The 143,262-nt window shown below is 45.6% G+C and overlaps 1 protein-coding gene across 2 annotated transcripts; it reads left to right on the forward strand.

The window, feature by feature from the left end:
* The first annotated feature begins 2,191 nt into the window (after positions 1-2,191).
* Positions 2,192-90,938, forward strand: LARP4B (La ribonucleoprotein 4B). Of its 2 annotated transcripts, XM_045812965.2 has the most exons (18): positions 2,192-2,465; positions 26,857-26,991; positions 27,592-27,651; positions 43,426-43,576; positions 43,964-44,104; positions 56,705-56,783; positions 58,256-58,392; positions 64,281-64,384; positions 68,887-68,997; positions 70,428-70,481; positions 70,566-70,775; positions 73,202-73,308; positions 73,821-74,072; positions 75,343-75,388; positions 83,325-83,489; positions 85,811-85,935; positions 86,030-86,138; positions 87,293-90,938. In XM_045812965.2, exons 2-18 carry the CDS (start codon positions 26,911-26,913, stop codon positions 87,563-87,565), a joined length of 2,205 nt encoding a protein of 734 aa, XP_045668921.1. In that variant the 5' UTR covers positions 2,192-2,465; positions 26,857-26,910; the 3' UTR covers positions 87,566-90,938. The 2 variants fall into 2 exon arrangements, with proteins under 2 accessions (XP_045668921.1, XP_045668920.2); XM_045812964.2 differs by lacking the exons at positions 2,192-2,465; positions 26,857-26,991; positions 27,592-27,651 and adding an exon at positions 32,457-38,333.
* The last annotated feature ends 52,324 nt before the right edge of the window (positions 90,939-143,262 follow it).

Here is a 143,262-nt window from a genome sequence, read left to right on the forward strand (position 1 = left end):
ATAACCTCACATTCCAAGGTGAAAATGGATATTTCTTTTGAAACACAGGTTAAAAAATGCACACACACACACACAAAAGGGAACAAAAAAACCAGTTTTTCTTTTATTTTGTAAATTTTATTTGTATTTTAATCTCAGGTTAACATACAGTGTAATATTAGCATCAGGTGTACAATATAGTGATTGAACGCTTCCATTCATCAGCCGGCGCTCATCGCCGCAAGAGCGCTCCTTCATCCCTATTACCCATTTCCCCCACCCCCCACCCACCTCCTGGCCGGTGACCAGCAGTGTGTTCTCTAGAGTGAAGAGTCTGTTTCTTGGTTTGTCTTTTTCTCTTTGTTTTGTTTCTTAAATTCCACATATAAGTGAAATCACATGGTATTTGTCTTTCTCTGATTTATTTCACTTAGCATAGTACTCTTTAACTCCATCCATGTTGTTGCAAATGGCAGGATTTCAATCTTTTTGATGGCTGAATAATATTCCATTATCTATATACCACATCTTCTTTATCCATTCATCTGTCAATGAACATTTGGGCTCTTTCCATAGTTTGGCTATTGTGGACATTGCTGTTAAAAACATTGGGGTGCGGGTGCCCCTTCAGATCACTATGTTTGTAGCCTTTGGGATAAATACCTAGTAGTGCAATGGCTGGATCATAGGGTAGTTCTGTTTTTAACTTTTTGAGGAAGCTCCATACTGTCTTCTAGAGTGGCTGCACCAGTTTGCATTCCCACCAACAGTGCACGAGGTTCCCCTTTCCCCACATTCTCACCAACACCTGTTGTTTCTTGTGTTGCTGATTTTGGCCACTCTGACAGGTGTGAGTGATACTGAGGAAAGATCACACAATGTGAGTACAGGAGATGTCATTACAGTATAAAGACGTCATTTCATTACAAAGTATTCCCATATCATTTGGGCTACTGCCCTTTCCTGTAACTTAAGAACTTATCTGTGTATCAAAATGTCTGCCTGAATGTAGACGTAGGCAAAAATGATGAAAGTCTAACCACCAACTTTGGAGAATTCCTCATCTTTGCAAGGTGGTCCACATCACTGGGCTAGGGGTGATTTCAGGAGTGGAGAGGAGGGGCCTGGGTCCAGAAGATTACAAGTAAGTGCAGGGAAGCATAGGGGGTGCACCAGACAAGGGGTCCCCATATGTCCCACCAGTCCTCTCCAGAAGTGTGCTTTTAATGCTAGATGTCCGTGCTTTCCATACTACAGGAAATTTAACTCTTATGTGCCTATTATTTTTAAAGTCATTGCTATGAATATTATTTAACCTGTAAGCTTCTTAGAGCTAGGACGTGACAACTTATCACAAAGCAAGAGACACCCAACACTGACGGCTATCAATACACGGAAGTGGAAAACGCAGACTTGCCAGCATTTGAACCCAGTCAGTAGGACCCACAAGAGGCACAGGTGCAGGGATGGGTCTGGGCACAATGACCCAGAAACGGGTGTTAACGCCTGCCACTGGGACCAATTCAAATATATGTCTGTATAATCAATACTCAGTAGGAGCAGACATACAGGAAACCAGGCAGCAAGCTTCAAGGAGGTGGACAGATCTTCAGCGTCCCCTGCGACCACGGCGGCCACCGCCAAGGGCGCTGACCCCAAAGCCGCCTGCCCTGGGCGCGCCCGGGGGCGGGGGTTCTCCCGGACCCAACCTCTGCCGTGGCCCAGGACTGCTCAGGGCTAGGAGCGTCTCTGCCCTGGTGGAAGGGGTCCCGAGGATGGAGGGCAGGGGTCTGGAGTGTGTGTGTCGCTGTCCCGGGGTGAAGGAGGCAGAGGGTAGGGTCCCTGGGGCCGGGGGAGGGGGCGGCAGCGGCTGGCACACCGCTATCTGGGAGCCGGGAGGGTGTCGCCCTACGCCGCGGCGGCGCTGCCCGCTCAAGTCGCAGCGGGGGCGGTGGGGACGGCGGGGCGGGGCCGGGAAGCGTGCGAGGGACGGGGCGGGGTTGCGTGCGCGCCCGCGCCAATCACAAGTGCCGCCGGGAGGGGCGCGCGCACGGAAAGGCCGGGAAGCAGAGGGGCGGGCCGGGTGCCGCGCGCAGCCAATTGGGACGCCACGCCGCCATGACGTGAGGCTCTCCGGGGCGCAGAGCGCCAGTCGGCAGGCCGGGCCGGTGAGTACGCGAGCGCGCGGGTGCGCGGGCGCGCCAGGCGGGACTTCCGCCGAGCCCCGGAAGCGGGAGCTGTGTGTTCTCATCCGAACGGGAAGGAGCGTTGGGGCGCCGGAGTCGCGAGGTTGAGACATTTTCGGGCCCGAAACGGGAAGGAGCCGCCGCCGCCCGCCGCCAGCCCGCGCCGCGCCGCCCCCGCCGCTCGTCCGGGCCGGCCGCGCCCTCCCCGCCCCTCCCTCTCGGCCCGTCCGCGTGTGGCGCGGTCGCCGGGCACCGGGGCTGCGGCGGTCGGCGGCCGGGCGGCGGCGGCGCTGCTGACAGGTGAGCGCGGCGGGCGGCGGGCGGGCCCCTCGGTCCCTTCCGCTCCTCTCTCCGTGCCGGGCCGCCGCCTCGGACCCGCGTCGCGCCCGCCTGTCACGGGCCGCCATCTTCCCGGAGGACGCGGCGGGCGGAGTGCGGGCCGGACGGGGCCGGGCGACGGGCAGGGCCGCGGTGGCGAGGGCCGCGCCGGCGAGGGCCGCGCCGGGTGGAGGGCGGCCGGCGGTGCAGGGCCCGAGTGCGGGGCGGGCCGGGGCGCCGGGGGGCCGGGCGGTGTCGGGGGGTATGGGCGGGGGCAGGGCCGGGGTCTCGGGCCGGGCCGCGCCGCCGTCCGGCCCGCACTGCGGAGGCCTCGCCCTGCCCTCCGCCCTGGGACCGGGCCCGCCGGCCGGCGGAGCGGGGAGGGACGGGGTCACTGGGACCAGGAAGTGGGGATCTTGTTGCTCCGGGTGTGTCTGGGGAGCTCCCGTTCTCCTCTCGGTAGGCTGGAGCAGAGGCGGGTTGTAAGGAATTAGAAAAAAAAATGTAAGGATGCCTTGTGTTCGAAGTAGGACCAGGATCCACGGTGGTGAAAAGGACAGGTCAGCAGTCTCCTACCACCTGCGTCTCAGTCATGTCCAATCAGAACGTAAACTTAGATTTCAGCGCAGTTTTGTACTGCATCTTGATTTCTCCTTATTTTTATGTGAGATGGCCTTTAATTTTGGATGAGATGTAATGAGAAGATGACCTGTACGGTAGTTCTTAAGCGTTCGAGACCGTCTCCTGGCTGCAGTGTAATTTGTCCTAATCTTAAGTGGAAGTTTGAAGTTTTGGATGATTGAGGGAACAGAAGGATTTTCCTGCAGGGAAGTTAGTTGGTAAGTGTGAGGGTTTTAAAAAAAGTTAATGTCAGCTTGAGGACGAATATTGTAAGTATACAAGTTATTTTTCCTTTTGAAAGTTTTTTTTCCTTTTGTAATATTTAGCTGGTCTCTTGAGTTGTGTTAAGAATTTAAAATTCACTTGAAATAGGTGCTAAGTTGTCGTTTGCAAAAGGGGGGAGGGGAAGAGGGATGTTCCCTTCTCTGGTGCGCTGCCTGTGCAATGTGCAATTTCCATACTTCCCCACCTGCCTGGCTCCCTCTAATTTACAGTCGGGGTAATTTACAGAAGTTGAAATGGTTGCGGCTTTTCAACTTTCCTCTGTATTTAGTATACGGAGAGGCAGTTTTATAAATCAAGCTGTGAGTGATCTCTTGACTCAAGTTTGCTTGGGTTGCTAAATGCATCAAGTTTATTATTCAACCATAAAGTTGATTTGTGTACTTCCCTTTGAAACTTGCCTTTGGTTAGAAATAAATTTCATTCTGTATTTTGAAACATTAATGTGAGTTGACTTATTTACCTGAAAGAATGGTGTGGCTTCTTATTGATTAGAAGTGACTTATTCTCTTGGTGCTTCACTTTCTTCGTCTCTAAAAGGGGTTAGTAATGTCAGCCTCACAGGGCTATCATAACCAAGTTGATGTTGGCTGTTTTTACTGTTTATTTTTATTGCTGAATTTCTTATTAAGACTTGAAAACCTCCTTACTTATACCTCATTCCTGTTTTCGGTATTCTTTCTGTGATTGTCAGTTTTAATTTGCTAGACAGTTTTTGTTTTGGGGGTTTTGTTTTTGCTTGATCACATGTATTTGGGCAGAGAAAGCAGGTTGTGAGGATAAAATGTGTATTTTGAGAAAGGAATTACACTATGTTTGAGTGGGAGCCAGAGAGAAAACGGATGATAATGTGAGTGTTAGCATTCATTTAATGGGTTTTGTAGAACAGTAGCTGAAATTAAATGGCAGCAAATTGAGAGAGGTATTTGATTTTATTTAGGGTTCTTAGGGATTGTGCTTTAAAAAAAGTTGGAAGTTGGAGAATTTATTGAACTTAATATGATTTCCACAAATAAGCACAAATTTTGACAAATACATATTTAAACACTCTAGTCACTTGTATTTGTGAAACAGCCTTCACATATCATAAAACATACTCTAAAATGCGAAGTGCAAGTTGGGAGCACCAACTCGTTAACAGTCATACGATAAGCAGTGCCTTCAAGGAGCCCCAGGACTGTAAGTGGGTTTGCAACAGTATTTACAGATTTTTGTAGTGGGAGACTTGAGGTCCATGTTACTAAGTGGGAAGTGGCTGACAGACTCCTTCCACTGTTATTTCAGTGTCATGCTGGAGTTCATACTTTCCATACTGATAAGTAGGATTATTATTTAGGTCTTCTAATTTTAGTAACATGTGCTATCTTTATGATGGTCCCTGGAGATTGTTAAAAGCTGTATAGATATATGTTACTTTAAATTCCATTTGTTAGTGTCCTTATGTTAAAGGCACAAGTTTTAGATATGTTTTCATAACCCATGGTTGTACTCTTACAGAGTTCTCGTACATAAGGATTTTTTCAGATAGGTAAAGGCAAGAAAATCTCCGTATATTCTTGTAATTTCTCCTGTAATGCCATTGACTCAACCTTTTTCTAATGGACAGAAGAAAACAAACACTGAAGTTGTTTTTATGGAAAATACATTGTTAAAAACAGACACTGTTGCTGGGCATTGTTGCTTATGCTGTTTTGTAAAACTTTATTCCTGTAAAGAGTTCTCTTTTCTGTAAGAGCTAATTTTAGAGTCCGCAGTAAATGAGGCACTGCCTTCTGAGAGCACGCAACTCACCAGATCTGATTTTAGTTCAGTTCAGTCTGTTTGCTGCTAATTGTTGCACTTGTTGATATCCCTGGAGCGACTACTTCTGGAGTTCTCCGGATTAGAAAATGAATTTCTTTATAGGAATATGGAATTGTAAAGTGGAAAGCCCTTGGGTTCTCTTATTAGAAGGGTGGTAACTTAAATGTGGAATTTTTTTTTTTTTTTTACTAATACTTCAACACTTTATTTTCCCTGCGTGTTAATGTCTTTAACCTCAGGAACAGGGAAGACAAGTATTAAGTCGGCTCATGTTTCCTTCCCTTTTTATCTTCCCCCACCCTAAAGCCCCTTTTGTCCCTTTAATACTTTCGTAAACTGTCTTTTCACCATTTTTCTGGTGAAGCTCTCATGGCTTAGTTAGTAAGGGCTGCATGTGAGTGATGCCACCACTTTCGGGTCTTCTGTCACGGTTCGGTTTTTTTCTTCAGTGTTCTCCCTACTTCCAGAGTCCTAGGTCATGGAGTGCATTGTATGACACTAAGGACATGTCATATTTAACTCAAATTTGAAAGCATGCTACTTAATTTTTAGAGTTTAATAATCATTGAGATGAGACTTAGTCTTCACTGAAAATGTTCTTTATGAAAGCTGATATGCAAACATATGGGCTTGAAAACTTACAAATTAGAATAGTATTTATTTGTGTGATAAAAATAAAGTGTCTCTTTTATTTACAACACACCATTTTAGTCACACTAGGCCAGAGGTTGCTTTGCAGGCATATCCTGATTGTTAGGTCCTTTTAAAAAAAAACCCTCAGTGACTGTCCCCTGTCTAAATGAGAAGCGCCCTGGGGCCTTGGCAATTCTGCCTCCTCCTTCCTGGCTGGGCCACCTTCCTTTGACCTAAACTGACCACTGCCTCTGCCTCAGAACTGTGGAGTTGCAGGTGGTGTTGCCTTTGCTCCCCATAGTTCTTTGCCTGAAATTGAATGTCTTTTTTTTTTTTTAAACTTCGCTCTTTAATCCGTCTTTATAAAGGTATTTGCAGAGACCTTCAGGAATCCTTGGCTTGATTTCTAAGGTTGTACTTAGTGCTTCTCTGTTTCCATAACACCTCAGGCACAGCACCTAATGAACGAACGTGAGCTCCTTGTGGGTGAGATCCTTTTTTGTTTGTAAGGCCTTTGCCCAGCTTAGGTCCGGGTACCCTAGACAGATCTTCCTCGAGTTGTGATGGGGTTACGTCCCGGTACACCTTCTGTAGGTTGAAAATATTGTTGAGTTGAAAGTGGGTTATATACACCTAACTTTGAATATCATAGCTTAGCCTTGTTACTGTAAACATGCTCAGAACACTTGCATTAGCCTGCAGTTAGGGCAAAGTCATCTAACACAAAGCCTATTTGTTTATGAAGTGTTGAGTAACTCATGTCATTCATTGAATACTGTACTGAAAGTGACAGAATGGCCAAATGGGTGTAGGGCGGTTGTCAGTTTACCGGTTGTTACCTCTGTGATCGTGGGGCTGACTGGGAGGGAGCTTGCTAGCTGGGGCAAGATTGAAATTCAAAATTTGAGGTACGGTTTCCACTGAATGTGTATCGCTTTTGCACCATTGTGAAGTTGAAAAATTGTAAGTCAAACCATCGTAAGTTGGGGACCATCTGTAGATGTTTAGTAAACTTTGTTCAACTAGATGGAAAAAGGCATGTCTAAAGACACCTCTCATTTTGGTTGTAGGGAAATCATTTGCAGATTGTACAGTTGCATGCCTTCGTAAACATAAAAATCTTCACTTGAAATGAGTGCAATAGAAAGCGCACCGTTATACAAAATATACAAAATGTTAGTGATTTGATAGCGATACCTAGTGTGTGCCGCGTTTTGGATGGAGTCATTTATCATTTAATCATGTGACCTAGATTGTACTCTTTCTCAGTCTTTCAAAACTTGCCCGCTTTTAATAACATGTTTCTTTGGCTTTAAAATTAAAGCAGATTATATTAACCTAAAACAAATCAATTACAGTAGTGAAAATGGATTTTTAAATCTCAGTGGATTTTTCCATTTTTCATTCCCCGTGGAGAGTCCTTGCTACAGGGTCTGGTAGAGATGAAAGCCATTGAGAGGAAAGACAAGGGTTCATGCCTTCCTTGAGCAGGTGTTTTTGATCAGTAAGCTACTAGCTAGCAGTACAAAGACAAATGATGCCAGAACTTTTCTCTAAGGCTTGTGGTCTAGAAAGGCTTAGGAAAGTGCATTGTTTTGTTTAAAGTAAAGCAGACAGGCATTTGGATTCTTGAAGCTTCAATCCACAGAACTTGTTGATGGCTCTCAGCACCACACACCCTCGAGTGGGAGTTGTATTATATTGTAGTTGTATTACTGTAGCACGTCCTGCGGCAGGCCCTCTCATCTCCCTTCCCTGCCTTATTTTTCTTTGCAGCTCTTATTACATTATAACATACCATGTAATTTCCAGACTTTATGTACGGTCTGCCTTCTGGGGCTCGAATTAACTCTGTGAGGTTGAGGGTTTCTATTTTGTTCATTGACAGGAACCCAGACCTTTCAGTGGTAGAGTATTCACTAAATAATTCATGAATAAATCCTAGGGTTTTAATGGTGAGCAGAAGGGATGGATTGCCCTCCTTTTTGGAGCTCACGGTCTACGGAGGCAGGTAGATGACCACGTAACCACATATGAGAGCCGTACATTGTGCTGGCCTTGTAGGCCTTAAGAGGTCAGAAGGCTCCCTAAGGAAGAGTGTGGTGGGGCAGAGTCAGCCTGCTAGGCAAACAGGGTGAGTGTCAGCGATTCTGAGCACAGGGATTTGGAGGAGTAATCTGAACACGGCTCAGTAAAGAAGAGCCAGTCAAGGTAACAGCGGGATCATACAGGATGTAAAATGTCTCAGTATAGGTGAGAATTTTGCTCTGTATCTTCAGAACAGTGGAAAGCACTTGGAGGGTTTTCAGCAGGAGAATTACATGACCAGAATGGCCTTTTTAAGTGATTATTCTGCTTTATGGAGAGTGGCATGGAGAGGAAGGAAGGGGTACACACTGACGGGTGATAACTCACTTGACCCCGAGGTGGAGGGTCCTGGTGTTTAACGCTTGTGGTCATCCCAGGGAAAGAGGCCAAGTCCTGGCCTAAATGAAGAATAGCTTGCTTAGAAACTCTTTTACTTGTATTATACAGAATGTTTAAAACAGTAGAAAAATAGCTCTTAAATTTGCTAGTATTTATCAGTTGTAAAGTGTATTTGTTATTTCAGCTTTTATTAAGGTGGACTAATTGACAGATTCCTTTTTTAGAAACGTTGCTGAAAAATGAGAACATTCTGTTTTCAGATTTCAGAAAGCTTTGTTTTATTGTCAAAGCTCAAAATATAAAAATAAAAACATAGTGACCAATTTGATAGATTTACAAGTTGCCTTAATTTACAAGTTGATTATAGCTCTCTGGACTTGTTAAACACCCCCTTTCAAATATTTTTTTTCCCTGAAAATGTCGTGTCCTTTAAAACCTGTCCTTAGACTACTTTCTGAACATCTCTCTTTGTTGATTGCATTATCTCTATTTCATTCTTTAATCTTACTGTCTGTGTAATGTCTGCTTTACCATATGTATGTATATATTTCTACAGAGTGTGCAGTACGTAATCCATTGTCTGGCTTTTCCCAGCTCTGCAGAGTCATAGAAGAGCAGGAACCTTGGAAAGTAGACTTGAAGCCCCTGTGGAAAGTTACCTTTTAAAATTGAGGCATTTAGAATGCAAAACCATTTTCTCTTTACTTGTGTTTTTAGGAGGTAAACACATTCAAATAATTGATAGTATGCTGGTTGTCGTTTAGCGCTGAAGTTTAGTGTGGAAACCTTTTTGGATGAAACTTTCCTTGGGATTATTGGAAGTTCCATGTTCCTTTTTGACTAATATCCATATCTCCAGTGATTCTTGTTCTCAGACTCTAATGCTGTTTCCCGTTTCCCTTCAACAGGTCACTTGAGTACAGACCGTTGTACAAATGAGTAACTGATGAATCAGCAATATTTTCTTTTTCACACCTTAAGTAGGGGGTGGGGACCATCAGTGAAGACCAAAGGTCAAAATGGCTATAGTAGTTCACAGTAGTAGTTGTTGTGCTCACAGCTCTTCACACTTCTTTGTATATGTTGATGTGTTTCCATTTCTTCTGCTGAAATCATTACCTTTCAGGCCTCTGTGCAGGAGAGTTAACCCTAGGGGTGAATGGACTAGGGGGAAGAAAATATATTTGTGAGCCCTTGGGTGGCTCAGTCAGTGAAGGGTCTGCCTCCGGCTCAGGTCATGATCCCAGGGTCCTGGGATCGAGCCCCTGCATCAGGTCCCTGCTCAGGGGGGAGCCTGCTTCTCCCTCTGCCTGCTGCTCTGCCTAGTGCTCTCTCACGTAAATGAATAAAATCTTAAAAAAAAAGAAAAGAAAAGAAAATACATTCGCCACACAAAACCCCAGAAGCAGCCAGGTGTGCAGAATTTGAGTCTTTGTGACCTGGTGAAACTCCACTTCAGAGTGAAGTATCTTCCTGCACAAGAGTGCCTTGAGGTCCTAAATGACCGTAAGTTTTAGTCATTTCAGACCCGGGGACATTCTTGGCACTTTTCCTTTGGAGTTCAGAATATTGAGAGTGTGCTTGTCACTGTGGAGATTTTGGATCTGTTAACTCACTACAAGTTTTTCATGAAAATGCAAGATTACAGCTCAAGGTAAAAAGTCATAGGTCAGATGTTTTCCGGGGGTCATTATATGGCCGCAAATTGCATTACTAGGTGATTTTATGAGCAGAGCAAATAAAAGCTGGATCATTAACTTCCAATTTACATTTTGGTGTGTTGGTGTGGTTAGGTAAGTTTATCGAAAACTTGTAAACAATGTACTTACCAAGTGTTTAATAATAATTATAGTACATTTAATCAGCCTTAATCCAGTTGCACGGAGAATTTTGTTTTCATCAGCACCATTGTTCACTGTGAATTTACAAGACTGAGAGGGAAAGCTTTCGTTCTTTACACTATTCATACAATGTTCTGTGTGAGTGTAGTAACACTTTGGAATAGGACAGTCATTAAAACCGAGTTTTGGTCTACTTTATTTTATTAACTGAGATCTGAAGATAACTGTCAGAAAAAGTGTAACTGCAGTTGTAGTCCTAGGATTTTGGAGCTCTAACGCCTCAGAAACTGAAGCCCACAGAAGTATAAAGTGAGTGCAGACTGGCGGCTGGTTAGCAGGTGAAGGAGGGCTGTGCCTTTGGTGTCCTCTCGAAGTCCTGCATCGCGCTGTGATTACAGAGCTCAGTAAGATGCTTCTTAACAGTGGGATTTCAAAAGAAAAACTGAAATTGATAAAAGCGTTAATTTTATGTATGCTACAGAATTTCAGGTTGGTGTTTTATGTTTTTGTTTCTTTTTTAAAGATTTTGTTTATTCATCCGACAGAGATAGAGACAGCCAGCGAGAGAAGGAACACAAGCAGGGGGAGTGGGAGAGGAAGAAGCAGGATCCCAGCGGAGGAGCCTGATGTGGGGCTCGATCCCAGAACGCCGGGATCACGCCCTGAGCCGAAGGCAGACACTTAACCGCTGTGCCACCCAGGCGCCCCTACTTTTTTTTTTTTTTTAAAGCAGAATCTTAAAGCTGCTATTAAATAGTATCTTTAAAAACGTGGAAGTAAAATTTATTTTAAGAAAAGTGAGGATATCGTTTCCCATTTTATTTAATTTAACTGGCTTTAATCAACTTTGGAAGGCACTAATAGGTCTTCCAATTTGTATCATATATTAAAACGGCAGTTTACGTATTGTCTTACATATTGTTTGAGAAATTCCTATAAATTCGTGGTTTCCTTCTGAAACCACACAGACCGTTTTAGACCTTGGCATCTATGCTGCTGGGGCAGGGCTCCATGTTCAGGCTTTGGAAGCACACCTGTGTTCATACTCCTCGCCTTTTCGTAAAGAGGAGCTCAGACCTGAGAGAGGGCAACTTGGGTGAGCACTGTACTGCCTTTCCTGGCCTTCAGTTTTACCATCCTCAATAACTATTTTTGCTTGCTTCCTGCTGTGTGCAGTGACTTCAGATTCTCACAGCCTGTAGCTTGCCTACAAAATGTGAGAAGTGAATGCAGATTGCCACAGTTCTCACCCTCAGCAATATATTTGGCTTGGAATTCAGAGGACCCAAAATCCTTGCTTGTTTTTGTTTTTCAGAACACCTGTTTTGCTGTTTGGAAAACTGAGGCCTGGAGACAGTTTGCTTTACAGCACATGATGAAGAGCAGAAGATGGGGTCCATCTAGTTTCTTTCTTCTAAGTCCATTGCAAACAGGACCCAGCTCTTGGAAAGTTTAGGTGTTCTATGTATGCGTTAGGTCCAAGTAACCTGATGTATCTGTGGCCTATGCCACACAGCCCAGCTAAGCTTCAGAAATGCTGATTTTAACCTGAAAGTTTTAATAGTACTTTTTATAGTGCGTGTCATTGGGGTCGGGTACCCCACACCCCAAGACTAAGAAAAGTTCATTTACCTCTTTGAACGATCATTCAGAATTACTGGAGCCGATGCTGACTTTGTTTGCTTGAAACTTTTATGGTGTTATTAGGTTCATCTGTTGAACTATAATCTTAACTGACTGAGGAGTCGTGATCCAGTTATTTCTAAAATGGAGATGGTATTATGCCTAGGATACATGTCATTTGGTATATCAGACTGAAATATTATCTCAAGTAGTATATATTTTTGAACTTGTAACTATGGAACTTAAATTCTTTTTTAAGAGTAGTGTCACTTTTATAAGGAACACTTCATGTTAGGTGGTATTCATTGCATTTCAGTATTATCTGTTTGCACAGTCATGTTGGGAAATGTGAAAGCATGTTTGGTTGTCATACCTGGCATTTGAGCCCTGGTCTTCGGCTCTGGCTGCTACTTTGTGAGTCAGTGTGGTGCTTCCTGGCTGCCCAGGTCTGGCCCCTGGCTGCCTAGTAATTAGTAACATCTGCATTGGTTTAATCGTGCTCTGTGCTGTACCTGCCCTGAACACGCTCACAGCAGGTAAGATGGGAGTGCCCAGCATCACTACTTGGTTAGTGGGGAGTCAGGGTGTTTGGTGCGCCTCGAGCCCCTGCTCTTGACCTCCTCCTCAGATGCCCAGCTTGTTGTTCTAAAGGTGGACTGGGGGGGGGGGGAAATCCTTGAACTTCTTCTTCCTCTTCTTTTTTTTTTTTTTTTAAAGATTTTATTTATTTGACAGAGAGACAGCCAGTGAGAGAGGGAACACAAGCAGGGGAAGTGGGAGAGGAAGAAGCAGGCTTCCAGCGGAGGAGCCCGATGTGGGGCTCGATCCCAGGGACCTGGGATCATGCCCTGAGCCGAAGGCAGACACTTAACGACTGAGCCACCCAGGAGCCCCGGATCCTTGAACTTCTGAGTCTGCGTTTAGCATTTCTGGAATATGTCTGTTTTTCCAGGGGAAGGACTCAGCTCTCAGCAGATTTTCAGAAAGATCTTTGACTTTTACCTTCAATACAAGTAATAGTTTTAGTGGTTTGCCATGTAGGAACTTCACGGATTTATTGTTATTTTGATAATTAAATGTAATTTTTTGTTGTCAATATCACTTTGTATTTAACTCTTCTTTTTTTTTTTTCTTAAGATTTTATTTATTTATTCGACAGAGATAGAGACAGCCAGCGAGAGAGGGAACACAAGCAGGGGGAGTGGGAGAGGAAGAAGCAGGCTCATAGCGGAGGAGCCTGATGTGGGGCTTGATCCCATAACGCCGGGATCACGCCCCGAGCCGAAGGCAGACGCCCAACAGCTGCGCCACCCAGGCGCCCCAATGTATTTAACTCTTCTATATGCTTAGATTCCAAATACACACATATGCACACATACATACGTAATCTAGAGAGTATCTGAAATGAAATGAAATGAAAATGAACCCACAGTAATTTTGCCCCAACCTAAAAATACTGCCTTTTCCCACGTTAACACATTATTTGCAGTATGCAGCAACAGAGGCTTTTACTTGGAATCATCATTTTAAATACCAAGAATTTCCTCCCACGTGTTTATTGCATGAAAGACAGTGACTAAACAAACACTGGTTTGCTGAGATTTTACTCTGTTAGGTACTATGTCAGGAACACAGTGGCTGAGAAGGTTGACTTTCTTGGCCTCCCACCATTGGAGAGACAGTGTGCTTTTGACATGCTCTGTCACTGGGTATGAAGGGTTTGCAACCCAGCAGTGGGGAAGATGGGGAGTCCCAAGTGCAGGCCTTCGGGGATGTAAACCACAGGGTGGGAGACAGTCTCCTGTTTCAGAAAGGTCATCGGCGAAGAACTTAAGAAGTTGGGGTAGTAATTTGGTTGAAAGATGATGGTTATCTGAGCAGTTTATCAGTAATAGAGATCAGGAGATAGATGTAGGCTTGTTTGAGAGGAAGAGGTTAAAAATGTATTTGTAGGTTTCTGGTTTGGGCAGCTGGGTAGATGATACTCTCTCTTGAGATGGAGGAATTGTCAGTTTTTGTCTGTCTTAAATGAGAAGGGTGGTGGGAATGGATTTTTTTAAACAATTGATTTTGAGGAGTCTATAGGTCCAAAAATGTTCAGCAGATATTTGCTTAGTTACACTGATGCTCAGCCTGTGGTGTTCACTGAAGCCATGAACACGGAGTGCAGGGGAGCACAGCTCAGGCCCAGTGAGGTGGGAGCCCTGCCTGGTGGGATTCTAGTGGCCTGTGGGCCTGCGCCCTGCTGCTGCTGACTGCTCCCTGCTGCCCTCTTTCCCTACCTGCCAGTTAAGTTGTTGGCTTACAAAAGCCAGTTCAGTGCGTTCCCAAACTCGTTCAGGGCAGTTGTACTCCTTACTGCAATTATACGATTTAACTAATACAAACTGATAAAAATAGTGCAAAGACATTTATAGGAAAACTAATTTGAAAACTTTGGAGCGTCTCAGTAAAAACCAGTCACTAAGGAAACTATTAACTTAGGTCTGTGGATAAGACAATTATAAAAAATTGGAGGTTAATTGTTCTAGAAGGACTGTACCATTCACATTTTTAAAGTAAGTTGTACTTTAAAGAGACAAAGTGAAAGTCTTAGGTGATGCGTTATGGTTTTTGTGGAGAAGAAAAGAAGGCTTTGATAGACTGGCTCAGTCTAAGAAAAAAACCCAAGTGAAGGAGCATATACAAGTTAAAGTGGTTAAGGATTCATGTATGGGTTTTTGGAATTATCTACTTTAATTCACAGTTACTTCCAATCACATAGGGCAAGAGAGCTTTTACTGCACTTAGTCTGGAGGAAGAGCATCCATGGCAGATGAGAAGGGGGAGGAAAGCAGGGAAGTGTGAGTTAAGTGTTGCCCAAAGCTGAGGAAGAGAGTGTGCGGAGGCCATGGGGTACTTCTTACTAGCAAGCAGGCAGTTGGCCATCCTGGCAGAACTGTGTCCTTGGAGAGGCTACATCCTGCCTAGGAGGCCTCTAGCCCCTCACTTTTGTCCTTCCCTGTCCCTCCTTCTCTGACCTTTCCACTCATCTCCCTTTTGTTTTCTGTCTTTGGAGACAGACTAGGTGAGACATGTTCGAACAGTGATGGGAGGAAGACGTGAAGAGACAGGAAGAGAGGAGGAAATGGGATCCAGACCACAGATAGTGTTAATATGCTGTTTTTTTTTTCTCCAAACCTTTTTGTTTTAAAGACTGATTTATTTGAGAGAGATCAAGAGTGTGAGAGCGTGAATGGTAGAGAGAGCATGAGCTGGGGGAGGGACGGAGGGAGAGGGAGAAGCAGACTCCCCATGGATATGGTACTCCATTGCAGGACCCTGAGATGATGACCTGAGCCAAAAGCAGATGCTTAACCAACTGAGCCACCCAGGCGTCCCACTCCAAACCTTCTTTGATGTAGAAACTACTGAGAAAAACTTGGTCATTTTCATGAAGTTTTTTCAAGTTGTCTTATGTTCAGGCCGTATTTGGGTCCCTAGCCTTGACTTACGAGGTCTGACTTTCAAGAGCTATGTAGGATTATAATTGTTAGAGTGTTTCCTTCTCTTTAACCAAAGTGCTAAGAAATACATATTAGGAATACTAAATTCAAGAAAGGAGGGATGCACATTAATGTAGGTCTTTGAAATAAGGCGTATTTTATCACCACTTAGAAAGCTGTTAAATATCTTTTTTTTTTTAAGATTTTATTTATTTATTCGACAGAGATAGAGACAGCCAGCGAGAAAGGGAACACAAGCGGGGGGGGGGGGAGTGGGAGAGGAAGAAGCAGGCTCATAGCGGAAGAGCCTGATGTGGGGCTCGATCCCAGATCGCTGGGATCACGCCCTGAGCCGAAGGCAGATGCTCAACCGCTCTGCCACCCAGGCGCCCCAGAAAGCTGTTAAATATCTTTTAACTTTTTTTTAAAGACTTGTTTATTTGAGAGAGAGAGAGAGAGAGAGACAGCAAGACAGCATGAGCAGGGGAGGGGCAGAGGGGAGAGGGAGAGAGAATCCTCAGACAGACTCCCTGCTGAGCGCAGAGTCTGATGTGGGGCTCCGTCCCAGGACCCTGAGATCATGATCCTGAGCTGAAATCCAGAGTCAGACACTTAACCAACTGAGCCACCCAGGCACCCCATGGTTTTTAGTTCTTAAGGAAGACGATTTGCCTGTTCACATAACAGGATTTTAGGCAATGTTTGTAGGTCTGTAGTGAAGATTTGGGGAATGTAAGTTGTCATTTTTTTTTAAAGATTTTATTTATTTGACAGAGAGAGCATGGCAGGGGGAGCAGCAGAGGGAGAGGGAGAAGCTCAGCAGGGAGACCGATGTGGGACTTGATCCCAGAACACTTGGATCATGACTGGAGCTGAAGGCAGACGCTTGACCAACTGAGCCACCCAGGCACCCCAGTTGTCATCTTTATCACTACTGACTTTATCAGCTCCTGACTTAGAGCCCTGCACACCCTTGGGAATGTTTTCATGACTTGCTGAATTTCATTGCCCTTCATTTGGAGAAATGTTACGTATTCAGGATATTCTTGCTTTGTTTTGATTAATTGGCTATTGATTAACATAGATCAGAAGTACCTTTTCCCAAAGTAAAGCTTTTTAAAAAATTTAACATCTTGAAAACCACATGTCTGTTACAGGGTGAAGAAGTGAAAGTAGTCTGTCCGTGTTAGGTTTACAGATTTTTGTTTGTTGTGTTGGTTTTTCTTAAATTTAACTTTTTTTTAAGTGAACCACTTTATATATAGTTCCGGACTTCAGACAATTTTATCACCTCTTCATTTTGTTTCATTTGTTTCAAATAATATTTTATCGAGACTTCCTTATAACCAAATATTGGACTGGTTGTTTGGAGTTTGTCAAAAATGCTTGTAAGCAGAGGGTTATAATGAGATGACCTAAACTCTCTCTTCGTTTTGTATTGTATTTTAATAAGAATTCCAGCTAAAACGATCTTTTCAAATAATTGACCTCTTTAGCGTGAGATAACATGTCATGAACCTTTTTTTTTTTTTTTTTGAGGTAGTCGGGGGAGAGGCAGAGGGAGAGGGAGAGAAAGAAAATCTTAAGCAGACTTCATGCCCAGCGGGGAGCCCAATGTAGGGCTCCATCTCACAACCCCGAGATCATGATCTGAGCTGAAATCAAGTGTCGACGCTTTGCTGACTGACCCAGCCAGGCGTCCTGCCATGAACCAGTTTATGCATAAAGCTGGAATGGACCTTTCTCATTGTGTGTGTGGAATTTCTAAATAAATCTCTAAAAAGTAATTAGTGGGAAAATTTTTAAATGTAACTTTTGGGGTTTACTTCTCATGTAGGTACGTTTCCAATCGTATTTGAGAAATAAGTGTCTGTGTCTGATTTTATGCCCTCTCTAGGAGCAGAATCAGAGTGAACTGTAAAAAATAAGTTACCTTTTCCCACTGCCGTCTCTTTCAGTAGAAGCCCAGGTGTACATGTGGAAAAGGAAATTTAAAAAATTAATCTGGAAGCTTATTGGCAGCGTCTGTTTAGGACTGTTTCCCTACTGGGTGCCAGTTTAAATGTGTAGTTGAACAACCACTCTATACGGGTTGGATTCCTTTCTTTTGTTGGTCTTTGTCTTTGAGTGCCACAGTGATTGGGAGAATGCTCTGTGGAAAAAATGAGCTATCATGGAGATACCGAGTCTGAGAAAACCGGGTAACTGCTCTCCTGGAAACAGCTGTCTGTTGCTCTGTAAATGTTCCCACTCTTCAAGCCTACAGATTCAGTTGAATATATGATCTTTGAAAGGTGCTGGGGAAGGTACATTGACTAATCTGCCCTAAGACAGGAATATGCATTTTAAATATCATCGAGTGATGCAGACAGCCGTGCAACCTGCAGCATAAGGCTAGTGAATGAGGAACTGTAATTCCTGTTATGGTATTTTATTTTTTTATACCTCCATTTACAGGTGTGCATATTGAGTTCCTAAAAGAAAATTAGTGTTATTAACAAATGCCCTTCCAAATCCCAAATGCTATGGTTGTGCTTTAATGATTTGGTTTAGCTTCTTTGCCCATTTCTGGTTTTTTGGTGAGTTTTAGTTTCAGAGGTCTGGTAGGTAAACTGTCTTTCTACATAGTATGTTTAGACATTGCAAGTAACAGATTTTGGCTTTTCTAATTGATTCTCAAAGGGAATCATATAGTACTTAATTAGGGCAGTCTCAAAAGTTCTCAACTGCCTGTTTTCTATAATTGGATAAAACTATGTTTACTTCTCTAGTTGAATATTCATTTACTGTTTTTTGTAAAACAGTCCTAGCAGTAATGTGGGAGTTCTTAGAAGGCATGTCTGTATGGTAGCATCTTGTACTGTCCAGTTCCTTTGCTTAGGCTCTGTCCCTGAACTCCTTGCTCCCAACTGCAGACTAGTGGAGTTAGAAGATACCTCAGCAAACTTGACTTCTCTCTCATTTTGTGGATGCAAATACAGAAGCAGAGTGTTTAGACAACACTGCAGCTAAACCACCGGTTTATGAGTGCTACTGACAAAAGGACTCTCTTGGAGGTAAATTGTAACATACCATTGGTGGGATACATATTTTGGCTGTATCCTATAAGTAAGGAGATGAAGCACATGGATTCCTTAAAGAGACTCAGGATAGTAGGGGAGAAGCACAGATGTGGTCAATACCTTGAAGAGTAGAGAAAGCTGTGAATACATGGAGGAGGAGAGAGAGAGGAATGGGAAGGAAGCTTTCAAAGAGGGAGGAATGTTCCAGGCAAGGAGAATAGAATGTGCTATGAAAGACAGGGAAGTATTGAATGGCTGGGTGAATATAGAGAGTGGAGGGTGGTCTGTAGAAGTGGAGACTTCCTGACTTCAGAAGAATGTTTGTTTAGGCTGAGAAAAGAGGTCTTATATTTGGCCCCCATATAGTAGAATCTCATCTCATATGAAATGTTTACATTTCAGGGTCAACTGATAAAGCAAAAAAATGATCTGTACACTTAACAGTTCCCCAGTAAGGTACAACAAATCATCTCTCAACACAGCAGGTTTTTCTTTTGGCATTGAATCAGGTCACTGTTGTTGTGTAAAAAGATGAAGTATTTGGCTTATATTTAGGTACCCTGTTGGTTTTTTAAAAAGTGCTTATTTTAAATGCTGAAATCATAATCTCTGCACTGGTGCAATATGAATTATCCCCATAGAGGGGAAGAAGGAATGAAGACCAGCTGAGGAAACTGCAAGTGCTTTGAGGTCCTGTCACAGTGGACGTGCCCATTGGCGTGGATTGACAGGGTGAGCTGCCTGCACTGCTGAATTCCTCTGTGGGCAGAGAGAGCCGAAGAGCAGAAATTATATGTGTGCATATCGATCGGCTCACTGGACTTCACTAGCTCTCTGAACTCATTTTCCCAGTCTGCTAAGTGGGCAGGAGACCTCAGTAAGAATTGAAATGGATTCAGTGACCTGTAAAGCACTTAGAGTAATCATTGCATAACAGAGATCCAAATGCTAATTCTTTCCCTTTTTGGATTTCTGATACGCAGACAAATCATGTATGTTCACACACCACCCTTTTGTAAGCAGGAAAAAAATATTCATGTTTAGGAGAATGATGTCTTTATTTTGATTGTTTTAGAAATGATCAGATTCTCAAATTATGATTCTGTCGTTATTCACAGATCGACTGAAAGTATGCCAAGCACATGTATGAAAAGAAGGATCTTAATCTCTGATAGTTTACTATTTGAGTTATTTCCACTTTTTTGGCTATTATGTTGCTATGAATACTCATGTACAAGTTTTGGTGATGATATATGCTTTCTGCCCTCTTGCGTGTGTACCTAGGTGTGGGATTGCTGGGTCATGTAACTTTGTGTTCAACATCAGCAGCTGTTTACCGAAGTGGCTGTGCCATTTTACATTCCCACCAGCAATGTAAGATTCCAGTTCTTTACATCCTTGCCAACACTTGTTTGTCTTTTTGATTATATCCATTCCAGTGAGTTTGAAGTGGTATTTTGTGTTTTGATTTGCATTTCCCTAATGACTAATGATGATGAGCTTCTTTTCATGTGCTTATTGGCCATTTGTATGTCTTCTTTGGGAAAATGTCAATTCAGACTCTGCCTGTTTTTTACTTGTCTCTTACAATTGAGTTTTAGGAACACACACACACACACACTCTCTCTCTCTCTCTCTCTCTCTCTATATATATATACACACACACACACATTTCCCTTATGAGGTATGTAATTTTCCAATATTTTCTTCTATTCTCTGGGTTATCTTTTCACTTTGTTGGTGGTGTGCTTTGAAGCCTGAAAGTTTTTAATTTTGATGAAAACGAATTTATTTTTTCTTCTGTTGCTTGTGCTTTCGGTGTCCTGTCTAAGAAAACATTGCCTGATCCAGGCTCACGAAGATTTACTTCTATGTTTTCTTCTGAATTTTGTGGTTCTAGCTTTTATATTTAGGTGTTTTTTGGGGGGGGGGCTTTATTTTACTTTTTAGTAATCTCTGTACCCAACGCGGGGCTCGAACTCAAAACCCTGCGATCAGGAGGTACCGCTCCACCCACTGAGCCAGCCAGGTGCCCGATACTTAGGTGTTTGATCCATTTTGAATTAATTTTTATATATAGAGTGATACAGAGGTCCGCCTTCATTCTTTTGCATGTATATATTCAGTTGTTCCGGCACCATTTGTTGAAAAGAGTTTTCTCTCTCCATTGAATGGTCTTGGCACCCATTTGAAAATTAACTGACCATAAATGTGAGGGTTTATTTCTGGACTCTCAATTCTGTCTGTTGATCTGTATGTCTCTCCTATGCCAGTACCACACTGTCTTTAATTGCTGTAGTTTCGTAGTAAGTTTTGAAATAAGGAAGTGTTAGTCTTCCAACTTTTCCTTTGCAAGATTATTTGGCTCTTCTGGGTCCCTTGCATTTCCATAGGAATTTTAGGATCAGATCATCAATTTCTGCAGAAAAGGCAGGTGGGATTTTGATAGGGATTGCATCGACTCTGTAGATGTGGGGAGTGTTGCCATCAGAATAGCATGTCTTCCAGTCTGTGAACATAGGGTGTCTCCTCTCCATGAACACCGGACATCTGTACATCAGGACCAGTTTTGTCTTCTCTTGGTGATTCTCAAACACTGTGGTCTTGGGACCTCTTTGCACTTTGAAACATTATCGAAGATCTTTAAGAACTTTAGTTTATAGGGCTTATCTGTGTATTTGTATTAAAAATTAAGACTCACATTTAAAAAGATATTTTTCTTTGACAATAATAAAGCCATTACATGTACTATAAATAACATTGGTTATGAAAAGGTAACAATCTTTTCCAAACCAAGAGATAATTTAATGAGTAGAATAGCATTGTTTTGTATTTTTATCAGTGTCTAGTAGACTTCTCAGGTGGGTTCTTCTCTGTTTCTGCATTTGATCTGTTACTGATATGTTATTTTGGTTTAAGGATAAGAAGGAAATCTGACCTTACACAAATACATAGTTTGAAAAGCGAGGAGTGTTTAAATAGTCTTTTCATAGAACCTTGGCCATTCTTCTTTGTAACTGCACCAGAACTCCACAGCAGTTTACGAGGCGAGAATGAGTGGCAAAGGGAAACAGCATCTGAGCATTGTCGTGATAATTGGTGTGACCTTTGGGCCCTGGGAAGGTCTTTGGGACCCCTGACAGGCCCAGGCCACCCTTTGAGACCCTCTGTCTTAGAGAACATGACTGAGTTATGCATTTTCACAAGAAAATGCTGTGACAGCCAATTGGCAGTTTTATTAATCTGTATTGATAACCCATTGGGAAGGGACCTGGATGCTTTGCCTGCTGGATCAGTGCCTAATGCTTTCTGTAGGAAAGGTGTGGTGGGACTCTGAAGGATTGGGTACTTGCTTGGTAAACATGGATCCAGCAAGCCAGATGAGTTTTATTAAGTACATGTGATTATAAAACAGTTAAGGTATTCAAAAAATTGAGACTACAGAAATGAAACAAAATAAAACATTATCCTGGTGTTTTTTAAAAACACATAGTTTATATATATATTTTTTGCATTTTTTAAAGATTTTATTTATGAGAGAGATTGAGAGAATGACTGGGGGGAGTGGCAGAGGGAGAAGCAGACTCCTCGCTGAGCAGGGAGCCCTATGTGGGGCTCAATCCCAGGACCCTGGGATCATGACTGAGCCGAAGGCAGACGCTTCGCCGACTGAACCACCCAGGCGCCCCTGTCCTGGTGTTTTAACCCTAAGTCACACATGTTAATTTGTCTGGTGTATTTACTTGTAAATATTCATGGTTAGTTATGTGAATTTTTGGAACATAGCTATAATTATCTTGTCCACAGTCTTATATCCTGCTTTTTTAATGTAAAGTAATCTCTGAATATTTTAAATAGTTTCTACTTTTCTGTAATTAAATATTTTTATTTTTTGTTAAAGCTGCCGTGAACACGGTTTGTGAAATAGTTTACATATTTTTGTATCATTTCATTACCAAGCACAGATTTTAAATAACAATAAGTGTGTGAAGTTTTAGATGGGTGTTTGTACTGTGTCCTAGTCAGATTTTTCTTTTTACTTTTTATTGTGGGAATTTTTAACCACAGAAGTAGAGAGGGTGGGTATTGGAGCAGCCGTCTGTGTGCCCTGCCTGTCATCTGGCTTCAACTGCCAGCCACTTGCTGCACTCTTGTATTTTTGTTTCTTCTCTTAAATTTACCAAAAAAATTGTTAGTATATTTTAAAGCAAATTCCGGGTATACAATGTCATCTATAGTCTTTTAGTTTACATGTCTCCCAGATAAGACCTTTAAACAGACACAGCACCTAGATTGCACCCAATGGAATTAATAATCATTCTATAATATCCTTTATCACCTAGGCAACAGTCAATTTTTCCTGTCAAAAATGTCATTCTAAAGTTAATTTATTTCAATCCAGATAGAGTTCTCACATTACATAAGGTTATTTGGTTAAAGCTTTTGTATTTTGTAGCAATAAAAATCTCTCCCATTTTTCCATGTCTAGAGTTTGCTGCAGAAATGAGGTCATCTGTCTTCTAGAATGCCCCACATTTTGGATTTAGCTAATGGCTTTGTGTTGGTGTGATTTAACATGTATTGCCCCAGAATTTCCTTTTAATTGGGGTCTGATCTAGAGGTTTGATTAACTACAGGTTCTTTTTTTGATAAATGGTAGGTTCCATGTTTACCAAGCAAGCACCCAATTCTTCAGAGTCCCACTGTGCCTTTCCTACGGAAAGCATTCACATGAAGAAGAGTGCAACACCTAGTTCTTCCACTTTTTTGATGGGATTGAAAAGTCGCTTTAGTGTCCATCTGATCCAACCATTACGATGTTCTCCGTCAGCTCTCCACCAGGCTTTAACAGACATCAGTGGTTATTGCTTTGTTATTTCATTGGATGTTGCACATAGTTTGATTTTCTAATTTGGTCTTTCACTGTTTATTAATTGTGGCTCCTGTATAGAGAGCAGCTCGCCCTGACCAGTTACTTGGTTATGCTGCAGTGGTTTTCCAGGAAAGACAGGCTAGTCTAGACGCCTTTAGAAATCTTCAGAAAAGTGAGTTGGTATCCTGAGAACCTCCAGAGGTGACCAGTGAGGTGTGTGGGTTCTAATGTGTTTGTTACTGGTTCATTTTTTTATGTTCTGCATGTTGTCCATCTGTAGCCACGGGAGCCCTTCCTTTTCTTTCCTGTTGCTTCTGAACTGCGACCGCAGGCATGCTCACTGGCTTCCTTGCTTTCATAGCGAGGTGGCCCAGGTTTGTGTGACAGAAGCAGTAACCAGCACTCTTGGAAAGTGCAGAGAAAAGATGAGGAAAGACTGAGGAGTTGTCACAACTTGGAGGGGACTAAGGAGAAGTGACGGCTGAATGCCAGGGGAGGTCCTAAATGGGAACCCCCCCCACCTTAGTGAATGTTTATTTATGAAACAGACATTTCTGGTATGTGGGAAAAGGAACCATACTCTCTCAAGTGTTTAATAAGATTGATTAAACTTTTAGGTGTAGCTTTGGCAGGTGAAATTGAAAATGTTCTTCTAGCATAGAGACCACAGGACAGGAGGGAGGGCCCTTTGATTTCATCTCTTTGCCTTTTCACATCCAGAGATGAAATCAAACCAGGGAAATAAGTCCTTTTGTTGAGCTCAGGAAGGCTTTGTGAAGGCTGCCTCTGAACACTATCAGGTTTTCAAACTCCTAGGTCTTATGCTGGCAAATGCTTTGTTTTAGTGGTGAATTCCCCACCCACCCCCCCCCCCCTTTCATATTTCTCTTTAAAACCTAGAGACCTGCTCTTTGGCCATTCCTGGAAGCAGTAGTTTAAATGGTTTAAGTCTTAGGGTGGTTTTGGTCTCTTGAATGAGTAATGAAAAGGTAGTTTTGTTATTTATTGAACTATTGTCAGTGTTGCATCATTGTACTCTGCCCTTATTTTAGATTCAGACGTTTGATAAAGTCTGATTTTGATGCTTTGTACCTTTTGTGCTGCTTAAACAAGGTGGAGATCAGTAAGCCCTCTTTCCAGGTGTAGGACTTTTGAAAAACAGTGCATGTTAGGTCAGTAATTAAGAGATCGTGTGGCATGACGTCAAGATTACTTGTTTGTGGGACTTGTTTGTAGGCCTGGGGCAGACCAGGCTTTTGTACTAGGACACTGCCATGCTACCTTTTTAACCTTTCGTCATAGAACATTTCAGGCATGCATAAGTAGACTGGATTAAGTCATGAATTCGCATACCCCTCTTCCAAGGGGAACAAATATGAACTCCCATGTCTCTGCCCCACATATTATTTTGAGGAAAATTCCAGACATCGTGTTATTGTCCCTGTAAATATTTCAATATGCAACTCTATAAAGCCTCTTTTTTTTTTTAATTAAAGATAACCACAGCGTCGTTCTCACATCTTAGAAAACGCAGTCCTTCTTTGACACCATCAAGTATCCGTTGGTACTGCTTCCCTGTTTGTCATTTGTTTCGATCGAATAAAGCCGACAAACCAAGTAAAGCCGTGATTGGGCCAGTATGAGCGTCATGGGTCCTTTCATGGTGAGGAAGCCATGCTGCTTGTCCAAATATTCCACACCCCCGCGATCCGCAGCACTCCTGTTTGCTGTAAGTTTGTAATAAGACCACATCCTGGGTGTGTGAATATTGTTTGTGTGTTTGTTTGTTTTGCAAGACCACTTCCTGGCCTTGCTGCTAGTTCTATCAGGAGGCACAGAATCTCTGACTGAAAAAATATAGGTAGTAGTTGTAATAAAGGATTCTTACAGTTGAATTTTTCCCCGTTTGGCTGTCTTACCTTGTTTTTAACCAAACATTTTTTTCTTTGAGAGTCTTACAAATCTAGAAGTTCATAGTGACAAAAGTGTCTGCAACATCTTCTGTGACTTGGTCTAGTTAGCATCCCATGACATCATTTTCTGGATTTGGTGTTTGGGGAGAGTCGGTGTCCGTCTGTCCCCCCCACCAAGGTTTTATTTATTTATTTGGTGGGCGGGGGGGGGGGGAAGAGAAGCAGTGGGAGGAGGAGTTGAGGGAGAGGGAGAAGCAGACTCCCAGCTGAGCAGGGACCCCGTGATCATGACCTGAGCCGAAGGCAGATGCTTCACCCTTGATGTCCGTTTCTGTGATAGTTTCACATATTGCAAACTCATAGAGTTTAACACCTGTACTCGTCCTGTATTTTGGAAGACGTTGACCTCTGTGAAACTGATTTGTTTCAAGCGTTTCTTCTCTTGTGGCAGTTTATATTGTCAAACCTGTCAAATAGCACGTAAGTGATTGTTTGCTTTTGTGTCTGATGATAGAGTTGACTGTTGGATGAGATTACCTTTGATCATCAGATTATTTCATTAACAAGGGTTTTGGGAATTTATCATAAGCAGGTTATTGAGAGTAGGGAGCACCATCGTAGGAACCAAAAATCTGCATGGTTTCCTTGTGAGACAGAAATAGCTAGCTTTTAAATCTCCGTATCTGGCATGTGGATGCTGTGTTTTCAGAAGAGCCTGAGAGAGACCTGGATTAAAGCCAGTCCTAGGGGTGCTGTGAGGCAGCGCAGCTTGCTGCAGAAAGAGGGAAACACCACAGGTCAGCCCTGGGTGTCTGGAAACCCTGCTTCTCTTGCTGATCGCATGAAATCATGAGTATTGTTGTCTGTAATGAACAAGAGTTATTACTTACGCTGTTTGGGAAAATCAAATGAGATCTCTTGTTTGAAGTTCGGTCTCTTAACTGTTGAGCTGAGCCACTGCTTTGAAAAACCCGCTTTGCAGCACTGATCCTGCTGTCTTGAGGTGGTTTTTGGTTTGTGTGGGTCCGGATTTTGAAGGGATTCCTTTTCAACTAATTACTGTTTATTTCTCTTTAAAATTGTTGTCCTGGAACAAAATGCAATTAATGGGGCCAGTCAAACGATATATATAAAATTTGGGATTCATCGAATCACAAATTGGAGTTCTGTTAATTTTATAATTTTCTGTTTTTAAAAAAAATGGTTTTCTGGGCATGAGTGGGTTTATATGTGTTAGCACATGATTTCTAGTCTTAGTATATTCTTGGGTTAGTATAAAGGTGTAAATTATGGGCAGATTTTTTTTTTAAGATTTTATTTATTTATCTGAGAGAGAAAGAGTGCGTTCAAGAGAGCACAGCAGTGGGGAGAGGAAGAAGCAGGCACCCCGCTGAGCAGGGAGCCTGACATGGGGCTCAGTCCCAGGACCCCGAGATCATGACCTGAACTGAAGTCAGACGCTTAACTGACTGAGCCACCCAGGCGCCCCTAAGGGTAGATTTCTTTAAACTAAGACTACGGGGGCTCCTGGGTGGCTCAGTCGGCTGGGCGGTTGGCTCTTGAGCTCTGCTGGGCTCTTGATCTCAGGGTCATGAGTTCAAGCGCTGCGTTGGGCTCCATGCTGGGCGTGGAGCCCAAATTAAAAATAAATAAATAAGTAAATAAATAAATAAGCTACTTAGACTCCAGAGGGATAAACACATGTCCTGGAAAACCTGAGAATTTTAAGACTTCCTAGTAACTTAATTTTAAGAACCCATTGTATTGTGTACTTCAGGTTACTGATGTATGGTCCTTTGTTGTTTTACAGCACTCCACAGTTGCTACTCAGCTTCTCCCAGTGCAGCCACAAAGTAAACAGCTCATGACTTCTGATCAGGACACTAAGGTCGTGGCTGAACCGCAGGGCCAGCGAGTCCAGGAAGGGAAAGACAGCGCTCATCTGGTGAGTATGGGTCGAGGCCAGAATTGGCCTGGTGCCTCACTCTCCTCTTCTTCTGATCACAGACGCTGTGTTGGATTTAATAAGTAAATCAAAGTAGTAACTCTGGCATATCTCACAACCTGAATGTAGGTGTTATATTCTGAATAAGTTTATGGGGAGCTTAGTAGTAGAGGAAGCTGTCAGTAGTAGGTGAGAGAGAAAACACATATCTCTAGACACTTAAAAACTTTTGGAGTTTAAATCACCAAGAAAAATGCAGTGATTTATAAATACTGTAGTAACATTACACTTGTTGTACTGATAATGCATTTAAAGAATTAGGATTGTAAAATAGTTTTTTGACTGCTTTTAAAAAGATTTTAGCACATCAAGCAAAGCAGATTTTTATTAATTTTCTTCATTGAAACTACAAGGAGTTTTGCTTATGGTGGTCAGAATTTTACATATTTTAAGTTTCAAGGCTCCTACATCTTTCTGAATATTATTTGTCATGTAAAAATGTGTTTTTCTCAGTGGGTTTTGTTTGTGTTAAATTACTGTTGTTTGAAAATGCTGCTTTACATTGTAATGATGTTGTGTTCGATGTTTCCAATTTTACAGATGAATGGTCCCATATCTCAAACCACTTCTCAGACAAGCTCCATCCCAGCTTTGAGTCAGGTAATTCACTTGCAGACCAGTTGCAGCTGAGGCTCACAAATAACTGCCTTACAACAAATATTTATTGTAACAAAATTAGAAAATGTTGTTGTTTCCCAACGGAGGGTGCGGGAGGTGGTGGCGGGGGAGCCCCCCTGGGTTGGAGGTGTTCAGTACTGTACGTCCTCCTCTGACTTCTGTGTGTGCTGCATGTCTGGTTCTACAGACGCGGTGTGCCCCGGGTTCACGTAGGGTCCGATACTCAACCACAGTGCTCTTAATGGTCCACTGGTAATGTCTTGACTGTATATGATTAGCTCTACATTTTGAAAGCCTCTGTTCTTTAAAGTACACAAGTCATAGTAAGCTTTTACTAAGAAGATTGGTTTCACGTTTTAGCTGTGGCTAATGAAAGAGTAAGGAAATGGAGATCCGTTGGTGTTTAACACTTGCCTTAGCTCCTGTGCATACGAGTACGTCAGGGGCATTTGGAGCCACTCCAAACTTAGCTTGGCGGGCTTCTAAGTAATCTTATAAACCTGGCACAATTTAAAAAACAAACAAACAAAAACCACTTCTGAAGTAATCTTACAAAACTTAGAGTAAATTTCCCCCAAATGGCAAACAGTTCATGTAGAAATTGAAGGAGGGACTGGATTGCTCATCCTCATTTTAGTAAGGTGGAATTTTTAAAAATGAAAGATTTCCTCCAAACTATTGTTATTTCATTGTTGTTATTACATGTGTACGGTTTTTTTGTATATTGTATTTTACATTGATTTTTTAAAATGAATTTTATAATATTTTAAGTAATTTAAGATCCAAATATAAGATCTTTAATAATCTAAGAGGGAAATTAAGCAGAAATCATCAAAAAAAAAATTTTTTTTTAGGGCCAGTCTTCCTCCTCCTCATGGTTGATTTACAATCCAACATAATGTTCAGCCATCTTTTTAAAATGTATTGTAGGGCTAAAAACTAGATTTTGGATTCTTTGGGGGTTTTTTTGCCTGTTTTATTACTTTATTCCTAAGTATTGAGATAAGACCTATCTAGAAAAGAATTGAAACACTTGAGCCAGAATTCAGGATTTCACTTCTGTACAGAAATAATTTGCAACTAGTACTGCCTACACATGCTTTCTTTGTCACTTTTAAGAGTTAACGTCCTATAATAGACCCGATGTAGCAAGTTCTTAGTCCGGCCTTGATCTTTAGTGCCCTTGGTGTCCCTTGGGCACATCCCATCTCTGATTTGAGGTTTCATACAGTGTGGATGTGCTATTTGCCAGTGTTAACAGGGTGCCGCACACTTAGGTTTTCATAGGATCATTAAATACTAGAGCTAGAAGGTACCCTGAGAGACATCTGGGCTTATAGTGTGTGTGTTCTTTAATAAAGCTTTATTTACAACAAACTTGAGCATCTTTACAGGAAAGGGAAAGAGTACACACATTTTTATGTAGCTGTAATCAACATATATATATTTCACCTCATCTTTTCCCACATGGCGTGATTTCATCTATGTATTTCCTTGCCATTGTGGTATTTTCTTTATGTTGCAGTGCTGTCGTTCTTTAGCCATTTGGTTTGGGGACATTTATATTGTTTATTTCTTTCCTGCTATTATAAATGGCATTGCTCTGAAAATCTTTCTAGCTGGCATCATTCATGGTGCGCCTGAGTGTGTGGGTGTGGTCGTTGGGTTGGCAGCTGCAGGTGTTCCAGTGGCTGAGTGAGCGTGTCTAGCAGTCTGATTTAGGAAGCAGTCTGTTGAAGGTTCAGCCTTTCCCCTGAGCTGGATATGGTGTGAGTAGAATTTCCGTAGAGATTCCCAAATAAATGCCTGACTAATTCAGGAGCAGCTTTGCATTTATCCAGTGGTAATATTATTCATATTTATTATACAGCCCCCCCCAAAAAAACTTACCGAGTAGTAACTCTTTACAACCCTAGCCAATCAGTGAGCATCAGAAAATTGATCTTTAGCTAGAGGAAGCTGAGACCCAGCGAGGCTTAAGTAATTTCCCCAAGATTACTTAACTACAGAGTGGCAGAACCATGATTTGAATCCCGGCAACCTGACTTCAGAGTCCAAACTCAAGATGAGATACCTCCTCTTTGGTATCTTTTATTTCATTTAAATAAAGAAACAAGTAGAAAATAATACCCCAGACAAAAACCGATTTGAATTGTGTCTGAGTGGATGAAATTAATTTGGGATAAAGGTGGAGGATTTTAGGTGGGGAATAGCATGACTTACATTTTTGGGAGATTATTTTGGCCTCGATATGTTTTTATATATAATAGATTGTAGTGAGCAAAGAAAGCGAATGGATTTCAAATTATTTTGGAGGTGGATTTAACCACACCAAGTTGTGGATTGGATGTAGAGGTTGGGGTGAGGGAAAGATAAATCAGGGATAGTTGAACAACTTGATGAATAGAGTTTTCATTTATTTTGAGATGGAAAAAATTGGAGAAGTAAAGGTTTCTGGAGGGGAAGTCCACCTGGTAGAAATTCAAGCAAGCAGTGAAGTGGGCAGGTGGGGCCAGTTGGACCTCAGTGGAGAATTTGGAGCCTGAGATGTTTGAAGTTGGAAGTAAACAAATAGATGTTTTATTATTTTAAAAATTTATTATATAGAAAAAACCGTTAAAACTATTGTAAATATGGATTAGGGTTATATAATTGAAAAGTAACTGAGTTATTAATTGGAATAAAATCAACTCTAATCCTTTTTTTTTCCTCTATAATTTTTTGCTTATCTTGACAGATTTTATGTCCTGTAAGGGCATTCTTGGCTATAACTTTTCATTGATCCTTTTCTAATCACCTGTATTACTTCTATAAATTTGGTTAAAATTTATTTAAGAAATTATGTTCTATATCATTTTTTATAAATGTTTTAAATGTCTTAGTTTTCTCTGAGGAGTTTTAAGACCCATAAGGGCAGGAACCGTGTAATGTACTTTATTGATACTTCTTTGCAAGGTATACTTTACCTAAATTGAAAATTTTCATTAATATCAGCATGGCATAATTGATAGTTTAGTTGTTTAAGAACTTACCTTTATCTAATCATGTATCTGGTAACCATAGGAATTACATATAACATCCAAAAGTTATAACTGCCTAATTTAAATTGATTCCTACTTTAATAGCACACAAAAACTGTACTCCTGTAAAATTCTCCCCCTCCTTTTTGTTACTGGTGTCACAAATTACATCTTTATTACTGTGTGCCCAGTAATGTAGATTTATAGTTATTTTTATGCACTTGCCTTTTAAATTCTCTAGAAAATAAAAAGTGGAGCAGTAAATTAAAATTACAGTAGTCCTAGCTTTTGTAATTGTCCATGTATTCATCTTTATCAGGGAGCTTTATGTCTTCATACAGCTTTGAGTTACTGTGTCATGTTTTTTCATTTCAGCCTGAAGGACTCCTTTAGCCTCTCTTCTGGGGCAGACCCGTGTTAACAAACTACTTCAGCTTTTATCTGAGAATGTTTTAATTTCTTCTTCAGTTTTGCTGAGGAAGGAATTCTCAATGGACAGTTTTTTCTTTCAGTGCTTCAACGGTATCCGCCCCTGCCTTCTTAGCCTGTAAGGGTTCTAATGATAAACTGGCTGATACTCTTATTGAAGAGCTCTTGTACCTGACAAGTAACTTTTTTCTTGCTGCTTTCAAGATTGATTGTTTTTCAACAGTTTGATCAATGTAATGTGTCTTGGTGTGGGTCTCTTTGTGTTTGTCCTACTTGAAGTTTGTTGAGATTGTGGATTTGTAAATTTGTGTATTCATCCAAATTGGGAAGTTTCTGGCCACTCTTTCTTCAGGTATTCTCTCTTGCCCTTCCTCTGCTGGGACTCCCACGATGAGTGTTTGTCTATATGGGACATAGATGGTGTCCCATAAGCTCTTTAGGCTCCACTCAACTTTTCTCTGTTTTTTTCTTTTACTCTTCTGGATAATTTCATTTGTCCCCTGTTCAAATTTGCTGATTCTTCTGCCTATCCAAGTCTGCTGTTGAACCCCTTTAGTGAATTTTTCAGTTCAGTAACTTACTGTTCAGCTCCAGAATATTTGTTTGGTTGTTTTTATAAATGCCTATCTCTTTGTTGGTATTCTCATTTTGTTCATATATCGTTTTACTGATTAACCTTAGTTCCTTGTCCATGTTTTTCCTTTGCTCTTTGAGTATATTTAAGAATGTTGTTTTAAAGTCTTTGTGGAGTAAAAGGACTGAGCTTTCCATGTCTGAGCTTTCCAAAGGACAGTGAATTTTGTTCTTTTGAATGAGTTGTGTTTTCCTGTTTCTTTGTATGCCTTGTGATTTTTTTTTTTTGTTGTTGTTGCTGAGAACTGGGCATTTGATTTTATTTATAATGTATAGAATATCTTATTGTTTTGAGACTTTTCCAAATTATTTTTGTAAAGACTGCTCCTTGTCATATGTGTTCATTGAAGTCTCTGTTCCTTTAGCTTGTATTCAGCTAATACTTTGACAGAGATTTCTGCTAATGCCATGAACTGAAACAGACAGTCCAGATCCCCTCCTCCCCGAAGAAGACAGGAGAGAGAATACAACTACCCTTCCCAGTCTTCATAGACAGGCTCTGTTCTGAGACAGTCCCTCACTGATTACCTCATTAACCAACCCAAGGTGAAAGCCTAAGGTCTTCTCAGGACTGTTTTGAGCATCTGTCTTGCCTGGATGTGGCTTTCGGAATTTCCCATATACATGGCTGATTTCCCAAAGAGTTTCACCGTAGCTTTTGTGGGCTTCAGATGGTTTTTATTTTATTTTATTTTATTTTATTTTATTTTATTTTATTTTATTTTATTTTATTTTAAAGATTTTATTTATTTGACAGAGACACAGCGTGAGAGGGAACACAAGCAGAGGGGGAGGGAGAAGCAGGCTTCCCGCTGAGCAGGGAGCCCGATGCGGGGCTCGATCCCAGGACCCTGGGATCATGACCTGAGTCGAAGGGAGACATTTAACAACTGAGCCACCCAGGCGCTCCATCTTTTTTTTATTTTAAACTTTTAATTTTTTTTTATTTTTAAAGATTTTATTTACGTGAGAGAGCGAGAGTGCAAGTACTAGCAGGGGGGAGAGGGAGAAGCAGACTCCCCGCTGAGCTGGGAGCCCGATGCAGGACTCGATCCCAGGACCCTGGGACCATGACCTGAGCTGAAGAGAGATGCTTAACCTACTGAGCCACCCAGGTGTCCCTTTTGGTTGTTTTCTTGATATTTCTGAGGGGAACGAAAGCTTGGACCTGCTTTTAGTTCACCATTTTGCTTGACCTTTTGTAACCTTTTAAATGAGAACTTTTTCTAAGTTGTTATTAAATTGTTATTCTAATAATAGAGAACTACTGATAAACCCTAATGCATGTAATTTTTACACAAATATAAAACTTCAGTGCCCAAACTAATAAAATGCAAATTAATGACATTCAGTCTAGCAGGTGATGTTTTGTTGGAAGTAAAGCTACATCGCCAGGTGCTTGTGGTACTAGTTACCCAGAGTTTCTTTGAGTTTACCACAGCTTGAGCTGCTGAACGCCACGTGAACAACTTGCCCACAACTTTTGCTGGTTTGTTTCTGTGGCATACCTGGTGTTGCTTGGGCCTCACCAGGCATGAGTGAATTTGGGACATTTTAAGTTCAACTCTTTTCTCATCAGAGCAGGTAATTTAAGTATTGTCACATGGTGCTGCTGTGCTCCTAAACTTATGTGCAAATTTAAGATTTTGTGTTTGCATCTTTTTATTTATTTATTTTTTAAAAGATTTTATTTATTTATTCGACAGAGATAGAGACAGCCAGCGAGAGTGGGAACACAAGCAGGGGGAGCGGGAGAGGAAGAAGCAGGCTCATAGCAGAGGAGCCTGATGTGGGGCTCGATCCCATTACGCGGGGATCACGCCCTGAGCCGAAGGCAGACGCTTAACCACTGTGCCACCCAGGCGCCCCTGCATCTTTTTAAATTAAATTAAATTAATTTGTTTGAGAGTGTGAGAGAGTGTGCATGAGCACGGGGAGGAGCAGAGGGAGAGGGACAAGCAGACTGCACGCTGAGCGTGGGGCCTGATGCAGGGCTCGATCCCATGACCTTGAGATTATGACCTGAGCTGAAATCAAAAGTTGGGCACTTAACTGACTAAGCCACGCAGGCATCCCTGTGTTTGCATCTTTTAATCCTTTTAGAGCTTCTGCAGATTCCGAGGCCACTACAGGTTTGAGTAGTTGATGGTACAGGCGCTAAGACTTGCTGTTAGCATGCTTTCCTGGAGGCATGAAGAGTAACCGGCATGTGGGGGTAGGAGACCATCATCTTGCACAGTTGGGAGGGATGACCTTACAAAGGATGGTGAGATTGGGAAAGCATGGCTAGGAGACATGACCGAAGGTTTGAGCAAATGCAGCCCACGCTGGGGTTGTTTGGTTGGGTTCTTTGGATGAAATAGAGAGGGTAAGGAGGATGGCATTATAGAGTAAGAGGTGATTCTAGAGGTGGGCTGGGGCCAGAGTGTGAGGACTTTGGAGGGGTATTAAAGTTCTGTTCCGAGTATTTTACGTAATGTCTTCAATGACAACTCTTTAAAATAGCTGTTGTTGGCCCCATTTTACAAATGAGAAAACTGAGAGATTAGATGATTTGCCAGAGCTTATGCATGTAGTAAACACAAACTTAGCCTCACACCTGAACAGATAACCTGGACCAGGAGGGATTTTGGGAGCTTTTGAGGGACTTCCTGTTACTGGCCTGGTGGGTTTTGATTTTCTTTTTTTCTCTTTTGCTCTTTCCTTTGTCTTAGAATTTTTAGACATCCGTGCAAGTTAGAATAATAAAGTAAACTCTGTGGGCCTGTGGTGACTTGAGGAGTCACCCCCCCCCCATTTTGTTACTTTTATGTTATCGCTTCCTTCCCTCTACACACACACTTTCAAAAAAATGTTATGTATGTATTTACTTCTTTACTTGCTGGGGTGTTCCAAAGCAAATCCCAGACGATGTGCCATTCACCGTAAACATCCCCACGTGGGTCCCTAATGGGCACCATTGCAGTGTCGTGCCTCGCAGTTACTCCTCTGTACCCACAGACTTCATTCTCAGAGCAGAAAATGAGCTACAAGTATAACTTGTCTATACGTTCTAAAGAACACATCTTTATTGTTGCTTCTCCTTGGGAAATATACATGCTAACTTCTTTGGTTGCCCCCTTCCCATGATATGTAATTCAGAGAACGCTGAAACACTGTGGAAAACGCAGGAGTCTAAAATGTAGTCTTGTTCTTTCTGGCTGGGATAACAATTGTAGGGATTTCTTTTTCATTGAGTTTATGAGAATAGGAGAAATACTATGAAAATTATCTGTCGTTCTTCTGAGTCTTTGGGTTCCACGTGCTGTTTGGTTTTAGTGCGTGGAGGAGGATGGCTGTTCGGCAGGGCCTGTTGTGGTTTGGGTTTGGGATTTGAGTGGCAGGGACATGTGACTGCTGTGCAAGGGGTTATTTTTGGTATCTGGGTGTCGGCTTCTCGTCAGAAATCATAGCAAGTTAGCGTGAGATGCACTTGCGGAGGCTCAGAACACGCCAGGCATGGTTCTGTGAGCTTTTGAACTTTTGAACATGGGTTGTTGCTTCAGCAAGGAATTAAGTAGTGACAGTGACAATGAAAAAGATGGCCTGTTGCCGAAATCTGTGGAGGAGGCGGAGTCAGAGAACAAGATAAGTAAAGCTTTGTCTTCCTTATTTGATACCCTTGAAGGTGAGGAGCTTCACAGTGTTGGACATGGAGGCAGCGGGGCAGCTGCCGGAGCTAATCTGTGGACAAGGGCTTTTGTGAGGCCAGGGCAGCAGCAGGGTCTGGGGCTGAGGCAGTCTTCAGACTCGGTTTCCTCTCCAGTATCCCAGTTCTTAATTAGGTATGAAAGTTTAGGTGAGAGTGATAAGAATTTAGAGATTGTTGCTTTTGAGCAGGGCTGTGACGGTGTCTCGGTCACTCGTGTGAGCCCTGTCAGTAAACGGGGTTTCTCTGAAGATGTTTGTTCCAAAGGTGACGAGCCTCTTTCACGCGTCCTGGTGCCTTTTGGCCGGGGCGTGCAGGGAGGAGCCCTTGAACAGAGTCATCTCGGCCATTACCCAGCCACTCGTATAAACTCCGTAACAGAGAAAGAAGTGGCGGTAAATGTTCAAAGCAGTAGTGATACTAACTCTTCAGATAGGTCTGGTAGGGAGATGGAGGGTGAACACCCTGTTTGTGTTGATCACAAAGCACTCAGGGCTTCGAGAGAGCGCGAGTTTTACAGCATTTGTGTCGTAGATCCTGACTGCCTGGGTGTTGCTGAGGAGCTGTGTGCCCCCGTGTGTGGAGCAGCTGCCGTGGAAGACAGTCGGTCAGCTGTCACCTCTGAGGGAATTCGCAGAGGGGCCTGGCCGCCGGCGAAGGCTGCACAAGGCCCAGGACAGTTAGTCGCCCTACAGGAGGAGCTCTCCCCACGGGGCATGCCCGGTCCGAATGAAATGAAGGAAGTTTTTAAGGAAAATACTAAACCTGGTTTCAAACTAATGACTGCGTCTTTAAGGGTTCACACTTATACCAGGTTCCCTAAAGATTCCGCAGAAAGCACTGCATTCCATAATGTGGGCATCCTCCCTGAATTTAACAGTAACGTAGACACTGGCTCGCCGGAATGTGTGTGTGCCCTCCCTGAAGAAAGCGAGAACTGTAGTCTAGAACAGGTAAGTCCGATGGGTGATTCACATTTTAATTTACCTACCGACCCTTCAGAAGTTGAAAGAAATGGTGAATCTGGGGCTGTAGCAGCTAGCGTAGGTCAGAGTTTAAACTCTGAAAAGGAAAGAGAAGATAATTCTGTCAGACCACTGAAAGACAATGATTATTTCAGTTTCGATGTTAGCGGAGCAGAAAGTAGTCTCCTTCCCCGGAGTCTAGATAGGATTCATTTAAGGTCGGAAAGGTGTGTCACTTCCCTGAGCTTTAGAAATGAACATTTTCCCATTCATGCCAGTTTCCAAGAAGTAGCCCCTAACAGACCTGGTGATCCTGGACCGGACCACCTCCTAGGGCCAGCGATGGCCGAGGGGCAGAAGCAGCGTGTCTGCAGCCTGAAACCTGGAAGCATCCAGCTTGCAAACAAAGTACAGTTGTCTTTGCAATCTGAAAATAGTTCATCTTATCAAGATAAGGATAAAATGAGCATTTTTGAAGAAGAGAGTCATGGACAGAGGGCTTTTGAGTGGAGATCTTCACATCAGGTAGACCTGTGTGCAGAACCTGGGGCCAGTGAGGCCCAAGCACAGATCTGTGATTTAACTGGTATGCCATGCAAGGCAGACATGGGGAGAGTATTCCAAAGAACGGGCTCCCCGGAGCTCAGAAGCTCCCAGGAACTGCCCCCATATGGCAAGTCTCTTGATGTCTCCAGCTGTTTTCAGAGTAACTTTATCTCCTCCGCATTTGCTTTCACCTGCCCTGAAGAAGAAAGTGAAGCTGGCCTGGGTTTTAAAACAGAAGATGAAATGTGTGTGAAGAGTGCAGAGCGTGACCAGCAAAGATTAGAAAGTGCCGGAAAAGAGCCACTGAAAGCCAGTCACAGAGAGACCAGTAAGAATGATGGAGGAGATGTGAAGTCAGACTCTGAAACCACCTTTACCCGGGAAACAAGCACAGCACCCCACGGGGCAGCGCCCAGTTGGGACGTGCAGGCTTGGGGTAGGTCAGACAACATAGGGCAGCCCCGTAGCAGAACCAGTCACACGGAAGAGAATGATGATACCTGTGCCGTGAGTGACTGCAGACACGAGCATCTGGATCTTGCACCACCTCTAAGCCAGCGTTTGCGTTCAGCTGAGCAGAGGTCACAAGCAGAAGAGAAAGAGTCTGTGAACAGCAGTGAAAATGCAGGCCTGGATCAGGTTTTGTCCGAGTCAGCTGAGGAGAGTTCTGATGCCTTAGGGGCTGGCACGTTGGGGGCGAGCAAGCCAGCACCAACAGGGAAGGGAAGGGAGAGAGACAACATCGACGTGTGTGGGATGAGCACACATGTGTACCGTGTCAGGCAAAGACATGCCAAGCCTATGCTGAATGGACCTGCATTAAACAGTGGAGTGGATTTTGTGGGAAGTCCACAGGTGACTTTTAGAGAAATGGAGTTAGGTGGGACTCTTGAGGGATATCCCTGTGTGACCCAGGTGGACAGATACCCAGACCCTGCTCACGAGGTGCTGCAGGTCCTTCCTGTCGTCCCTGGTGACAGTGCAGAAATAGCGGTACCACATTGTGGGGACCATATCTTACCACTCACAGAAGATGCTGTAAATACACCTGAAAATCCTGCCAGAGGGGATTTGCAGAGCTTCCCAGAGGAATTGTACTCCCAGGTTTTGAATGAACTTGCCTATTACCCAGTGGGAGGGTTTGCAAGTCAGACATTTTCTGAAGGACTGGCCGATGGCTGCAGTGAGTATCAAGAGAGCTGTCCATGGGCTCATCCAGCTGGGAAAGATGCCTTAGAAGAGGAGCAGGTACCTAATGAGCGTCTGCCCGGGAAGCCACCAGACTTAGAGGTCGCTCTGTTCTGGATGGAGAAGCTCCCTTATCAGCTACCAGTGGCAGAAGATGCTGTTGTTTGGGGATGGCAGAATAGAGGTGGACAGTTAGTAAGTATGCTTTATCAGTTTTATTATTGTGCTGTGAAATGCTAGAGTTTCACTGTGATTGCTTTTAACTTCCACGAGGTTTTATTCTAAATAATGGGCCGTCATTTGACTGTGTGTGTCACGCTGTGAGTTACTATAGCATCAGCTTGACCATTTCCAGCCTGGGGAGTGTGACTCAGTTTACTGTTTGGTATCTTTAGGCCAGAGTGTGTGTGCCAGCTCTTGCTAGCACTCAGCCCGGCACTGCTGGCTGTCACACACAGCTTGGTGCAGACTTCTTCCGTGTGTGGACGTTGTGTGTCCTGAGGGCTGCCCTGCTGGGCCCGTGTCCTTCCTCATAGCCCCCTTGTTGGAGCAGAGCAAACGTTTGTCCATTGAATTTGAAAGTCATTTCACAAAGGCCACATTTGGACAGTAGAGAAGACTCAAAACCTGTGCTCTCTGCTACAAATTTGCTGCTTTTAACTGGCTCTGAAGTCTGTCTCCTGTCAGCCAGAAGCACCTGCAGAGCTTCCGACCGTGGTGCTCGGGCCCTGCTCATTTGGAAAAAGCTTCACAGATGCTACTGCAGCAACCAGCTGAGTGGAGCATCTTTTTAGATAGTCTGTGATAAACACAAACATTCAACAAACGTGAAGTTAGTCTTGCCCTTAAAGTAGTCCTTTTGGATATGTATAATTGAAAGGCATACTTCTAACAGCAGACTCTCATTGACTCAACCAATAGTTTATTTATTTATAAATTCAGTTTATTTAAACTAAAAACAAAAATAGTTCACCCATTTTCCCAACCCCACCCCCACCTCTGGCAGCCACCAATTTGTTCTATCTGTGAGCTGGGTTTATTTGTTTGTCTTTAGATTCCACATATAAATGAGATCATAGGGTATTTGTCTGACTTATTTAACTTAGCAAAATACCCTGTAGTTCCATCTGTGTCATTGCAGCTGGCAAGATTTCATTCTTTTCTTTTTTATGGCTGAGTGATATTCCATTGTACATATACCACATCTTCTCTGTCCATTCATCCATCAGCAGACACCTAGGTTGTCTCCATATCTTGGCTCTTGTAAATAATGCTACAGTGAACATGGGGTACAGATTTTTTTTTTTCCAGATTAGTATTTTTGTTTTCTTCAGGTAAATATCCAGAAGTGGGATTGCTGGATCCTATGGGTTTCTATTTTCAGTTTTTGAGAACCTCTATACTGTTTTCTAGAGTGGCTGTGCCAGTTTACATTCCCACGAACAGTGTACGATATTCCTTGTCGGCATCCTCACCAACGCTTGTTATTTCTAATCTTTTTGATAATAGTTTATTAATTTTTATTAAAGATTTTATTTATTTGAGAGAAGAGAGAGAATGCGCACACCCGCACACATGAGCGGGGGGGGGGGGGGCAGAGGCAGAGGGAGAGGGACAAGAAGACTCCCCCTGATCAGGGAGCCTGACATGGGGCTCAATCCCAGAACCCTGGGATTATGATCCGAGCCAAAATCAGATGCTTAACTGACTGAGCCACCCAGGTGCCCCATGATAGTTTATTATTAGTGATTTTTGTTGCGTTAAGCAAGAAAAATGATTGATGGTAGTAAGGAGATAGATGTGGTTCAAATGTTAATGCCAATTATATGAACTTAAGTATCAGTGTAACCCTATAACTTAGGGAATTACCCATTAACCTCCTTTCCATTCCCACATTTGGGACTTTTGCCAAAAGGAGTTAACATACATTCAAGTTAATTGCTTTTGTTTCTTAAGTAGTTGTGGAGGCAAAACACTACAAAATTAGGCCTTTAAGTAGTACACACCATAATTGTTTACATAAGCGGCCCGCGTATCTGCTTGGTTCACCCTTGTAGTGCACACACGGGCCCTGGTGCTGCCCTTCACGCGAGATACGCACGTCCTTTTCAGTTGTGACCTATGCCTGGGCGGTGCTCTGATTGGAGTACATTTAATGCTGTGCCTTTCTTTTCACAACTTTATTTTTCAAAGTGCTTGTCTAGGTGTTTTGTTCATACCAATCTTAGGTGGTGGCTGTTAACTCCATTTTGCAGATAAAGAACCAGAGGTACAGACACGTCAGAAGCCAGTGGATTGCTCTGAATGATTAAACTTCTTTGGTGGCAACCCTGGGAGTAGTCTGTGCTAACTTGAAATAAAAAGTTTGAAAGTTTCCTTCCCCCACTGTCTCACCTGTTTTATAGTTCCCAGCTCCCTTGTCCCCTTCTCTGATACTGGTTACTCTGATTCCTACTCAGTAACGTGTCAGTGGGACCATTCTTTCTCATGTCCAGAAAACAGATTTATGAAATTGTTAGGTTTTTGGGCTTTTTTTAATGGAGCCTGGTGTTGGGGGGTAGAGTTTCTTTAGAGCGTCAGAATTTATGGATGCTGTATTTTGAAAGAGTGGTGTTGGTCATTTATATAAAATCGCGTAAGGCTGTGGCTTTTAAGGTCAGCTCATTTTTGGTTTTAATAACCACTGCTTAGCCATGAATTTTCAGTGGAAAAATAAGACAGGTAGTCAGGCAGGTGAAACGAGTTGTTGATGGATGCTTAGAGTTCCACATGACTGCAAGAGAAGACCGACACCTTAAAGAAATACAACCAAGACAAGTTATTTTTCATGTGAATTACACGAAGGTAATGCACACTTGGTAATGTTTTGTTTTTGCTGGTGTTAGAACAGATTTCTAATTACTATCTTTGTGGGCACGTTACTGAACCTCTCTCTGCCGTGGTCTTCTTTGTGAAGCCCTCATAGGGTTGTCATGATGAAGCTCAGGAAGGTACAGGGAATGTGCCTGGCACCTAGCAGACTCGAGGTGGTTGTCATGTCATCAGCTCCTAAGTATTTGTTTCCACTCTTTCATCCCTTGTCACACAAGAGTGTCACTTGAATACTGCTTAACTGCTTAAAATTGTGTTAAGTCCCAAGTACTTGACTTGGATTTAGGATTTAAGTATTTACCACTTAAAAAGTAGTAAATTACATAAGGATAGGTTTCTATTCAGTTGTAGCATAAAACTTTTGCACAATTTGTCCAGTAGTGGAAAATACAGTTTTTTATGTTGTTGCTTTATTAAATACTCATTCCTTCAGCATATTTCTCAGGCATAACTGTACTGAGGTCGGAGCTGCTAGGTACTAGCGACACAGTGGTGAACAAAGGGGACACGCAGGAGTTTGATGGGCTAGTGGGAAAGACACATGGGTTGTAGAGGGTGAGCCCTGCGGTGGCTCTGAGGATGTTGCTTTCGGGCATTGCACTCCTGGTGTGACGTGCAGCCCATGTTGGGAATGCCCCAGTGCAGGGAGCTGCAGGCGGTGCTCACGGTGGGACAGGCCCGTGTTCGTGGGTGGTTGGAACTTAGAGGATGTGTGGTGTGTACCTGAGGTCAGGGGGCCACGTCAGTGGGTTGAATACAGTAATGTGGGAAAGCTTGATGTGTGTTATTGCATGGTGGAGAGTCCAGTTAGAAAAAGCATTGGACTAGGAAAGAAAGAGGGGCATGAGTTCAAAACAAAACAAAAAACAAACAGATGGAGAACGTGTTAATGCTGAGGGAAGGTAGTGATGTCTGTGAAATAGGGAGTGTCTCCTGCATCGCTGTCGTTGCTCAGGAGGGCAGGGGTTGTGTCTGCTGCTCTGTTCACCGTTCCATCCTGACTGCTGAGTGCCGGGGCTGGCGCTTACTGAGTAGGGAGTATTTACTGGAGAGATGGGTGGAGGAGAGAGGCAAACCCTGCGCTGAAAACGAACTGGGAGTTTCAATGTCCCGTAAGAAGGGAGACTGAAGAACCAGTGCTTCTGGAGTGTGATACTCCTGAAGGAGGGGGGCCCTGCTCTTTACCCTGTCACGCATGCTTCATAAGGAGAATCCCAGAGAGTCCCTCACTTAGGCATCTGGTTCTGGGGGTGTGGTGTTCGGCTCCCTTACCTCTTAGGTGTGAACAAAGTGCATACTCTGTTTTAATCATGTGGGCCTCTGCTATCAGTGTCAGAGTTTTGTTTCTCAAGCAAGCCTTAATCACCCCAGCCAGAGTGAATGTATTGTGTCTTCTAAAGATTATTAATCCACATGTGTCCTCGATGGCTCATCATGATTTTTCCTGACCCTTTTCACATCTGGAGACAGTATTGGGTAACATCTGCCCTTGGGGGTCATGTGGGAAGGCTGCTCCCAGTGAGGGCTCCTGCCCGACATTCCCTGAGGGCTCCTGGGACCAGGACCCTTATCCCTTTCCTAGGAAGCTCTGACCTGTGCATGGTGGTATCAGGGCTTGTATTACCTGGGCAACGGGAAATGATTTGGCTAGGTTTGCTGACAGAATTGGGACGATGAACTGGAATGAGTTGGGGGAGCAGCTGCTCCAGGGACATTGATTCTTTAGACTCAGGGATCCACTTGAGGTTTGTGAGCAAGAGAAGAAAAGTCAGGGGGTAGTTAGGTGCGTCAGAAAAGAGCTCACCTATCCCGAAAGGAAATGAAGGTATGAGCATGTGGACACAGGTAGAGTGTCGTGGACAAATAGCAGTTGGAGCAGAAGTGCCAAGCACGTTGGAGCAAAAGGAGGCCAGGATCCCTGGACCTGAGCAGGGTCAAAGCGGAGGCAGTACCAAGCCCTTGTCTGACGGACCAGTGAGAAGACCTTTGTTCTTCCAAGGGACTTGGGGTGTTCATATCCTTTTGCTTATATGAGTGTTTGAGATTTGTTTAAGAATTTTATCCATTTGCATTCTATTCAGACTTATAAATCTGTGAATTGTGTCTAGAACAGAGATGACAGTTGGATCCCCAGTTATTTACTGAATGTTCATGAAGGCCAGGGACCTCATCTTTCATTTGCAGTTTCTGGAGAGCCTTCCGCTTAGTGGGCACTAAGGAGCCTGAAGGTGAATGAAGCTGAGCTTGGTGTATCAACTTTTGTTACTTTGCACCACAGTTCATCCCCAGCGTACACGTAAATAGACTGCCTTTCTGGCCTAATTCGCTCACACAGATGCATTTCAGGTATGAATTAATGCGTAAAATAGTGTTTGATTGGAATCGGGATACAAACGTTTGTCACATTTTCCCCTAGGTACCGACAGCCAAGGTTTCGGAGCTAAACCCTCATGCGAAAGTGTGGGGGACTCCTGTGCTGCATTTGGAAGCGGGCAGCGCAGCGGATGGCGGTGTGAGTGCAGACTGGGAGGAGCCGTCGGGCCCTTGTACAGACTGCGGCCAGGAGGGTGAGTTACGAGCATGATTGTGATGAGGAGCGACTTGGCTCTCAAGGCTCTGTCTTTGTTCCCGTTTAACCCATCTCTAAGAAATTGTTAATTGGGGCGCCTTGCTGGTTCAGTCGGTAGAGCATGCAAGTCTTGCTCTCGGCGTAGTGAGCTCAAGCCCCACATTGGGCGCGGAGCCTACTTAAAATTAAAAAAAAAAAAAAAGAATTGAAAAAAAGGAATTGTTAATTAAAATTTGTGTCGTGGTTTAGTACAGTATTGAAGAGCCAAGGTCTGTCCCAATCAAGTTAAAAAAATTGAAGTAACTGCAACTGTAAGCTTTTGTTTTGTTTAAAGAGAAGGTTATTCTTCTAATTCTGCCTTTTGGGATAAAATTGCTAATTACAGGATTGGATGCCGATGGCGATGGGGACAAAAGTCATGAGAATGTGGCACTATCAGATTTTCAGGAGTCAGACCAAACCGCTGTGAGCACTTTGGCTCTCGATCGTTCAGAACATGAATCTCCGCCTGAAAATAGTGAGACTGGTAAAGCTGTTTTATGAATTCATTTTTATGTGGAGTGAGCTTTATTATGTTGCGTTTTAAAATTTAGCTTCTTAAGTCTTTCTCTAAACATTGTGCCTTTCATTGCTTCCTTTGATTCTCCTTGAAATTCCCTCTTAAGTGGATATGGAGATGAGGTGTTCTGGTCAGGAAGGTGCCGCAGGGAGTGTGAGATCTGAGCGGTTCCTGAAAGGTGGGTCTGGTTTAAGTAGGAGAAGCAGAAGGTGGACTGTAGGGTGGGGTGTCTATAAAAGTGCAGAGAGGGAACATTAGTGTTGAAGTCGAGAGTCAGACTCTACAGAAATTGCTTCTTCATAAAAAGGGAGAGAGTCTTTAAGGCTATTCTAGAAGGAAAAAAAGAGCAGGGGGAAGAGAGCAGTTCTCTTTGGGGCCAGCATGTGGGATGGGATACAGATGGCTCACCTCCAGTTTTGGTTCCACCTGCATCTAAAAGACCAGCCACAGTGTAAAGCCTCAGCAGACCATGGGGTGGGCTACCCTCGCATCATTAAGGAATGGATGGGGCAGTTTGAGTGGGAGAAATAACTCCCTGAAGTTGGCTCACAGGAATCGAGCAGACCAGATGCATGTGGAGTGTGCTTGGTCTCCCAGGTGACTGTGTGGAGCTACACCTGAGTTAGAGAAGGCCCAGCTTCCCGCCGCGTTGCTGCGCTAGTCTCCCCAGGAGGCGGTCTGGTAACACGTTCTCTCACCTGTTGCTCGCAGACTTCCATGGGACAGCACTGTGTCCGTGTTAGGTTTTCCCCTGAAAGGGCCAGCCCTGTGAAGACCTTGCCTTCACTGTGGCTGCTGGCACGCGTCCCTCCTGCCACTGCCTCTGCCACCCAGAGCCTGTTCTCAGTCACTTCCTTCCATCAGTTCTCTGCCTCCCGTGTTCTGTTCCTGAATGGATCGACGGTGGCAGAACAAAATACATAGTACATGGAATGCTGTCAGCTTGAGTTCGGTCTCACAAACTCCCAGCTGGCGCTTGGCACAGCCCCACAGTACTGCCACGGGGCCCAGTGTGGCTGAGCTCCTGGACAGCCATATCGCGCCTTCTGTTTTCTCTCAGACCCTAGCACTGTCGTCCTCTTCATTTTTGGAGGTGTAGAGCAGTAAAGAAGGATAATTGATGTACAGTAAACATCACATATTGGAAGTATATCCCTGCTTTTCTGTATGTTTTGTTTTCCCTGGTTTGGAGCGCAGTGTTGAGTGAGTTATAGAGTTGATTTGCAGACTCTTCTCCTGCCCACAGTGATTTCTCTGCCAGATTTAGTAAGATGTGCATACACCTGTAATACCGTCGAAATCCTGAATATACCTGTCACCACTAAAAGCTTCCTGTGCCCTCTCCCTGCCCCAGGCAACCACTGGTACGCTCTCTGTCACTCCAGGTTAGTTTGTGTTTCCTAGAATTTTATATAAATAGATTTTTATGGCATGTGCTCTTTTTGTCAGGCTTCTTTTACTTGGCTTACTAATTTTGAGATTCACTCATGTCGTAACATTGATAGGTCATTTCTCTTTATTTCTGAGCAGTATTCCACTCCATCTTATAGAAGCCACAGTTTTTCCATTCATGTGGTGTGGTGAGTATTTGGGTGTTTCCAGTTTGGGCTATTATCAGTAAAGCTGCCAAGAACACTTATAAGGCAAGACTTTGAATAGATGTATGTTTTCATTTCTCTTGGGGAAATACATAAGAATGGAATAGCTGGATCATCCGGTCGGTTTATCTTCTCAAGAAATGGTAGCACTGTGGTCTGTAGTGGTGCCCTCTGTAAGCACATCTGCCGTGGACCGAAGCCCCAGCGGTTCCACTTCCCCAGTAATACTTGATGTGATCAGCCTTTTAATTTTAGCCATTCAGAAAGTAGGTAGTTGAATCTTATTGTAGTTTTAATTTGTATTTCCTTAATGACTAATTGTGTCAAATATCTTACTATATGAATTTACCATTTTGGTGAAGGGTCTGTTAGGTCTTCTGCCCATTCTCATATTAGGTTGTCTTATTACTGAGTTTTGGGAATTCTTTATATGTTTTGTACACAAGCCCTTATCAGATTTATAATTGCAAATACATTCTCTCAGTGTGTGGCTTGTCTTTTGTTCTTCTAACAGTATCTTTTGAAAAGTAGGAATTTAAAATTTTGTAGATAGTCTAGTTTATTAGTTTTTTTTTTCTTTTTTCTTTTGTGGGTCTTGCTTTTGGTTTTGTACCTAAGAAATCTGTGCTTAATCCAGAGTCATAAAAGTGTTCTCCCAGAGGTTGTATAATTTAAAATTTTACATTTTTAAGGTCTATGACTCATTTTAAGTTAATTGTTGTATATAGTGTGAGGTACAAAGCAAAGTTGTTTCTTTGGTTTTTTTTTTTTTTTTTTTTTTTTTAAACCCATGTGTTAGGTATGCAACTGTTGTATCACCGTTTGCTGGAAGGTCTCCCCCTTTTCCACTGAGCTATCTTTGTGTTGTCATCGGTGTCATTTGTCCCTACATGTGTCAGTTTATCTCTGGACTGTGTCTTTCTTTTCCATCCCTCTGTTAAATCTGTTTTCACAGCAGTGCCGCACTGTTGTGATTATTGTAAGTAAGTCTTAAAAACAGGTGGTGTTAGCTTTCCAATTTTGTTCTTTTTCAAAATACTTTGGCTATTCTAGTTCCTTTTTATTTCCATACAAGTTAAAATGACCTGGTCAGTGTCACCAAAATGTGAGGTTTTTATTGGGCTTGCATTGAATCTATAGACCCACTGGACAACATTGACATTTTTTTTTTTTTTAATGATTTTTTATTATGTTAGTCACCATACAGTACATCCCCGGTTTCCGATGTAAGGCTCGATGATAACATTGACATTTTAGTGCGGTGTCTCCGCTTGGTTAGGTCTTCTTTAATTTCTCTTGGCTGTATTTTTTACTTTTCAGTGTACTGGTCTTCCACATCTTTTGTACTTAAATACTTATCCTTAAGTATTTCATATTTTTTTGGTGCTATTGTAAGTGATTTTTTTTAAAATTTAATTTGGAATTATTATAGTATATAGAAATATAATTAATTTTTGTAAATTGATACTCTCTGGAAACATGCTAAGCTCACTTACTAGTTTTAGGAACTGTTTTTGGATTCCATCATGTCTTCTACATAGACCGTCATATTATTTGTAAATACATTCAGCTTTATTTCCTAGCCAGTCGGTGCCTCTTCTTTCCTTTCTTTGCTTCTTACTTCTTTGTCTTGCCTGATTGCCCTGGATAGAGCCTTCATTACAAAGCTGAACAGAGGGGTACCTGGCTGGCTCAGTCAGTGGAGTATGTGACTCTTGATACAGGGTTGTGAGTTCAGGCCCTGCGATGAATGTAGGGATTACTTAAAATAAAATCTTGGGGGAAAAAAAAAAAAACAAAGGTGAACAGATCATGAGAGCAAACATCTGTCTGAGACATTCTGTTTTACCAGTAAGTGTAATGTTAGTTTTGGTTTTAGGTACATGACCGTCATCGGGTTCATGAGGTGCCCTTCTGTTACGTTTGCCGAGAGTTTTTAAGAGGAGTGGTTGTTGGAATTTGTCATGCTTTTTTCTCCATCTGTGGCAATGATCATACTTCTTTAATTTTAGTGTTAGGGTGATTTTTCATGTATCCAGTCCGCCTTACATTTCTGGGATAAGCGTCACTGGGTCATGATGTAACATACTTTTGATTAGTTGTTGGATTAGATTGGCCAGAATTTTGCATAAAATTTCCATACCTGTGTTCATGAGGAGTGTTGGTCTGTAGTTTTCTTTTCAGTGTATTCCTGCCTATGTGGTTTTTTGGAAGAGGTTATCATTTCTTTTTTAAATGAAGAAGTGGAGCCATGTGGGCCTAGGGTTTTGTGTGAGGGAAGGTTTTCAGCTACAGTTTTTGTTTGTTTTTAAGTAGGCTCCACACCTAGTGCGGGGCTGGAACCCACAACCATGAGACCAAGACCCGAGCCAAAACCGGAAGTCGGACACTCAACTGTCTGAGCCACCCAGGTGGCCCTACAGTTTGTTTTTCGTGTAGGGCTGCTCAGGTTTCAGTTTTAGTTACTTGGGTCTTATAAAGATTCAGTCCACTTCATCTAAAGTATCAACTCCGTTGCTTAGAATTGCTCATAGTACTGTGTTTATTCACCCTCTGTAGGATCTGTAGCTGTGTCACCTAACTCGTTACTGTTACTGGTAATTCATCCCCCCCATGAATCTGTGTAGAGATTTGTCAATTTTGTTGATGGTCTGAAAGAACCAGTAGTTGGTTTCATTGTTTTTCTCCTTCCTGTTTCCTTGGTTTTCTTCTGATCTGTGTAATCAACTTTCTCTTCGTTACTTGGGGTTTGATTTTTTTTTCCCCCTGGTGTCTACAATGGAAACTGAGCTCATTGATGGGAGGCATTTCTTCTTTTCTGGGGTAGCTGTTTTCTTCCATAAGTCTCCAAAGTACTCTGTTAGCACAGTCTCACAAATTCTGGTATATTGTAGGTGTGGTTTTTAAAAAAATTCAGTTCGAAATTATCTCTGATTTCTTTCTTAATTTTTTTCTTTGATCCATGGGTAATTTAGAAGTCTGGTATTTAGTTTCCAGATATTTGGGGATTTTCCGGGGAACTTTCTTTTATTGGTTTTCTAATTTAATCTCCTTATAGTCATGGGAAGTAATTCATATGACTTGAATCCCTTTAAATTTATTAAGATTTGTACTGTGGGCCAGAATCTGGGCCATCTTAAGTACATGTTCCCTTTCCCCTTGAGAAGAATGTGTATTTTGCTCTTGTTAGGAGGATGCTCTGTAGTTACCGTTACCACTTCTGGTGGTCTTCTTTCGTTTGTGTAAATCCAGACTTCCTTCTGGTATCCTTTTGCTTCCACCTAAAGGACTTGAATGTGTCTTGTAGTGCAGATCTGCTGTGATGGATTGTTACAGCTTCTGTGTATCTGAAACTATCTTTAGTTTACATTCATTTTTGCTTCCTGCAGAATTCTCTGTTGTTAGATTTTTTTTGGTCAAGCCCTTTTTCTTTATAAGTGGTTTGGGGCATTTTGATCACGATGTAACTTAAAAGCAGTCTTTGTGTTTCTTGTGGTAGGTGTTCATTGAGCTTCTTCAATCTGTGATTTATAAACGTTTTCACCAGAGTTGGTGAAATTTGGGCCATAATTTCTTCAAATGTTGCCCCCCCCCCAGTGCCCCCCAGCCATTTCTTTCCTTTCTTGATCTCTGGTTGTTCCTCTATTAAGACCCTTGAAGTTGTCCCAGAGCTCACTGATCCTCTGTTCTTTTTCTTTTTTTTTTTTTAGTATATATACATATATATATATGCTTTTAAAGATTTTATTTATTTATATGACACAGAGAGAGAGAGAGAGTGATAGCACGAGCAGGGGGAGAGGGAGAGGGAAAAGCAGACTCCCCACTGAGCAGGGAGCCTGACGTGGGGCTCAATCCCACGACCCTGGGACTATGACCTGAGCTGAAGGCAGATGCTTAACCAGCTGAGCCACCCAGGCACTCCATCCTCTGTCCTTTTTAAAAATTCTTATTTCTTGGTTTCATTTTGGAAAGTTTCTGGTATATCTTCAAGTTCATTAGTCTTCTACAATGTGTAATCTGTTGTTAATTCCATCAAGTATATTTTTAATATCAGACATTGTAGTTTTCATCTGTAGAAGTCCGATTTGGGTCTTTTCAGTATTTTTCATGTTTCTACCTAACTTTTGAAGCATGTGCACAATTGCCATTATAATGTGTTAGTCAGTTCGTGTTAACATCTGTGTCGACTGTTCTGGCTAGTTCGCTCTTAGTTAATGGGTCAGTTTTCCTGCTTGACATTCATGGTAATTTTTGGTTAGGTACTTAATGTTTTTGTTCTTTCTTTAAATAGTTTGATTATTGTTCCAGGATGCATCTAACTTACTTGGAAACAATTTGATCCTTTTAAATCTTGTTTTAAGATTTGTTAGGCAGGAGTGGAATGGTGGTTTGTCAGGGGCCAGTTACTTCCCACCCCTGAGGCAAGAGCCCATACTCTGTGCACCTGTGGTATTCTGGTCCAGCTGGTGGGAACAGGCACTGCTTCCAGCCCTGTGTGAGGGAGGGATGCATGCTGCTTCTGGTCCTTTCCGTGATTTTTCCCCACTGCCAGGGATTGCGTCACACCGGTGCTGTGACATGGCTGCCTGCTTGAGAGGCCCTCTGCTGCTCTCTCTCGACCCCCTCCCTGTGCATCCTGTCCTGGCACCCTCTTCTGTGCCTCTTAGTTCAGCATACCCACTGACTTCTTCCTGGCTTCCCGTCCCACTTGCTGAGCCCAGACTTGGGAAAGTTGTATGTCTCATATCTCTTAGGGACCTATGTTCCTACATCTGGAAAACTTGTTTCATTTACTCTGTTTTGTTTTTCCATTCAGAAGATATTTATTCAGAACCCACCGTGTGCCCCATTTACTTGGGATACCTCAGTGAATAGAACTGATGAGAGCCCCTGCTTTACTTGAGCTTACATCTGTTTCACAGAGACAGACAATTACTAATACACATAACAAATAAGTTTGTGATAGATAAGGTAAGAGGATGGTAACTACGATAGAAAAGACAAAAGCATAAGGAAACAGTGTAAGGGAAAAGGGGTAAGGTCACAGTTTTTTCTAGCTTTACTGAGGTGTAATTGACAAGTAAAAATTGAATATGTTTAAGGTAGGTATCCAACATCGATCATTTGATATTACATAGTCACTGTGAAATAACTGTCATAATCAAGCTAGTTAACACATCCATTACCTCACAGTGTTTTTGTTTTTCTGGTTTTGGTATGCTGAGAACACTTATGATCTACTTTCTTAGCAAGTTTCAAGTATATAGTACAGTATTGTGAAATATAGTCACCGTGCTGTACCTGAGATCCCCAGAACTTCATTCTTCTGATAACTGAAAGTTTGTATCCTGTGACCAACATCTCCCCATTGTCCCCACTTTTCCAGCCATGGGTCTGCCCTCTGGTTGTATGATTTTGACTTTTTAGATTCCACATACAGGAGAGATCATGTAATTTTTCCCTTTCTGTGTCTGACTTATGTCACTTAGCATAGTGCCTCCATGCTCATGTTGTCTCAAATGGCAGGATTCCTCCTTTTTTATGGTTAATATCCCAGTGTGTATATACGTCACGTCTTCCTTATCCGTTCATCTGCGGACAGCCGCTTAGGTTGTTCCTTTGTCTTGGCTGCTGTGAATGGTGCTGCCGTGAACACGGGAGCACGGATAGCTCTTCAAGATCCTGATTATTTCCTTGGGATGTATGCCCACTAGTGGGATTGCTGGGTCGTAGGGTAGCTCTGTTTTTAACTTTTTGAGGAACCTCCATACTGGTTTCCACAGTGGCTGCACCAGTTTGCATTCCTGCCAACAGTTCTTTTTCTTCACATCCTCACAACACTTGTTATCTTGGTTTTTTGATGATAACCATCCTAACAGGTATGAGGTGATATCTCACTGTGGTTTTGATTCTCCGTTTTCCTAATGATGCTGAGTGATGTTGAGCACCTTTTCATGTACCTGTTAGCCGTTTGTAAACCTTCTTTGGAAAAATATCTATTTAGGTCCTTTGCCCAGTTTTTTTTTTTTTTTTAAGATTTTATTTATTTATTAGAGAGCGAGTATGAGCCAGGGGGAGGGGCAAAGGGAGAGGGAGAAGCAGGCTCCCCACTCAGCAGAGAGCCCGATGCGGGACTTGATCCCAGGGCCCCGAGATCGTGACCTGAGCTGAAGGCAGGTTCCTAACCGACTGAGCCACCCAGACGCCCCCTTTGCCCATTTTTAAATCAGGTTTTTGTTTGGTTTTGCTGTTAAGTGTGAATGAATTTCTTTTATGTTTTGGATATAACCCCTTATCAGATAAATACAGATATCGTAAATATTTTCTTCCCATTCCATAGGCTGCCTTTTCCTTGTGCTGATGGCTTCCTTTGCTGTGCAGAAGATTTTAGTTTGATGTAGTCCCACTTGTTTGTTTTTGCTTCTGTTGCCCGTGCTTTTGGTGCAAGTCCAAAAAGTCGTTGCCAAGACCAATGCTGAGGAGCTTTTCCCCAACATTTTCTTCTAGGAGTTCTACAGTTTTAGGTCTTATGTGCATCTTTAATCCATTTTGAGTTGATTTTTGTATATGATATAAGATAAAGCTTCAGTTTCATTCTTTTGCATGTGGCGGTCCAATTTTCCCAACAGCGTTCATTGAAGACACTTTTCCCCCATTGAGTATTCTTGTCAGCCTTGTTGAAAATCAGTTAACTGTATATGTGTGGGTTTATTTCTGGACTCTGTTCACTGATCTCTGTGTCTGTTTTTATTTTCATACCAACCTGTTTTGATTACTTAGGTTTGTAATAAAATTTTGAAGTCAGGGAGCATTTATGCCCCTATTCTTTTCTTGAGATTGCTTTGGCTATTCAGGGTCTTTGTGGGTTCATAAGAATTTTAGAATTGTTTGCTCTGTTTCTGTGAAAAATGCCATTGGAATTTTGGGTTGGATTGCATTGAATCTGTAGATTGCTCTGGGAGTATGGACATTCTAATGGTACTGTTGCAATCCATAAGCATGAACTATCTTTCCATTTATTTGTGTCTTACTCCGTCCCTTTCATCAGTGTCTGTAGTTCTCAGGGTACAGGTCTTTCGCTTCCTTGATTGAATTCATTCATAGGTATTTTGGTCTTTCTCGATCTCTTTTACAGATTGTTGGTGTTTGTGTGCAGACTGGCACATGGTGCCCGTTACATAGACTTACCACTGGTCTTCATTCTTGGTTCTTGTCCCTCTAACTGGCTAATGTCACATGACCTGGCTTTGCATTTGCTGAGTCTTCCCTCTGCACGTTTGACCCTGCTGTGGAAGTGCTGTATTGAGTTCTCAGGTTTATCCTTGTGTTCTTCAGCTCCAAGGTTTCTGTTTGGTTCTTTTTTGTGGTTTCTGCTTCATTACTAAACGTCTTACTTTTTCTTCTGCATCATTTTCCTGATTTCATTTAGTTGTGTGTATGTTCTCTTGGATTTCGCGGAGTTTCTTTAAGGTGATCGTTTTTGAATCCTTTGTCAGGCCATTTGTCCGTGTGTGTTTCATTGGAATCAGTTACTGGGGCCTTGTTAGTTTCCATTGGTGGTGTCATATGTGTCTGATTCTTGTAGCTGTGTTGCGATGTCTGTGCATTTGAAGGAGGAAACACCTTTTCCTGTCTTTACAGACTGGATTTGTCAGGCAGGGACATTCTCCTGTGGGTTTAGGCTGATGGCATTCCCTCTGCATTCGCAGTTGTGATGGGTTGGAGCTGGGTCACAAGGCTGCTCCTGGGTCTCTGCAGTAGAGTCAGCGGTTAGCGGACTTGTTAGTGGGGTATGCATCTCACCTGATCCCTGGGCACTCTGGGGGTGGGCAGAAGTGCTTGTGGACTGGTGGTGCAGCTGGGAGAGGCTGAAGCCAAGTCACAGGTGCGCTTCAGGACCCGCCCTTAGCTGAGGTTGGCTGGCCTGTCTCTAGGGGCACTAACTGTAGGCATTTTTCATTGGGACCCTTGGCCAACAGACCTGCTCAGGGACTGGCCGGAGGGTGGCTGGAGCCCACTTCCAGGGCCCGTGCTCTACTTGCAGTCTGAGTATGTCAACTGGACTGCAGCCCAGAGGGGCTGGAGTTGGGTCTTGGGCCATTGTGGGGTCCACAGCCAGGACTGAGGTCTGTGTGCCTGTGACCCGGGGTTTAGATGGGCAAGGCTCCTTCTTGGCAGATGATGCTGGGGACAGGACCAAGCCAAACAGGACTGTAGCCAAGTGTTCGGGGCAGAGCCTTTCTGGGTCTGTAGCTGGGGCCTCTGGCAAGTCAGCTGCCTGGATGCAGGGCCTGCCTTCTCAAACGGCTTTGCTTATCTTGGACTGCACCCAGGTTTCAGTCTCCTCCCTGGATACCAGAACTCCCATAGGGCATTTTTGTTGGAGGATGGATGCCAGATTGCTGCTGAGGGGAACATGAGTGGGGACCTCCTATTCTGCCATCTTGCTGGTGGCACTCCCCCTCTGTTTCCAGCTGTTTTGCTGGTTGTTCTTTATCTTGTCTAGAAGCAGATGACCTCATGTCTGTGTCTTAATTGTGAGGACTGGAGCTGTCAGAAGAGTACTTTACACCCTGACACCTGTCCGTCTCACATCCTCTGTCTGTGACCCCTCTACTCCTGTGTCCACAAGAGACCCTTCCTTGGCTGTGTGAGGAGTCTTCCACGTAGTTCTGTCCTCTCTTATGTTATGTGAGACTGCCTTCGACATCCTGTCTTCCTCCTCCAGAACTCTCCAGAAGCATCGTCTGGAACAGCTGCCTCTATGTGCTCGCCTCTCATGCGCCCTCAAGCCCCGTCCAGGTGGACTGTTACCCTAGCCTCATCACTAGCACTGCCTTTATCCAGGCCTCCAGTGATGTGCTGCTAGACCGAGTGGGGAACCCATGTCTTTCCTCACCTGACCTTGCTGTGGCCTCCGTTTCCGGCTGACCCCATGTCCCGTCTCGCTGTCTTTGTCCTCTCCGTTTTCCGTAGGAGATGGGCACGTCCAGGGGTCAGTCCTAGACCTGGACTCTTCCTGTGTTTTTGGCTCAAGTCCCAGCCTTCACCTAGAATAGTCCCAAATACTAGTTTATCCTTGATTGTTGCATCGGCATCCCGACAAGGCTCTTTGCTTCCCTCTTCAGCACAGAGCAGAGCAATCTCTTCAGGATGTAAATTGGCTTCCTGTCACATTTGGGTTAGAATTCTCATGTCCTCATTGTAGCCCGCAAGGCCTGCTTAATGTGACACCCACCCTCCCTGCCTCTGTGGCCTCATTTCTCGTGTGCTCCCCTGTGCCCTTGCTGCACCCCTGCTAGAGAATGTGCTTCCCCAGATGCCAGAGAGGCCTGCTGTCTCCTCCATTGGGCTCTGCTCCATGCCGCCTCTGGAGCAGCACCCCTCTGGCTGGCATGTCTGGAGCAGCTCTGGCATGCTCTCCCAGGCCTTGTGGTATTCTCCTTTGTGTCTGATTGTACCTGACTGTATGTTGAATGTTTATTTATTCAACTGTGGATTGCCTTCTCTAGGCTGAATAAACAGTGGTGCAAGAGTGCCTGGCATGCAAGAGACAGTAAATGTCTGAAATCTGTGGTGGCATGTGAATTTAGAGTGCTCAGGAGAGGCCTCTCTGGACAAAGGAATGACATTAGATTGTGTTTCAGGGGCCATTTGTAATTTCCAGCCTCCTCAAGTCCATTGGTTTTATTTCGTTGTTTTGGGTTGGTTGGGTGTGGATTTTTTTGTTTGTTTGTTTGTTTTGTTTTGTTTTATTGTCTGTTTGCTTATGCTGGTTGGGGTTGGATTTTGTTAAAGCTCTACATAAAACAGACACAAGCTCTCTGTCCTTACTTGTTAATAAATGCCCCACTTTGTCCTTACTTTTTGATGGTCTTTGACTTTTAAAAAATTCCACATATAGGATTATGCAGATCTACATAGAAGTGTATGAAAAACTGTTAGTTCTCGTGTTTCAGTGCCTTTGATATCTTGTCCACCTAAAAAAATAGGGACCTCACCCCAAACTCCAGTATGAAAATCCTGCTCTCACGGTGTTTGGGTGCTGGGGGTGCCAGGGCCTTACCCTGAGCTCCAGCTCACTGTCTGGTCCCTGACCAGTGCCTTGTGGGACACATGCTCATGTCACCCACAGTGCCATCTGGCGTCTTAGGAGAAGTCTCCTCCAGAAGCTGATGCCAGCCTCTGTCTCGTGTTGAAGGTCTGCTTACTTGGTATTCTCCCGTAGGATCTCTGAAACACAGCACTTCCCACTTGCAGCTTTGACTGCCTGGACATTTAAAAGCAAGTTCATAAGGCTCTAGTGTGCAGACTGCGTAGTCCTTATGGCCTGTGTGCCTTTATCTTTCTGGCCTGTATTTATCTTATTCCTTATTTTTATTCTTTCCTTTATATTTTACTATTGTTTTAGTATCTGTGTTCTTGTAGGCTACTTGAAAGTCCTTTTTGAATTGAGACAAGGTATTAAATAAACTTAGACTTTTTGGAAGGGAGGGAACGAAGGACCTCTAAACTTCGCTAACATTATTCCTCATATTATTTTTGAAACTATTGTTTTTGTTTAGGGGAGAGGGGATTTTAAGTTTTTTGCCTCTGATTTCCTTTTCTTAGTAGGTAAAATAGTGGACTGTCTATGCACAGTGTAGATGAATTAATATGTATAGTGAAAACATGAGGGGCGCCTGGGTGGCTCAGTCATTAAGCGTCTGCCTTCGGCTCAGGGCGTGATCCCAGAGTCCTGGGATCGAGCCCCACATCAGGCTCCTCTGCTATGAGCCTGCTTCTTCCTCTCCCACTCCCCCTGCTTGTGCTCCCTCTCTGGCTGGCTGTCTCTTTCTCTGTCAAATAAATAAATAAAATCTTTAAAAACAACAACAAAAAAACCTTGAGAATCAGTGGTGAATCATCTGATCTGCTTGGTAAATTTTAAGCCATTTTTCCTGAGTTGATCATTTCTTTTGTGTAGGAGGAAATGAGTCTCAGCCGGAAAGCCAGGAGGACCCCCGGGAAGTACTTAAAAAGACATTGGAATTCTGCTTATCTAGGTAAGGATGCCGGTGGTTTTTCTAGTACCTGCTCAGGGGTTCTGCACTGGCTGTTATGTGTGGATGTGATGCTGTGGAGAAGGGGTAGAGATCTGCTGGTATATTCATAGGACACGGAGAAGATGGAGTAGCCGTAGCCGTTGATGTGGTGGAGAACCGAACCGAGTCATCTAGGCCAGTGTTCCTCACAGTTCTCCATACATTCATCGTGATGGCCTACCTGGGTTGCTTTTTGAAATTCAGAGTCCTGGCCGTGACCCCATGCCCCCATCCCACGGAATCAGACTCTGAGGGTGGGGCCTCCGGTCATCAGTCTCACAGAGACATTCTTGAGCACAGCGAAGTTCGAGAACACATTTCCTATCCTAGTTCTCCCAGTACGCCAAACCCTGCAGGAGCAAATTGTTCTGTGTGTGGACTACTCATATTTTTAGTTGTTCCTTTCTCCTGAGTAGTACCTTTTCTGTTGACAAAGGGAGTAGAACCTTTAAAGTTCAAAGTAGCAGAACCACACATATGGGAAGATGGGATCGGGTTAAATGTAGTTTTCTTTGAGTGTGAAAGTAACTGATGGGCCATGTGTAAGGTCTTCTCTCAGCTATGGCGATTTTCCCAGTGTTTCTCTGGACCTGCCTTCAGACTTTCACAAGGCGTCTGAGGAGGGCCGCTGTAGAGACGGTGGGGCTGCATGGAGGGGAGAGGTGGGGCAGGGTGGGTGCCCCAGCTTTCCTGCCTGGCCCACACCTCCCCAGTTAGGGCCCCGGCACACGGCCTCAGGGCATGCTCTGTGAGGTGGAAGAGTGGGGTCTGCACCTCGCAAGAGCTCCGCTCTGTCCCCCTGCACTACCTGACAGGTGGGGACAGAGCAGCATTGCCCTTTATGGATCTCCGAGACTGTCCTCGGCCTTCACTGGGATCAGTGTGTGTGTGTTGAGATGTTCTGAGCCCATTGTCCTGTTTATGGAGACTTCATATTAGAAGCATCACCGTAGGCCCAAACCCCAGCAAGTGGCTCCCCTTCCCCTGAGCTGCTGGCGCCTGCAGACTACCTGCGTGACTGCTGCTCTGTAATCCTGGCTGCATGTGTTCCCGATGGCACAGCAAGCCCAGCAGGCACTTGTGCACCAGCCTTTCCTGGCCTTCCCATGGCTTTCTTAGCTTTGTGTTCTTTCAGCTGGATTTTCTTACCTAAAAAAACCGTTTCTGTATTTTTAATAAGCTACTCAAACACTTTTTAGAACAAAGATAAGGGATTACTCACTCATTAATTGTGATTGTAAAAAGCGCACTACACTTTTGCTCTCCCTACCTCCCCACGTCTTTAAAAATTTTACTTAAGCTCAGAGAGGTGACAAGAAACAGATGGGGTGGGAACTCTGACGTAACTCTGAAGCACGGCCATGCCACGCTCGTACCTCTTTGGAAGCGTCCTTTGAAAGGAGTCATTAAAAGCTATTGTCTTCTTTCCGCAGGGAGAACCTTGCTAGTGACATGTACCTTATATCGCAGATGGACAGTGATCAGTATGTGCCAATCACCACGGTAGCTAACCTGGACCATGTCAAGAAGCTCAGTACTGACATGAACTTGATTGTGGAAGTGCTGAGGTGTAAGTAAATGGCGGTCTGGGCCGACGCGTACGTGGTCTCGCAGCAGTGTGACCGTTCAAGGTCCATAGCCATTCAGTGCTAAGGTACTTGATGACAAGTGTGGTCTTCCTTCACCTCTCTGGCTGGCCCGTGTCCGGTAAGGGGTGTCGATGGGCTCCATATCTCAGACCCCGTATATCCCAGATGACCGAGTGGGCATAAGAAAGGCTGTTGCGGAGATGGGTGACTGCTGTGATGTTGGTGAAAAATACAGGACATGATGGTATTTGATGGAAAGTACAATTCATTTTCATTAGCATTCTAGCAACAAAAAGGGCTTCTTTAAATTTCAAGTTCCTGCTAAAGTTTTGGTGAAATAGGACTGTTTTTCTTGAAAGGGATGTTGTGAGTGAAGTTGTTTCTTGAACATTTGGTAACATCAGAGGGAGGTTTAAACATTACATCAGAGACCTGCAGGGATTCGGGGACTATGGGCCTTGAAGCTGTGGTTTGCTGATTGAGGCATCTACAACCTAACTACTTTGTCGTATGTTTTTGAAGACACCGTTTGACTGAGGTTATAACTGAGGTCCAGGGAGCTGCGCTGCGTGTGCGTGCGATGCACAGCTGTGTCGGTGTGGGCCTCGATGTACGTCCGGAGAACCACCACTGCCCGGAGTTTTCTGAGAGCCTTTGTACTGCTTCCACCCTTCCCTGACGCCCCGGATGGCTTCACTGGGGATGAGTTAAATTCAATGTACAATATATTATATATCTGTTCAAACGGAGTTGTTTTTAATTGTAAAAAGTCACTTTCTGTAATAGGACTGCAAGTACCAGATGAATTATTGCTATACTCTCCCTTCTCAGGGCTGCTCTGAGTCCTTCACAAAGAACACAGTGTACATTATGTTCCCCCTGCCCCAAATATTTTTTTTTTAAAGATTTATTTATTTATTTATTAGACAGAGACAGCCAGCGAGAGAGGGAACACAAGCAGGGGGAGTGGGAGAGGAAGAAGCAGGCTCCCAGTGGAAGAGCCTGATGTGGGGCTCGATCCTGGAACGCCAGGATCACGCCCTGAGCCGAAGGCAGACGCTTAATGACTGTGCCACCCAGGCGCCCCCCAAATATTTCTAAATGAGGGGATATCCTTCATGCCAGAATTAAAACCCCATTTCCCCGTGTCACCACTCTGACTTTCCGTCACTTGACACTTAAGCAGCAGTGTTTCCATGCTCTCCCTGGTATGGCTGACAGGTAGTGATGATTTTTTCTTATGTGCATTCGACCTCATAGAAGAATAGGTGACATCTTATCTTAAAACTTTGTTGGATTTCTCTTCACAAATAAAAGTTCTCTGCTTTCTATTCCTAGGCAGACTTTGTAAGGTCATTGAATTATTGGAGCAGATAGTGAAGAAACAAGCAGACATGATCTGTGAAGTTTGAATTCTGAAAATTATAACCACTGTTTCCCAAGATAGCTTTATGCTTTCCAGCATTGCTTTGTTTTTGACACTCCATTTAGAACTAAAATCTGTTTGATGAATCGGTTGAGTTTGGTTCTGTGTAACCCACTTATAAAGGCCAGTGGCTTTCCTAACCTCAAAGCACTTTCTTGGTTAACATTCTTTGGTTATTATTAGGAGCCCCAGATGTAGTTATTTCTTTTAGGCATTCCTTGGAAACTTGGCTGCCCCGTGGGTGATTTCTCAGTTGACCCTTGCTGGCTAGGAGTCATTCATGCAGAGCACGAGGATGTTGAATTGCCCTGTGTGGTTGCTGCAGGGAGCCATTTCTCTCCATGGACCGACAGCCCTGCCCCCTCCCCACCCTTCTGCCATCCCTGCCACTACTGTGTCGGTGGGGGGTCTGGAGTTGTAGTGGTTCCTCCTGTCCATCTGCCTTCAGCTCTTGAGCGTCTAATTGCTTCTTTTCACTCCAGTTTTAGACAGAAATATATGTACATATGTAATAACCTAATGAATAGTGTGGTTAGCATGTAGTTGTCTGGAGAGGGTGACATAAATAAGCCTCTGTGAGCAGAGATCTGTTTAAATCTTACCCCATGCCCCGAATGCCTAACGTATCATGTTAGATACACAGTAGACACTTCATAACATTTTATTTTAATTTGAATATTCCCTAGTACAGCACCAAAACTCTGGTGTTGATTGAATTGCATAAATTGTGTTTTTGTGTCCTAATACACATGGTACATAGTGCATTGTACAGAATGATTCAAATGCTTTGTTTTTACACTTAATATGGTTGAAATTGCTAATTTAAAAATAGACTCAGATATTTGTCACCAGGGTATGAATAAATACATTGTGATAGAGCCTCACAGTGAATATTAGAACAATTAAAGTGAAGTAGGCTACATTTTCAACAAGACTGCATTTGAAAATCGCAGTGCTGAATATAAAAGCCTGTTTCACGTATGTACGAGATGGTAACGTCTATGTAGAGTTTAGGTATGAGTAAAATAAATAGAAGTCTGCTCTTCATGGGTTCTGAGGTCCAGGGGTACGAGTATAAAGACCTGAGGGGGAGACCCTCCTGATTGAAGGTGAACGTTATTGGGGGCACACAAACTGGGGACAAATCTGGGGGATGAGAGGCACGGGGAGTTTCGCCAGTCCTTGTTTATTGTCTTGTTTTTCTTTCTGGGGGTGGGATTTACACACCTTAAATTTACACATGGTTTACATGTACATTTGTAAAGTTACGACATCTTTATACACCCGCAGAACTACCATAATGAAGATAATGAACATACTGTCACCCCCGAATGTTTCCTCCTGCTCCAGGCAACCACTTACCTGCTTTTGGTCACTGTACCTTAGTGTGCATTTTCTGAAAATTTTATGTAAATGGAATCAGTCCTGCACTAGCCTTTGGGGGGAGGGTCTGGTTTCTTACCCTCAGCATAATTATTGTTGAGTGTATCAGTAGCTTTTATAGCCTTTTATTTCTGAGTCCTGTTCCGTTCAGTAGCTAGACTTGGTTGATAGACTTGTTTATTGCTAGGTTTTGAGAACTACAAATAAGGTGTCATGAGCATTGGCGTGAAAGTCTCAGTGTGCACAGAGGCTTGCGTTTCTCTGGGTCGGTAGCTGGGATGGTGTGGGAGGTGTATTAACTTGTGAAATTGCCTGCCTGTCTCCAGAGTGGGTGTTCCCCTGCCGTTATGCGGCCCCATTGCTCCACACCCTTGCCAGCACGCCCCGTGCATGGGCATTTTACTTGCAGATTCTCTAATTTTATCTTACTGCCATTTTCATTTCTGTTTCCCTAATACCTGGTGACATCGAACAATCTTTTCATGTGCTTGTTTGCTCTTCTTTTATCTTTGCTGAAATGTCTGTTCACATGCCCCCCCCTTTTTATTAGGTTTCTTAACAATTGAGGTTTTGGGGGGTTGTAATTTGAGATCTGTATTATTTATGTCTTGGATATACGCTATTATCAGGTATGTGATTTGCAAATACATTCTCCTGGTCTCTAGCTTCTCTTTTTTATTCTGCTAGTAATAGTGTCTTTTGAACAGCAGAGTTTTGAATTTTTTGAATAGTCCAATTTATGTTTTTCTTTTATGGCTCTTGCTTTTGGTGTTGTATCTAAGAAATCTGTGCTTCATCCAAAGTCACGGAGGTTTTCTCCCAGAAGTGTTAACAGTTTTAGGGTTTACATTTTTAGCCCTGTGGTCCATTTTAAGCTAAACTTTGTATGTGGTTTGAGGTATGGATCTAAGTTCTCTGCCCCCCTCACGTGTGGGTATGCAACTGTTCCAGCACTGTTAGCTGGACAGACTCTCCCTTCTCCACTAAGTTGGACTTGGTGCCGTTGTCGGGATCATCTGTCCCCACACTGCGCATTTATCTCTTGGCCTTGTGTCCTTGATCTGTCTCTGTTTCAACACATGCACTTCAGTGTCTTGATCACTCTGGCTTTGTAAGAAGCCCTAAAGTAGGTGCAGAGTCTCCAGCTTTGTTTTGGCTCTGCTAAGTGCTTTGCATTTCCATATGAATTTTAGAATCGATGTTTTTTTCCAAAAACATTTTTATTGGGATTGCATTGAATCTATAAATCAATGTGGGGAGAATTGACATCGTAACGATAGTGAGTTTTCCATTCCATGAACATGGTATCTCTCCATTTATTTACATCTTTTATAATTTTCTCTTGGTAATGTTCTGCAGTTTTCAATGTACAGGTTGTCTGTATCTTAACAGATTTAGAATTTTTCCTGTTTTTGACACAATTTTAAATCATGTTTTTATTTCAATTTTTCATCAGTGCTAGTATGTAGAAATACCATTTATTTTTGTATGTTGATCTTGTGTACTAAAACTTTGTTAAACTCCTCAATTCTAGTTTTTTGGGAAATTTTTTCAGATTTTCCACATAGAGATAAGCTTGTTGCCTATGAATGGCAAGTTTTACCTCTTTATACCCGGTCTGGTGCGTTCTGTTTCTGTTTCTTGCATGATTACCCTGGCTTGATCTTCTAGTGTGGTATTGACCAGAAGTGGAGAGAGTTGGTGTTTTTGCTTTGTCCTGTCTTTAGTAGGACACTAGATGCTGACTTTTCCTAAGTGAGGAGGTTTCCCTTCCATTCCTAAGTTGCTGAAAATTGTTTTCAGGAATGTTGGATTTTGCCAAATACTTTGTCTGCATCTGTGAGGTAATTATATGTTTTTTTTGTTTTTTAGTCCATTAATGTGGTGAATTACATTGCCTAATTTCCGATTGGTAAACCAGTCTTTCATTCCTGAGATAAACCCCACTTGTCATGATTTATTACCATTTTTATATATTGTGGGATTCAGTTCAGCAAAATTTGGTAAGAATTTTTGATCTATGTTCACGGGATATTGGTCTGTGGTTTTCTTGCTTTGTGTTGTCTTTGTTTAGTTTGAATATCAGAGAGCTGCTGGCTTTATAGGTGGAATTGGACTGTGTTATCTTAAAGTATTTTGGAAGAGGTTGTGCTATAGAATTGTTTTATTTTTTTCTTAAGCGTTTGATAGGACTCATCAGGGACACCACGTGGGCCTTGAGAATTTTCTCTCAGATCCAGGTCTGTGTTGGTGACTGTCGTCTCCGAGTGAGTTTTGGTAGCGTGTATCTTTAAGGATGTTTCTATTTCATGTAAGTTGTCTAACGTATGTTTATTAGCAGGAATTTTTTCATAATATTTTCCTTAGGGTCCTTTCAGTATTAGTAGAACCTGTAGTGAAGTCAGTCTTCCATTCCTGAGGTTGGCAACATGTCCTCGTGGGGATGGACAGCTCCGAGCCCTGGTTGTGGTCGTGGTGTGTTGTGACTGGAATCTGCACGTGATACCAAAACAGAACATCACAAAAAGGAGTGTGTGTAAAAACTCGTGAGGTCTGAATCCGGCCCGTCCCTGTGTTAGCACTATTGCCCCAACACCACCCTCCTTGTGTTGACCATGGGCTGCAGTTGTGGAGGATGTCATCACTTGGAAAAGCTGTGTGGGACGCACGTGGCACCTTGTGAGTTTAAAATAAAAAGTCATCATAGGACGGAAAATGATTTTACGTTAGGGCCTTGTAGAGGAAGCCAGTAACTCTGAGTTGTGATCTACATGTCATTTGGGCTGTTGAGAATCCTTGTGTCATGGTGTTAAATTTATTCTAGCTCTTAAAAGACTTTAAATTCCCGTGCTCCTTAGTTTTGAGAAATTTCACCTGCAGGATGGGTGTAAAACCTGATGGTTTGTGGTAAGGTATCCCACTGAACACAGGTGTCTTCATTGTGTTTAGGACATGTAATGCAGCACATCACACCGGGGCGTCTGGATTACGTCATAACTAGAACGCAGATGATTTGTTGTCATGTTTGTATTTTACCATTCATTTTTCTTCTCTTTGTAGCTTTACCTTTAGTCCAAGTGGATGAGAAGGGAGAAAAAGTAAGGCCAAATCAGAGTCGTTGCATTGTGATCCTGCGTGAAATACCTGAGTCCACTCCTGTAGAAGTAAGTCTCCTCTGAAGGGCGCTCGGACGTTTTTTGTGGGTTTTTGTTTGTTTTATTTGTTTACTTCTGTGTATTTTTAGAGGATGTATTGTAAAGAATACACACAGTAACGTTTTCTTCCCAGGATTTGAACACTGTTAGTTACAGTGTGATTCATTTGTAAGAGTGGTACTCAAACTTTTTGGTCTCAGAACTCCATTATATACTTCACATTAAAAAATACTGAAGAGGCTGGGATGCCTGGGTGGCTCAGTCGGTGAAGCTTCTGCCTTCGGCTCAGGTCAAGATCTCGGGGTCCTGGGATCTAGTCCTACATTGGGCTCCATGCTCCTTGGGGAGTCTGCTTCCCCCTCTGCCTTTGCCCCGTACCCCCCGCTCCCATGCGCTCGCTTGCTCGCTCTCTCAAGTAAGTAAATAACTAAAATCTTAAAAAATACTGGGGCGCCTGGGTGGCACAGCGGTTGGGCGTCTGCCTTCGGCTCAGGGCGTGATCCCGGCGTTGTGGGATCGAGCCCCACGTCAGACTCCTCCGCTATGAGCCTGCTTCTTCCTCTCCCACTCCCCCTGCTTGTGTTCCCTCTCTCACTGGCTGTCTCTATCTCTGTCAAATAAATAAATAAAATCTTTAAAAAAAAAAAAAATCTTAAAAAATACTGAAGAGTTTATAGTAACTTCAATATTTAGAAGTTAAAGATGACCAAAGGTTAAATATTCATTTAAAAATAACAAACCCAGGGGCGCCTGGGTGGCACAGCAGTTAAGCGTCTGCCTTCGGCTCAGGGCGTGATCCCGGCGTTCTGGGATCCAGCCCCACATCAGGCTCTTCCGCTATGAGCCTGCTTCTTCCTCTCCCACTCCCCCTGCTTGTGTTCCCTCTCTCGCTGGCTGTCTCTATCTCTGTCAAATAAATAAATAAAAATAAAAATAACAAACCCACAAGTTAAGATAAAGAACATATTTTTATGTTAAATAAATTTTTTTTTAAGTATTTGTGTATTATAGAGAGGGCAAGCGCAAGCTGGGAGGGGAGGGGAGGAGCAGAGTGAGAGGGACAAGCCAACTCCCGCGCTGAGCGCAGAGCTCAACACCAGGCTAAATCTCATGACCCTAAGACCATGACCTGAGCTGAAATCAAGAGTCAGATGCTCAACCTTCTGAGGCACCCAGACACCCCTGTGTTGAATGACTTTTCAGAACAAATATCTCCATGACAGGAGAGGTGTACTCTGCAGACTTCAGGGAACACGGCCTAGCCTGTGTCTGATCTGGCTGCCCTGCCAGTGTCAGTGCAGAAGCTGGGGACAAGGTGGGGACATCGTTTTCGTGTAGATGGGGTCTGCAGATCCTAATTTAAAAAGTACCAACATGGGGCGCCTGGGTGGCTGAGTCGGTGAAACATCTGCCTTCAGCTTAGGTCATGGTCCCAGGGTCCTGGGATCGAGCCCCACATCGGGCTCCCTGCTCAGTGGGGAGTCTGCTTCTCCCTCTCCCTATGCCTGCCACTCCCCTTGCTTGTGCTCACTCTCTCGCTGTCTCTCTCTCTGTCAAATAAATAAATAAAATCTTTAAAAAGAAAAAAAAAAGAACCGTCTCTGTAGAGAAAATCGATCAGTGTTTGTGCCGGTGGATGAAGGACACTTCTTGGTGTAGTGTAACAAAGGTGAGGGTTCTGACAAACCTAACATAAGAAATTATACCCTTCTTGAGTATGGCATTGTTCTACCAAGTTTTACTTTCTGTTCAGCTGAGGCTGTTTTTACTAGTTCTGTATTACATGTGAAGAAAAATTAGGAATGAATTTTTTTGTCCTTTTTTTAAGGTTCTAAATATGAAATAACATCTTATTTCTTTCTACCAAACTGGATGTCTTTATTAACTCACAATAATATTTAACACGTAGGTCCTTTGAGATACTTGTAAGGACTATAACCGAGAAGAATTTTCTACTTTTAGTTTCAGACATTGATCTTGGTATATTTATATTATTCCAAACAGCACACCCTGTGTCTTTTGTCAAACTTGAACCATGGAAGTTTTTTAGTTTTTTAGTAAAGTAAGGGTTGAAGCAGAAAGGAAGGAGGGAAAGTGGTCCAAGCTGAATGAGAGGACAGGAAGCTTGTGGAGCACTGACCGCACGGAGCCCCTCTGCTCGGGTTGGTGCCACCTGCCCCGGGGGCTTCAGAACACTCTTCCTGTTTAAATGTAGCCATGTGCTTGTCAGTGGTTGGAAAATTCTTTAAATGGTAGTTCATTTGGTTGATTAATAGTCTTTCATGAAATGGCCCCAATTCCCTGGTAATATTTTGCTCTGGATTTGACTGTGGTGTCAATGGCGCCACCCCAGTCCTGTTAGCCGTGGCACGTCGTCTGTGCTTTAACGCGTTGGTGGCTTCATACTTTGAGTGGACTTCTTGTGGGCTGCCTAGAGTTGGGTCATGCTTTTCTGAGCCAGTCTGAGGATCTCTGCCTTCTAAGTGGGGAGTTGGGACCGTTCACATGTGATCAATAATGTGATTGGGCTTAACTTTGCCACCTTGATGCTTGTTTTCTTTCTGTCTATACTGGTCCTCATTTTCCTTTCTTTCCATGCCTCCCTTCCTATTTGGGTTAAATTCATTATTTTTGTCTCCTTTTTTGGCTTACTAGATAGAACTCTTTGTTTTGCCTTAGTGGCTGCTTTTAGGGTTTGTAGTGACATCTTCAGCTGGTCCTCATCTGCCTGTAGTTAATAGCACCCCACTGCTCCCCCTTGTGAGGCATTGCTCCACTTCCCACGCCCGGCTGGCGCACTGTGCAGTCAGTCCTAAACCACACAGTATTTTGTTGTTAGGTTTGCTTCAAACAAGTTAGTTTGCTTTTCAAGAGATTAAAAGTAAGAAAAATGTGTTTCCTATTTATCCAGCATTTACCATTTACAGTGCTTTTCGTGCCCATGTCTAGGTCTACACTTCCTTCTGGTCTCCTTTCTGTCTGTTTCGTCCTTTATTTCTTGTGATGCAGCTCTCCTGGCAGGGAGGTTTTTCAGCTTTTGTGTGTTTGAGAAATTCTTTTCTTTTTTCTTTTATTTATTTATTCTTATCGTTTCTTTTTGAGAAAATGTTTATTTTTGCCTTCATTTATGGAAGATATTTTCTCTGGGCGTAGAACTCAGGATTACAGGCTTGTGTTCCCTTCCTGTATCTAAAGACGCTGTTCTGTGTTCTGGTGTGCGTTGTTTCTGAGGCTGGGTCTGTCGTTCTTGTCTCTGTGCCTCTGCATGTCGGCACTGCTCCCTTTTTCTCAGTGCTTTGAAGATTTTAAGCAATTTGATGGTGATGGATCTTGATGTAGCTTGCGAGTCTCTTGAATGAAGTTTCCTGAGGTGTTATTTCTTCACGTGTTTTTTTCTCTGCTCCCTTCTTTTCAAAGTTCCTAACTAACTGCTAATCCTACATAGTGCATTTTTCATTCTAGAAGTTCTTTTTGGGTCTTTGTTTCTTCCCTCTTCCGTGTCTCTCTTTACATGTTCAGGCTTTGCCTTTTTGAATATAGAGTACATATCTAAGAACTATTTTAATGTTCTTGCCTTTTTATTCTTTGATCTGTATCATTTTTGGGTTTAATTTGGTTGATTTTTTTTTTTTTCCTCCTTCAGGTCCTATTTTTCTGTTTCTTTGTGTGCCCGGTAAATTTTGAATGGATGCCAGGCATTTTGGATTTTACTTTATTGGCTATTAAATGTTTTTGTATTGTTTCCTGGAACTGTGTTGGGCTTTGAGGTTCAGTTTGACCCTTTAGGAGTATTGTCAGGTGGAAGCAGTGCCCTTCTGCATGCTGTGCCTGAACTCCTGTGCGTTGGGAGTGTTTCCTCCTCTGCCTGTTGGGGGCAGACACACCCCTGTCCCCGTGAGTGCTGCTGCTGTTCCCTCTAATCATTGCAAGGGGCTCTTGGTGCACGCTGAGCCCTGGGAGACCCCGTGAGAGCCCTGCATGTGTGGGGCCGGGTCACGCTCACCTCCCTGGCACTGGGCTGTGGGGCCTCCATGGGCACCCCGGGCTCACCTGCCCTGCATGACGTGAGCTCTGCTGTCTAAAACTATTCTTTCATATGTTTTTGTTTGTTTTGAATCGTTTTCATGGGAAGGTAATCTGTTCCATCTTGGCCAAAAACAAAAGTTCAGCTAATGTTTAAATTTCTCACATTACCACCCTTGCTCTCCAGTTGTGTAGTTATCAGCTTTCTGGTACAGTGAAACGATAATTTCAAATTACTTTAGCTTCATGGTATCTTGGTGTACGAAGAAAAGCTGTCAGTAAGTTGTGGACTTATTTTCTGTGACATTGGGTTCCTGCTTCTGGAAACGAGGCTCAGCTCCTCAGGTCTTCTGAAAGAGGCTTACTAACTGTCCGTATGTTGGACTCTTTGTCTAAGGATCTGTCCTTGAGTGTATGTGTCATTTCTACTAGGTAAGGACAAATGTGGCGTAGTCGAGAATTAATTTCTACCTCTTTATTTCCTGTAGGAAGTAGAAGCGCTATTTAAAGGAGACAATTTACCGAAATTTATAAACTGTGAATTTGCCTATAATGATAATTGGTTTATTACATTTGAAACCGAAGCTGACGCACAGCAGGTAAGCTGTTCCCCCCCGCCTGGAGCTCAGCGTTACCCATACATCACACGTAGCGCGTGGGTACTAAATCGGGGCCTGGGGATTACTCTGCATTGTGGCCCTCAGTTTGATTATAAAGTGCAGAGGAAACCAGGTCGTAGAAACTGAAATAGGTGTGTTTGTGAAGACAGTTTTTGTAGCAAGAAAGCATATGACATTATTTCCTAAGGACATGGAAGACAAGCAGCCCATGAAAATGAGTTCTGTTCTCTCATCTGGGCAGAGAAAAGTTTTAATATTTGGAAAGTGTTCTGGGAAATTTGAACGTAATTTTAAGTTTCACGAAGCATCATTGTGTGTTGTGAGATAGTTGAAAAGGCCCTGGGGAGGCTCTGTGAGGAAATGCAAGGAGTGAAGGTGGTCTCCCCGGCCCAAAGGAGGAATCTCACTTGGGGGAAACGTGAACATGCTTCAGGGAATGCCAGTACAGTTGACCCCTGAACGACGGGAGTTAGGGATGCTGACCCCGTACGGTGAGGAAGCCATGTAGAACTATGGACTCCCCAGACCGGAGCTACTTATATTCTCCTGTTGACCTACCTGAAGCCTTCCTGATAACCCAACAGTCAGCACATGTGTTGTATGTTATTTGTATTGTATACTGTGTTCTCATGATAAAGTAAGCTAGAGAAAATACTGTGAAGAAAATCGTAAGGAGGAGAAAATACATTCATAGTACTGTCCTGTGTTTATCGAAAGAAGTCCGCATGTAAGTGGACCGTTGCAGTTCAAGCCCATGTTGTTCAAGGGTCAGCTGTACGGTATTAAGTGGTAAGTGGTGTGGATGCTGTGAAGTTCAGAAGAGGGAAACAAACATCTGAATGACAGGTTTGAATGGGTTGGAGGGAAAGGGCATAGGAGGAGCCAGGTGGTGGGAGACGAGGGTAGTCCTTTCAGCGGAGGGCGTGCAAGCCCTCCTCACCAGGACAGGGGTGGTGGGCCGAGGTCAGAGCCCTCTGAGTTGAGGAAGCCACCTGAAGAAGAATAAGGAGCTACATAATATTGCAGTCTGTTCCTTTTCTTGAACTGTGTGATTCCATTTTCACATTGGGGTTAGTACTAGGGGCTTGGTGTCCATTATCTTCTCCAGGTCAGGATCCTTACCCTGTGCTTATGGGAGGCTTTTGTGGTATCTGCTAATACTAACAGAATTGTATGCAAATGTCGTTCATGAGGTTTTTTTCTAGAGGCTCCCTAGCTCCTAGAGGAGCAAAATTCTCCTTAAAAGATTCTAAGGAATCTGTGATGCAAAGTAGCTTTAGAAACACTGCTCTGGGTCCTGCCCGTCATATTTTAACTATACCATTCCTTAGTTGAGGTATTGAGTTAACTGTCAGTTCATCTTATTTATAAGATTAACACAGTGGCGTTTTGGGTGATTTTGCCCTCAGGCTTACAAGTATCTGCGAGAAGAAGTCAAAACTTTTCAAGGAAAACCAATTAAGGTAAGCAAGACCATTGGTTATATTTTATTTACTTGCAAATCAGTTCTTGAGTATTCTGATAGAAATTTCTGTATTCCCAAACAGGCACGGATAAAAGCAAAGGCAATAGCTATAAACACATTTTTGCCAAAGAATGGATTTAGACCTCTGGACATGAGCCTTTATGCGCAGCAGCGCTACACAGCCTCCTTTTACTTACCTCCAGTCTACAGCCCCCAGCAGCAGTTCCCCCTGTACAGCCTGATTGCCCCCCAGACATGGTCGGCAACACACAGCTATCTCGATCCACCCCTGGTGAGTCCTGTCGTCACTTGGAGCTTATGCAGCAGGAAGTTGTGGGCACTGCACTAGGTGCTTGGAAGGATAGAGATGTTCTAGTGGGGGAACAAGGTACATAGACAGTTTGCCATGGTACAACAGACCTTCAGGATCTATAGTGGATTTAAATTTAATTGGGAGATCAGTATGCAGCTGTGTACATTTAAAAAAACCTTTGTAGGCTATAATTTTGATCCTTGGCCCCGTCCACCTGCCCTCCTGTATAGCAGTACCTTCCTATGCTGTGTAATCCCCAGTAAAACACAAAATGTGATCCAAGCCCTGGGATACCTGGGTTACTCCTTAGCACAGGGGGGTTGCAAGGAGAGATGCTTTTAAGGAGACAGAGGAGTTTTAATAAAGTTGAAGACCAGTAGAAGACCTACAAGCTTTTTTGCTCACACCAGCCCTAGAGATGACTGGTCTGTGTAGTGGATGTAGTCGCTCCCCAACACAGTTGTGCTGCCAGGGAGTTCAGAGAGGTCAGCGAGGTCAGGTGGACCCTGCCTGGGCACTGGCACGAGCTTGGTGGGGTGTGGGATGTAGGATGTGAGAAGCAGGACTTGTCTGATCAGCCCCTCCCTTGGCCTCCCAACTGAGACAGTGGGGATGGACTGATGGACAGGTGTGCCTGAGGTTGCTGGGCAGCTTTAGCTTGAACCAGAGAGAGGGAAGGTGGAGTGTGTGGAAGGTCGTGGTCAGAAAGCAGGAGTCGAGTTAATGACTTTGAGGATATGTCTGTGGACCGACCCAACAGCCAGTTGTGTGGTGCTCGGGTCAGGTGGGGAATGTGGGAGCTGCCTGCGAGCCAGGCCCTGCTGGGGATGTCATCTGGGGCTCTAGTTACCACTCATGACAGAAAAAGGGTGTTGACCGAAGAGGGTGAGCGGGAGAGAAGAGTGTCGCCTCAGCTAGGGGTGGTTGGTGCCTGTTTATACCGAAACATACGGACGTGTCCGTGGAATAATGCAGCCCGGAAAAGATAATGATGTCAGACAGGCAATAATTGAAGAAATGGGACCGAATACTATGAAACTTAAAATTAGGGGGCTATCAGGTGCTACGTCCTCTTCTGTTGAGTGTATCCAAAGGGGTGGAAGGCAGGGGGGCTGCAGGAGAGTGGGCATCCTGTGCCGAGGCACTGGGCGGGGGCTGGCGTCGTGGGTATCTCTGAGCTGACCCAGGGTCTGAGGCGGGGAGCTGGGAGACGAAGCTGTACGGCTTCTTAAACGTGCCCTGAGGTGTGTGGACTCGGCCCGTGGCTTAGGGGACGTGAGAAGGGCAGACGGGGAAGAGTCAGGAGAGGTCCTCTCGGGCACTGGCAGAGCCCTGGGGTCCAGAACCACCGCAGTGGGGCAGTTAGCAGACAGGTGCTGGCATTCGGAGGTGCTTCCGCTCTCCAGAGGGAATGCTAATAATGCACTACTCTTTTGAGACCTTTGCGACCTTCTGTAAAAGTGTGCCAACAGCCATGTAGCTGATCCATGATGAGAGAACCTTCAAGGGAGATAGAGTCCTTAAACTCCCGTGTTGGAGAATTTCTCCCAAGGAGGCTAACCGCCATGCTTGTGCTGTTTAGTTCCTCTTGAGTGAAGTCGCTTCTCCAGTTTCTCTGGTCGCACCCATATCCGTGCCGGAGCAGGGCCATTGGCACCTGGATCAGTTGGCTGGCCATTTAGGAGGGTTCCTTTGATCCTGGTCTGGGGATCGGCTTTGCCTGCTCTAAAGCGTACTGTGTCATCTTGAGCAGATGTGAAGGTACAGCACGTGTGACTTCTCAGCAAGTCGTGTTAGATTATTGGGTTAGGAACTTACTGTTTACACTCTTGAGCACAGTTTCGCAAATATGAGTTGTGTATGTAGAAGTACATACAGGAAATGATTTGTCAGTAGTGGTTTTAGTGTGGTTTACAATCTTCAAAATCTGTTTCTGGTGGGATTGATCCATTTTTAAATAGTCTGACTCTGGCAGCTGTTCTCAAATAGTATGTTGAGGTCTTACAAAGTTCCAAGGGTGTCTTTCTGCCCCAGAGTTTCCCGTGTTGCTTTTTTTTTTTTCCTTTAAATCAGCAATTTTTGGTCCTGCGCTGTCCCTAACATCTGTTTTCTGTCACAACTTGCTCTCAGCTCTAGCCTCTGCGCAGTTGTCAGTTGGCTTCCTTGGCAGGCTGCTGCAGGGAGATCACCCGAGTTGGCCCAGAAAAAGGTCTTAGCCCCCAGCCTGGCTCAGGAAATACTGATCATTGGCAGTGATCTAACAATGATCTTTTCAGCCTGGGAATATTTGCGGTATAAAATGGAATAAGATGTCAAGAAACAACCCAGGCAACCACAGGGTTCGGTGTTAGCCAACTCCAGGTCTGTTTATGGCTTGTTGACTTGTTTGTTTCTAATGAATCTAGGTAACTCCATTTCCAAATACTGGATTTATAAATGGGTTTACGTCTCCAACCTTCAAACCTGCAGCATCTCCTCTGACTTCACTCAGACAGTACCCTCCAAGAAGCAGGCAAGTTCCATGAGTGGTTGAAATGCTGTGGTTGTCTGGGGTTTGTGGTAACGGGTCATGGCCATTTCGTGTACTCGAACAGCAAAGCAGGACAGTTAGTGTTAAACCTGGTAATCCTCACCGCGTGCGTGAGTCCTTTTCACTGAGTGAAGAAGCTGCTTCTGATGATCTGTTGGGATGTGTCTGCCTAGTGCGGATACAACTCCTCAAGGCATAGAATTACATTCTGCGAGATGAAGCCCTGAAATGTGTACTGAGTGCCTGCAGATTCTCCGCAGCTCGCATCTGCGTGTGCCTGCTTCTCACGTGGGCTTGGACTGCCGCTAAGCAGCACGTTGATGCTTTATAGATTTGCGCTGTCAGACACAGTATGCGCGAACTATTTCTTCAGTAACGTTTTTAATATTTTTCTAAAGAGCACATTTTAGCTGAGACATTCATACATTAGCGCTCTCATTTTAGGAAGCCATGATTGCATCATGACTGAGTGCATGCAAACCTTTTGTTTACAGGAATCCTAGTAAATCTCATCTACGCCATGCCATTCCTAGTGCAGAGAGAGGAGCTGGGCTATTAGAAAGCCCTTCGATATTTAACTTCACTGCAGACCGGCTAATTAATGGTGTTCGAAGCCCACAAACACGGCAGACAGGTCAGCCTAGGACACGGATACAGAATCCTCCCACCTACACCAAGAGGGAGGTTGGGTCTGGTCGAGTGGAGCAGAGCAGCGCGGAGTCGCCTCCTGGCCTGGGGAGAGGGAGGTGAGTCCTTCAGAGCTGCTGTCGGACAGCTACGAGCTACCTGTCCTAATAAGTTACTAATATTTTCAAATTCCGTCAGTTTAGGCATGTTTTATAATTGTTATTTTCAAATATATCACAGTCGAGGGCTCTAAGCTCATCCTAATTTATTAGGCCATCTTGGGCAAGACTGCTTGTAGGTTTCCTATAAAGTAAAAGAATTAGTCAGGATTATTTTTTTGAATTCCTTTCCAGCTTACACAGTAGCAGTATATTCAGTTGAAATAACAAAAGGATAAGTAAATAAAAATGAAATTAGGAAGTAGAATTAGCTTATGGGCTGTTAGGCCACAGGCATGAAAGTGGAGTGTGGCCTCAGGGCCTGCCGGGACTTGGCCACTCTGTCGGTGTTGGTTGCTTCAGTGTGGGGCACGGTGCTGGCCCCCAGAAATCTAGAGCCCTGTGCACGTAGCTGGAAGCTGGGTCTTGCTGGTCCCCAGGGCTTGGAAACCCTGGTGCCGACTGGTGGTAGCGGGCAGGGGCTGACACAGTCATGTCAGGGCTGAGAGGGAGGGAGGGACGGAGTGAGAGCACACCAGGTTGCTTCGGGGTCTTTCCACTTTGATGATTAACCTGGTGTATTTTCATTAGCAGTGTTTAGCGTTTCACCTGTGTAGCTCATTGTCTGGTTTTATATATCTTTATATATCTTGTCATTGCAACTGAATGGACATTCAAGTATTTCTATAACAAAAATTCTAAATGACCACTAGGAAAATTCTGTCAGTAAATGTTTTTATCCTTCCTTCCTTCCTTCCTTCCTTCCTTCCTTCCTTCCTTCCTTCCTTCCTTCCTTCTTCTCCTTCTCCTTCTCCTTCTCCATTTATTTGTTTGTTTGTTTGTTTGTTTGTTTGTTTGACAGAGCGAGAGAGGGAACACAAGGGAAGTGTGAGAGGGAGAAGCAGGTTTCCTGCCGAGCAGGGAGTCTGATGCGGGGCTCGATCCCAGGACTCTGGGATCATGACCTGAGCCGAAGGCAGATGCGTAATGGCTGAGCCACCCAGGCGCCCCAGTTTTTTCTTTCTTTTTTTTTAATCAAGACACCAGTTTTACTCTTTTACTGTAGAAGTTTTATTTTTCTTATACTTCCTAAGGTTGGGATTTTGCACTTAAAAGTCATCTGTAACAGATTACAAAGTAAGAAAGATTAACTGTGTGCACATACATGTGCTCAATGAAAAACCTTCCAAGTGGGAAAAAATTCACTGTCTTTCGATTTCCTCTTCTGTAGGAAGAATTCCTTTGGTTACCGGAAGAAACGGGAGGAGAAGCTGACAGTGAGTACATCCAGCCCTTGACACTATTCTAAGACTTTTAAACAAATCTAAACATGAGGTTTAACTACGTAAATGAAGGTTAAGACATGTGGAGCTTTTCAGAAGAGGTTTTCTCTTAATGTGATGAGCATCAGGTGATAACTGACGTGGCGGCCTGAAGAGAAGCTGGAGGTGATTCGGTAGAAATGCTGGTTGCTAACGAGTCTCCGAGTGTCACCACCTGATATCAGCATGTGCACGCGCTGTGTGGTGGGCACGGCTGAGAGCCTAGTGTGCACACATGGCGCTGTACACACACATTGAGATGAGTTGTCTTTGTGTGGGTAACTGTACGGTATGAGTGAAATAACGTGAACTTAACAGTTCTGACAAGCAGAGTGAACTTGTGTGTAGGAATTAGTTCATCAGTATTTTTCATTTAAAACATTTAACTTGTATCCCCTATGTAGAAAGCCTTACCGCCTTCTGCTATAAGTTACAGTTGGAACAAACCCAAGATTAAGGGGGGGGCTTGTGTGAGTGCTTAGCACCTGAGGTGTGGCCACATTTGCCAGGGTTAAGTAAAAGTTCCTCCTATGGATGATACTGCTTCTGCAGAGCTCTGGGGGGGGGGGGGTGGGGAGGGATCGGTGTGTCTCCACATGAAGTATGCCCAGTTAGAAGCGTGCATGGACACGTGGGAGGAAGAATGTAGACACTTGGAGGACTGGAAAGACCTTGAGTAAATTCTTGGTCCAGTTCCCTGAGCCAGTGGGTATGTGCTTTCCCATTTCGAAAGATCTATTTTCTCTGTCTTAAACTTGGAAAATACGAATTAGTAGTTAATAAAACCACCCATAATTCTGCCTCATTGGTCAGTTTAGTCTGGTTTTTGGTGAACCCTTTGGTAAGGTCATTTATATTGGTTGATTCCAGTTGGAATTAATGAATTCCTGTAACATTTTGACTTAACAAGACTAGCATCAGAGTAGGTCGTCAGTTATTAGTTACCTTTAATGAATTATTCTCCTTGGTTACTAAATTACCTTCAGAAGTGACGTTTCCTCCCATTGCCATCTGTTACATTTTGTGTTCCTGACTCACGTGGTGATACGTGTGGCCACTTGGAAGGCCAGACACATGATGCAAGTGCATTTCTTAAGGGGAATGCATTTGTGGCTGTGTTGGGATATTCTGGTGACTTCAGGATCTTAGAGACGGGTAACAGCATGTGCTCACTTGGCCCAACCAGGCTGTGGGACCAGGGCCACCTCACCTCAAGCCGTGCAAATCCTGAGAAGTGTTAAACACTGCATTCAAGATCAGACCTCATCTGTAGGCACTGCCATTCTGTAACTCCTGCATCTAGGCAGTTGTTGCCTGCCTCTCTCATTCCTAAAAACTCAAGACTTAGTAAATTTTTGTGAAGCTTAAATGCCTAGAAATGTGGTCTTCTGAAAACCTGGGTTCACCTCAGAAAAATGCAGATGTTTAAAGCCCCTGAGAACTACTTTGAGACCACAGGCCTGTGCATAACTTAGAGCCTTGCTGAGTTCCGGGAGCATGGAGGGGCTGAATGGCTAGGAAATGCGAGCGAGCTTCTGAGGGCACGTCACTCACCGAAGCTGAGCTGAACGTCACATACCTGCACCATGATGAAGGTGAGAAGTAGGCGGGGATGCCAGAAAGACACAGTGGGATTGATATTTTTAACTTCCTATTGCGTTTTATGTATTTATTTTTAAAGTTTTCATTTTAATTCCAGTTAGTCAACACAGTGTAACATTAGTGTATAGTGTAGTGATTCAGTGCTTCTGTATGTCACCGGTGCTCATCACCGCAAGTGCGCTCCTTCACCCCCATCACCTGTTTCCCCCACCCCCCACCTACCTCCCCTCTGGCGACCAGCAGTGTGTTCTCTAGAGTGAGGAGTCTGTGTCTTGGTTTCTCTCTCTCTTTCTCTCTCCCCCCTCTTCTCTCTCTCTCTTTTCCCCTTGCTCATCTGTTTTGATTCTTTAATTCTACGTATGAGTGGAATCATATGGTATTTGTCTTTCTCTCACTGACTTATTTCACTCAGCGTAATACTCCCTAGCTCCATCCATGTCATTGCAGATGACAAGAGTTCGTGCATTTTGATGGCTGAGTAATACTCCATTGTTACATATATACACCACCTCTTCTTTATCCATTTATCAGTTGATGGACACTTGGGCTGCTTCCATAGTTTGGCTGTTGTAAATAACACTGCTGTAAACATCGGGGTGCATGTATCCCTTTGAATTAGTTTTTGTATCCTTTGGGTAAATACTTAGTAGTGCAATTGCTGGATCACAGGGCCGTTCTATTTTTAACTTTTTGAGGAACCCCCATGCTGTTTTCCCGAGTTTGTGTTCCCACCAACAGTGTAAGAGGGTTCCCCTTTCTCCACATCCTCACAACATTTGCTGTTCCCTGTCTTGTTAATTTTAGCCGTTCTGGCCAGCGTGACATTTTGATTTGTGATTGTGGTTTTGATTTGCATTTCCTGGATGGCGGGTGACGTGGGGCATCTTTTCATGTGTCTCTTCGCCATCCACATGTCTTTGGAGAAATGTCTGTTCGTGTTTTCTGTCTTTTTTTTAATAGGACTATGCATTTTTGGGGTGTTGAATTTGAGAAGTTCTTTATAGATTTTGGATCCTAGCCCTTTATCTGTAGTGTCATTTGCATGTATCTTCCATTCTGAAAGTTGCCTTTTAGTTTTGTTGTTTCTTCTGCTTTTTATCTTGAAGTCCTAGTAGTTCATTTTTGCTTTTGTTTCCCTTGCCTCTGGAGACATACCAGGAAAGAAATTGCTATTGCCACTGTCAGAGAAATTACTGCCTGTGTTCTCTTTAGGATTTTTACGGTTTCAGGTGTCACCGTTAGGTCTTTGATCCATTTTGAATTTATTTTTGTGTATGGTGTAAGAAAATGGTCTGGTTTCATTCTTCTGCATGTGGCTGTCCAATGTTCCCAACACCATTTGTTGAAGAGACTGTCTTTTTCCCATTGGCTATTCTTTCCTGCTTTGTTGAAGATTGGTTGACCACAGAGTTGAGGGTCCATTTCTGGTTCTCTGCTCTGTTCCACTGATACATGTGTCTGTTTCTGTGCCAGTGCCATATACTGTCTTGATGATTACAGCTTCGTAATACAGCTTCAAGTCCAGAATTGTTATGCTTCGAGCTTTTGTTCTTTTTCAAGATTGCTTGCCAATTCAGGGTCTTTTCTGGTTCCATACAAACTTTAGGATTGTTTGTTCCAGCTCTGTGAAAAATGCTATGGGTATTTTGATAGGGATTGCATTAAATGTGTAGATTGCTTTGGGTCGTATAGACATTTTCACAATATTTGTTCTCCCAGTGCATGAACATGGAATGCCTTTCCATTTCTTTGTGTCATCTTTGATTTCTCTGATCAGTGTTTTATAGTTTTCAGAGCGTATAGGTCTTCCACCTGTTTGGTCAGGCTTATTCCTGGATATCTTAACTGTTTTTGGTGTAATTGTGAATGGGATCGATTCCTTAATTTCTCTTTCTTCTGCTTCATTATTGGTGTATAGATATGCAACAGATTTCTGCACATTGATGTTGTAACCTGTGACTTTACTGAATTCGTGTATCTGTTCTAGCAGTTTTGGGTGGAATCTTTCCAGTTTTCTATATAGGCTATCATGTCATCTGCAAATAGTGAAAATTTTGACTTCTTCCTTGCCGATTTGGATGACTTTTCTTTCTTTTCTTCTCTTTCTTAAAAGATTTTATTCATTTATTTGAGAGACAGACAGAGATAGCAAGAGAGAGCGCAAACAGAGAGGAGAGGGAGAAGCAGACTCCCCGCTGCGCAGGGAGCCCGATATGGGGCTCGATCCCAGGGCCCTGGGATCATGACCTGAGCCGAAGGCAGGTGCTTCACTGACTGAGCCACCCAGCGCCACTGGATGACTTTTATTTCTTTCTGTTGTCTGATTGCTGAGGCCAAGACTTCAGTGCTGTGTTCTATAACAGTGGTGAGAGCAGACATCCCTGTCGTGTTCCTGACCATACAGGAATAGCTCTCAAGTTTTTCCCCATGAAGATGCTGTGGGATTTTCATAGATGGCTTTCATTGTATGTTGAGGTATATTCCCTCTGTACCTACTTTGTTGAGGGTTGATGTACTGTGTACATCATGAATGATGTTGTACTTTGTCAGATGCTGTGTTTGCATCTACTGAAATCATCATGTGGTTTTTATCCTTTTATTAGTGTCGTAAATTATGTTGATTGATTGTGAATATTGAACCATGCTTGCAGCCCAGGAACAAATCCCACTTGATTGTAGTGAATGATTTTTTTAATGTATTATTGGATTTGGTTTGCTAGTATTTTATGGAGAATTTTTGCATCCGTGTTCCTCAGGGACATTGGCCTGAGGTTCTCTTTTTTTTTAAGTGGAGTCTTTATCTGATTTTACAGTTAGGATAATGCTGGTAGAATTCCCCTGGGAAGTCATGTGGCCCTGGATTTTTGTTTGTTGGGAATTTTTTTAAGTACTGATTCAATTTCTCTGCTGGTTATTGGTCTGTTCAGATTTTCTTTTTCTTCGTTTTTCAGTTTTGGTAGATTATATGTTTCTAGGAATTTTTTTTTCTTCCAGGTTGTCTAGTTTTTTGGCATATAGTTTTTTATAATATCCTCTTATTATTGTTCGTATTTCTGTGGTGTTGGTTTTTATTTCTTTTCTCTCATTTGTGATTTTATTTATTTAGGGTCCTTTCTCTTTTCTTTTTGGTAAGTCTCGCTAGGAGTTTATCAGTTTTACTAGTTTTTTCAGAGAACCAGCTCCTGGTTCCATTGATCTGTTCTGTTGTTTTCTTTAGTCTCTGTATCACTTATTTCTGCTCTCATCTTTATTATTTCCTTCCTTCTGCTGGCTTTAGGCTTTGTTGTGCTTTTTCTAGCTCCTTTTAGGTGTAAAATTAGGTTGTTTATTTGAGATTTTTCTTGCTTCTTGAGGTGGGCCTGTATGGCTATATCCTTCACTCTTAGAACAGCTTGTGCTGCATCCCAAAGGTTTTGGACCACTGTGTTTTCACTTTCATTTGTTTCTGTGTGTTTTTTTATTTCTTGTTTGCTTTCCTGGTTGACCCATTCATTCATTGTTTAGTAGCACGTTGTTTAACCTCCTTGTATTTATGGTCTTCCCAGATTTTTTCCTTGTGGTTTACTTCAAGTTTCATAGCTTTGTGGTCTGAAAATATGGGTGGTATGATCTCAGTCTTTTTGTACTTGTTGAGGCCTGCTTTGTGACCTAATATGCGGTCTATTCTGGAGAAAGTGTGTTGTGTGCACTTGCAAAGAACATGTATTCTGCTATGTTAGAATGCAGTGTTCTGAACATATCTGTGAAGTCCATCTGCTCCAGTGTGTCACTCAAAGCCATTGTTTCCTTGTTGATTTGCTGCTTAGATGATCTGTCCATTGCTGTGAGTGGGGTGTGAAAGTCCCCTACTGTTACTGTATTACCACCAATAAGTTTATGTTTTTTATTAATTGATTTAGATATTTGGGTGCTCCCATGTTGGCTGCACAAATACAGTTTTTAGATCTTGTTGGATTGTCCTCTTTACTGTGATATAGTGCCCTTCTTGATCTCTTGTTACAGTCTTTGGTTTAAAATCTAGTTTGTCTGGTGTAAGTGTTGCTACTGTGGCTCTCTTTGACATGCATTTGCTTGATAAATGATTCTCCACCCCTCACTTTCAATCTGGAGGTATCTTTGGGTCGAAAATTAGTCTCTCATAGGTAGCACATAGATGGACCTTGCCTTTTTTAATCTGTTCTGATGCCCTGTGTCTTTTGATGGGAGCATTTAGTCCATTTACATTCAGAGTGATTGTTGATAGATACATATTTGGTGCCATTTTATTACTTGTTTTGTTGTTTCTGCAGATTTTCTTTGATCCTTTCCTGTCTTTGTCATTTTCGGTCTTTCTTTTCCCCTCAAAGAGTCCCCTTTAATATTTGTTGCAGGGCTGGTTTAGTGGTCATGAACTTCTTTAGGTTTTGTTGGTCTGGGAAACCCTTTGTCTCTCCTATTCTGAATGAAAGCCTTGCTGCATGTCGTGTTCTTGGATGCAGATTTTTCCCATTCAGCACATTGAATATATCATGCCACTCCCTTCTGGCTTGCCAGGTTTCTGTTCAAATATCTCCAGCTGACCTTATGGGTGTCTTCCTTTGTAAGTTAATGACTTATTTTGTCTTGGCGCTTTTAAGACTTTTTCTTTATCACTATATTTTGCAAATTTAATTACGGTATGTCTTGGTGTTGGCCTGCTTTTGTTGATTTTGATGGTAGTTCTTTTTGCCTCCTGGATAGGCATGTCCATGGTCTCCTTCCAGCCAGATGAGGGAAGTTTTCAGCTGTTACTTCCTCACGTAAACTTTCTGCCCCCTTTTCTCTCTTGTTCTTCTGGAACTCCTGTGACAAGAATGTTATTACGTTTGAAGGAGTTGCTGAGTTCCCTGAGTTTCTTCTCGTGTTCCATAATTCTTTCTCTCTTTTGTTCAGCTTCATTACTTTCCATTACTTCATCTTCTAGGTCACTGATTCATTCCTGTTTCTTCCAGCCTGTGGTTCATTGCATCAGGCCTGTTTCCAATCTTGTTTATTATGCTCATACTCTGATCGATTGTTGTTTTTGTTGTTGTTTTTGGGTTTTTTTGCTCTTTTATCTCTGTGGTAAGGGTCTTCCTGATGTCTTCTATTCTTTTCTCAAGCTCAGTGAGTATCCTTATGATCATTACTTTAAGTTCTCTATCAAGTATATTATATCTGTTTTGCTTAGATCTCTGGCTATGGTTTTATCTTGTTCTGTCATTTGGGATGAATTCCCCCACGAGATGGTGGGGTTTTTGTCAGTGTGGGTCCCTTTTCACTCTTTAACCTGCTGTCTTTTGAGTTCTAACAGATTTTCTCCAGATTCTGCTTCCATAAGGAATCATCTTCCTTTTTGTTTAAGTTGCTGGGCAGTGTTGGTCCTTTGCAGCTAAGTGAGACCCATGAAAACATTGTTTCCAGAGTATCCTGCGTTCCACAGAGACAGCTGTCCCCCTTCTGTCCCTTATCTTCTCCAAGCAACTGGACACTCAAAATATGAGTGTAGCTTGTTAAAGCAATTTGCTTTGATAATTTTTCAAAAAAATACATCATTGCCTTTCTTCTGGGATCTTGGGTTTATAAATTATTCTTAGATATTATTATGAAGAAAATAAGGAATCTGATAAAAATCTGTCATCAAATACCATGTTTTTACATAGCGATTTTAAAATATAAAGTGTTTGATTGAATTAGGTTTCAGATAACTGAAGCCCCTTCCCCCTTCTTAAACTATTTTTTTCTAACAAATCTTTGTAAAATTTCTTAACATAAGTTTCAGAGAGTTCAGAGTGGCATTTTTCTGTTTATTTCTTTCACCGTCTCCTTTGTAAGTTGGATGACAGGCACTCCGATAATAACACAGTCCTTGTCTGAAGATGCGTACGGTCAGTGGCTATACTCAGGCTATTGTGATGTTCGACCAGTGGGGGTTGAGTTTGCCTCCCACACTTGCCCGTCCCTGTCTCTGTGCTGTGCTCAGCTGCATGCCTGTGTCCCCCTGGTCTGTGTTGGCCGACTGTGGACCGGAAACCAGACGGTCTTGGCATCGCAGAGAGGTAGCTCTGTACAGCTGGGGTGGTCCCCAGAGGGTTCGGCTTTGCAGCTGTGCTCCTGATGGTTACAGTTGCCTAACAAATGACCTTTGCTTAAATGATGAAGGATGGTGGTTTTTGGGAGACAGAGGTGGAAATCAGAAGCTAGAATGGATTGGTTGCCTTGCCCTTCTGCTCTGTGTCTTCGTATAGGACGGTCTGTGCATCTGCAACATGACAGTGTTGTTCTCTTTCAGAGGAGTCAAACTCAGTCTCCGACGCCACCAAAGCCCCCCTCCCCGAGCTTTGAATTGGGACTGTCCAACTTCCCTCCGTTGCCTGGGGCAGCAGGCCACCTGAAGACAGAGGACCTGTTTGAAAACAGGCTGTCTAGCTTGTTAATAGGGTCCTCAAAAGAAAGGGTAAGATACATACCGCTAATGTTTGCTTAGTGCCGAGTTTGCACCAGGCACTCTGCCACGCTTTCGTACAGGCAGTCTTTGTATGTGGAAGAGCTTCAGAGAGGGCGAGTGATCCAGAGGCTGCGTGGATCTGGAGTGGAAGGGTCAGGCTTGAACCCGGGCTAGACCTTCTCTGTTAATTCCCTCACTGCCTTCCAAGGTCAGAGGTAGAAACTGGCTTCATGTGCCGTACAGACGCGCTCCGTCACCCCAAGGCTCAGATACACTTTTATTGTTGTTATTCAGGACCTGCGTTTATTTTACAAGTCTACAAAATAAAACAGAAATCTGAGTCACAACAGAAATGATAAATTTTTAGTGACCTACGCTGTAACAAGGAGCCCAGAAACATGCTACCGTAGTACTGGTTGGCGGCTTTGGTCAGGTGTGTGACCACACTAGCTGCTCTCCCTCTTCTGCGCTGATTACATCCCCAAGCATCAGGCCAGCTGCAGAAGCCAGAGCATCCTCCTCTACAGTGCTCCTTCTGGGTTCTGTAACAGTTAACAAGGCACGAGGGTCTGTGCAGCTGCCATGACTGACAGGTGGCGCCTACGTGAGCTCTCGTGGGCCAGAGGTGTGGGACACCTAGCAAGTTGCCACGGTAACATGTGTCCTCCTGTGAGATCTCTGCCTGGCTCTACACCACAGTCACTTACTGCCCCAGATAGGAGTCCCTCTGTGTCCAGGCCGCGGCTCAGGGACGGATTTGTAAAGCCCCGTGTTCAGGCCTCGTCCTGCTGCTGCATGGTTCCTGTTCCTGTTCACCTTTGAGGTGGAGTGGACTCCGGGGATCTGTACGTTACAGTAACAATCACATCCTGCGTTTGGTGTGTCTTGTGTGTTATTTTAAGTCTTAAACTTTCAGACAGTGGTCTCTGGGTTACTGCTACCTTCATCAGTAATGTTACAGCCAGTGTGGTTGAGGAACCCTGACTTCCAGTGTCCCCCCTGTCCTTACTCCCCTTGGTGGCAGGCACAGGAGGAGAACAGGCCAGCCTCCACCGCGCTTCAAAAGCAGCAACTACAATTTTTTACATTTCTAGTCTCTCTGTGTATTTTTTTAAAGTTAGTTTTTTAAAGAAACAATACCTACTTTAAACAAGCCTGGCTGGATTCCACAGCAGGGGGAGCCACAGCTTCTCCGTGGAGCCCCTGCAACAGCTTTTTCTGTTGCCTTGGCGCCTGAGTGTGGGAGCTGGTGGGGAGGGGCTAGGCAGCTCGTCCCCAGATGTGAGCTGGGTCACACCCTGGCTGCCGTCTGCACTCCTGCATAGCAAGACCATACCCTGGAGTAGATGCACCTTTACAGAAAGGAGGCATTTTGCATTCCCACATTCCCGCCGGCCTGGCTTCCTTCAGCTGAGCGTGGACTTGGAAGAGTCCGGTTTTCCGGCAGGGCTGCAGCACCAGGGGCAGGGGGCACAGATGGTGCCGTCCTGCCCGCCCCTCCCTCTAGACGGCCTCAGTGTCGTCTGCCTCTGAACCTTTGATCAGCCCTGAAAGTAGAATTATAAGAAAGCGCTCTTTGCTCATGTACTGACTTCCAGTGACGTATTCGTCACACGGCACGAGGAAGACTGCCCTGGTGAACTGCTGCTGTGCGTCGGGGGCGCTTTCTGGAGTAAGAGCACTGGTGCTACTCATGTCTTTGTCCCATGACCAAGGACAGATTAATGTCCACGTTCCAAGCTTCCATTTCCTCGGCTGTTAAACTTCTAAATCATAGACTTGCTGCCAGGGGTAGGAACTGTCAACACCTGCCATCCCCCTTGAGACACCCAAATTTATGTCTATCTTGAAGTGTCGATCTTTTTGGTTTTAGTTACAAGAAGGAGCCATACGGAATTAGGTTGGGAACTCCATTATGTAACAGATATTTGAGGGTGCCAGGCTGTGCTAGGCGCTGGGGTGTCAGGAATAAGATGCCTTTGACACTTACTGTGTGGAGAAAACAAGCTTGTGGACAATGAACGTGGAGGCCGGGGGGGGGGCCGAGTCCCAGAAGTGACGAGGTGTTTGCGGGCAGTGGGGGAGTGCCCTGGAGGACAGGCAGGGCTCTGTTTTCTCACGCTGCTAGTTAGCAATGTTTTCAGCTGCTCCCCTTGGTCGAGGCCATGCTTTCAGTCCCGGCAGAATGACCCCAGTGCCCCCAGGAGGAAGGTGGGAAGCCTCCGTGTCATTCAGACTGGGACCTTTGTTGGTGTGTTTAAGGTCATTAGAACAGAAATCTGAGGGCTACGTCTCTACCCAAGTTAAACTGTCCTTCCCCTGGTTTTCAGAGCCTGAATGCGGATGCAAGCACGAACACACTCCCCGCAGTGACCTCCAGAGAGCCCTTGGTGCCGGCTCCCTGCGCTGTGTCTGCAGCCTATGGGCGCTCCCCCTCCCCCGCCTGTCTGCCGGAGTAAGTACCGCCTTCTGCCGAGCCTCCCATGTTCTTAGACTGCCCTTGCCTGTCGCGAGCGGGAGATGCAAACCTTGGGTGGCATTTTTTACAGGGATCCCAAGGTGGTGGAGAAGCAGAGAGAAGCCTTGAGTGTGGACAGACTTCCTTCTGCCCTAACTACAACGGCGAGTAAATCGGTGCAGGTGAACGGCGCTGCCACGGTACGTGTCCCCGCCGCCCTTCCCGCCCCGGGGAGGAGGGGCTTGGTGTTCTTTTTCTGTGTCAGCTTATTTTCAGTGAAGTCTGGTTTGCTGGGTTTTTTACGTGTGTAGGTGCTGTGCTTTCTGCTCTGAATACCTGGAGTATTGCTGCTGAATTCCCACTGGGTTTCCTGGTTATTTCTTACTGCTGCCCCCCTGGGGGCTTCTTATTTCAGCGTTGGTTACGAGAGGTTGTTTTTTGGAGCCCTAAGACTGCAGCCCTGTGTTCTCCATGGATTCCGATCACTTGGCGAGTGTCGCCCCAGCGGATGCTAGGAAGAAGCTTCACCACCCCTGCCCACCTGCTCCCACCCAGGCGGCTCCTTCCTGGCCGCAGGCCCCCCTCCAGCTCCTCTGCCTCCCTCCTTCCCCCTTGGTTCACCCAGCCTTGTTTATTCTGATTCGGTGAACTTTTGTTAGTTAGATTGGGCAGTTAAACCCTGTTTATAATGTTGCATTTTTAAAGGAAACATTTTTATAGATTACAGTTACTTTTAAGTTAGTACATGGCTTACGGAGGTGAAGTAGTTTTAAGTTTCTCTTGTGTTATTTAGCTTTCAAGCTTCCACTTACCTGAAAAATTAACTTTTTAAAAAAAGTTTTTAACTGTGTGTTCACCCTTCCTGAGTCCACACTGCCAGCTTCTGGTGGTTTGAAATGGGCACAAACATAATTTGAAGCTCCTTGGTAAGTGATGGGTTGTGTGGTTTGGCCGTTCCAGGAAGCCCGTGCGTGGGAAGTGAAGGTGTTTTCAAGGACACGTGAGTGGAGAAAGTAGATGCTGCTTCTGGCTCTTTCCAGGGACACCTTTTCTTTCCTTTTTGCTTTCGTGTGACTCGAGAGTGCACAGAGGTCGGCACTGCATATCTCAGGACCTTTTCTGGTTTTACCCATTCTTATAAGATGTTTCTAGAGTATCTTGGAGGGAACCTTGTGCTGCAGGGGAAACAAAAGTTGTTGAAATTTATGAACTTTTACAGGTGACAGCACTTTTGAGTGTGGAATTGAGTACCTGCTGAAAACTTTGTTCACTTTTACCCGAAGTGAACTTACTTTCACACATTTTGGAGGTGTCCTTTTGTGCACGTAATCCCAGCATTGTGTCTGTTTCCCAGGAATTGCGAAAACCCAGCTATGCGGAGATTTGTCAGAGGACGAGTAGAGAGCCTCCGTCTTCCCCGTTGCAGCCCCCAAAAGAACAAAAGTCCAATGCCGTTGGTTGTGGAAAGGAAGAAAAGAAGCTCGCCGAGAGAGAGCCCCCTGCCCCCAAGTCCAACCCGGGACCACCCAAAGACCAGAGGAGGCCGCCAGGCCGCCGGCCCTCACCCCCGGCCTCCGGGAAGCGTCCACACAGAGAACAGAGCACCCCTCCCAAGTCCCCTCAGTGAGCGCTGAGGTCTGGGAGGGCTGTAAAGAGCTGGGGTCGCCACAACTAAGCACTGTCCCACTCGGGGCCAAGAATGAGCCGCTGGTTAGGGGCTTGCAGCGTAGACAAGGCCGGTGAGGTGCCTGCAAGTGATTTTTCTTCCATGAGTCGGATTTTCCCCCTCTTGAAAAAAATCTATTTTTCAGGATTTAATTAATATAAACCTTATTTTAGGTTGGTGCTTAACTGGAGGTGATGCATAAGTCTGATTTTTTTCAGGATAGAAAATGCATTTATCCTAACAAATTGATATTTTTATTAAGCCTCCATGTGGCTGTGAATGCAAGCGATATATAGTGAGTTTTTCTAAATTAAGCGGAACGATGCTACTTCATTTTTTAAAAATAACTGGTTAGCAAGTGCATTCCTCTGAGATGTCCAGACCGGTGGGTGGGCTGAGGACAGCTGGGCTCGAGGCTGGAGGCAACACGGTCAGCGTGGCCTGGAGAAGAGATGGGGTCAGGTTGCACCCTCGCTGGCATGGGAGTTGTACTTCATTCAGAATCTTAGCAAGTGACGCTAGTGTTTTTGTTTTTGTTTTTTAAAAAAAGTGTAGCCCGTTTTTGACCTGCTGGGCGACATGCACCCAAGAGAGCCCTGAAACCTTGTGTTTTGTTGTGCTGCAAGCACGTAACCAGCCTCTCACTCCTGTCTCAAGTGGCTGTTGTGTAAGATAGAGTCGAAGCACATTGTGTATAGAACTTAAATGAAAACATAAACCTGGTTGCCCACTGATGTGTCCCCGCGAAAACGTACCCTGATGTTGTCTTGCTCCTGCGAGCTGGCGAGGAGGGCGTGGGAGCCAGCATGGCTCCCGCGTCTCCCCCACGTCAGCCAGCAACGCGGGCGCCTTCCCGTACCTCTGCGTCGGCACACAGTGGAAGTGTTACTTAAGTCGTGGGAGAGTGGTGTCTGCGGTGCCCTTGGTGGGGAGGCTAACCGTTCCCTCCGAGACGAGGGTCTCACTGATTCCCTTCTGGAAGTGCTGCACTCTGAAGAACACGCATGCACTAAAGCTAGCAGTTTATAATAAAGTTAAATATAAATTATTTTGTTTTAAAATGCCTAAATTTTTTCTTGAAGTATTCTAAGCAGCAGACATTAAAACATTTCCTGCTAAATGTAACCATACACAGTTTATTCCACAAAAGGTTATTTAACAAGACTGAGGGTTCTTTTTAAAACATTATTTCCATCCAATATTTAAAGACTTGAATTTTATTTAAACTTGAAAATGACTTTGCCTTAACTTTTGTATAAGACAGCTTAGAGTTGGTGGAGACTGGCCCCTGGGTTGGCGCGAGTGGGTTAGAGCTGCTCAGTTGGGTGGGGCTGCTCAGTTGGGTGTCACTGAGCGAGCGTTCTGTGGCACAGGACCTGGCAGTGGTGTCTGTAATATACCCTGAAGATCTTCAGCAGTTGACCTTTTTCAGATTGTTGAGAAATCCTGTAAATGCAAATAGTCGATACTGTATTAAATATGTGCACTTGGAAGTGTGTGCTTTGCTTGTACAGATGTAAATAATCAGAACATATTAAAAAGGTACCCTAAAGAGAAAAATCTGATAAGAATTATTGATATATTATAAATGTTGCTATTGAGCTGGCTGTAGATAAACTAAATGTTGTGGTTTGAATATTATTTTAATTTGTTGAGGTGTTTTTCTTTTTCTGATACTGGTGTGTTGGACTGATTCTGCCTCTTTGCTGCTGCAGAAGGGAAATGGGAAGTCCTAGCAAAGCCTTCCGACGTTTTCATGCTCTTCTCCCAAGTCTGTAAATATGTACTAATCATAGCTAATGTGAAAGCATAATGTAGGAAGCAGAAACTGGCAGGAGCTTCAGGAGAACGTGAAAGATAATCTACTTAAAATCATAACTAGCTACGCACGATTCGCCCTGCCGGAGGGGAGCCCGTCCTGGTGCGCTTGACCGTCTCCTTCAGAGAAGCCGCCGGGACTCAAATATCTAGAAACTGACAGTGCTAGTGTTGTGCAGATGCCTGTAAAAAGAACATGGGGATTTCCTTTTTTGTGGCTAAGGGATTGCTGACTTAAAAAATGAGGAGTTAAGTGACCTCTGACGCCCCAACTCGTGAGTACTGTAAGAAGAGCTGGAAAGGCAAGCCCCGGGAAGTCCTTAATGTGGCAGTTGTTGCTGGAAGAGTGGACACGGTCAGGCTTGGTCACCCCTGGGCCGCAAACCCTGTGGAGCTGAGAGACTGGTCTTCAGGAATGACAGATCCTTGCCCTGGCAGCGGGCTGTGTGCTAGAGCCAGCTGTAGCCGTCCACTGCAGGCAGGACGAAGGTGGTCACTCGTGACAGCCACAGGGCACAGCCAGCCACTGTGGTGGCCGGTGCACAGGCGGGGTGGGGCCTTTGTGGTCCCACTGCCTCTGTGCCTGCCCACTGCTCTGCGGCTGCTGTCCGCGCAGCCCAAGTCTGTTGCATCCAGAGTCCAACCTCGCTCTGGTGGAATTTTTATAGCACCCTTTTTAATTAAGCAAAGATGATATGCCAAATAGCTGTATAATGTCCAAAAACCACCTTTCTGAGATCGCTGTGAGACTTTCCACTCACAGAAGAGAACGGGAGCCAGCACAAGAGGAGGCTGGGATGCAGCGCGTAGATGATGGCTCTGGCACGGGCAGCCAGCAGTTGGAGGCTTTGTCCATTTTTAGAAACGGAAGTCTTTCCTTTCCCCAGCAGTATCTCAGGGTGTAGAATCAGAGATACAGCGATCACAAATGACATTTTAACTTGTAAAATTGTGTGAGGATACTTACAATTTGGAAATAGAGGGATGAGAATCTGGCCCCACTTCACCAGACATGAATTTCCAGTAGAGTAGTTGCTTTTTACCAGTTTGTGTCCTGATATTCCTGGTCTGGCCCGCCTGTCCCCGCCTCACTGATTGTCACTAGCGGGTGGCAGAAGACGCTTCAAGAGGCTGTATTAGCCAGGATCACGCAGTTTACATTTAAAAAGCCGGTTCCGTTTGTTACAAGGGCAGCGGGTGAGGAAAGTGCGTGTCTGTGCCCGCCGCCAGCGAGCTGCGGTTGGGGGCTCGTGCACTTCGTGGCCTGTCAACCCAGAGCGCAGCAGACAATCGAAGTCAAAAGCAGAGCCAGCAGCCGCCAGTCCGCCGAGCGGGACGTAACTCGGAAGCTTTCTTGAGGGCCTTTGTTTTTGTTCTTCTTTTCATTAAGACTGGAATCAAGCTTATGTGTAAACTATTGATAATTTAAGTTTCCTTTTGTGTCATTCAGTGTAAAACTGTCTAATTTGAAAAAAAAATGTAGGTTATGAAAAATAAAGATTTAGGCACTGTTCAATTTTTCTTTTGATTTTTTTTAATTAAAAATTCCTTCGAGAATACATCTTTTTAAAAAATAATTCTTGTCTCTTCCCATCAGTGTACATGAGAAGGGACAGTGGTCACCTCCAACTCGTGTTTGGATTATCGAGGCTTCTCGCACACTCTCAGTGTCTGCAGCGTGAGGGTCCCCCGGTCAGCACAGTGGTCTAAGGCATTCGGGGGAGCAGTACACTGAATCCAAGATTTACCACAGAGCTGAATATCCCTACGTCGGGATCTTCTGTTTCTTGTGTTAAATGGCCTGTCTCTTGTGAGATGTTCCCATAGAGACACTTGATGACGGGTCCTTGTGGTTTTCAGATCAGACGTGAGCCTCAGAAACAAAGCAATTGACTCACCCCTAAATACTGGCGATGCCAGTGCTGCTCGGGGCTGCGGGGGGCTGAACGGCTTAGTGTATCACTGACGTGCACGGGAGGTCTGCCTAGACATTAACTCACTGATTCTCCTCCTCTGTGAGCTGCCTGCTCATTTTCTTTTCCCATTTTTTTCTGCGGGGTTATCTTTTTCTTACTGATGTGTTCCTGAACTGTTTGGCTACTAACTCTTTGTTATGTATGTTACAGATATTTCCCCTCAGTCTCTACCAGTTGTCTTAACTTTTTTAGAGTATGTTTTATCTTACACTTTTTGATTATCATGTAGTAAAATTTATCATTCTTCTCTTTTGTGGTCCTAGCGTCTTGGTCTTGTTTATGAAGTGTTTCCCTCCTCGGTAGGCGTGAAGATGATCTGCGTGTGTGCGTGCTCGTGTGTGCATGCGTGCGTGTGCTCGTTCAGTCCGTCTGGAATTGCTGGCCTGTACGTGCGTGTGTGGTCTGGGTCACGGCCTAATTCTGCTTTCACCGTACGGAGAGTATCTTTTGTCCGTCAGTTCCTAGTTGGTTATTTCTCCATGATGTGTGATGCCGCTCTCGGTGTTCGCATGGTCCCCACGGATGCGTGCATGTTGTCTGTGTTCTCCGTCCACTACCGTCCGTAGTTCTGTCCTTTGCTGATCCCGTAGGCTTTCACTCAGCCGTCCTGCGTCGCTAGGAATTTCTTTGGTGGAACTCCTCACAGCTGTCAATCAGTGTGCTCCACGAAGGCAGGAAGTGAGCCTCTCCCAGTCACCTTTGTGTCCCCTGTTCTTAGTACGCTGTCTGCAACACCATAGACGCTCAATAAGTGTTTGTTAAATTGATGAAGTATTTATTGAGTGTGTATTCTTTTTAGCACAGCACTGGCCTAGAAACTGTGGAAGGACTATTCCATGTAACCATCCAAAACTCTGGCTTAACATGAGAGTCACACATCAGGATTGGCTGACGAAGGCTCGGTGTGGCGGCCCTGCCAGCCCTCGGCCCCACTTGCTCACAGATGTGTGTGTGCCGGGGGGGCACAGACCTCGCCACCGCGTGCTGCCCGTCTGGGCCTGTTCTTTGATGCTGTGGGAGGGCGCAAGAGCTGAACCCTGGTGTCGAAGCCTCCCTTCCCCCAAGAAGTTGAAATCGTGTTCTGCTCCTCGGTATATGCACATGTTTTGCTGACGTTAAAATCCTGTGTTTTTCTGAATCGTGGAATAAAAGCAATGCTGGAAGCGGCACCACCAGCAGGTGGCTGCCTATTGCAGGCGTGATGAGCAGGGGTCCTCTGAGATGGGTGTTTCTGGGAGTCCCTTTGACACGCTGTTCCTGGCCTACCGTGCGGAGGTGGGCAGGAGGTAAGGCGGGAAATCAGAACAACAGGTGGCGTTCACCAGCACCTCCCCACTCGGCTTCTGGGTGTTTGTGGAACTGGAAACACCAGCGAGCACCACTAGCGCGTCGGGTGCCCACAGACACCTGGCCCCTGTGCCCCCATGCCAAGAGGCTGGTGGTGATCCTGCTCTGAGCTGAAGCGGGCAAGTGAGCCACCAGGCAAGGGGGGTCAGCTGCACTGCAGGGTTCAGGATGGCATTACCAGAGGAGGGCACCCGTTAGCCTACCGAAGGAGGAGAGGCTCTCCATGGCAGGCGCTGGCGATTGTCCGGGAGATGTAACTGCAGCCATTGGTGGGTGTCCCTGGTGTGGCACAGGCCTCCAGGGCCTGGGTTCACCCTCGCCCAGGCTTTCTTTTGAGCCGCGGTGGCCCCTTGCCTCGCTGAAACTCATGACTTGTTCATGCACGGTTGTCAGTACGCATGTGGTGCGCGGTGCCCTCCAGAACACACTGAGAAGCAAAGCAGGTGCCCTCTGGGGTCAGAGCCGCCAGGGAATCTCTCACCTCCCTGGGCCGACTTGGGAGTCATTTCAGTTCTTGAAGACCGACTATCAGACCCGCGGGTCCGCCCCTGGGGCAGAGCGGGAGGAGAGGACCCGTGAGGGGTGGCCCTGGACACAGGGACGCTCCTCGGGAGACACCATTGTTGACACCTGCATATCCCGACCCCTCGGTCCCAGTGTTCCCCGTCCCCTCCCTGAACCTGCCGGCTCTCTGCCGCCGTGGACGTGTGCTGGACAACCTGACCTCTACGTGCGCCACAGGCGGCTCACACCCTCACGATCCTCTAGGGGCCGCCCTGACCTGCTGTCCACTCGGCCCTCGCTCCCGTCCCACGGGGGGAGGTCTCGTCACCCCCACTGTCATGGATGTCCTTTCTCCGGGACTTGGGCCTGCCTCCCCCAGATCCACACAGGAACCGCCGCTGACATGCCAGGTTCTCCGCCTTGTCCCACATGGCCGCCAACCCGTGGGAGTCCCGTGTGACTTCCGTGCCCTGGCTGGGTCCATGCCTTGCAGCTGCTGCAGGAGCATCACAGGGGACGCCTCAGCGAGGCCTCCGTGCCGGCCTCCTGGCACCCCTGCACCCACCTGTCCGCAGCTGTCAGTGGACAGAGGACGTCCAGCACTTCTCACCCTGTCCTCGGTCCCACCTGCCTTGGCCCTTTTTCAATAAACCTCCCCAACACTCTTGGCTGGTGCTGTCCCGCCAAAATGCAGTGTGAGCCCACGCAGAACCGTGAGCGTCCTGGTCGGTAAAAGCATAAAAAGAAACAGGTGCAGCTAACTTGGAGCTATTTTAGTCCAGGCCCATCCAGGTCTGCCTTCTTCCCTGCGAGCCGCTAGGCTTCCTCTCAGAGCTCCAGACCGCTTCTCATGGGTGCTCAGGCCTTTGGGGGTCCCAGCACCGTTGTCCCCACTTCTGTATTTGGGAACGTCTGACCTTACTTGCTTGCTCTCTGGAACTAAACCTGAAGGAGCCCGGAGACACTATTCTGCCACCATGAGGGTCTCGCGCTGACACTCTGACACCAATGCCATCCCCACTGGCTGGACTGTCGGAGTCCCCGTAGCCTTCACTTCTGAGAGCCTTCACATCTGAGGGTCCACACTCTTGCCTGTCCTTTGTCCCCATGCGGTGGGCAGATGCCGGCCGGCCACCACGGCAGCAGCGCCATGCTCACAGCGGACCTGCATTCTCAGGCCCTTCAGGGGCTCGTGGGTCCCACGGGTCAGCACGGATCCAGCTTCACTGCCGCCCTGTCTATGCACTGACGCCACCCTGAGGCCCCATTTGAGACCTGACCTCCGTGTGCCTGGCGTCCAGGGGTTGAAGCAGGTCACGCCACCCCGATGGCAGGGCCGGCTCCCCACCTCTGCCTCCACCTTCCGGTGCACATGGGACTGTGTGAAATGGGTCTGTCCTTCGCCTTTCCTTCCTGATCCTTTTAGGAGAAGTTCTTCATTCCGATGCAGAAACCTTTGCAAACTGAAATCACAAAGATTACCTGCCATGTTTTTTTCAGGCAGTTTGAGCGTTTCAGTCCTTGCATTCGGGTCTGTGGTCCATTGAGCTAACTTCGGTGTGGGAGGCGAGGTGAGTGCGGGGCGCCAGCCAGAGGGTTGTTCAAGAGTATCTTTTCCCCAGTGGGTCACTTTGCACCTTTATCAAACATCAGTCGATCCAGCGCGTGTGGGTCTGATCTGGACCCCGCTGTGTTCTGTCTTCCCGCTACCATCCCGCCCTCTTGCCGACGGCAGCATCACAGCGGACTGGAAGCCAGGAAGCGCCCGCCCTGCACGTTGTCCTTCATTCGCAAGGTCACACGGCAGTTCTAGGTTTTGGAGCCGGCTTGTCCGTTCTTACCGAAATGTCCTGCCGGGATTCTGACGGGAGTCACACTGGATCTGTAGACCCGTGTCGGGAGGATACAGAGCCCCCGACCCTTCCTGAGGCCCTCCGGATTTCCCTCCGACGGGTTTTGTACCTCAATGCGCCGTCCTGTGCATCTCTTGTTAAATTAATCCCTACATACTTTGTATTCTGGCGCTGTTGTAAATGGCGTCCCCCCACTTTCTTGCCGTAAGTTGCTGGCATGTGGGAACACGGCAAATAGGCTTTTGCGTAGGGGACTTGTGTCCCTCTGCTCGTCTCTGCTGGTGCAGACCTCAGCCCTGCCGTGAGTCCAGTCCCACCGAGCCCTCGGGAATGGTTTGTTGTTTTTTTGTTTTTTTTTTAAGATTTTGTTTATTTATTTGACAGAGAGAGAGACAGCCAGCGAGAGAGGGAACACCAGCAGGGGGAGTGGGAGAGGAAGAAGCAGGCTCCTAGCGGAGGAGCCTGATGTGGGGCTCGATCCCAGAATGCTGGGATCACGCCCTGAGCCGAAGGCAGACACTTATCGACTGCGCTACCCAGGCGCCCCCCTCGGGAATGTGTCTTTAAACCGAACATTTGACAGGATCAAGTAAGTCCTGTGAAAAATGGAAGCGCACGCTGGAAACTGATGTGTTAAACTGCCCGTACAGACCGCCAAGGACGCCGCCCGCTCCCTGCCCCCAGCCCCCGTGTGCCCTCTCCTTTGAAGACTAAAAATATTCAAAAGCATGATTAGCCTGGAAACCCCAGAAAGCATGGCTCTCCCCCGCCAGACTCACTCCCTGGCCCCCGTGTGCCCTCTCCTTTGAAGACTAAAAATATTCAAAAGCATGATTAGCCTGGAAACCCCAGAAACCATGGCTTTCCCCCGCCAGACTCACTCACTTTCAGGGAGTGCCACGGAGCCTGGGGCCACGCTGGGCGCTAGGTGGAAACTCCTGTGCTACACCGTTTTCCTGCAGGCCTCGGCCCATCCACCCCGCGGGCGTGTTTCCCTGGGGGTTCTGAGACGCACACGTGGTTGTCATCGAGCAGCGGCCCGCGTTAGCGTGACGGAGAAACTTGGGGCTGGTGCCTCCGGAGCCGCCGCCTTCAACAGCACGAGAGAGGTTTGTAAACATTCAATTGAATTAAATATCTAGAACACACTTCTGTTTTTCCGTACGCGTCAGGCAGTGGGTGGGCTCGCCCCCGCTCTGGCCCACGTGCAGCTGCCGTCCAAGGGGCCGCCTGCCAGTTTGCGCCCTGCTCAGCCTGAAGACCGCACGTGGCCTCACTTTCTAAACATGGTCGCGAGGCACTGGGTGTCGGCGTTCGGGGTTTCTACCCAGGCCTCTCCAGTGTCAGCCTCATTGGAATCACTGGGAGCGCTGAGCACCACGGCTCCAGGAACCGCGGGCATCCGGGCACGCTGCTGTTTAGCACGGTATCATCCACAGCTGCGACCCCCCAGCGTGCGTGCACCACACACCCAGGGCCGCGATGGAAAGGCCAGCCCAGTCCCCCCGCGTCCCGTCTGCCCAGCAGGAGGGGCCCGGGTGAGTCAGCCGGGAAAAGAGAGAGTTCGCGAGGAAAGTGAAGGGAGCTGGCGTCCCGTGGGAGACCGCCGCCTGAGTGTGGGGGACAAGCTCTGCGTTGCCGCGCGGAGCCGGTGGCGCCCAAGGTAAGGAGAGGCACCCGGACTCGGGCCTCGGGGGCTCGTCACTGACGCGCGTCCGCGATGCCACACCTGTGTCCCGGAGCCTTTGCGTTCCCTAAGGTGGAGCTAAATGACTCCGTTTTTAAACTGAGATATAATGACGTCTAACATCACATCGGCTAAAGTGTACGTGATGAAATATGTTCCTACCATGAGCAGTTACCGTCCATCACCGCGCCCAGCTACAATTCTTTTTTGTGATGAGAACATTTAAGGTCTACTCTGTTCGCAGCTTTCCAATGTACAATACGGTGTTAACTGTAGTTGCCATGACAACCCCAGGGCTGCTTTATGTTCTAACTGGAAGTTTTGTACCATTTGACCCCTTTCACCCGCGTTGCCTACCCCCCACCCCTGCCTCCGGTAACCCCCAATCTGTGCCTGCTCTCTATGAGCTTATTTCGTTTTATTTGTTTAGGTCCCACAGATAAGTGAGATCGTGCAGTATTTGCCTTCCTCTGACTTATTTCACTCAGCATAATGCCATCCAGGTCCCTCCATGTTGTTGCAAATGGCAAGACCTTATTCTTTTTCATGGCTGAGTAATACTTGCATTATACCACGTCCTCTGTATCCATTCATCTGTCGGTGGACACGTGCGGCTTCCCTGTCTTGGCTGCTGTGAACGATGCTGCAGTGAACACGGGGTGCGGACAGCTTTCCGAGTTCGCGTTTTGTTTTCTTCAGATCAGTACCCAGCAGTGTAATTGCCGGGTCGTAGGGCAGCCGTACACTTAACTGCTCGAGGAGCCTCCACACTGTTCTCCAGAGGGGCTGCCCCAGCTTGCATTCCCACCAGCAGTGCACCGGGTTCCAATTTCCCCACGTCCCACCGACACCTGTTTCCTGTGTTGTTGAGCTTAGCCATTCTGGCCGGTGTGAGGTGGTGTCTCATTGTGGTTTGGATTTGTGTTTCCCTGATGACAAGTGGTGCTGAGGATCTTTTCATGAGTCTGTTGACCGTTTTCTTCAGAAAATGTCTATTTATTTCCTCTGCCCATTTTTTTTTGAAATTTAAAGATTTTATTTATTTATTCGACAGAGATAGAGACAGCCAGCGAGAGAGGGAACACAAGCAGGGGGAGTGGGAGAGGAAGAAGCAGGCTCATAGCAGAGGAGCCTGATGCGGGGCTCGATCCCATAACGCCAGGATCACGCCCTGAGCCAAAGGCAGACGCTTAACGACTGCGCCACCCAGGCGCCCCTCCTCTGCCCACTTTTTTAATCGAATCTTTTGTTTTCTGACTCTTAGGTTTTATGAGTTCTTTACGTATTTTGGATGTCAACCCCTTCTTGGACACATGATTTGCAAGTACTTCCTCCCTTTCCGTGGGCTGCCTTTTCATTGTGCTGACGGTTTCCGTTGCCGTGCAGAAGCTCTTAGTTTGATGCAGTCCCACTTGTTTATTGGTGTTTTTGTGGCCTTTGCTGTTGGTGTCAAATCTAGGAAAACAAGGTCAAGGCGTTTACTGCCTATGTTTTCTTTTAGGAGTTTTATAGTTTCAGGTCTTACTTTCAAGTCTTTGATCTATTTTGAGTGAATTTTTGTGTGTGGAGTATGATAGTGGTCCAGTTTCATTCTCCTGCATGGGGCTGTCCACTTTCCCAGCACCTTTACTGAAGAGACAGTCCTTGTCTCACTGCATATTTTTGGCTCCTTTGTCGTGAATTAATTGACCGTATATGTGTGGGTTTATTTCTGGGGTCTCTATTCCACTGACCAAGTGTCTGTTTTTATGCTGATACCAAACTGTTTTCATTACTGTAACTTATAATATAGATTGAAATTGGGGAATGCGATGCCTCCAGTTTTGCTCTTCTTTCTCAAGACTACTTTGGCTATTTGGGGCCTTTAGTGGTTCTGTACAAATTTTAGGATTATTTTATTTCTGTGAAAAATGCCATTGGAATTTTGATAGAGATTGCATTAAATCTGTAGATTGCTTTGAATATGGACATTTTAACCATATTAATTCTTCCAGTCCATGAACGTGGTGTGTCTTTCCATTTGTATCTTCTTCAATGTCTTTCATCAATGTTATAGATTTCCATGTACAGATATCTCACTTCCATGGTTAAATTTATTCCTAAGTATTTTATTGTTTTTGATGCAATTGTAAATGTCATTATTGATTTTTCTTCTGATCATTTGTTATTAGTGTATGGAAACACAACAGATATGATGTATTGATTTTATATTTTGTAATCAATAATACCAAATTCATTGATTAGATCTAATAGTTTTTGGGTGGAGTCTTCAGGGTTTTCTATATATCATGTCATCTGCAAAGTGTGACAGTTTTACTTCTTCCTTTCCAATTTGTATGCCTTGTGTTTCTGTGTGCTCTGATCACTGTGGGTAGGATGTCCAGTACTGCGTTGAATAGGAGTGTTGGGGGGGACATCCCGGTCCTGTTCCTGATCTTAGGGGAAGAGCTTTCAGCTTTTCACTGTTGGGGATGATGTCAACTGTGGGCTTGTCATACGTGGACTTTATCATCTGGAGGTGTGTTCCCTCTGACTTTGCTGGAAGTTTTTATCATGAAAGAATGTTGACTTTTGTCAGATGCTTTTTCTGCATCTGCGATGCTGCTGTGGCTCTTACCCCTCGTTTTGTTAATGTGCTGTTAATGTTGACTTGCAGATGTTGAACCATCCGTGCATCCCAGGGATAATCCCACCTGATCATGTCGTATGACCCTTTCACAGTATTGCTGGATTCGATTTGCTAATAATTCACTGAGGATTTTTTTAATCTAGGTTCATTAGACATACTGGTCTGTAGTTCTCTTTTCTTGTTATGTCCTTGTCTGCTTTGATATCAGGGTAATGCTGGCCTCATAAAATGAATTTTCAAGTGTTCCCCACTCTTCTATGTTTTGGAAGAGTTTGAGAAGGATTGCTGTTAATTTTTTCTCTAAATGTTCACCAGAATTCCCCAGTGAGGCAGTCTGGCTCTGGACTTTGGTTTGTTGGAGGTTTTCTATCACTGAGTCAATCCCCTTAGTAGTAACCAGGATGCGGGTTGTCTGTTTCTTCACGGCTCAGTCTTCTAAGTGATTTCCGAGGTGCACGCACGCGGACGGGCGTCTAAGCTTATCTGGATTCTGTAAAGCCAGTGACTTGAACTGCTGCATGGGCTTCTGGGTCAGGTCCCTGTGGCTGTTAGGTCTGCAGCCGTTGCAAGGAGGCTTGGAGGCGGATGGAGTCTCCTCCAGGGACTGGGGATGGTGCCCCGGCAGCCCTGTTTGAGCATCTGCAAAGGGAAGGGGAGCGTCAGAGGGGGGAAGTTCCGTCAAGGAGGGCCAGTCACCCTCACGGCCCGCACGGGGGCCTCAGCTCAAGTTCATCCCCGAGCACAGGCGCGCATCGAGGTGTGCTCCTGTGCCAGCCTGAATGGTGGGTGGCACGCACACTGCTCCCAGGGCTCTGTCCTGCGCGCCCGACCCCTGCGTGTCAGCACCTGCCAGGCCATGCCGAGCCAGGTCAGTCTGCATAACACACCAGGGAAGGTGTTTGGCCTCCAGTGGGCGCCCGTGCTCTGTCACCAGAGGGCCGTGAAAGACGTGAAGGCTGCAGGCTTTGCAGCACCACCTCCGTTCTCCTGGGGGCAAAATCCAGTCTCCGCTTTATTCCTGTGGGACTCAGGCCTGGTCAGCCCCTTAGTGCTTTTGAGCCGGGGCCATAGTCTGCTCAGGCAGCTCTGTGCTTGTTTCACAACCAGCTTCCGGGGTATGTGGATTCTGGCCGGACTGGGGAAGCCATCCTGCAGTGGGCCGCTGTGGACAGTGCAGGGCCCTGGGACACTGATGAGGTGCTTCCAAACACGGGGTCTGCCCGGAATGCTGGGGACACGTTCTGTTTAAATGTCTCCAGTCCTCCGTCCCTGTAACCAGGAAGGGTCAGATCAGCCACAGACTGGCGTGCCTCCCTGTCCCCTCGCCCCTCTCGAAGGCTGCTTGCTGTCTTCCTGCTCAGGCCCTGTGGCTCCATCTCTGGGGTCCCCACGCTCAGGCACAGGGGGACCCAGGGAGTGTGGGTGCTGTTCTGGGCCTGGAGCACGGGGAGGTGGATGGGGCCACACGTGCAAATGTCCCTGTTCGCGGGAAGAGCTGGAAGATGCAAAGGCCAGGTCAGTGTTTTCTTGAAGGGGGAGGGATGTTTGGATTGGTGTCTGAGGATCTGGCAGCCTCCCCTGTGTCGCCCTGTGTGTCCCCGGAGTGACCCCCGTGTCTGCTGCCACAGCCCTGCCTGCTCCTGGCCCCGCCGAGGCGGCCGCTGAGCCCCTCCGTGTCCTTCAGCAGGATGGCCCAGCCACATCCTCAGCGTTCTCTCCCAAACATGTTTTCCCTGCTTCTTCCAAATTCTTCCCAAATGTCCCACATCTCCAGGTTCTGGTTCCTTTTCCCTTAAAAATTCCTGCAGTTTGTGTCTCTCCCCTCGTCTTACTGTGAACAGTCAGGAGAAGCCGGTCGTGCCACCGACGCAGCACAGAACCTTCCCTGGTGCCCAAACCCGGCCTCATCCCCAGCGTTCCCGGTGTTCCCAGTGTTCCCAGTGTTCCCAGTGTTCCCCGTGTTTCCGAGTGTTCCCGAGCACCACGCTCCTGCCGTCCAGGGCACAGAGGGCTTGTTCCCACCTGGACGCTCTGTAACGTGGGGGTTTCTCTCCCGCCCGAATCCAAACCCCTTGAACATCCGCGTTCCTGCTGACAGAAGTGTGGTTTTCCGGAATCTTCTCAATGCGCCGGCCCCGCCATCACCCAGCCCCACACATACCCGAACGGTGCTCAGGACGGCGGCAGCCCACTTCTCTGCACTGGAATCCTGGTCTCTCAGGCGCCCAGCAGAGCCGCAGCTGGGCTTTCTGACGGTCAGGGGCTGGCAGGGCTGGTTCCTGGAGGTGAGGGCTCTCTGGCCTGGGACGGCACCTGCTTGCTGTCCTCACATGGCCTTTCCCGTCTCTGCTCATGTGGACGCCGGTCCTGGTGGGCTAGGGTCCCCCCCTCAGTGGCCTCACCCTAACTTACCTTCGCGAAACCCCGTCTGCAATGCAGCCATGCGGGGGTGGGGACTCTAGCCCCTGGACTGCGGGGACTGTAATCAACACAGATGGAGACAGGAGGGTGTGGATACTGTGGGCACGAGATGGAGGGGGTCAGGTGGATCTGAGCACACCACGTGAGGTCAGCCTAGAGGAGGGAAGAAAGTCCAGGAGAAAAGGAGAGACAAGAGCAGCTGGCGAGGTCAACTGAAGAAGGAGGGACGTGACTCTGTCCCGTGGGGGAGAATCCAAGGGCAGCAGGGACATTATTAGGTTCACACTTAGGAAGTTCATTGCAAGTTATAAATGGATGCACCGGGAAGGGAAGAGGTTGGGGGAAGGGCTGGAAGTCAGGAAGACAGCGCAGGGCAAGGCTGGGTCTTGGTGGGAATGGAGAGAAAGGGGCGTGGGCGCGCATGCCCAGGGAGGCGGCACACCACCTGAGCTGTGGGCAGTGGGCCGAGGGTGGGAGGCAGGGGTGGGGCCCGCAGAGCAGCGCCCGCACTTGGGACAGGTTCTCCGTGTGCGCAGGAGGACACGAGGCCCCAACAGAGTCGGACACGGCAAGGCCCACAGGACGTGCCTGCATGGGTATGGGCACCGATCTCCACTGCAGATGATGGGGGGTGGGTCGGGGTCTTCAGAGCACACATGTGGGGTCTGCATCCAGCAGGCCCTAGGCCAGTGTCTGGGGAGGGGAGTCCTGTGTCCCGAGCGTGGGGGATGTGGGGAAATACCCCTGTCCTCCTGGTCCTGGGCCAGTCTCCAGAGAGACGGAAGCTGAGACCAGCCCGGCTGGGCACAGGCGTTGGGCTGGAGAGACAAGTGTGGTGTGAACAAATCATGCAGGAAACAAGAGTCCTGAGCTCAATGGGAAACAGGAAGCCCCTCCCTACAGGGAGAGGTCCTGACGGGACCCTCCTACCGACCACAGGACAGGGAAACTGCTGGAGTTGGTTTGGGGAGGGACGGGAGAGTGGGGGAGGGGCTGTGACCTGCATTTCACGGAGAACCCTGCCATGCTTTCAGGTCCTTGGTGCTGTGTGCATTTCCTACCTATAAAAGTAAATTTTTTTGTACTCCGCTTCATTTTTAAAAAGGAAGAATCTGAGAAATGTTATCCGGGAGCATGAACTGAGTTTACTCTGTTGGCACTCACCACCACCCTGCCCCCCTTGTGCAGCCGGGGCTGCTCTCCCCACGTCCTCCCTGCCTCCAGCCAGCCTCACCCCCAGATGTCCCCAGGCTCCCGGAGCTCTCCTTCCCGCTCGCCCACCTTTGCCGCCTCGTCTGGAGTCTCCATGCTGAAGGAAGCCGTGGCGTCCAATCGGGACAGCCCAGGGGCTCTCCCTACTTAAGGACCATTTGTGGGGCAGTATTTCTGGCTCCTTAACCACTCAGAGCCGATCTCGGAGCTTTGCTTTCCGGTGTCAGAGGCCCCCATCCCGTTCGGCCCCTTCACCTCCCCGTGCTTCAGTCCTTAGACAGCAGGTGCCGCAGGCTGTCCTGCCCCCGCCTGGGGACCCAGCACTGCGGACACTACCGCCCCACCCCACCCAACGGGTTCACCTATGTACCCATCCCCCACCCCCTTGAAGGGAGGCAGGCGTCACAAGTGGCAGGTGTCATCTGAGGGGAGCGTATTAGAGCCGGTTCTGGATTCTCCGTGTCCTTTCTTCCCACCCGGATGTGCGACCGCTCTGACCCCGGAGGCCTGGAATGAGGCAGGTGGAGGTGGGCTGCCCTGGAGAGCGACCCGCCGGCTGGCCGAGCAGGCAGGACAGAAGCCTCTGGTTCGGGGTGTGTGTTACGCAGCATCCCCGGCCGTCCTGACTGCTCGCAGACGCTCCCCCCCGCCCCCCGCCAGCTGTCTCTGAGGCCTGGACCCCCCCTGCCTCCTCACTCACAAGCGAGGGTCCTGCAGGGAAGGAGAAGGGCGGGGCTGGGAATGCCAGCACCCCCTTCCTGTGCATGGGGGTGGGCTGGGGGCCGCGGAGAGTCTGGGGGAGCCGTCCTGGAGCGGGAGCCGGCGGGAAGCGCTGCGGACACGGAGACTCACCCCGGGCTGCGTGTGCTGGGACTCAGGTGCGATTCCGGGAGCCTGGCCTCGGCCCCACTGACCGGCTGCGGACCGCTCCGTGCTGTGCCCCTTACTCTGGGTAAATACGACAGAACCGGGAGGAAAGCGATCCGCAGTGGAATATACAGGAAACCCTGTGGTGCTGCGGCCATCGCGCGGCTCCCTGGGCTTCGAGCACGCACTTCAGCTCCGGGGGAGGAAGCGTCCTGGTTCCGTGAGCCACACAATTAGCCGCAGACCTGAAGTGAGTCGGGGTCGATTTCCAGACACTGCGTACGCGGCGCTGCACGACGAGCGGGGGGGCTGCGGCCGGGAGGACGCGCGCTCGCTCGGCTCCGGAAGGAACGCGGCTGCAGGATGCGCGGCGCACGGGAGCCCGCGGGGCAGGGGGAGCCCGCGGGGCAGGGGGAGCTCGAGGGGCAGGGGGAGCCCGCTGCGCACGGGAGCCCGCGGGGCAGGGGGAGCCCGCGGGGCAGGGGGAGCTCGCGGGGCAGGGGGAGCCCTCGGCGCACGGGAGCCCGCGGGGCAGGGGGAGCCCGCGGGGCAGGGGGAGCTCGCGGGGCAGGGGGAGCCCGCTGCGCACGGGAGCCCGCGGGGCAGGGGGAGCCCGCGGGGCAGGGGGAGCCCGCTGCGCACGGGAGCCCGCGGGGCAGGGGGAGCCCGCGGGGCAGGGGGAGCTCGAGGGGCAGGGGGAGCCCGCTGCGCACGGGAGCCCGCGGGGCAGGGGGAGCCCGCGGGGCAGGGGGAGCTCGCGGGGCAGGGGGAGCCCACTGCGCACGGGAGCCCGCGGGGCAGGGGGAGCCCTCGGCGCACGGGAGCCCGCGGGGCAGGGGGAGCCCGCGGGGCAGGGGGAGCCCACTGCGCACGGGAGCCCGCGGGGCAGGGGGAGCCCTCGGCGCACGGGAGCCCGCGGGGCAGGGGGAGCCCGCGGGGCAGGGGGAGCCCGCTGCGCACGGGAGCTCGCGGGGCAGGGGGAGCCCGCTGCGCACGGGAGCCCGCGGGGCAGGGGGAGCCCTCGGCGCACGGGAGCCCGCGGGGCAGGGGGAGCCCGCGGGGCAGGGGCTGCACAGGCCCGGCTCCCGCAGCAGCCACAGAGCCGCTTTCCCTGCACCGGGGGCTGCGGGACGTGATTCGGCGCCTTCCTCCTGCTGCGTCCTCGGGGACACGCACCCCGGCAGGCGGGCTCTGGGGGCCTGGGGGTGCAGGCGGCGTCTGGGCTGCGTGCAGACGTGGGCGGGGGCGTCTGCCTCCAGGCAGGTGCTCCTCGCCTGTCTGCTTCTGCACAAAGGGGGCTGGGCACCCCGCCCGGCTGCGGCATCTCTAAGTGCCTTTCCACCTCAAGGATGGATTCCGTGATTTCTAAGACCTGGAACGGGGCTGCCCGCCTCCCCGTGAGGGGCGGGGATGACTGCTGCCCACGGGGGGATTCTGCGGGGGCGGCAGGAGGGCCAGGGAGAGCGCCCCGCCCCCTGCTTCCTGCAGGGGCCCCCAAACCGGCCCCAAGGCAAGTCCTCCGCCAACACTGCCCTCCTGCGGGATTCCCAACGCGGGGAGGGAGCAGTTCATGGCTCCCCAAAGTCTAGACCAGCGCTGCCAGGAGAAATATAATGCGAGACACGGAAGTAATTTTAAATTTCCTAGTAGCCACGTTAAAAAAAAATACACAACACAAACAGACTAAGTTAAGTTTAGTATTTTTAATTTACTCGACACATCTAAAATATTGGCAATTCAATAGAAACTGAATATCAGAAATGATCAACGTCCCATTACGATGCACACCCCCCATGAGGTGCTCCGGTGAAGAGGGGCGGCTACCAGCCAGAACAGGCTGAGGCTCAGACGGGCTCCCAGTCCACCCGAGTAGGGGTCCTGAGCCAGGTCTTTTCTGCCCACACAGGGACAGCAAACTCAAGAATTGAGCAACACCAGCCCACCTGCTACAAGGGAGAGGCCCTTGGACAGTGGCCAGCCCTGAGGGGATGCAAGTTCAAGTTCTGCTTTGCCATTTAACAGCTGTGTGACTTTGGGCATGTCCCCTAACCTCTCTCAGCCTCAGTTAATTCAGATGACAAATGGGGGAAGTAAAAGCCACCTGTTGGGTCTTTTGGAAGGAAGGAAATCATGCATGAAAATGCTAAGACCAGGACCTAGGAGGACCCCACGGGGGGTGACAGCAAGGCTCCTTTGCCTCAGCTCAGGGAGCTCAGTACCATGGGCGGCCCACCTGTCCCCCGGGGACCACCCAGCTTTAAGCCCAGGCACCCACCCCTCTGTCCCATGCCCCATCAGCCTCAGCTAGTCCCCAAGGGTCTGTCAGCCCCTGACTCACGCAGGGACCAATCCCGAAGGTCCACCAAACACGGCCCCTCTTCTCTGAGAATTGCCTGTCCTTCCCACCTCTCAGGTCGTGCCCTAGCGGCCACCTCTGGTTATGTGTCACCTGAGGCAGAGAGAGACAAAGAGAGGCAGGGAGAGACAGGAGAGGCAGAGAGGGAGGACTTGGGGAGGACTGGACAAGGGGTCTGGCCTGGGTTCTGGGTGGTCTGTCGTGGTCTAGCCCCCTGGGAGACCCAGCGGTCCCCGTGCTGTCACGTTGATGAGACACTCTTGCGGCCTTACAGACTCTGCCGAAGCAGGTGTGAGTGAGTCCCCATCCCCGAAGAGCCCTGAGACTGGACGGGCACAGGTGTAAGAGGGCCACAGCCCGAGGTGCCATCCCACCACGGAAGCCCTCTCGAGACCCCAACCCGATGGGGCCCCTGTGCTGGGGGCCGGCTCAGGGACCCACCGCTGCCCTACAGCTGGGGCCCACAGTCTTGCTTCTGGTATGACAGGGAGCTGGGCCTCCCGCCTCCACCCAGTGCCCTGAGCTCCTGCTGGCCCCACAGGGACTCCCTCTGGGACCACCTGCCAAGTCTGCAGGAAGCCAGACCCTGGCTGCCCTGAGTCTGGTCAGCCTGTCCCCCTGTCCGGGCTCTGCACACCTGTCTGTCTGCAGCAGAAGGCTACGGTAAGCCCCATTCCATCTGGGTGCTCCCCTGTGGCTGGGCGACCAGGACACTAACCCAGCCTTCCTCCCTGTCTGCTGAATGGGGAAGGGAGGCCTCTTGGTGTCCTGATGAGCGTGCGTGGGGCCAGAGGGAAGTGGTGGGTGCCGTGGCCTCCAACCTGCTGTGGGCTGGACCTGGCGACTCTTCTGCACCCTGAGTAGAAACCAGGGCAGCGGGTGAGCTAGGATATCTTTCCAAGATCAGGTCACAAAGAGCCAACTCCGCTGTGCGGGGGAGGCCGGCTGCCGCCGGAGCCTTCCAGGAGCTGGAGGCCGGTCAGAGCTCCCGCCAAGCCCGGATCCCCGAGCAGACACATAGTCAGCAGAGACTGTGCTTTGGGGCTGCTGAGGGAGGGGCTGTTTGTTACACAGCCGTCGATGGCCACGGCCTTCTTCCTCGTCCAGGTGTGACCTCTGAGGACAGCGGAAGCCCCTGCAAATGGACTGTGCCCTTGGCTCTATTCCCGGGACTCGGGGGAAGCGCTCTCTGCCTGCTCAGCTCCAGCCACACCCCCGCACAGCAGCGGGAGGGGGTGATCAATGGTCCCCAGGACAGCGGTGCCCCCAGCTGTGGTGGCCTGGCACCCACGCGCTCACCCGTGATGGGGGCACAGCAGCGAGCGGTCCTGGGAGTGACCAGCGAGCTCTGGAAGTGGTTGAGGAGGTCTCCCTCTCTGCTTCTCGGAGCAGCCCTGGGCGTCAGACAGTCCTCGGGCACAGACCTGGCACGAGGCGTGTCTGCAGCATTCACGGCGTTCGCGCCAGTTAAACCACCATCAGCGTTACCCTCCATGGGGGAGACATGGGGGACATCTGCAGCTCCCCGCCACGATGGGGCTTTTCCCTGGGGGAGTTGTGCATGCTTCTAGGACCCACTGAGGGAGCCCCAGCTTTTCTTGAAGACTGTCCTGGAGTTGGCAGGGAACCATGCCAACTTGGGACATGCTGGCTTCTCCAAGGGCCCATCCCACGCCTGTCCTGAGAGGGGGTTCCCGCCTGAGACCCCGTCTACTGTTTGGAGGGAAACAGGGCCTTACATCAAGGCAGGGCCTCCTCTAAGCCAAGACATCACCAAGTCAGGGACATACTGCTGTGTGAGATGCAGATAAGCCAGCACCCCCACCCCCCCAACTGGCTGCCCAGCACGCAGGGCCTGGTTCCCACGTGTGACCCGGCACAACACGCATCCCAACTGTGGGCACCCAGACACAGCTTGCACCAGGCTCAGGCCCAGTTTAGAGATGCGTCCTGTCTCCGTGCAGAGCCCCCCCATTATAGACCCAGGTCCTATCCCCATGTAAACCCCCCCATTACAGACCCGGGTCCTATCCCCGGTTAGACCCTCCCTATTACAGACCCAGTCCTGTCCCCATGGAGACCTCCCATTATAGACTTGGGTCCTCTCCTTGTAAGACCCCCCATTACAGACCCGGGTCCTATCCCCGGTTAGACCCTCCCTATTACAGATGTGGGTCCTGTCCCCGTGCGGATCCCCTATTACAGACCCAGTCCTGTCCCCATGGAGACCCCCCCCATTATAGACTCAGGTCCTCTCCTTGTGAGACCCCCCCACTATAGACCCAGGTCCTGTCCGCATGGAGACCCCCCATTATAGACTCAGGTCCTCTCCTTGTGAGACCCCCCCATTACAGACCCGGTGGGTCCTGTCCCCGTGCAGATTTCCTGTTACTGACTTGGGTCCTGTTCACATGGAGACCCCCCCCCCCGGTTACAGACCCGGGTCCTGTCCCCATGTAGAACCCCCCCCCATTACAGACCCGCATCCTGTCCCCATGAGACCCTCTTCCATCTGCGGGGCTCTAGGTGTGGGGCAGGACCCGATCCTTGGTCAGAGGGGCCTGGGGTTGGCAGGGTCCCTGTGGGCAGCCTCATCTCTTGGTGTGGGGACACCTTCCCTTCCGGTTCTGCCCACTGGGAAGTAGTGCTCTGCAAATTCTATTTTGATAGTGGAATTTCTGATTCACTGGCACTGAGCCCTCAGTAAGGCTCTAAAAATGGCTTTTCTGAGCACTGACTCAGTGGTTAGGAGGCATTTGGTAGGTTTGTCCCTGCGGCGGAGGAAGGAATGACTCACCCTCCCACACGGAGCTGGAGAGGTCCTTGACCTGACTCAGGACTCGGAGTCCAGGTCCAAGCCGGTCCTAAGCCCGGCAGCCCCGGGGAGAGGACGCGTGGGCCTGGCGCGCCTGCCTCCCGGGGGGTATGGACTCACCCTACCTCCCCCAGATAGGGGCAGGAGTGAGCCGGACTCCAGGAGCTGGCACCCCTGCCCATCCTTCCTGCCCCTCCCTGCACGGAGGCCTCTTGACCCGAGTCACAGAGAGGGCATCACCTTTGACCAGAGGTCAGGGACAAGGTCTGGGCACAGCATGAAACATGCTTGGGCTTCCTACGGTGCTGATCCCACTCTCCTTTATTCTGCTGCGATCTCTGGGCAAGGCCCCTGCGTCTCCCCAGAAAGGTCTAGTGCCCCCGGGCCTCACCCACATGCTGGTTAGCTGTGCGATACCCAGCCTGGCTGCAGGCCCCGGTCCTCTGCTGCTGCCCTACCTGATGGCCGGCCCTGGGGGTATCGGGGAGCCAGGAGGGAGATGAAATATTTTGCCTCTGTCAGGAGCCCATAAGAAGAGCCGAAGTTGGTGTTTGTGGGCACAGGTCCTGGAAGAGTTGGCCGGAGAGCCAGGGAGGGGACAGCAGACCCCAGGAGCTTGTCCCGTGCCGGACAGTCTGGGCCGATCCAGGGATTACCCACGATCCCGCACAGGAGAGCCCTGGGCCAGGTCTTGGGTGATCAGAGAGAGATGGCGGCTGGCAGGTGGGACTCAGTGCCCTCGGGACGCGTCCACAGCTCAGGTCAGACCGTTCTTCCTTCCCGTGGGGCAACAGGGAGCCACGTGCTGACCACGAGTCAGCCCATGAGGTGCCATTGCTTGAGCGATGCCAGGGGCTAACTCCTGAGAATAAATAAAAGCCACGTGGTTGGAGACGCAGTGAGCAGGAGGAAGAGCGTGTGAACCAAACTGCACACACCCAGGTCTGCACGTGGAGGCTGCTGGCCCTGCTCCGAGGGCGCGGCGTGCACTGCCCAACGACCTCCTTCCCCAGTGAGAAAGGGCTTTCTGCTTCCAGCCTCCCGGCAGCCGTGGACGGGTGGACGGAGTGGGCTCTGAGTGCATCTCTGGCTGCCCGCCAGGGCCGCGAGAGCAGCTGCTGACAGCTCAGATGGACTTAACTTATAAATAATCCAGGCGAGGGAGCTGGCTCTCCCTGGGCGGGACTGCGGCGAGCCTCACCCTGGAGTCTGTGTTTTGACTCCTCAGAGAACAGGGCAGACCTTTCCGGCATTGAGGGCACCCGGGAGGACGTCCTGGCCCTGGATTCAAGCTGCTGCCTTGGAATGAGGGTGAAGGCAGAATGCTGATTCCAGGCCAGGGTTCTTGCCGATGCTGCGTGAGAACGCCCTGGAGACTCCGCGGAGCGCAGGTCCTGGGCTGCTTCCAGAAGTTCCGCAGGTTGAGGGCGGCCCAGGGCGCCTGGAGCCTCCTCTGAGAAGCAAAGGACGAGTGACCGCCTCAAACAGACAAGCTGCATGAGGAAGGAGCCGGGAATCAAAATCAGGGTTCACATTTAGAAGTTAGGACTCCTGGTCAGAGCTGGAAGATGCCCCCCCGTGCTCCAGGCCCTGCTCTTGCAGGGGGCGTCTCACCGCGTGGACTGGGGGGGGGGGCTCCACTGGGCGGCTGGGTGGGGCCAGCTCTGAGCCGGCTCCTGCAGCCCTGTCTCAGCTACCATAGGCCGCCGGGCTGGGGGTCACAGGGTCACCTCCCTGCGCCAGAGCTCCGGACGTCCCCGGGCCAGCCAGAGTCTCCGCTGTAGCCAGCTACACCCTTAAAGGCTGGACGGGGAAGCCTGGGGACCGGAAGGGCCTCACCAGGGCATGTCTGGGCAGAGCAGGTCAGCAGAGTGCCTGGGGCCGGCCTGGCCTCCCGGCCCTCCTGGCACCTCCCTGGCTGCCACACTTTCTGGGGCCCATGATGGGTCTGGCACTTACCCCGAGCTGCCCCCGAGCAAGGAAGCCTCTTTTTCAGACACTGTCTCATTGAACTGTCGCAAGGGTTCTGTGAAATGGGTACTGCTGGCTGCGTCTACCGCTGGACGTAAGTGGACACGGCTCGGAGGGAAACCCAAGCCTGGCTTGCTGCCTCCAGGGAGCCCTCTGTCTCAGAACCTGCCAGCCCTTACCCCAGGAGAGGGCATCCGGGTTGGGTGCTGGAGGCATTGCTGGGAGCCGGGCAGTAGAGGTGCTGGGGCAGGAGGCTTCCTGGCCCCTCACCACGCTCCCCTCTGAGGGACCGTGATGGCACCGGCAGAGACAGATTGAAACTAGACCTGGGAGAGAGCCCACCTGCTGGTCTGGAAACCTTTCCAGCCCCCATCTTGCAGGTAGGAGTGCCAGGGAGTGGGGAGGGTCACCGTCCCAGCACTGGCAGACAGCAGAGCTGGCCCACCCTTCTGGGGACACTGCAGGACCAGGGTCTCTTGTGCGGCAGCAGCTGGCAGGGCTGCTGGAGGGCTGTTTCCCACCAGGCGGTTGACCTCCCTTTGTACATGCTGATCTTTACGGGGAATCAACCACAGGCCTGGGGGCATGTTGAGGGCCCTGCCGGGATGGTGGCTTTGCATTTCGGTTGCTTCAGTCTTGAGAAGCCCCACCAGCTGCTAAGATCTGACCCAGAACGTTGATCTGCTGTTACTGTGCATCCCTAGCTCCTGTGCACCTTTCCAAACCTGGTGGTGTCTCCGACCACGGGGCCTTTGCACGTGCTGTTCCCACCACTTACAACCCTCTTTGCTTGTGTCAGAGCTCCTCTCGAGTGTCCCTTCTTTCAGGAAGGCTTCCCTGACTGCTCTCATAGGGGCACCTCTTCTTCTCACATAATTAGCATGATCAGCTTTCATGTTTGTTTATGGACTAACTTTGCCTCCCTCTGCCATCGGCCTCGCTGCGTTATCTGTTACTGCATCACATCCTCCTCCAAACCCAGCAGCATAAACTAACAACCGTGTTACTGATTTTCCCCACCACACTCTGCCCATCAGGTGACGGGCTTTCCTGATTTCTGGCTTTTCTCCTCGAAACTCCCTTCCTCAGTATCGCGATGGCCCCAGGGGCCCGGTGCCGCCCCAGACTCTGCCGGGAAGGCCTGGGGGTGGAAGTCCACGTGGGAAGCGAGAGTCAGGGTCCTGGGAGCCCCGCGAGCTGGGCAGAGCACGCCTGTAGGGCCGCCACTGCAGTGAACGTTTGTTTTCCTTGCTGTCCAAGAGCGACCCCCAGGCCTCAGCCTCACGTTCATGTGCGTTCACTCCTTCATTCAGCCTGTGGCTCTGGTGCCTTCTACGTGGCAGACGTGGCCTCTGTTCTCAGCCGGGCTTTCAGTCCGGGGATGCCCGGTCTCCAGAGCCACCTTCTAGTGACCTGCCTGCTGCGCGGGCCCCTGTGTGTCCTCCCCTTGGACCCGGGTGGGCCTGCAGCAGCAGAAAGGGATGGAAGCTTCCAGAAGGGGGAAGGCCCTGCTGCTGCCGTTCTGCTCTCAAGGGGTCCTGCCGTGGGGAGGGCGGCGACCATGTGTGGGTCTGGGTCTCCCAACCCTGCACTGCAGCCAGGAGCCCACGCTGGCCGTGTGGGCAGACTGCCCGCCCCAGCACTACGTCTCTGCTCCCGAGGGAGGACACTGGCGGGACCTTCCTGCCCTCGCGGAGGCCACGTGCACGAGATGCAGGAACGCAGCCTGGTCAAGGCATGCAGGCCACCCCGGAGCCCCTGCCGCCCCACAGAGAGGGCTCTGCTCTACCCCACATGGCCCCAGCCCGCCAGCCTCCGGGCACAAGCTAGCATTTCAGGAGCTTTGGTCCCAGCGCAGACCCAGAAAGCTTCAGACGTCACCCCTGGAGAAGGCCGTGGCCCCCACGTGTGCTCCCTGCACACCCGGCTCCCGACCCTGGCCGCGGTGCGGTCAGCAAACGTATTCAGCTGCCGCAGGATTCCCGACGACCTGCCCCCTGGAGTAAGCAAGCCGGGCATCCCCCTGGCTCTTCTGTGTCAGCGAGAAACCTCCTGCGTCTACACCAGATCCTTTGAATCCAGCGTCTCCAGCTCTTCGGGACCCTCTCAGAGCTTTGTCTGGGAGCAGCATGACCTCCCCTCGGTCTCCGTCCTCACAGGCCCGCCGGGGGGGGGGGTGGGTGTTCTCTGTCACTCAGCGCAGGCACTGGCCCCCGGCCGCCCGAGACGCCCCGCCAGCCTTTAATCAACGGCAGCCTCTCACAGCATGTGAGCCCCTGCGGTCATTTTAGATTTCCTAGTGGACACACCGAGGACAGAAAAGGCAGGTAAAGTGAACTTGAAATCTTTTATCTACACACCATATCCATCGTGTCATTTCAGCATGGAATCAGCATTCTTAACGGGACAGTCGGTGGTGTTTTCCCCTCGAACGAAGTCTGGAAATCCAGAGTGTGTTTTGCACCAACAGCCCGTGTCCCTTCCAATCGCCGTATTTGGGTGCTCCACCGTGTGCGTGTCTGTCCAGCACACCTGCCGCCTGAGCCGCACCTCCCAGCCCTGACCCCTGAGTCCCCACCTGTCGGCCCTGCATGGCCCGGCCTGGGGCCTGCACTCAGGGCTTGGACCCCACCGTCCACACCAGAGCGGTTTTGTAGCGGGTCCCCTGGCCCCCCCTGTGTGTGGACAGGGGCCAGGTGAGGACTGCAGAGCCCCAGGGCAGGTGCCTCACACCCTTCACCTGCCCCGGAGAGGCGGGACCCACCGAGTGACAGCGGGCTTTGTCGGTCCTGCACAGCACAGCCAAGGGCTCTGGGTCACCTGGCAGCCGTCACGGCATGCCTGCCACTGTGGACAAGCTGCCAGGAGGCCGACGTCGTCCCAGGTGCCCAGGTCCTGCCTGCTGCTCTCCCCACCTCCCCTCCTTCCAGTACCCTCAGCCAGCTGCCGCGCGATGCCTAAAAATGCACAAGCACCTTGCAAATGATCGTTCACCCTGAGAACAAGTTTGGTTTCAGATCCACTCACATCATCCTAAGAAATGCCACCAGTGTGGGTTTGCACAGCTATGTTCACGGGCTCCAGTTTCTCCCCAGGCTGTGCTACATGTAGGTGACAGCGTGCTGCCATCGTCGCCTGAGTCCCGTGCGCGCGGGAGGTCTTGCCCCAGGTGCTGTCACCACAATACAGTTTAAAACATGGCGAGGGACGGAACGCCCGCATGGCAGGGACGGCAGGGCAGGTACAGAAACGTTAGGGAAGATCCCATGTTTAGCTCCCAGATGGCTGCAGAGCGGCTGGAAGTTCTCTGTCCCCTTGGTGCGCTTTCTCACCGCTAGCTTGAGAGCCCTTCGCTAGAAAGTCTGGGTTTGGCTTCCGTGTGGTCGTCTCAGGGTAAGTCCTGACGAGCAGAGCTTCTGTTTTCTAACGCAAGTTTCACAATACGATTCTCGGAAAAGATTTCATTTGGAAGCAACTATGCTTATTCTCGTGACTATTAACTATTTAAAAAATGCAGTCCCCCCCGCCCCCGGCTTCATAACGTCCCACCAAAGTCCCCAGCCGGCCCCACCGCCCCAGGTGCCCTACCAGGACCACCACATCGCCGGTCGGCCCTGCTTCTCCCCCTCTTTACTCTGCATTTTCATCCCATTCTGAAGTGAATATGCTTTTTAAACAATCGAACTTTCCCCTCCCGTCTCCTAAGTTCTGTAGCAGAACGAGGCAGGTGACTCCAGAACAGAGGTCCGTGTGGCCAGGGGTCTTGAGAGACTATCCAGCCTGTGCCCTGCCCACCCGCTCTCCGCCGTGTGCTCCATGAGGTCCGGGCTGCACGTGGCTCCTGGGTGAAGTGGGTCGGCTGAGCGGCGGGAAGGGAGGTGACAGCCACCCGCCTTCTCTTGGGGGCAGAGCAGTAAGAGATTTCTGTTTATCGGAGGGCTAAGCTGCCTGTCTCAGCCCCGTGATTGCCGAGAGGAGACGGTCTGCGTCGCTGGGGTTGGCAGAGCTGGCATCACTCGGGTCAGGGTTTCCTTCAAGAGTCGGACATAAAGCGAAAGCGGATTTCTGGGTGTAAAGGGAGGAGAAATGTCAGAGGTGGGATGATGGACCGTACCGGCCGCCAAGTTAAGTTTGTTGCGGATTTTAAGGCTAACCTCGCAATCAGAGAGAGTTTACCACTGTCAACATTGTACAGAAAGTTATTCCCCTTTTGCAAATTTTTTTAGAGAAGTTACCCCTTAACCTTTCAATAAGAAGAAGGTTCCAGGGACCGGGGGCCAGATGCGTGGGGCCAGCAGCTGCCTCACATGCTTCCCGGCGGAGGCAGAGGGTAAACAGACAAGGCAAGGTCATGTGTGGGACCTGCGTGGATGGGAGCTCAGCCAGAGCTCAGCCACTGGGAGCTTCCACTTGGCACCTGCATTTCTGCTCAGATTACGACAGAGACTCACCGGACTCCCGTTGGTCCATCACTTGGCAGAGGGAGGAGTCATACCGGCGGGTGTGTGGACCTTGTGTGCGGGGCAGGAGCGCAGAGCCTTGGGGAGAGGTCTCCTATCACCTACCCAGGCCATTCCCTAAGCTTCTCATCCAGTCCATGAGACACTGGCTGAGCCCCAGATGGGGCCCGAGGGAGGTGTTAGTGAGAGGGTCCAGGGCATGACCCTGCTGCTGGCAGAGGCCACCTGGCGAGCCGTCCAGCTGCTGGTAGGGGCCGTCTGCTGGAGGTCTGGGCACTGGCCGCAGCATCACTGAGCGTGAGCTCTGGCTGCATGGCCTGGGCTGGGCACGTCTGTGTCCACGTTCTCAATAATGCTGCTGTCCCATGGACAGTGGAGCCTCTGGTCCTCTGCTGCCCACCCTCTACCCACTGCCTATCCTCCCTGTCCTCCCCCCAGGCATCTGAGGCGGGTCACACGGACCCCTGTCTGCCGTGGTCCAGGGGCAGTGGCCCCTACTGCTCAGAACAAGGGATGGCGTCTTCTTGTCTCTCTCCCAACGCTCCACAGTCTGATTCATTTTGTCTCGCTGCTGCTGGAGGCATCACCCTGGTCAAGCCAGCAAACAGAATCGTGTCATTTCAGTGGTTCTGCACACAAGTTAAAGGCTCCGATATCTGCATTTAAAACTGCATTGTGCGACATAAAGATGAGCGGTAATGGATTTGCTTAGAACCATGACAAGGAGCAAATAAAAACAACAGAGGTCGAGAGAGGCTGACGGCAGAAGAGAGACAGAGCTTGAATGCGGGCTCCACAGCATGTCCTGCCCGCGTACGAGGGGCCTGCCGTTGCTCAAAGATGCCACGCCATGGAGCTCTGGCCTCGACGTCCACTGACAGACACGTGCCTGCCACACACCCATTCAAGTGGGACAGAGACCACTCTGCCAGACCTGCACACTTGTAAGTGCAGATTCAGAGAGAAAGCTCCCGGCGGCCTTCCCAAACCTGCCCAAACCGTGGCCGAAGCCACAGGAACTTCTGCGAGCTGAGCTTCACCTACTAATGTTTCCAAAAGGGCAGTAGGGTTTCTTGATTCAAGAAGTAACACGACCCAAGTGTCCTTGGATGGATGGGTGAACGGACAGACAGGCGGGTGGAGAGATGGACAGATGGATGGACAAGCAGAAAGACAGGTGGATGGATGGATGGACGGACGGATGGATGGATACACAAAATGTGGTCCATTCACACAATAGAGTATTATTCAGCCTTAAAGAGGCTGTGTCATGGATGAGGCTGGAGGACATTCTGTCCCGTGAAATAAGCCAGCAGTGTGATTCCGCTGTCGTAAGGTATCTGGGGCAGTCAGATTCACAGGGCTGAGGAGTGGAATGGTGGGTGCCAGGGGCTGGGGTGAGTGGGCAGTTAGTGTTTAATGGGGACAGGGCCTATTTGGGAAGATGATCTGTGGATGGATGGCGGTGATGGATACAGAACAGTTAACGCGCTGAAGGCCGCTGACCTGTGCACTTGAAGTGGTTAGGACCGCCCATTTATGGCATGTGTATTTTACCCCAGTACTCCTTGTACAAGTGAAAAGTGGACACCGTAGCAGGAGCTGTGGGTGGGAAGACAGGAGGGAAAGGTCCACGTGAGCGCTAGGTTGGGCTTACCAGGTCCCCCTGAACCCGCCAGGGCCCCGGACCCCACAGGTCAAAGACCCATTAGCCTTCCCTGGGCCCGGAGTCCAGGGTGGCGAGGGCTGCAGGAGAGCCGTCCCTGTAGGGAGAGTCCTCCACCACGTGGCCGAGTCACTGTTGAGGAACGCCTTACACAATTCCCGGTGTTTAAAGACACAGGCATCACTTTAAACTCGTTTCTCATCCCAGTTCCCAGAGGGCCTGGGAGAGACCGGCCTCCAGCTTCCAGCTTCCCCCAAGGCGATGTTATAGCCCTTCTCTTTGGAAGCATGGGGAGGACTCTGACGTAACAGAGAACAGGAGGCCAGGGCGGCCTAGGTACTCCTGCCCTGGCCCCACAGTTTACCTTCTTAAGAAAGCGGCAGACTGATGTGCAAAGCGTCTGCGCCATTGGATTTCCCCACCAGCGGTAAGCGAGCTTCCCGTTGCCCACATCCCATCCACACTCGATATTGTCAGCCTCCTAAACTTCAGCCACCTAGTAGGTATTTAGTGGAATCTCCTTGTGGTTTTGATTTGCACCACATTAAGCATATTTTCTGGTACTTACTGGACATTCGCATACTTTATTTTATAAAGTATGCAAAGTATCCGTCCAAATACTTTTTCCATTAAAAAAAAAAAGTTGAGTTGTCTTCTTACTGAAATGTAAGAGCTATTCATATATATTTTAGGTGCGAGTTCATTGTAATAAATGGGTGAGGTACTTTCTCCTGGTCTGAGACTTGCTTTCTCCCTTCTTCACGGAGAACTTCTCATTTCCCCCCATTTTTTTTTTTGCCAGTTTTCTATAGATTTATCAAAAAAACTTTTAAGTAGGCTCTATACCCAACGTGGGGCTTAAACCCAGGACCCCAAGACCAAGAGTCTTGTGCTCTGCTGGCCAGGTGCCCCCAGAAGTTTTCATCTTAAGTCCAATTTATGCTTTTTTTTTTTTAATTGTGCTTTCTGTGTCAATTTTCTTTGGTTACTTTTAAGATTTTGTTCCTTATCTCTAGTTTTAAATACTCTGATTATGATATGTCCTATGGTTTTGTGTTTATACTTGCTGGGGTTTGGTTGAGTTTCTGAGATACAGGCTTATGCACTTTACCAAATTTAGAAAATTGCATCATTAATGTTTTCTGCACCCCGCCCACTTTCCAACTGGGCTGCCAACCACGCGTACGGTAGACCCTTGGATGTTGCCCATTGCTGCGCTAGGCTTGCGCTCACTGTTCTGTCTATGCTTTCTTTTGGATACCTTCTTTGGCTGTATCTTCAGTTCACTGAGCTTTCCTTCTTCATGTCTCATCTGGTGTTAATACCATTTAATACCATTTTATTTCAGCTCTTGCATTTTTCATCTCTAGAGTTTCCATTCGGTTCTCTTTTTTATATCTTTCACACCTTCCATTTCTTTCCTCATTATGCTCGTATGCTCCATGATATTCTTGAGCATAGTGGACGTATTTATAACTTTTATGCTTTTATGTTTGTGTGTGATAATTCCTCCATCACTGCCATTTCTGGGTCTGTTTCTATCGGCTGACTTTTCTTCTGATTGTGTCTCACATTTTCTTACTTTAGTGCATATGTAGTAATGCTTTTATTGGATACCAGCCATTGTGAGTTTAGATTCTCAATTATAGATTTTGTTGTATTTCTTTAAAAAGTGTTGAAGCTATTTTCAGTCCTGCTGGATTCCTTCAGTGCTTGTTTTAAAGCTATTTTAAGGCAAGTCTAGGTTAGTTAGTCTTTCCTATAGGGCTAGTTGAACCTCACTACTAAGGCAACCTACTGGTTGCTCACGTATTCAGCAAGGTCTGTCCCCTCTGACTACAAGGAATACGAACAATTCCCAGCCCTGTGTGAGCTCTTGAAATTGCTCTGCTGGGGCCTCTCAATACCCCTTCTTTCCCTGGGATTTGCTGTGTATGACGGAGTTTTACCTTGATCATGAACAAGTGGTTTCCAACAGAAGACTCCGAGAACTCCATGCCTGATTTCTAAGCTCTTGGCCTACGTGAATGTCTTTTTCCACAGTATTGTGCCTCCCATATTCAGTCCCAATCTCTGCCTCCCCAACTCAATGCAACCCCAGGCCTGTCTTCCCTAGCTGTGCCGAGATCATACCTTGCCTTCAGGGGGAGATCTAGGTTGTCTGAAGGGCTCATCTCCCTTGCTTCCCCTCTCCCAAGGATTACAGTCCTACATGGCCTGTTGTTCAACATCTAAAACCAATTTTATGTACCGTGGCTATTTGCAGATGGTTTGTTTAACACATTATGTCTAATTTTTTAGCTGCTACACCAGAAAGACAAGTCTGGACGCTGTAAGTCCCTTACAGCCAGAAGTGGAAAACTCAGTTTTATTTAAAAAATTTTTTTAATTAATTACAAAAATAACACACGTTCACTTTAGAAAATTTAGAAATTGCAAGTAGATACAAAAAAAATAAAATAAAAATTACATACACCACAAAAATTATCCACTAACGTTGTGGTATATATTTTTCTGACGGAGTCCCTATGAATGTATGTATATGTGTATGACTGTATATAGATATTTGTTTTTTACAAAAATAAGATGACATTGCACATAAAATCTTATAATCTGATTTTTTCCACTTAATGTTATACCATAAATAAGATTCTATGTCATTAAAGTCCTGAGACCATTTGCCCCACGTCCTACATACCTCCTTCATCTACCTTCCTTCCTGGCTTCTGCCCTTCCTCCTACTCTAATTCTTCTTCAGAACTTCTCTGCAGAATCTGTCCATCCCCAGTATCACCTAGACATTGCAGCACACAGACAGGGAACGGAGGTCATGGTCTCTGCCCGTCTGCAGCCAGCGTGCCAAGAGTGGACAAGCTTCACACAGCAGAGCTGGATGTGTCATTGTAGCGTGGATACAGAAACGGGCAAGATTCTTGAAAAAACAGTTCCAGATCAGAAGGAAATTAACTTTGGGATCTCATGAAATTCCCCTCTGTAAAGAATTTAGAGTATTGGAGCGATGGAGCTGGTCATCAGCATGTGGGATTTTTAAAGCTTTGACTGATCTAAAAGCTTTTGACTTTGGAAAGCTTTTCTCTCTTCATAGGAAAGATGGTTTTGCCTTCCTGGGGCTCAAAATCTGCCATGATCCTGTTGCTAAAATAGTAAAAAAAATTCATAATCCTACTAATTTGTTCACTTAAAGTGCAAGACAGAAGACAGTGCACTATAGTATTTTGATAACATGGTTATTAGGACCCCTATAAAAGTATGCAGGTGAGAATTTTACTTGTGGGATGTTAATCACAGGGGTAAATTAACTATGATAAAAATCAACCTCTCAAGTATGTAGGAGGTAAAGGAAGGTGAAGGGCTAATACTTAGAAGGCTTTTCTTTCCTTGTGGTATATTTGTTGACATACTACTTAAATTTCTGTATTTTTAACGGCTTTGATAATTTCATATTTTTATCATGCTCATCAATAAGTATTCATATGTTAAAATTACAAAAATTCGAATTCACAAATATGTGCAGGTGTGTTTCTGAGCTTTCTTTTCTGTCCCACTGGTCCATCCATGAAGCAATACCGCATGTTGGGTTATGTCCTATAACTTGCTGAGTCTTGATATTGGGCGTGTCTCTATTGGGCAGATCTTTGGGAGTGTCCTAGCTATTCTTGGCTCCTTGCCCTTCCACAGACATTTTGGAATGAACTCAAAGTACACAAAAATCTGTCTTGGAATTTTGATTACAGTTGTATTGGGTCTATAGAACAATTTGGGGGGAAAATAACATCTTCATGAGCTTGAGTCTTCCTGGGCATAACTATATTTCTCTATCTCAAGGTATTTTGTAATGGTTTCCAAATAAGTTTCAAAATGTTCTCTATAATGGTCTTGCAAATAATTTTTATAGGCATATTTGGAATGACTAGAAATGCATCAAACACATTTTTTGCCAAATAACAAATAGCCAGGTGTCAGAGCAGATCCTTGATCAAAGCCATGGCTGAAGCTGGACGTCAGAAAGCTAAGGAAACAGAGGGATAAATATAAAATTTTATCAGAAACCTTATTTTATGAAGAAATATTTCCATTTTTGTTAAAATGTTCGTATCAGAATTCGAAGTGTGATGTTTTGCTGCAGAGCCGATGGCAGGTAGGTGTTTCGTGCAGGTGCTGGGCTGCTCTCACTTTCCACGAGGCGAAGGGAAAGGCAACTGTGTTGGAGGCGTCTCCCTTTCTTCTCTGAAACTTTCATTTTTGTATTTTTCTATATTTATTAAGTGGTCTTTTCTAGAGAGATTCTTAAGTGGCCTTTAATTTCCCCTCATCAGATGCGGAGGGTTCCCAGACAATTTTTCTCAACGATCTCATGATTTAAATAAAATTAAGTAATTGAAAATTAAGTACAAATTTTAAAGATTGTTTTTTAATGTAACGGGTGCTAGTATGCTGAACAGTTCTAGGAAAGCTAGAATAATTTCATAATCTAATTCTTAGTACCGTGCTTGTAAAGTTTTGTGAACATATCTTGGTTAAAAAATGACAATGCTCTTCCTAAATATATCTAGGTAATGACTTCTCTGAAAACTCATATTAATGTGTAGTGTTTTCCCTTACTTATTTAGCTATTTGGAAGCACTTCATTGTTGTTTTTCTGCACAAAATTAATTGCTTTCACAGCTACCTTTAATTATTGCAGAACGTCATTTCACTCCAGCAGTGATAAGCACACAGTTATGCTACAACCAGTATCTCAACACGGAGAGAAGCTGAGACTTGCCCCTCAGCTTACATGTAGGATGTTTACCTACACTTGTAAAGTACATACGTACAGACCAGCAATAAAATCTCCTGCGTGCTTTGTTTGCCTTGCTGACGGTCACCTGCCCAGTGCCGTGATCACACGCGGGTTCAGGGATACAAACATGACAGGAAAGCAGAAATCAGGCATTCCCACAGTCAAAGCCAAAGCCAAATAGCAGGTTTGGGCCAAAGACAGAGGTGACAGGTACTGGCTAACTTTCTCTTAGTTGCTATTATAAATGGCATTTTTAAAAAAATCACGTTTTCTACATATTGTTAGTATATAGAAGTGCAGTTGAGTTTTGCACATTGATTTTATGTTTGTATCTCGCAACTTCACCAAATTTTCTCCTTAGTTTAACACTTTGTCTATGTCTCTTGTGGGTCATTTTGAAGACCACCGTACAATAGCTGTGAATAATGACAATTTGTCTTTCCTTTTACAGCGATATTCTGTGATTGCTTTTTCTTTGGTGCGAGGGCCTCGTGGTGTTGAACAGAAGCAGAGATGGCAGGTCTGTCTTGTTTCTGATTGTTCAACAGAATGCTTTCAAGATCACTTCATTCGCTATGAAGCTTGTTGAGTTTTTCAGGGATACTACGGAAACAAAACTGCAAACCCCATCAACAAGTCACTGATTCAATGAGTCCCAAGTACTTAGATTAAGCACGGCTCAAAAATTCGAGCGTATGCCAGAGATTGGGGAACTCATTATAAAAGTTTATTAGCAAGAACCTTGGGAAGAGGAATGCTATTGCCTCATGCAGGAGAAGAAATCAAGGACAAAGTCTGCAGATATCTGTAAGACACTTGAAGATGCCAAGAATGTAAATGTTTTCTTTTTCTTTTTTTTTTTTTAAGAAGACTTATCCATTTCAGAGAGAGAGGGAGAGCATGCAAGCAGGGGGAAGGGCAGAGAGAATCTCAAGCAGAACCCCTTGAGCTGGGATCCCGACACGGGGCTCAATCCCACAACCCTGAGATCATGACCGCAGCCGAGACCAAGAGTCAGACACTTAACCAACTGAGCCACCCAGGTGCCCCTCTGTTTTCTATTTTTAAAAAATTGCGGCGAAATACACATCATGTAAAAATTTACTATCTTAACTATCTTTAACTATGGCTTATTGATATTAAATACATTCACATTGTCCATCACCACCATCCACCTCTAGAGCTCTAGTCATTTTGCAAAGCCGAAACTGTCCCTGTTGAGCAGTGACTTTTCACTCTCCCCTGCCCTTGGGCCCTGGCGCCCACCGTCTACTCTCTGTCTCTGTGAATTTGACTGCTCGAGCTACCCTCATTAAGTGGAACCATGAAGTAGTTGTCCTTTCATGACTGGCGTATCTCACTCGGCAGAGTGTCCTCAAGGTCCGTCCATGTGGCCGCGCTGGTCCGAATTCCATTCCTCTTTAAGGCTGAATGATATTCCATTTGATATATAACGCCACATTTCGTTTGTCCCCTCACCCGTTGATGGACCGGCGTTGCCCCACCTTCTGGCTGCTGTAAGTGATACTGCTAGAGACACAAGTGCACAGGTACCTCTTCCAGCCCCTGCTTTCATTTCTTTCCGGTACATATTGAGAAATGGAATTGCTGGATCTACGCTAATTCTAAACTTTTGGTTTTTGTGAGGAATCGCCATACTGTTTTCGAAAGCAGCCATTTGACATTCCCATCAACAGCCATGTACGGCATTTCTGCCCGCAGGTGCTGTTTTCACGGCAGTCGCCATCCTTGTGGGTGTGCGGTGCTATCTCATTGTGGCTTGGATTCGCATTCGCCTAGTAGTTAGTGACGCAGAATATTTTCATGGGCTTAGTGGTCGTTGGTGTATCTTCTTTGGAGAAATGTCTATTCAAGTCTTTGCCTATTTCTTAGTTGGGTTGTTTTTTGTTCTGGGAACTCTTTATATGTTCTGGATTTTAACTCCTTATCAGATATTTAATTTCCAAGTACTTTCTTCCATTCCATAGGTTGCCTTTCCACTCTGCTGATTGTGTATTTCGATGCACAGAAGTCTTAAGTTTTGATGCAGCCCGTTCATCTACTTGTAATTTTGCCGTCTGTGCTCTTGGTGTCATATCCCAGAAATCATCGCCAAAGCCAAAATCATGAACATTTCCCCCGTATTTTCTTCTAAGAGTTTTACAGTTTTAACTCTCCCATTTAGGCCTTTGATCCATTTTGGGTTAATTTTTGTACCTGGCGTACGTGAGGATGCAGCTTCCTTCTGTTGCTTGTGGGTAACCCATCGTCCCAACGCCATTTGTTGAAAAGACTGTTCTTTCCCGATTTAGTGGTCTTGGCGCCCTTGTGAGGACTTATTTCTGGGCTCTCCATTCAGCTGTTTCAATCTCTCAGTTGGTTTGTCGGTGCCACATTGGTTTAATAACTGCAGCTTTGTACTAAGTTTTGAGATCAGCAAGTTTGAACCCTCCAGCTTTGTTCTTCTTTTTCAAGATTGTTTTGGCTGCTTGGGGTCCCTTGACATTCCATATAAATTTTAGGATGGCTTTCTCTATTTCTGCAAAAAGTGTCATTGGGACTTTTTGACTAAGATGGCACTGAATCTGTAAGAGAATGTAAATCTTGCCCCAAGTCAGGTCAAGGTCCTTTTTTTTTTTTTAAAGATCTTATTTATTTATTTGAGCAAGGGAGCACAAGCAGGGGGAGGGGCAGAGGGAGAAGGAGAGGAAGACTCCCCGCTAAGCAGGGAGCCCAACGCGGGTCTTGATCCTGGGACCCCAGGACCATGACCCAAGCTGCAGGCAGACACTTCAGTGACTGAGCCACCCAGGAGCCCTGGGTCAAGGTCCTTTTCTGTTGACATTTATAGCTGTTCTAGATCTTACATTAATGACTTGGAGAAGTTATATCCTAGAAACTCCCTTCTGTGTCATCTAGAACTCAGACACGTTCAAATAACATCCTGTGGGATGTAACCACCTTGAGGCTACACGCACCTATTGCTTGTCTTGGGAAATTGCATTTTCTGTCACCTCACTTGTCTATAAGGAGATCTGTAGACTTTCAGTAACGAGAAAGCTTCAAGACCTTTGTGTGGATTTCTCAGCAAATTGGTAACTCTTTCAGATTTGGTTCTTAAATGCGCATGTGACAAATTTCTGTTTATGCTCCTTATCACATAAGGAAGCTCCCACCTTTTCCAGGGTTGCTGAATTATCATAAATGGTGTTGAGTTTTATCAAATATTCTTTTTGGTATTTACTGAGAGAGTTATGAGATTTCTCTCATTTAACTTGCAAAGGTGGTAAATTTATATAAAACCACGTTACAAACTCAGGACAAGTCTAGCTTGTTCATGATCCATTACCTTTCTTTCATAATGCTGAGTTCTGTTGCTAAAGTTTTGTTTAGGGTTTGGCCTCTGTGTTCGTAAGTGATGAGGTAGCTGGTCTTCACAGGTGACCCCGTCCTCAAAGATGAACCACACCTCCTGGAATTCATGCACGCTGTAGGCAGGCCCCTTTCCCTTCCCTGAATCTGGACTGGTGCTGCGGCCCAGTTTAAACATTTGAGTGCAGTGGAATTAATGCTGTGCCGCTTCTGGGCACAAGTCTTAGAAAGGCCTTATAGGTTTGGCAGTCTCACTGTAGAGAACCATCAGATGCCATGTGGCAAGCCTCGCTAGAGAATCCACAGAGAGAGGCCACGTGGTCGCGTACAAGTTCTGAGACCATGTGGAGAGAGGGAGGTCCCATCATGCCTGCATGCTAGCTGAGGCCGGCATTCCAGGCGTCCCCACCCAGGCAGCACACGAATGAGGAAGCCATCTTGGACATTCCAGCCCAGCTGAGCCCTGAGACCACTACAGCCCCAGGAACCTTACGTGCAGCACAAGAGCCACCACGTGAGTCCTGCCAGTGCAGAAGAATGAGAGATAATAAATGTTTGCTTTGTACACCACCAAGTTCTAGAGTGCTTGGTTAGGCATTGATATACCGCCTAAACACTGTTTTTGTTTGGTTTTTGTATTAAATTAAATCAGCTTCATAAAATAAGTTGGGAATATCCCCCCCACCCTTTGTCTTTCCCTATTTCCTGGAAGAGTTTATGTGATGTTGGAATTAACTGTTCCCTGTAGGTTTAGTAGAACCTCACTAGAAAACTTCCTGCTCTGATATTTACTTTGCGGGAAGATTTTTTTACCCATCGGTTCTATCGGGTAAGGCTTCCCAGTGTGCTGCCGGAAGTCACAGGGTGCAGATTTTTCCATTTTAGAGGGAAATACATTTTATCTGACACCTGTGGGACACTGCACACACTTGTAACTCGACGTAGCTGATGGTTTGCACTTTGGCTCAGACTACGTTCCCATTGATGACGCATCTTCATGGAGCTGGTTTCAGCTGTGGAGGTCACAGCTCAATCTGATTCCGTGGTCTGAGAAGCTGTGCGGGATCCAGGGGGCACCTGCTTCCCAATACTGAGCAGTTGTGGTTGAGAAATTACTTTTTTCTTTCAGTGTATGTGTATATGGGTATTTTTTCCCTAAAAGGCAAATAAGTTGTTAGGACATAATATGTGCTTTCTCTCTGCTATCTTTGTCTACCTGCTAGAGGTTTATGAATTTTATTGATCTTTCGAAGAACCAGCTCTTGATTTTATTGACGTTTTATGGTGACTTTCTATTTTCAATTTCTTTGATTTCTGCTCTTATGTCTGTATTTTCTTCCTTCTACTTCTCTTGGGTTCATTTTGCTCTTCTTTTTTTCTAATTTCTTAAGGTGTAAACCTTAATTATTCATTTGAGAACTTTTTTTCCCTCTAATATAACCATTGAGTGCTTTCATTTTCCCCCGAAAGCACTCCTTCTGCTGCATCCTACAAATTTTGATGTGTTGTATTTTCATTTTCATTTAGTTCGAAATATTTTCTAGTTTCCTTTGAGACTTAATTCCATTATTGTCAGAGAGCACATTTTAAATGATTTCCCTTCTTCAAGATTGTTTTCCATGGTGGATGCAACATCTTGCTTTGCTACCAACAGTGGATGAGCGTTTTGTTTCCCCGCATCCTCACCAATGCTGGTGTGCTGTTTGTATTACAGTCGTCCCGGTCGGTGTGAAGCCGTGTCTCTCAGTGCTTTTGACGTGCCTTTACCTAATGACCTATTTTTCGGAGAAAGGTTCATGTATGTCCTTTGCCCATATTTTAGCGGGCTTTTGTATTTGGTGTTGAGTGTAGGAGTTATTCATATCTTCTGGATATTAAACCCTCATCAGATACATGATCTGCAAACATTTTCTCCCATTCTATAGGTTGTCTTTTCATTTCTCGATGTCCTCTGATATATAAAAAGTTTTTAATTTTGATGAACTACAATGTGTCTCTTTGTTCTTTTGCTGATCATTCTTTTGGTGCCATATTTGAGGATCCATGGTCAGATTCAAGGCCATGACGACCTACCCCACTGTGTTTCTGTTAGTTTTAGTTCCTAAATTCAGAGTCCGCTTTGAGTAAATATTTATATCCGGTGTGAGGTAGGGACCAAATTCATTGTGTTCAATGTGGAAATCCAGTTGTCCCAGCACCATCGGTTGCAGAGACTACTCTTTCCTCATTGAACAGCCTTGGCTCTCTTGCCGGAGATCAATGAGCTGTAGATGCATACATAGGTCTCTATCTGGACTCAACTCTGGTCCCTTAGTGCCCCTATACTCCACTGGTCTTATGCAATGCTGCACTCGTTCGATTACTGCAGCTTTGTGATGACTTTTGAAATCAAGAGTCCTCTAACTTTGTTCTTTTTCAAGGTTCTTTTGGCCTTTTAGGGTCTATTGAAATACCACATGAATGTGAGGATCACCGTCTTCATTTCTGCAGAAAAGACCTTTGGAATTTTAATAGGGCTTGCATTCGAGGAATATTGACATGAGCCATAGTACGTCTTTCTTCTTACGAGCAAGGGATATCTTTCTCCATTTAGATTTACTTTATTTCAGCAATACTTTGTAGTTTTCAGCATACGGACTGTTCACAACCTTGGTTAAGTTTATGGCTAGGCATTTTATTCTTATAGATGCTACTGCAAATGCAGGTACTTCCTTAATTTCATTTTCAGCGTGTTCATTGCACATATACAGAATTGCAGCTGATTTTTGTATGTTGGTCTTATAACCTGCAGCTTTGCTAAATTCCTTTATTAGCTTTAGTAGCTATTTGTAGCTTCTTTGGGATTTTCTATGTATAGGATTATGCCATCTGCAAATAGGGATAGTTTAACTTCTTCCTTTCAAGTTGGGATGCCTTTTATTTCTTCTTCTGTTCTAACCGCTTTGGCTAGAACTTCCAGCCCAATGTCGAATAGGAGGATTGAAAGTGAGCCTCTTTGTCTTGTTCCTAATCTCAGGAGTAAAGTTTTTGATCTTTCACCACTGAGTATAATATTAGCACAGGTTTCTCATGAATGATGTTTATCACGTTGAGAGAGTTCCCTTCTATCCCTAGTTTTCTGAAAGTTTTAATCATAAAAGAGTGTTGGGTTTTTTCAAATGCCTTGTTGCATTAACTTAGGGGATCATCTGGCCTATTCCCTTTGTTCTAGTGATGTGGTGTATTATATTAAGTGATTTTCCTATGGTGAGCCACACTTGCATTTCTGGAATAAATCCTACTTGGTGATGAGTATATAATCCTTTTATCTTGCCCTTGGATTTGATTTGCTAGTCTTTTATTGAGGATTTTTAAATCAATATTCATAAGGGATACTGGTCTCCACTTCTTCTCTTGTGATGTCTTCATCTGGCTTTGGCATCAAAGTACTGCTAGTTCATTGAATAAGTTAGCAAGTGTTCCTTCCTTCTTTATTTTCTGGAAAAGTTTGAGAAGACTTGGTGCCAGTTTTTCTTTAAGTGTTTGGTAGAATTTTCCAGTGAAGCCATCTGTTCCTGGACTTTTCTTTGTTGGGAAATATCTGGTTACCAATTCAATCTCTGCTTGTTACAGGTCTGTTATGATTTTCCATCTCAGATTGAGTCTGTTTAGGTGACTTGTGTGTTTCTAGGGATTTGCCCATTTCATTTAGGTAATGCAGTTAGTTAGCAAAAGGTTGCTTGGAGTGTTTCCTTGTAATCCTTTTCATTTCTGTAAGGTCAATAGTGTCCCATTTTCCTTTGTGATTTTGGTTTATTTGCACCTTCTCTCTTTTGTCTTTTTCAATCTAGGTTTGTCAATTTTGTTGACCTTCTCAAAAGAAGCTTTTTTTGTTTCGTTTTGTTGATTTCACTGTTTTTCTATTCTCCAGTTTACTTATCTCCTCTCTAATTTTTATTATTTCCTTTCTTCTGCTAGCTTTGGGTTTACTTTTCCTTTGCTGGTTCCTCACAGTGTAAAGTTAAGTTTTTGATGTCAGATCATTCTACTTTTTAATTTATTTATTTGTTAATTTTTAAATTGAAGTATAATTGGCATACTGTATTATATTAGTTTCAGGTGTACACAGTGATTTGACATTTATATACATTACAAAATGCTCATTACAATAAGTGTAGTTACCATCTGTGACCATACAAAGTTATTACAATGTTATTGACTATTTTCTATGCTGCACTGTTCATCCCTATGCCTTATTTATTTTACAACGGGAAGATTGTAACTTTTAGTCCCCTTCACCAATGTTGTCCCTCCCAACACCACTCTCTCCTCTGGCAACCACTAGTTTGTTCTCTATACTTATGAGCCTGTTTTGTTTTATTTTTTTAGATTCCACATATAAGTGAAATCATATGATATTTGTCTGTTTCTGTCTTATTTCACTTAGCATAGTACCCTCTAGGTCCAACCATGTTATCACAAATGGCAAGATTTTATTCTTTTTTTATGGTTGAACAATATTCCAGTGTGTGTGAATACCACATCTTCTTTATCCATTCAATCATTGATGGACACTTAGGTTGCTTCTATATCTTGGTTATTGTAAATAATACTGCAGTAAACACAGAGAAGTATAATTGCTTCAGAAGTATACATGCTGGGTCATACGGTATTTCTATTTTTGATTTTTTGAAGAACCCCCGTACTGTTTTCCACAGTGGCTGCACTAATTTGCATTCCCAGCAACAGTGCACAAGAATTCCCTTTTCCCCACATCCTTGCCAACACTTGTTATTTCTTGTCTTTTTGATGTTAGTCCTGTAAGGCAATATCTCATTGTGGGGCTTTTAAAATTTTTATTTATATTCCAGTTGGTTAATATACAGTGTAATATTAGTTTTAGGTGTATAATATAGTGATTCGACACTTCTATACAACACCCACTGCTCATCACAGCAGCTGTACTCCTTAATCCCCATCGCCTGTCTCCCCCAACACCCCCCCCCACCTCCTCTCTGGTGACTATCCGTGTGTTCTCTGTAGTTAAGAGTCTGTTTCTTCGTTTGTCTCTCTCTCCTCTTTGCTCATCTGTTTTGTTTCTTATATTCCACATACGAGTGAAATCATATGGTGTTTGTCTTTCTCTCATTGACTTATTTCTCTTAACACAATACACTCTAGCTCTATCCACATTGTTGCAAATGGCAAGACTTCATTTTTTTGATGGCTAAGTAGTATTCCATTGTATATATGCACCACATCTTCTTCATCCATTCATCAGCTGATGGATACTTGTCCTGTTTCCATATCTTGGCTATTGTTTATAATGCTGCTATAAACATCGGGGCGCATGTATCCATTTGAATTAGTATTTTTTGATTCTTTGGGTAAATACCTAGTAGTGTAATAGGGTAGTTCTATTTGAACTTTTTGAGACACCTCCATACTGTTCTCCAGAGTGGCTGCACCAGTTTGCATTCCCACCAACGGTGTAAGAGGGTTCCCTTTTCTCCACGTCCTCGCCAACACCTCTTGTTTCTTGGGTTGTTGATTTTAGCCATTCTGACAGGTGTGAGGTAATACCTCATTGGGGTTTTGATTTATATTTCCCTGATGATAAGTGATGTTGAGCATCTTTTCATGTGTCTGTTGGCCATCTTCTTTGTCTTCTTTGTCTTCTATGTCTTCTTTGGAAAAATGTCTGTTCATGTCTTCAGCCCATTTTTTAATTGGATTATTTGGTTTTGGGGTGTTGAGTTGTATATGTTCTTTATATACTTTGGATACTAACCCTTTATCAGTGGTTTTGATTTGTTATTTCCCTGAGGTCTTCTTTTAAAATTTAGGCATTTACAACTTACATCTATAAGTTTTGGTGTGTTGTGTTTTTCTCTGAGTATTTCTTCTTTTCCTCCTTTATTTCTCCTTTGGCCCATTAGTTGTTTAAGACTGTGTTGTTTACCATATATTTGTGAATTTTTTAGTTTTCCTTTAATTATTGTTTCTAGCTTCATTTTATTGTCATCAGAGAAGACACTTTGTATGATTTCAGCTGTTCTGTCTATTAAGAATTGTTTTGTGGCTTAATGTATGCTTTATCCTGGAGCGTGTTCTGTGTATACTCGAGAAATGTGTGTACTCTGTTACTGTTGGGTGGAGTGCTGTGCAGATGTCTGTTGCATACAGTTAAAGTGTTGTTCAAGTCCTCTCTCTCTTTAGTGGTAATAGTAATAGTGTAACAATTTCTCTCTCCCTTCTATCAGTGCTTGCTCTGTATATTTTGGATCTCTGCTGTTTGGTGCATATATTAATGTATAATGTTTTTCTCTATCTCTTTTAACAGTTTTTAAATTTATTTAAAACAATTTTTAACATGGAAACATTTTTTTTAAAGATTTTATTTATTTATGTGACAGAGAGACAGCCAGTGAGAGAGGGAACACAGCAGGGGAGTGGGAGAGGAAGAAGCAGGCTCCCAGCGGAGGAGCCCGATGTGGGACTCGATCCTGGAACGCCGGGATCACGCCCTGAGCCAAAGGCAGACACTCAACAACTGCGCTACCCAGGCGCCGCAACATTTTTATTTTTTTAACTTTTATTTATTAAGTAATCTCTATACCCAACATGGGGCTTAAACTCATGACCCCAATATCAAGAGTCACATGCCAGCCAGGCACCCCAATAGTTTTTTAATTTTAAGTCTGTTTTGTCAGATGTTATATACCCTCCCCCCCAGGTCCCTTTTGGCTACTATTTCTATGGAGTATCTTTTCAGTCTTCTCACTTTCAATTTATTTGTGTCTTTGGATCTCAGGCAAGTCTCTTGTAAACATCATATAGTTAGATCATGGTTTTTTTTTCTTAATTTTAATCCATTCTACCTATCTCTGCCTTTTGATTCGAGAGTTTAAAGTACTGATAAGAAAGCACTTCTGTCATTTTGCTCTTTTCTTTGTGTCTTACATCCTTTTGTGACCCTTATTTCCTCCATTACTGCCTTTTTTGTGTTTAGTTGATTTTTTTAAAATAGTGAATAATTTGGTTGTCGTTTCATTTCCTTTTGTGTATATATTTTTAAAGATATTTTCTTTTAGTTACCATAGAGACTATGTTTAACATCCTTAAATTTAAAACATTTTTTGAGTTGTTACCAATTCATATTTAAAAACACACAAAACTGCTCCTGTACAATTCTGCCCTCTCCTGTTTATGTTGTTGTCACCGGTTATATCTTTATACAGATGTGCCCAATACTATAGATTCTTAAATTTTTAAAAAAATCCTATAGGAAGTAAAAAGTAGAAATACAAACCAGAATACAATATATGTACTTTTATTTTTGTACATGTATTTACCTTCACTGAAAGTCTTCACTTCTTTATACAGCTTGAGTTGCTGTCTTCTGTCCTCCATTTCTAGGGCAATTCTAGCGGTAGTAGACTCCCTCAGATTTTGTTTTTCTGGGACTGTCTTATTTCTCCTTGATTTTTAATAGACAGTTTTGCCAGATATAGGATTCTCTGTTGACAGTTTCTTTCAGCTCTTTAAATATGTCAACCCACTGTCTTTTGGCTGCCAAGGTTTCTGGTGAGAAGCTGGCCGTTAATCTTATGAGGATTCCTTACACACGATGAGTCACTCCTCTGTCAACATTTTCTCTTTGTCTTTGTCTTTCCACAGTTTAACTATAATGAATGTCATGTAGGTCTCTTTGAGTTCAACCTACTTGGAGCTTATTGAACGTCCTGGATTTGTAGGTTTATAGGGTTTTTTTTTAAAAAATCAAATTTGGGACATTTTTGATCATGATTTCTTCAAATATTCTTCCTGCCCCTCTCTGAATTTCTCTCTTTCTGGGACCTCTACATGTATATGTTGGTTCATATACATACGGAATATACACATACACATATGTTGGTTGTTTCACCAAATCCCTTGGGCTCTGTTCTCTGTTTTTCCCATTCTTTTTTCTTTCTGCTTCTTCAGACTCAGTAACTTTTTCATTGTCCTATTTTAGGTTTGCTGATTCTTCTACCTGCTCAAACCTGCTGTTGAAACTCTCTAGTGAATTTTTTATTTTGTTTGTTGTATTATGCTCCAGAATTTCTTTTTGGTTCCTTATTATTGTTTCTACCTCTTTGCTGATATTCTTGTCTTGTTTGTACATCATTCTCCTGGTTTGCTTTTGCTCTTTGTCAGTGTTTTCCTGTAGGCCGTTGAGAATGTTTAAAACTGTTATTTTAATGTTTTTGTCTAGTAAGTCTGAAGTCTGGACTTTCACAAGATGGTTTCTGCCCATGATTTTGTTCCCTTGAATGGGCCATGCTCTCCTGTTTCTTTGTATGCCTTTTGTTGTTGCTGCTGCTACGATGACATTTGAATAGTATAATAGATGTCTCCCTGAAGTCTTTGATTCTCAGCATTATTTTCAACTAGCGTCTTGATGAGATTTTCTAGAAGGCTGGGAATTAAGACAAGAAAGAAACAAAAACAGAGAAAAAGAGTGACAGAGACAAAGAGATTGAAGGAGAGACAGAGAGAGGGAGACAGAGACAGAGAGATAGAATGTCAGAGAGATACAGAGGGAGACAGAGAGGCAGAGCAACAGAGATAGAGGGAGGAAAGACACAGAGATATAGTGAGAGCGACCATGACCTCTCCTAATCTTTGCAAATTGGTGCTGTGCTAGGACCCTCCTTTAACTGTTAGCCAGGCTTGCACTGAATAAGCCCCAGGTGAAAGTTTAGGGTCTTCTCAGGCTTTTTCTGAGCATGCATTGTGCCTGGGCATGTTTTGCTTTCTAAATTTCCCAGTATACACATTTATTTTGCATGTCCTACTTTCCCTAAGAAACCCTCTCAGCTTAGGCCTTACACAGGTTATTATGTATTTTATACTGCAAAGTTTTGCTACAGAAATCTGAGGGTTGTTGGTTTGGCTTGTGGTATTTTCATGCAGTTCTCATCACTTTTCTAGCCTGTGTTCCAAGTTAGGTGAAACTGACTTGAATGCCTTGTGTTGGTCCTTCAGGTAGACGCCAAATGGGTGACAACAGACCTACACCACAATTTGCGAATAAGGTCTGCTCTGCTCCCTCCAGGACCGGGAAATGATTCCACAGTGGGAACATGGGCTTCTGCTTTAGAACTGCTGCCATGTTAAGATACTTGCTGATTTAAGACAGCTGCCATGCCAGGCAGGAGTGGGACCAGGACAAGGAAAATTGCCACAAAGCTTTCCTGCCATGTGAAGTGCCTCTTTTTTGATACAGTGCTCACTTAGTTGCTGTAAACTTTCACTGTTTTCCAGAGTTCTCAGAAAATTGATTCTTATAATTTCTGCTGGATTTTCAATGTTTCTTTACAGGGATGAGAGCTTGGAGCTGCCTACTCCACCACTTTCTGATGTCACATTCAAGCTTTATTTTAATTAGAATTTTCATAGCATATTTTTCTATCCATTAACCTTGAACTGTCTATATCATTATATTTGAAGTTAATTTCTTGTCTTCAGCATATATACAGGTCATTTTCCCCCTATATTCTGAAAGTCTCTGTCTTTTCATTGGTGTGTTTAGATTGCTTATATTTAATATAATTATTGATATGCTTAAATTGAGATCCATGATTTTATTAGTTTTTTTCTTATTCCCTCTGGTTTTTATGCCTCTGTTTCCCCTTTGCTTCTTTATTTGTTGTTATTTGAATATTTTAAATATTTAACTTATCTATTCTGGTTTTTATTCTATCTTGCTCTATAGTTTTTTAAAGCAATGTTATAGGGACTAGAATATACATCAGTTTTCACAGTCCATTTTACTGCTTCAAATGGGACACAGAAGCCTCATCACCACATAAGTCCCCTCACCATCCCCACTTTATGTTGCACTGTCATTTATATTAAATCTACATACACTAGAAAATCAATCAGTGTTGTAATTTTTGCTTTCAACTGCCAAATGTTGTTTTAAGGTTCTTTCTGGTATCATTCTCTTCTGTCTGAAGAATCCCCTTTAGCATTTCTTTTGTATAGGCCTGTTGGCAAGGGATTCTCTTTGTTTTGCTTCATCTGGGAATGTCTTTATTTCATCTTAATTCTTGAAGGATATTTTTTCACTGGATATATGGCTCTAAGTTGACAGCCCTTTCTTTCCAGCACTTAAAAAGTGTGTCACTTCCTTCTGGTCTATGTGGTTTCTGATGTGAAATCTGCAGTCATGTGAATCCTTGTTCCCCATAAATAACCTGTCATTTTACCCTCATGGCTTTCAAAGTTGTTTTCTTTGTCATTAGTTTTTTTTTTTTTAAGATTTTATTTATTTATTTGACAGAGAGATACAGCCAGCGAGAAAGGGAACACAAGCAGGGGGAGTGGGAGAGGAAGAAGCAGGTTCCCAGCAGAGTAGCCTGATGTGGGGCTCGATCCCAGGACTCTGGGATCACGCCCTGAGCTGAAGGCAGACGCTTAACGACTGCGCCACCCAGGCGCCCCTGTCATTAGTATTCGTCTGTGTAATTATGATATGCTGGGAGTGTGCATTTCTTTAGGTTTATCATATTTGGGGTTTACTGAGTTTCTTAAAACTGAAAAGACACTGAGGTTTATGTCTTTTGTCAAATGTGGCAATTTTCTAGCCCTTATCCTTTAAATGCTTTTTTCTGCACCATATTCTTTCTTCTTTCCTTCTGGGATTCCGATGGCATGAATGTTAGACATTCTGATGTTATCCTACAATCCCTGAAACTATATATATATATATAGTTACATATAGTTATATATATAAACCATAGAAAGATTTAAAATATATATATTAAATCTTTCTATGGTTCAGGTTGGAAAATTTCTATTAATGGTTCTTCAAGTTCACTGTCTCTTTCCCCTCTGATCTCCATTTTACTATTGAGAATATTCACTGAGTTTTAAATTTTTCCATGACTATATTTTGCATTTATAAATCTTTCCATTTAGTTTTTATTTATATTTTCTATTTCTTTGCTATGACTTTCTATCTTTCCATTCATTTCAAGAGCATTCAACTTCACTTCTCAGAGCATTTTTATAATAGCTGACTTAAAATCTCAGATAATTCCAACACCTGTGTCAATTTGGCATTATTGTCTATTGATTGTCTTTTCCCATGCAATTTGAGACTTTTACTGGTTCTTCCAATGTCAAGCAATTTTGGATTGTGTCCTGGACAATTTGAATATTCTATCATGGGACTCTAGGCCTTGTTTAAATCCCATGGAAATTGTATATATATTTAAGGTCATATGCATGCATACTTCAGAGATGAATCCAGATATTCTTAAAGAACTGCATGGATCCACTTTCCTGAGATTCTCCTTCTCCACAATTTCCCTGGTGCTTTTCACATTTCCCAGAGCTCCCCATTTCAGTCTTCCAACCAGAAAATGGGGGCTTTACTTGCCTTCATCTGCTGTATGTTCACGCAACTAATCATGTGTCCAGGGCTGATGATTCAGAGAAGAATGAGAAAAAGCAATAACGTTTGCTTTTGCCTATCACACCATCTCCAAATGGAGAGGAAGTTGCTGCTTGCTCAGTTACGCTCCTGTGGGCGGGGCCTTACTGTTGCTGTTGCCACTGCTACCACCCAGAATTGCTTAGAGATTGAGATGTGAGTAAATAGATAAAAAATAGATTTCTGAGCACTAGGTCACTCCTTTTTCATTCCTCAAGCCAGAGCTGGCTTCTTCTGGAGACTTCTCTATCTGCACTCACTGTTCTGGATTGTAGATGGCACAGAATCCTGGCTGGGCAACACTGAAAGAAAACAATGGTAGAGTCACTGCTAGTTTGGGGATAATTCGAATTCCACTCTTCTTCTCAGTCTACCTGCTACTGTTTGCAAGGACTTCAATTTGCTGCTCCATGCATGATACCGCTGCTGTTGTTTTAAAGAGCTGCATTTAGTGGGAAAGACAAGGTGGAGCATGTTCTATCAGGGCAGGAACCATGTCCTTAACTTTTCACGTTCCAATCACACTATTTTAATATATCACATAAAAGGCAGAAACTTTGCAGTTAGTCCGTATTTCTTCCATCCCCACATCCTTTATGTTATAGGTGTTAGACATATTTTATCCACATATATTATGAACTCCAAAGGTACTATTGTGGTATTTGCTTTAAATCGTCACTTGCACTATATAGAAATTAGAAGCAAATAGAGCAAAAAGAGTCTGGTATTTAGCCAGGTATTTACCGTTTCTTATGCTCTTTATTCATTTCTGACAATCCAAATCTGATGCCACTCCTTTTCTTGTGGAGAACTGGCTTTCTCATTTTCTGTAGTGTTAGTTTTCTGGTGGCAAATCCATTTCTTTCATAGGAGAAGGTATTTTGCCTTGATTCTTTTTTTTTTTTTTAGACTTTTTTTTTTAGAGTAGTTTTAGGTTTACAATAACATTGAGAGGGAGGTAGAGAGATTTCCTGTACACGCCGTGTCCCCACACATGTACAGACTCCACCACTATCAACGTCACTGCCAGTATGATACAGTTTTTACCAGCGACAAACCTACACTGACACATCATAATCATCCAGCGTCCATAGTGTGCCTAAAGGCCCACTCTTGGTGCTGTCAATCCAATGGGTTTGGGAAACGTATGACAAATCTATCGTTATATCATACAGAGTAGTTTCACTGCCTTAAACATCCTCTGTACTTTGGATAATTACCCCTCCCCACTTCCACCCCGGCACCCAGTGATCTGTTCATTGTCTTCATAGTTTTGCCTTTTCCATCATATAATTCAAATCATACAGTGTGTAACCTTCTTGGATGTGCTTCTTTCACTTAGTAATATGCATTTAAGATTCCTCCATGTCTTTTCATGGCTTGATAGCTCATTTTTTTCATACTGAAAATATTTCAATATCTGGATGCACCATAGTTTATTTATGCATTCACCTATTAAAGGACATCTTGGTTGCTTCCAAGTCTTGGCAATTGTAAATAAAGCTTCAATTAGCATCTGGGTACACGTTTCTGTGTGGACATAAGTTTTCATATTCTTTGGCGAAACGATTGCTGGGTTGTATGGTAAGGGTATGTGTTTTGTTTTATAAGAAACTGCCAAACTGTCCCGAAGTGGCTGGGCCACTTTGTATTACCATCACCAGTATATGAAAGTTTCTATTGCTCCACATCCTTGTTAGCATTTGCTCTTGTCAAGTATTCCAGATTTTGGTTATTCTAATAAGTGCATGGTGGTATCTCATTGTTGTTTTAATTTCCATGTCCTTGATAATGTAAGATGCGGAGCATATTTTCATACCCTTATTTGCCGTCTGTATATCTTCTTTGGTGAGGTCTTTGGTGATTTTTAATTGGGTCATTTGTTTTCTTACTGTTGAGTTTTAAGAGTTCTTTTGGTATATATTTTTGATAATAGTACTTTGTCAAATGTATTTTTTGCAAATATTTTCTCCCAGTTGTGGATTGTCTTCTAATTCTCTTGATATGTCTTTTGCAGAGCAGAAGTTTTAAATTTTAATGAAGTCCAGTTTATCACTTATTTTTTTGATGGATCATGTCTTTGATGTTTTGTCGAAAAAGACAAGACCATACCCAAGGTCATATAGGTTTCCTTCTATGTTATCTTCTAGGAATTTTACAGTTTGTGTTTTACATTTAGGTCTATGATCCATGTTGTCATCCAAGAATGTCATTACATTACATTCTTCACTAAGAATGTAAGATCTGTGTGTAGATTCATTTTTTGGCTTGTGGATGTCCAGTTGTTCCAGCATCACTTGTTGAAAAGACTGTCTTTGCTCTATTGTATTGTTTTTGCTTCATTGTCAAAAATCAGTTGACTATATTTTATGTGGTCTATTTCTGGTTCTCTGTTTTGTTCCACTGATGTATTTGTCTATTCCTTCATCAATACCACACTGTCTTGATTACTGTAGCTTTATAGTAAGTCTTAAAGTCAGGTTGCATCAGAAGATGCAACAGAAGAACTTTGTTCTTCTCCTTCAATATTGTGTTGGCTATTCTGGATCTTTTGTCTCTCCATACAAGCTTTAGAATTAGTGTGTAGATATCCACAAAATAACTTGTTGGTGTTTTCACTGGCATTGCATTGAATCTATAGATCAAGTTGAGAAAAACTGACATCTTGGCAATATTGGTTTTCCCATCCATGAACATGGACTATGTCTCCATTTAATTAGTTCTTTAATTTCATTCATCGGAGTTTTGTAGTTTTCCTCATATAGATCTTGTATGTATTTTGGTATATATCCAAGTATTTCATTTTGGGGAATGATAATGTAAATGGTGTTGCATTTTTAATTTCAATTTCCACTTGTTCATACAGGAAGGCAATTGACTTTTGTATATCAATCATGTATCTTGCAACCTTGCTATAATCCTTATTAGTTTCAGGTTTTTTGTTGTTGATTCTTTCAGATTTTCTACATAGATGATTATGTCATCTGCAAACAAAGACAATTTTATAACCGTATATGTTTTATTTCATTTTCTTGCCTTATTGCATTAGCTAGGACATCCAGCATGATGTTGAAAAAGAATGGTGAGGGAACATCCTTGCCTTTTTCCTCGTCTTAGTGGAAAAAGCTTTGATTTTATCACCATACTGTATGATGTTTGTTCTAGATTTTTTGTAGATAGTCTTTATCAAGTTGAGAAAGTCCACCTTTGTTCTTAGTTTACTGAGACTTTTTATCATGAATAGGTATTGGATTTTGCAAATTCTTTTCCTGCACCTAGTGATATGCTCATGTGAGTTTTCTTTTTTAGCCTGCTTATGTGATGGATTGTATCATTTGATTTTTGGATGTTGAGCCAGCCTTGCATACCTGGGATAAATCCCATATGGTCATGATATATATTTCTTTTTGCATATTTTTAAAATTCAATTTTCTAATATTTTATTGAGAATTTTTACATGATATATGTATTATAATATATATTAATAAGCCCATCAAATGTAGTCTCCATGTCTATTACAGTTTTTTTTTTTTTTTTAATCTCTAACATTTCTTTTTTGGTTCCTAGGATTTCCATCTCTCTATTTACATTGCCATCTGTTCTTGCATGCTGTCTACTTTATCCATTAGAATGCTTAGCACATTAATCATAGTTGTTTAAAATTTGTTCCTGATAATTCTAACATCCCTGACATGTCTCGTTCTGACGTTTGCCCTGTCTCTGTGGTTTTTTGTCATTTGATATGCCTTATAATTTTTTACTGAAAGCTGGACATGAAGCATTGGGTAAAGGGAACTGCTCTAAATAGATCTGTAGTGATGTGGTGGTGAGGTGTGTGAGAGAAAAAGTATTCCATAGTCCTATGATTAGAGCTCAGTCTTTTGGTGATCTTGTGCTCCTGGACTGTGACCTACACAAGTGCGTCCCAGGTTTTTTTCTCAGGATGGCTAGAGTGGCTGGACTTGGCTATTTTCCTTCCTTAGGTCATTTAGGCTCTGATAAAACCCTGGCAGGTTAGGCTCTGGTTAGCTATTTTCCTGAGGAAAACCTTGTTCAGAACAGAGTACTGAGGTTCCTTTTTCCCCCCGCCTGCTAGAAGCATGAGGGGATTTTTCTCGGACATTTACTGTAAGAACCTGGTCGAGCTCCGAAGGTAAAACTCACAATACTGTGTCTCCCCCCGCCTCTCCCCCACCTCCAACTGGGTCCCTCTGAAGTTTTTAGCTCTCAGAGTTATCCACACTGAGCTGCATGCACTCAATCACAGGTCAGGTTTCCTATCCTGGTGCGGGGTCCTGCAGTGGTTTCTGCTTGTGAGTCTCTGCTCTGATAAGTTGTTATTCTCTGTGTTGTATGTCTGTCACTCCGACCTCAGGGGCAGTGGCTTGTCTGCTCCCCCTCCCCCAATGGATGCAAGAAGAGTGGTTAATTTTTCAGTCTCCTCAGCTTTTTACTTGCTGTCAGGACAAAGTGGTCAATTGCAAGTGGAACTGGAAACTGGGATTTCCCAACTGCCTTTTTGCAAAAATAGACCCAATTTTGCCTTGAAAGATATTTTCACTGGAGAGAACTCTGGGTTGACAGCTTTCTCCTTTCGGCACTCCTCCTGGCCCCATTCATATCCATGAAACGTCAGCCACTATTTGAATTGTGGCTCCCCATATTTAACATGTTGCATTTCTCTTGTTATTTCAAGGTCTAGTCTCCATATTTGGCTTCAGCCATTTGACTATGTCTCAGCACAGCCTCGTTTGTATGTATCCAGCTTGGTGCTCTTGAGTATCTTGAATCTGTAAAAATTGAATCTTTAAGCGCTGCACTACTTTAGGATTCTGTTTATTTTCTCTGGGGAGTGCTGTTTCTTGGTATCAATAGGCAATCATCTTGTGAGGCTGCAAACCAGTCTTTGTTCAGATTTCCTCTCTTTAGCAAATATTCTTAGAGTCTGCCCCACACATGTGTAGTTCAGAGACAGACAAGATTTGAGGATGCCCTCTCTGGATTCCCCTTCTGGGATTCTCTTTCTCTCTCTCTCATGGTTTCCCTGGATTCTTGTCTAGTACTCCAAGCCATAAAGAGTGGGGTTTTCCCCCCCAGCACTCTTGGGGGCTGTGCACCCTGCTCATTGCACTGGCCCTCTGTAAAGCCTGTAGAGAGAGGCATTGACTCGCACAAGGTCCCTCTGGTGTGGACTTGCCCACGCTGCAGGCTCCTCATCTCTGGTCCTGTAGGCAGGCGTTTTTGAAGATCTCTGAATGCTGTAGTTGCTCCTGTGAGCAGGTTGGATCTTATTAGTCATTATTAGAAACAGAAGGACTTCCTAATCTCATAAAGATGGTTGGCAATTTTTGTCACATAAGCTATTCACCTTTTTCTGTAAAACTTCCAAAGATGTTTTATATTTTTAGATCCTGTCCAGAAGTGTAGCACACTCATGCCTGCTCTCCCTCTCCTCTCTCTTTCCGTATTTTCTACTTGGTCATTGTTGCTAGTATATACGCATGCGATTGAATTTTTAAAGTTGATTTACATGTAGTCATTTTCGCCCCCAAATTTATTTCAATTATTTCAATTTGATTCTTTTCATTTCTAGAGGGAAAATTATAACCTATGTAAATGATTGCATCTTCTATTATTTTTATTTCCCTTATTGGAATAGCCTATCCTTTTGCTTTTTGCCCTTCTCTGACATCTGGGCAGTGCCTCCACTGCTGGCCACAAATTTCTCTGAGGGTCATGCCTGACCTGCCAAAGGAAGAGATGATAGTTTAGAGGACTCCATCCAGGACACAGATGATTTGAGACCCATTTTTCTTTCCAACTTTAAAAAGCCACAGTGGGGGCACCTGGGTGGCTCAGGTGGCTAAGTGTCTGCCTTCAGCTCGGGTTATGATCCCAAGGTCCTGGGATCGAGTTCCACGTTGGGCTCCCTGCTCAGTGGGGAGTCTGCTTCTCCCTCTTCCTCTGCAGCTCTCCCTGCTTGTGCTCTCTCTCTGTCAAATAAATAAATAAAATCTTTTAAACTAAAATAAAATAAAAATCCACAGTATACATTTCTGTTTTACAAAAATGAAGTCTCATTACCTATTATTCTGCCGATTTGTTTTTACATAATATGATAGGTATTTCTGTCTCAGCCTAGCTATCATTTGAAAGTATTTCTTCAACAAGTGTCTTATAGGGTTTCCATCACAAAATGCCACCAACTCATAAACACCTTCTAAGAGCCCAGAATGGTGCATGGCATACAACAGACAGCATGGAAAGCTGAATGAATAAACAAAATGTTGGTGATCATAAGTGCTTCAAAAGTGCCTCTATGTTAATTATTATTTACAAATCACACAGTCCAAACTGTAATGCCAAATGTATCCTTACTGTCAAAATTAAAACCCTGATGCATTCCAGGTACTTTTAAAAAACCTTTTCTAAAGAG

This window comes from Ursus americanus, chromosome 31 (genome assembly GCF_024610735.1).
Source record: "Ursus americanus isolate L20-20 chromosome 31, mUrsAme1.1.p, whole genome shotgun sequence".
NCBI lineage: Eukaryota > Metazoa > Chordata > Mammalia > Carnivora > Ursidae > Ursus > Ursus americanus.

Bases quoted from the DNA above. Each gene is read 5' to 3' on its own strand.
- LARP4B (XM_045812964.2), top strand. From the start codon at position 35,280: ATGGGTTGTTGCTTCAGCAAGGAATTAAGTAGTGACAGTGACAATGAA. The intron at 58,393-64,280 runs GTAAGTAAATGG...TTCTCTTTGTAG, and splicing joins GATTGTGGAAGTGCTGAGGT to CTTTACCTTTAGTCCAAGTG. The intron at 74,073-75,342 runs GTGAGTCCTTCA...CCTCTTCTGTAG, and splicing joins CCTGGCCTGGGGAGAGGGAG to GAAGAATTCCTTTGGTTACC.